The sequence below is a fragment of the Peromyscus californicus genome, unplaced genomic scaffold (assembly GCF_007827085.1).
Source record: "Peromyscus californicus insignis strain IS unplaced genomic scaffold, ASM782708v3 Scaffold_2__1_contigs__length_46816999, whole genome shotgun sequence".
In the NCBI taxonomy this organism is placed as follows: domain Eukaryota; kingdom Metazoa; phylum Chordata; class Mammalia; order Rodentia; family Cricetidae; genus Peromyscus; species Peromyscus californicus.
In genome coordinates, this window is record NW_026294540.1 from 8,384,821 (window position 1) to 8,506,716 (window position 121,896).

Below are 121,896 nucleotides of genomic sequence, written 5' to 3' on the forward strand. Positions count from 1 at the left end.
GCGGGGACTGACCTTCACAGAAGCAGGTGCCTGAAGTGAGGGGTGGGTGGGGTAGGAGTGTGAGTCTGGCAGGCACCTGTAGAGACGGAGGGCAGGGCAGTGCCAGGGGTATGAGTGTGCCTGGGTTCCAGTGTGACTCCCCACAGCTGGGTGAGCCTGGGCAGGGGACTGGCTCCCTCTGTGTCACACCTGTTACTTCGGGGAGTCACAGGAGCCCCTGTCGGGCACCCTGAGGTACATGCTTCAGGCCTCACAGCTCACACAACCACTGACTGTCATCTGAGCGGTGACCAGCAAAGGGGGGGGGGGTTCTGATGATCTGATCGTCTCCGTGGTAACCTTGACTCCTTCCGTCCAGGGTTCTGGTTTCTCTTGCTTCCTCCTGTGGTTGCTGGAAGCTAGCAACTGCGTGGGGGCGGGGACAGAGCCCTTGTGTATCTGGCCCTGAGGCTCCAGGTGTCCTCTCTCTGGGTTGTCCGTTTGCAAGGGCAGTTAGCCGGTATCCGGTGTGGAAATTCCCTCTGTGGAAATGGAGGGTGCTGTAGTTCTTACTGTTTTAACGAAACCAGGGGAAAGTTTTTTTGGTAGTTTGGAGGAAGAACTCATTCCCATGAACGATCCAGCCAATTAAGCCGCTCGGTCCCTTTAAGCATCCCAGAAAGACACCCGCCCCCCATCACCCTGGAAACCAGACTCTGCTGGCTTCCATCCTGAGCGTGATGTTCTTGAGGCTCAGCGGCAGCTTGTGTCCTTGCTACATTCCCTTGTTTGGCTTAGGTTCTCAGCAGACAGAGTCTGTGCAGCCCAGGCAGGCCCTGAACTTGTGATCTTCCTGCCTCAGCCGCCTCGGCGCCAGGATCCCAGGCAGGCACGCTGCCGCCACCACCACCACCACGCTGCTGCTTCTCAAGTACCCAGGACTGCAGATTGGACCATGGGGACCCACTTAACTCGTTATTGTGTGTTCACACGTTTTTGTGGAGTTGATTCTCTCCTGCCACATCTACATGGGTTCTGGGAATTAAACTCAGGTCTCCAGACGTGCACACAGGTGCTTTTACCCGCTCAGCCATCTCATCGGCCCCCTGGTTCCTTTCATACCCATCCTGCCCCCAAATCTAATTTTTGGTCATATAGTGGCACCCATCACTCCGGGACAACTGTCCAAAGTGTGTCCTTCTTCCAAACTGGGCTCTGGTGAATGGAAAAGGTGGCTGTACCCAGTCACCAGCTCCTGTTTGGCTAGAGGGCACCAGGCCAGCCATGAGGGAGGGGCAGGAAGCCACCCAGGGGTGGTAAGAACAGGAGAGATCCGGTCACCTGGTTCTGCTTGTGTCTGGAGCCTGAGGCCCCTCTCCTGTGAGGTGAAGCCAGGATGGGACAAGGGACCGTTTGTGGAACCTTCCAATTCAAACAGCCTCAGCTCCCAGCCCCAGTCTATTCCAGGGTCACGTTCCCCACTAATGTCCTCAGGGGTGTGTGTGTGTGTGTGTGTTTTGTTTTTTTAACCAGCTGATTCCTCCCCCTCCTGGACATTCTTTCTTGTCCCCTGAATTACTGGGCTATGCCCCAGGTCCCTTGGAAGGTCACTGCCATGGAACAGGCACAGGCAACCTGGATGGAGGCTGGGCCCCTCCTGTGAGGACAGGCAGCTGGGACACGTGCCTGTACCCTGCCCAGGCCCGTAGCTGCTGATGGGTTTCTTGTCTTTCCTGACGTGAAACCCACACACCCTACAGCTCAGTCGTTAAAATGCATGGCAGTGTCAGCGTCTCTGTGGAGTTAAATATCCAGAATTCTTGTCAGCAAGAGACGCCTGTCCCCTTAAGGGTTGTCTGGCTCCCCCAGCCCTGGGTCACCCCTCTCCTGTGAGTCTCAGTGGCTTGGCCTGTTCTAGACACGTCATTTAAATGGAATTGTGACCTTTCACTGCCAATGTCTTTCCAGCAACATCAATCTTAGGGTTCATCCTCCTGTAGTGGGTATCAGTGTTCCAGTTCTTTTCCTGGCTGCGTAATATTCCCCTGTGTGGATGGCCTTCAGTTCAGCTATCACTTATCTGGTACAGGCATTTGGTTGGCCCTTCTGTGGTTCTTATGTGGTTCCTGTGGAGACTGCCTGTGTGTTCTTGCTTCTCTTGGGCACAAGCTAGGGGGTGCCAGCTCATGAAATGCTTCAAAAGTCCATTTCCTTGAGGCCTTTAGGCCAGCATCTTACTGCTGGGAGCCCAGATAAGCCACCTCAAATCTTCCCCGCCTGGACTCTACAGATCTTGTCACTGCAGCCTGTGTGTGAGGGTCCCACCCACCTCTCCGGTTCTTCCATGTGACAGGCCCCCTCCATCCCCCCCACCCTCACCCCATCTGTAGGCAAGAGGCCTGAAGAGAGAGGGTGGGACTGTTGGGGATAAAGTGACACCACACTGCCTGTGTCCCACGCCACTGACGACCACCCTCTTGTGACTTTCTCTCCCGTGCGTCCTGGAATATATAGTAAGGAAAACTTCAACAACGTCCCTGACCTGGAGCTCAACCCGATCCGATCCAAAATCGTTCGTGCCTTCTTCGATAACAGGTGCGCTCCCCCCCCCCCCGCCCCCCCCCCCCCCGCCGGGCAGGCTGAGGTGTGCCACCGCTTCCATTATGAGACGCAGAGAATGGGGAGGGGGAGCGTGTCCTGGGTTGTAAGGAGTCTTTCTCTGCCCCACCAGCCAGCTCCCAAATAACGACACGGAGACTTCGTATTAATTATGAAAGCTTGGCCTGTAGCTTAGGCTTGTTTCACCAGCTCTTATAACTCAAATCAACCCATTTATTTTAATCTACATTTTGTCATGTGGCTTATTACCTTATCTCTCCGTACTGCCCACGCTGCTTCCTCTATGTCCCCCACGCACCTAGATCTCTCCACCTCTTCTTCTCCCTCCCTAGAAATCCCGCCTATACCTCCTGCCTAGCTATTGGCCGGTCAGCCCTTTATTACACCAATCACAGCAGTACACCTTCAGTGTACAGTGTACACAAATATCCCACCATGCGGGGGTGGGGGTGGCTTTGGACAGCTCTCCCGGCTCCCGGCTCCCTCCACTTCTGCCTTAGTCATTGCTGGCCGCGAGACAAATGCCTCCAAAGTTAGCAGGTACTCTGGATTCTGTTTCTTTACGTTTGTCCGTGTGCACATGTTCATATAGGCAGGTGTATGTGTGTGTGCGCGCAGAGGCCAGAAGACAACCTTAGCTGGTATTCTCAGGCACTGTCCTTGCTTCGAGACAGGCCTTCTCACTGCTTGGAGCTTGTCCGTTTGGCAGGCAGGCTGGCCAGCGAAGGGAACTCCCAGGGATCCCCCTGCCTTTACCTCCCCAGAACTGAGATTACAGGCACACACGACATCCAAACCCAGACAAGCACTTCGCCTCTGAACTGCCCCCCCCCAGATCCGCATTATACATTTCACCCATGATTTGGGGATGAACCAAGCCCAGCATTGACTTCTCACAGCTTCTGTGGCCAGGAGGCCGGAGTCAGCTTCTCTTCCTACATGTGGCCAAGGACAGGAGGGATACCTCCCAGGCTCATGTGCGGAAGAAGATGGGCTCTGTCCATCCCTGGCTGGTGGGGCTCCATCTGATTGGACGATGAGGGCTCTGACCTCTGAACTGAGGGGCCTGTCATTAGATGATGTCATTTATTGGAAAGTCACTGAACTAGGCTGGGGCCTTGGTGGTGGAACATGAACCCTGCCAGGTGGGCCACAGTAGGCAGCTCGGGAGAAGATTCTTGGGAACGTGTACCCAGAGGGCCATGTTGTCATGAGCTTATGTGTATGCGCATGTGTATATGCGCATGTGTGTGTATACACTTTAACAGTATTCTGTACATGTAGAGGTCAGAGGAACATGTTTATAGGGGTCAGTTCTTCCACCATGTGGGTCCTGGGACTTGAATTCAGGTCAGCAGGCACCTTTACCCACCCAAGCCATCTTGAGATTTTTTTTTTTTTACGTATCGAGGTCCTCCCTCCCCCTTGCCGTCCCCTTAGGAACCTGCGTAAGGGACCCAGTGGCCTGGCTGATGAGATCAACTTCGAGGACTTCCTGACTATCATGTCTTACTTCCGGCCCATCGACACCACCCTGGGCGAGGAGCAGGTGGAGCTGTCCAGAAAGGAGAAGCTGAAATGTGCGTGCTGCGTCCTCAGAACACGGGACTCCCCAAGAGCAGGGGAGGCTAGGCCATGTAGGAGGGAGGGAGACAGCCGGGGACCTAGCCTGTGTCCCTAAACAGCGGCGTTGGTGTGGCCCCTCTGAAGTTGCACCTTGGCAGCCTCATAAAAGTGCAGCAGCTTCGGATCTGGGGGACAGGCAGGGTGGGGGGTTGTGGGTTGACGTGCTTAAGAGACCTGGGGTTTTACTTGAGTTCTTCCACTTAGCTGAGTGATCCTGAACCCGGGCATATGTGCTGGCTGTGACCATGGGTGACTGTGGGGCTGAGGACTCTGTTGCAGATAGAACCTCACATCCAGGGCTGGGGATGTGAGCACAGTCTATGACAGCCGTCTCCTGAGGCGGCTCCTCAGGTCACCAGCTCTGGGTCGCATTTAGTGGCCATCCTGGCAGCACTGTGATCTTTCCCACGACTCTTGACGTCCCTCCCCACCTCCTCAGGCTCCAAATACTCAGCTATGTTTAGCACTGGAGTGCATGTGAGGGGCTGGTGGGAAAACCACGCTGGGTATCTCCTGGGCCTCCTGTACCGCAGCTCTGGAGGTACCCACAGTCCAGCCCGAGATTGTTTGCTCTGAGGGCTGGGAATATGAGGGTCATGAAATCAGAGGAATACAGGTCTAAACCGGTTCAGGACCCCTGTCTTAACACACGTGGGACTTGATAGCCCATCTGTGAAGTGGACCATGGCAGCCCTGATCTCACAGGGTCAGGCTAGGACATCATGACCAGGAAATACACTGCATGGTTCTGGGCACTTGGTTCCTGAGAAGATGCCAGAGCAGAGTACGTAGGGGTGCTGGGGTGGCGGGGGCGGGGGGGGGTAGTAAGCAGCCACTGGGCACCTCATTTCTGTGGGGGCTGCTGCCAAGGCTGAGAGAGGCAGCCAGGCCCTGCTAAACTGCCACCGCCCTCAGGATCCACCTAGGACCGGCCAGCAATCAGGATGTGGGCAGTGTGGCTCAGGACCTGGCATTTTAACATAATGGCTTTGTGCTCATGAGGTGTCCAGTCCTGTCACGTGTGTCTGAAGTGCAGTAGTGACGGCAGGTGGTACCTCCAACTCCCATTTTATAAATGGGAAACTGAGGCTTAAGAGAAGTCACTGGCTCAAGGCACCCCACCAGGAAGAGAGCAGTTAGTTCCCATGGCTGGTGTCCTGCCCCAAGGCTCTGGCATCTGGATCTTGCTACGGTATCTCGTGTTCAATCTGGTATAGCTTGCAGAGCAGGAGCCTGGGGGGGAGGAGGAGACACAGGCTCCACTCCTGGCGTCTCCTAACTGGCTCCCACCGCCTCTGCCGTCTGCAGTTCTGTTCCACATGTATGACTCGGACAGCGACGGCCGCATCACCCTGGAAGAATATAGAAATGTAACGTATGCCCCCCTTGGCCCTGCCCGGGGCTCCCGGCGCCTTCCCCTCCTCAGACCATCATGGAGTCCCAAGGTCACCAAGTGTCTGCCCCACTGCTGGCAGGTGGTGGAGGAACTTCTCTCTGGGAACCCTCACATCGAGAAGGAGTCAGCTCGGTCCATTGCAGACGGAGCCATGATGGAGGCGGCCAGTGTGTGTGTGGGGCAGATGGTGAGCGCCCCTTGGGGTAGAGGGAGGGAGGGGAGGGTGGGGAGCAGGGGCCCACCAGCAGATCCCCCTGTTCTGGGGCTCCACATTGCCTTTCCCGTGGTTGGAATCCTGTACCTCTTGAAGGGTCTCGGTGGCAGGAGCCAGGTGGGCCGCCGCTCTCACCAGAGCCTGGCATGGAGTGGAAGTCAGGACCTCCTGCAGGCTCTTCCTGTCCCGGGGGACTGCTGTGTGATGCAGCCAAGCAGAGTTCAGTCTAGGTGGTGCCCTGTGGCCTCCTTTATTTACCCTTGTGGGCAGCAGGGAGCCCCAGGAGCATCGCCTCCTCAGAAGTGGAAGTCTTCTCAGGCCTCAACCCTGGGCTCAGCATCTTTCATTTGTGAAGACCATTGGTGTTGGGGGGTGTGGCCGAGGGACTGAGGGGTAGGGCTTGGCCATCTGTGCACCCCGTTCTATCAGTGGGGAAACAGGCTCAACACAAGGATTCTGTGGAGCTTGTGATCTTTCCTGGCTGGGGAGTCTCTCGCAGGGTGGGGTGCAGCCCAGTAGCCCTGGGAACAACTTGAGTGAGTAGATGGCCACCTCCACGGGCCGGGCTTCCAGCAAGTTCTGGTGTGATTGTACCGTGTTGACAAGAGCTCCATGTCAGATCCCACCCTCTATGTCCCCTGCCAGTCACTGAGGCTCCTCACTGCCCAGAGGCAGAGCTGCCCCCCTGGCTTGTGTTTATCTGAGCTGCTCTCAGAGAAGCAACCCGGCCCCAGTAAAACCTGCCACATTCTGCATGTGAACTGCCTCAGGGAAGGGCCCTGACCCGGGTGGAGAAGAGCGAAGAGCGCTCCCCCTTGTAACTGGGGCAGAGCCAAATGCCCATTTGGTTTAATTACACTCTCGAAATGACTCCCCATCCCACTCCACTTTCAATCGGTGACTTTTCTTAATTTGCTGTAGTAAAATTGTTGGCAGCTGGGCGCCTGCTGTGATTTGTATAAAATCCACTCTGCCTCACAAGTGGAGTCCCCCCGCCCACCCCCACCCCCCGTGCAGATCCCCAGGAGGGAGGGTGGGGGCAGATCCACCGAGGAGCCTGGCGCGCGTGTTTACCTATGGAGGGCACCCTGTGCATCAGCCAGATCAACACAGACCCGACTCTGGGGGCTGAGCTGTGGGTCAGGGCGGCCGCTGGCTTCCTTCCGATGATGGTTAATGCTTCTGGCCACGGCACTCGCTGAAGACGAGAGCGCCACCCGCCATCCCTGCTTTGATGTCCTTCCAAAGCCACTTAGTGACTGGGGGGGGGGGGGACACTCTTTTAAGTAGCATCTCTAGACCATGTCTGTGCAGGGCTCTCGGTGGGTAGAGGGGGAGGGGCCGCTAAGTTAGGCTTCGTCCCGGGCTCCCAGCCTCCGGCCCTTGCCGGCACCACACTCCTGCTCACCAGACTCCCCACAGTGAGTCTATAATTAGCTCCCCTCACCCAGCCTGGGAGCCTGGTGCCCTGGAAGAGAGGGTGGCCACTTCTCTCTCCCTGAGAGGGAGGAACAGAGAGGAATAGTCCCTGGGGACAGGGCAGGCCCAGGCCAGTGGAAAACTTTTTTTTTTTTTTTTAATGAAGTGTTTTATGAAACAAACCCTAAAAGAACATTGACCCTTGACCCCAGGTTACAGGTCACTCTCCATGCCCACTCGAGGCCCTGCCCTGTAGGGAACCACCCTTGGGGGCTTTTATCCTCCTCCAGTGCCAGTGGACACACCATGGGTTTGTTGGGTTATTTGTATTTTGGTGAGTCTGGGATTTGAACCTAGTACCCCACGCATGCTAAGATCAGGCTGTACCAATGAGCTCCAGCCTAGCCCCTGACTTGCGGTTTCACCGGATGGCCTTTCGGGGCTGGCGACCCTGGCACACGCACCCTTGGGAGCTGCGGGCACTCGCTCCTTGTGGCGTTCCTGTTTCTTCTCGGTGGCGTGTGCATTTCCGAGCCTTTCCCTGCTGAGAAGAGACTAGCTGCCGCTCGGTAGCCACAAAGGGCTGAACCCTGGTGAAGGTCTCTGGGGCAGTGCAGGGGACCCCAAGTAGCCAGCAGGGACCTTTGGGGTCCTGCAATGGTACTGTCACAGGGGATGCTGGGTGGAGTGTTTTGGAGACTTGTTCAGCAGCGCAGGGGGCAAGGGTCAGTGCTCGTGTAGGGTTTCTCTGTTTCTTAAGACATGTCATAAAAACCCCAGTTGTCCACTGGCCTGGGTGGAGCCCTGGTATCATCCCTTCTGTACCTACAGTAGGATGAACACAGCTGGAGTCTTGCTTTGTCAAGCACGCTAGGCCCCTGGCTGAAGCCACACTCTGTCCAGATCCCTGGTTATCACGGTGACTCATTAGCACAAGGGTGGCCACAGAACCCTTCATTCCCTTCTCCTTCCCCCAGAGGGCTGTGAATGTAGATTAGCCCAGAATAGTTCTGTTATCAGTACAGGGAGCCGAGATGGGACCCAGGCTGGCAGGACTTATCTTGGTGGCTGGACTTGTAGGGATAGGGTGAGGTGGTCTGTATTAGGAAGGAGGGCCCATGCCTGGGGCCCACTGTTTTCTCCCCGACCCTCCTGGGGGAAGCTTAGTGGGATGAAGCCTCAGCCACTGTTGGGGTTCCAGGAGACTGGCTGGGGACACGTGACCCCCCTTTTCTACCTCTTATCTCTGTGCTCTGGGTGTTTGGAGGAGGTGACCTGTCTCAGCAGAGCCTGGGGGAAATCCCTGGCCATTCACTCCCTCTACAATCTCGTCCTCAGGAACCGGACCAGGTGTATGAGGGGATCACCTTTGAGGACTTCCTGAAGGTGGGTGCCAGGGGGGAAAGACAGAAGGGCCTGGGCATGGGGGTACCAGGACACCATGAGGACCTTGTGGAGCTATGGCAGATCGCAAGTGCCTGCCAGGGCTGTTCTATAAGGCAGGCCTTGGAAACCACATTAACTGATCCGCTTGGCTTTGTGGAAAGGGTAGTGTGGCTGTGTGGTCCCTGACCTCAGCAGCACACAGGTAGATTGGAGAAGTCAATTTCTCTCCCTCGGGACACTGGCGTCCCTTCCCAGGAGTAGTCGCTTTTCACAGTATGGCAGGGATTCTGGAAGATTCTGGAAACTTCCTGCACCTGGACAACACCAGCATTCTGCAAGCAGACTGGAGTAGACAACATGTTGCTGAGTTCTGCCTCCCTAGTACGTCCTGATGGGAGTTTTGAGTGGCCACCCACTCACCTGTCCTCCCTCTTATGATGGCATCTGTACCCATCAAGCGGACGGCCTTCACTGTCACAAACACACTCTAGGGCTGGGAGTTGATTGCCTCCTGGCTGCTGGGATGACCAAGTTATCTGGAAGCAGGAAGAAGAAAATGCCAAAATTATCTAAGGCATGGAGGTGGGCAAGGAGGTCAGGAGACAGGAGGACCTCTGAACCCAGTCCAGCTTCCCAGCATGCAGGCTCCGCCAAGGCCTGTGCGTGGAGGGAGCCTGGAGCCTCTAGGGTTCGGTTTGCAGAGGCAGGGCCGGCCACTGTCCTCTAAGTCTGCCCCTCTGTCCACCCAAGAGAGGCTGCCTGCAGCCTCCCTGCCTATCAGGCAGGCAGCATAAACAGTGGGCCCCAGGCATGGGCCCCGTCTCTCAGGGAAGGAGACAGGTCGGCAGCTACCCTTATCTCATGTCAGAGGCCCACACCCAAGGCTGCACAGGGGGTGTGGCGGGTGAGGCCAGGAGCTGCTAGTGTGTGGATTTGCTCAGGCTTGCACTGGGACCTGTTCATCCAGGTACACAGTGCAGAACACCGGGGGGGGGGGGCAGGAGTATCGGGGAGGGTGCAGTTGCTTTGAGCGTGGCATGGTGGCCCACGAGTGCCATCTTAGCACCTGGCAGGCTGAGGCAGGGGCATCATGAGCTTGAAGCCAGCCTGACAAACCACTCTGGTGCTTTCCCCAGGGCTCTTCAAAAGCCAGCTCCCCTTCTCTGTCCCTTCTGTGCCCCCCAGTGACTGTGCCCTCTCCTAGAACTTAGCTGAATTCATTATGGAGTCCAGGATCTTTCTTGGAGAACATCTCAAACTCCCAACAGTTGGGGCTGCTCAATGTAAAGTCGAACTGTTCCCATGTCCCCACATCCCCACAGGACCAGTGCAGGGGGACAGCGGGAAGGCCATAGGGGCATCTCTATAGATGCTAAGTGACAGCTCGGCAGTGTGGCACTCCAGCGTCACAGGGAGACATGTCACCTGCCTATTAGGTTCCTCTGTCCCTGTTCCCATTCTGACTCCCCACTTGTGCCCCCCAAAATTGTTAATTGCTAAGGAACCAGGAGAGGGTGATCTTGGGAGGGACAAGGCTTTGTCCTGTAGGCCAATGGCCTTGTGACCTGAATATCCAGGTCCTAACCGGCCAGGGTTGACAGTCTACAGCAATGTCACTCGGTACAAATTGCTCTACCTGAGCTCAGGTTTGGAGCAGATGGACCCCTTATCCCACAGGGGTTATGGTGACGGAACTGGTGGGTTGTTTAATGCTGACTGTCTAATGAAGCTTGCCATGTAACAGCCCCTAGTAGTTCACATAGTGGTGCTCTGTGGATGAGGCTGGCCCCATCTGAGTCTGGAGAGTGGGAAGCATGGTGGGGTGATCCTGGAGCTGCACGGTGGAAAAGGAGGCTCTCATTTGCATGAATTCTGAGCCTGTTGGGGTGTGTATGGGGGGGGTGAGGTCAAAGAGCCTGGACAGTGAGGACCCTGGACCCAGGACTTCCTTCTAACTCGCCACCGTAACCATCTCAGCAAGAACGTGAAGGTCAGAGCCAGAGCAACCGCAAGAGAGGGATGGGAGTTGTTCCTCACTTAGCTCTCGGCCTTGGAACCCATCCTGCTGCTTATTGGCAAAGTGGCTCCGTCGGTGGCAGAGGAAGGCGGGTGGGAAGGCGGAGGACCTGGCTCAGGCAGGCGACAGGCCGGCCGTGGTGGGAATGCCTCCTGATGCCGCTCCCTCCGTTCCAGATCTGGCAGGGAATCGACATCGAGACCAAGATGCACATCCGCTTCCTCAACATGGAGACCATCGCCCTCTGCCACTGACCAGCCGCCACTGACCAATGCAAGGGAGGGGGTGGTAGGAAGCTGGAAGTGGCGAGGTCCATTGTTCAGTCCTTAGCCTAAGCTGCTGTGACAGTACCCCTTCGCTTATCCTTCCCGTGGGGTGTGGTGTGCGGGACTCTGCTGTTTTTATTTCTAATGATGACAATAAAGGTTTCTTTATGAGCCAGGCATCCCCGTCTGTCCCTCACATCCCTTAAAGGACCCTGGTCCATGGTGACATGAGACTGATTCTGAGGAGCAGGCAGACTGGTAAGGAAGGACCGACGTCCTGTCTGCTGGTCCTGGTGTACCATCTGTTTTCTCCTTGAAGGACCAGGCATCCACCTGCAGACTCCACCCAGGGGAAGCCTGGGAGAGCCTGTCTGTCTGGGCAGGCTTCCAGAAGACCTGGAACATAGGTAATGGAGCTCTCTCAGTACCATCATGGCTGGCTGGCTGCTGATGCCAGCTCCTGATGGTGGACGCCTGCAGCCGGGGCTGCCACCATGGACGCAGCTGAGAGCCCAGGACACCCCAGTTCCCAACACAGGCAGCAGTGGAGACCCGAGGTGCCTACTGCGGGTAAGCTCAGACAGCTCTGCCTGTCACCTCTCATTTCATGGGGGGTGGGGGTGGGCCCAGTAGGCTGGTGCTGAGACCACCTGTGACTGTGCCGTCTTGGTGGCTGTCCTTACATGGTGTGGAGCAGAGTCCCCTCACGGCGTGTGGCTGGCCGGTGTTTGCTCTCCAGGTTGGTCTGTTCCAGGATGGTTTATTCTCTCTGTTGACACTGGGAGGTGCCTTTCTAGACTCCAGAAAGTTCTTTGGAGACTGGCACCTGCTGCTGTTGGCATGCTTCTTGTTCACAGTCCCAACAGTGAACAAACATGCATATGAGCATGCTTGGTCTTGTTTGGTAGTCCCAGGCCCTTAGGGCCACAGAGGGCGTCTGTGATGTATCTTCACTCCAGCCCCTGTCCTGTTTCCCTTCCACATCCCTGTCATGCATGTGCAGGTGGATGTGGCTTTAGACGGTTTTTGTTTTCCTTAAAATTTTTATTGTTACTTGTGTGTTTGTGTGTGTGCATGTTGGCTAGAAGAGGGGTTCAGATCCTTTGGAGCTGGAGTTAAGAGGTGCTGGAAGGGCACCTGATTTGTCACATGGGTGCCAAGATCCAAACTCTGGTTCTCATGATGGCACAGGTATTCTTAACCACGGAGCCATCTCTCTAGGCCCCCCCCCCCCATGTATACATTTTAAGCTGTTATTATTACTAGTGTGAGTGATGTGTGAGTATGGGTGTGCACATGCTACGGTGTATGTGTGCAGGTTGGAGGGCAACTTTGGGGAGTTGTTCTTGCCTTCCACCAGGTTGAGGCAGGGGCTCTCCCAATCTGTCTGCTGTGTACTCCAGTCCGGCTGGCTCACAGGTTTCAAATGTCCCGTCTCTACCTCCAATTTCACATGAGCTCTGGGATCACAGATGTGGGCCACCACATTTTTTTTTTTTTAAGTGTATATGCCCATGTGAGTTTGAACACACGAGTGTGGGTGCTCCAAGCCAAAGAGTGCATCAGACAGACCCCTGGAGCTGGAGTTATAGGTAGTTGTGAGCTGCCTGATGTGGGTGTTGGGAACTACTGTCTTTTCAACCCCGCACCCAGCTTTATATTTTTACATGGGTCTGGGGACCAAACTCAAGCCATCAGGCTCTTGCAGCAAATGCCTTGACCTCCCGTGCCATCCTGCTGGCCTGGTACGTGCATTTTAGTTCTGTTGGTTTGGTAAAATCATGTCTGCTGTTACTAGTACAACTATCCTGCTGCTGCCACCCAGGGGACAGTGACTCATGCCTGAACGAACCCCAGCAGCCTCCTCTCTGCCTGTGGGTGCTTGTCATGGCTGATGGCAGCCTGGTGTCTCCACGGTGATGTGCCAGATTCTCATGGGTCCTTTCACGGCGCTGTCCCCAAGCAAGCTGTCTGAGGAGGTTCTAAGTGGCGGGTTGGGCTTCTCATCAACAGGTATTTTCTATTTAACACGCACGAAGAGGGGAAGGTAACTCAGTGACACATAAGGGAGTCCCAGGCTACTGCTGAGGATGAAGTTCAAATTAGTCTAATTGGTATTTCATGTTTAAAAGCAAAACATGCTGTGTGACCAATTATAGGGGCGCGCAGAGACTATGCTCAGGGGAATGTCTTAGGACCGTCATGGGGTGTGTGTGTGTGTGTGTGTGTGTAGGGGGGGCTACTTCAGTTACTCCACTGTACCCCAGAGGCAAATGAGGAGCTGAGGGGTCTGCAGGTGCTCTGAGCAAGTACTTGGCAGGCAGGGCTGAACTGACTGTATTGGGCCTGTGACCGATGCTGGATCACAGTCACCCATTACCACCCGCTCCTCTGGACTGGTAAGGACAGAGGCCCGATGGCACTGCCAGGCTGTGCTTCTGAACACAGGCCTTGGTCTGGCAAAGGCCTGTCAAAACAGCAGGCAGGAACAGATGGAGGGGCTCCCGCCTCCCTGCTCAGAGCCAAGCAGACCCTGTCAGCTTTAGGGAGAACCCTACAGAGGTGCCCCACCCTATCCCCCAAGTCGGGGGCCTCCTGGCTTCCAGGTTGCTAGCTCTAGGGTTCTAGGAAACCAGCAGTTCGGCCTGGGGACATCACGCATGAAGCATCTGAGACTGGGCTCTCTGGGATCACTGGCACCCCCTGCCATGGTAAGTAGGGCTGCAGGCTCCACGGGCAGCCATCACCTTGGCATCTCACGGGCCTGGGTTTCCTGAGATGCTCCCAATTTGTTTCAGTTGCGTCCTTCTCAACAAAGGCAGTTCATGAATGTAGAATGTTTTCATAAATAATGGATCGCCTTCCCTCAGCCCACGCCTGGAGTTCTCGTCGGGAACTGCTGCGCTGATGGATGCGCATCAAACGTGCTTGCGTGTGCTGCCCACCGAGGGCCTGCTAATGTCTTTGAAGCCCTGGGCACAGCTAATCCAAACAGCTAATTAAAATGAGATTGACTCACTGGGAGCACAGTCCTCCAGGCACAGAAGCAAGCTCATTTATTCACAATTGCTAGGAGGACCAGGCTAGGCCGGGACCCCATTCCCACTGCAGAACTCACCTGGAGTACTACTGCTCGGCTCCCAGCATGCTCTGTGACAGGCAGGATAAAGACTATGAAGTGGCACAAACCTGCTCCCAGAGAGTGCAGGTTAATTCCTTAGTATCTCATGGGGCTTCTGGCCTTAGAGCGACAAGGGTTGAGGGCCATTGCCCTGGGCACAGTCCTGCCCTGTGGGCTGTGGTCTGTAGGTCAGGGAGGAAGCGAGTGGATTGTTACCTGCAGGACTGCTGGGGTACCCGGCTCCAGTGCAGCCAGGCCTCCCATCCCTGTTGAGGTGCCTCAACCAGTACCATGAAGCAGGGTATATATGTTGAGACTTATTTTGGGACAGGTGAGTGTGTGCAGTCCATCACGCACACTGGTTAGTGATCTTCATCAGAAATGGTGGTGACCATCCAGATGGAACCTGAAGCCAGATGTTTGACGGGGCTGATGAGCAGGGGCTGTGAGGTCCAAGGGCTGTGGGTGGAGCTGGGTCCTCAGCTGGGTGGAGGTCTGGTGCGTTCTCTATATTCTATAGCAGTCACATGAGATCTAGCCTATATTTATTGTCCTGTTACCAACTTTTCTGTTTCTAGAGACAGGGCCTCAAACTTAAAATCCTCCTGCCTCAGCCTCCCGAGTGGTGGGGAAAACAAGTGGGAGTCGTCATGCTCCACTTGTAAAGTTGGCTTTTTGTTTTTTGGTTGGTGGTGGTTTGAGGCAAAGGTTTAATCTGATAGGTTTCCCAGAGGGTTCTGTAACGCAAACCTCATAGAAATGGCTTGATGGCTACCTGCAGCCCTGTGACACATGCATTACGGGGAAGCAGGTTCTTCAACCCGTAAACGAACTGCCAGGCTCTGGTTCACACGCCTGTGTGCTGTGCTGATGGGAGCGGGCAGAGCCGTGGGTCTGACCCTGGATCCGATCCTGGGTCCTGGCCCCACCTGCCTGCAGTGGACCAGCTAAGTTCAGCTGTGCTGGAAGTGGCCCAAGTGGGCGAATGGAGAGGCAGAAATGCAAGTCACCTTGAGGGTTTGGCAAACACCTGCCATAAAGGCTGTCCTTGCATGCCGTGACCTTGAGGATCCAGTGCCGGAACCAAGCTGCTCGCCATGGCATCAGCAGCACCTTTGTGTGTCACAGCCACAGGAGGGCATGGGACTCTGGCTAGGACAGGGCGGCAACAGAGTGACAAGCAGCCAGCAAGGGGCAGGCTCATCTTCACAGGAAGTGGTGGCTGAGGGGTGTGTGTGCTGGGACAGGTAGCTATGACAGCAAGGCTCGGCTGGGCATGGGCCAGAGTCCTTTCCCTTTCCAGGGTGAAGTTCCCAGGCGCAAAGCAGGAGGGCAGCATCAGAGGCCGAGCGCAGGATGCTGCCCAGGAGGGACTCTGCCGCCACCACTGCACACACAGGCAGCGCTGGCCAAGTCGCCGCAGGCCTGCCACAGCAGCCAGGTAACCATCTGGTCTGGATGTGTGGCCACAATGCCACGGCCCGTGCCATCTGCTGCTTCAAGCGAGAACTCGGGAGGAGCAGGGTCCCTGTCTGAGCCTCTACCTCGGGGCAGTTACCACCTGAAAGCCCCTCACCAGGTGAGGTGGTTCTCAACTCCAAGCAAACGGCTTGTGGTGCTGCCATGTGCCATTTAACAAGTGGTCGGGGGGGGGGGTGCCACCCCTCATGGAGGGGCTGCGAGCCTAGGGTGGAGACTAAGCGCTTCGTCCTGGGTTGCTGGCTTTCCAGTTCAGGAAGGACGGAAACCACACTGCTGGAGAAGGCTGGTAATTCTGTTGCTCAGCTGAAGGCAGCACAGTCCCTTGTTTCATGGGAACTGCTGTCCGGGCTCCAGTCGAAGCAAGGCTGCTCATGGCCTGCATGGGCAGCCAGCCCAGTCACAACGGTGAGACAGTAAGCCCGGCCAAAGATGACCGCACGCTCCCCAGACCCTGCTCTGAGCTGTCATGCTGCACGCCCCGCCCCCGCCGGTGACAAACCAGGGCTACAAACGGTGGAGGGAGACTTCAAGTGTGCAGGATCCGCACTGTGCACCTCGCAGGAGCAGCAAACAAGGCCACGAGTAAGTCAGAACCTTTAATAGCAGAGCAGATGTGGCTGTGTAAGGCAAAAGGCAAGCTGCAGGTGTGTGGCCACCTCTGGTTCCCAGGGGCATGTCCTGGTGGCTCCCGGCTTTCAGGGCAGCTGAGGGAGACCGACCACCTGTCCCCACCCTGCTAGCAGGTGCAGCAGCAGCAGTCCCAGCCGGTGGGGACAGACTCTGGGTAGGTCTGCTGCTCTGGGGGGTGGGGGTGGGGGGTTCCCAGGAGGCTGAGCTGACAGCAGAGAACACCCACAGAGCTGCTGTGTAAGGAACCATGTCCCTAAGCACCCCGTCATGAAGCCCGGGGGCGGGGTATGCTCAAAACTACCCTAGCTGCTGGTGGGTATGATATTTCCACTCCAGTCACCTCTGCATCCGCTCTTCCAGCTCTTTGATGGCCCTTCATGGTGCTGACCAAGGAGTTTCCTCAGTGGCACTGACGCAGGCCTGGGAAAGCCTGAGAGAAGACCTAGCAAGACCAGGCCAACAGAGGGCGCCAGACCAGCAAGACAGAGGTGAGCTGCCACCTGCCGGCACTTGTGCAGTGTGGTTCAAAGTCCTCCCTGGGAGGGAGGGAGGGGCCTACCAGGAGGCCATGCCAAGCTCCAGCTGGCTCTGTGGCCTGTCCAGCTAGACAGTGGGAGTCTGAGGTCTCCTGAATGTCTAAGCTGAGAAACCTTCAAGCCACGCAGCCACGTATTGGTTGGAGGTGTGTCTCAGTGGCAGAGTACTTGCCTAGCATGCACACAAGGCTTCCACTGGGAAGGTGAGTACTTCCCAGGGCTGCACTTAGTACTGCTCTGGCTTACACGTGGGTGAGCCCCACTCCCTTTGAACATGCATGCCCTCCTCTCAGCCCCTCTCGCTCCTTTTTTGTTTTTTTAAACCACCTTGGTCTCCAGGGCACGAAGCCTCCCCACTCGGCCTTGTCGCCCTCTGCAGAGCCAATGTGGAGTGTCCCGGTACACTTGTTTATTATACTGCTTTTTGAGCTGGTGTTCGCGGGGACAGGGACTCTGCCTGAGTGGGCTGGGTCTCTGTACAGGAGGGTTAGGTGCCTGGTCAACGGGAATTAGGGTCTGCACACCAATGCTTTCACTGGCGGGGTCTCCTGGCCACGGTGTGGAGATCTGCCTGTGACATTCTGCAGGCAGAGTGGGTGAGCTGTGGGTGCTGTTTGTCTAGAGCACTGTGCTGCTCTTGGGGTGCTGAGGGAAGAGATACCAGCAGCCAGGCTCAGGAACTGAGCCCCAGCCATCCCCATGGAGTGCCTTTTCCTTCCTTCGCAGCCCATATACTGGACAGAGCAGCCAGTGGAAGGGAGGCTGTCCTCACCCAGGTAAGGGCCTATATGAACTGTGTGAGAACCACGGAGGGGGCTGGACCAGGGTAGGGTCAGCGCCACACACAGGAGACCCTAGAGTGTGGAACGAGGGGGAGCTGTTGCTCCTGTCACAGGCTGAGGTGCGGGAGCCGCTTCTGGAAAGGCTAGCTCTTGAGTCATCAGCGTGTGCTACCAAAGCCCTAGGTGGGAGAGGCACTGTCTCCAAACTTCCAGTCCGCTGCAGAGCTGCCCTACAGTTCTGATGTTTGAAAACTGACCCTCCCCCTTCTCCATGAGGGGACGCCCTAAACAGTGTCGTAGGGGAAGGACAGTGCTAGGTCATAGCTGTACCCAGCCATGGTGTCACAGGGGGAGCGGCAGACAGGAAGAGGGCTCTGAAAGGCCAGCTGGTCCACAGCAAACTCATAGGCATGGATCAGACCACGATGTCTAGAGGAAGCAGAGATAAGCATCAGTCAGCAAGGGGCATGCAATCGAGGCTAGCCCTCCACCGTGACAGTGTGTGCTCTGAGCCCACAATGTCAGATATGCAGACACCATGACGGAGGTGAGCAGGGAGGCCCAGCAGACAATGTTTAGGATCTTTCAGAGGGCAGGCAGAGGGCTTGCCTCGATGTCACACTGACACTGTGGCCCTGCTCTGCCCAGATGTCAGGAGCAGCTGTGGAATGCTCCAGACAGACAATTAGTACGTGCTTCTGTTCTACTGCAACCACTATGTGCCCAACTTCTAGAGAAAACAGGGCCCATGGTTGATGCTCTGAGAGGAACATGTGATGGGGGGGGGGGTGCGATGAAACCACGCTAAGCCATTTCTCAGGATGTGCCCAACCCCGCACTGACCTCCTGTGACAGGCAAAGGTGTCCAGGTCGGAGTTCCGCACCACCTTCTCGTAGGGCACGTTGGCAGTGATCAGGCTGTGGCTATTGAAGGAGACGTGGCGCACAGGGTGCCTGGAGCAGTGGGGAAGAGCACTGTGAGGCTGGAGTGCAGCCTGCCCCGGCTGTGAACCGTGGACCCTCTAGGCATACTTTATACTATGGAGGAGGACCTGGGGTGCAGCCTCAGCTCCCAAAGCAGGCATGAGCAGCCTTCTCTAGTTCCATTTGTACACACCCGCACCCTTCACATACTCCAGCCAACTGCTTCAACAAGTTGGTGTGTTTGGGATATAAGGATGTTCAATTTGAGACAAGCCTGCAACATGGCATCGAGATCCAAAAGCCATGTGCGTGAGGCCCTGGTACCAAAGTGATGGCTACAACTGGCAGCCATGCTGTGAGCCAGGGGACAACAGAGTGAGGCTCCTGGAAATGGGCGCTTGCCCTCGGAGGCTACAAACCGGGAAGGTAAGGCTGCAGGAAGGAGTTCCATGCCACTCCAGCTGGGGCTGACTGAGGTCAGCAGGGAGGAAGCCTGTGGTAGGAACAGGCCTTCTGGCTCGAGGATAACGGGAAAGTGCGTAAAGGAGGGGACTTGGTGAGGGAAGGCAGGCTGAGGGCAGGCGGTCAGACCAGCAGCCGGACTAGAGCTTGGGGAAGGACCAGGACCCTTACCAGAGAAGACCTCACTTCCCTGGGCCGCCCTCGAGTGGTGAAAAGATCTGCTGGGTGTTGGGCAGCCTGCCTGAGCCACTGCAGAAGCCCAGAACGGACGGACGGACGGAGCTGTCCTGGAGGCACAGAGAACTAGCTCTCTACTGGCTTGCCTGAAATTTGGGCAAATGCTGGAATCTAGTGTGGGAGTTTGAGCTGTCCTTTGGCGCCACCTGGTGGCACCATTGTGCATTACCATCTAAGGTAGGGACAGAGGGCAGTGTGGTACCACTGGGGTTCTGGTCTCAAAAGCTGTTTGGCCAGAGTATTCAACACCCTTCAGGCTAAGAAACAAATTTCACTTATGTTTACAAAGCCATCGACCCTGCACTTAAACGAAGGCAGGGCTGTCTTGATTTTGCATCGGGGTGGGAGAGTTGCGTCTGTGATGATTTTACGCTGGCACTTCCACAGCACCACACCCTTTTACAGTGGAGCCAAAGCTCAGCTAGACAGGAATTGGGGCCACGCTCCCCTACTGAAGGCACATGAGCCGGTGGGAGTTCCAGGCTGCTTCTAAATTCAAAACTGAGGCAGGCTCACATGAACAATGTTACCAGTGGGCACCATTCACAGAATCTCTCCTGTTCAAGGCCAGATGAGCTCCCCTTGGCTGGCGCTCACTTAACTTGCACACTATGTGCCCTTCTTTATAGTGAAGGAAGGCCCAAGCCACACACCTGAACACACCTGTGCCAACCCATCCACCTGCACCCTGGAAATGAGTCTCGCCAAGCTGGCTCCCTTGTTTCCTGGTAATTAAGATGAAGGAATCTACAGTGACCAACACAGTTATGAAAAGTTCACTCCACCCTAAGGAACTAGGATGCTCAGTGAGGCCGCATGGTACTCTGGGCGATATTAATGGGGGAAAAGAGAGGAGCTGAAGTCTCAGGATCGGTCTCTCCAAGCCTAGGTCTCCTTCCTACAAAGCTGCTTTCAGGAAGGTGGTGGCGTGGGCACAGGCGGCCCGGAACCACTCCAGCAACCACGGTCCACACACAGCAGGGGTCAGCTTACCTGGAGTGCACCTCCCACAGCTTCTGGTTCATGCGGTAATCCCACACAGACACCAGCCCCTCCTCGCCCCCACTGACGATCTTCCAGTCATCCATCTGGACTGCGGACACCCCCAGCTGATGGGCGGACAGTGACAGGGCGATTTTATCACTGCGGAGGTCATGGAGCCTCACTCTGGAAGATGCGAGGAGAGGGGTTAGTGAGGAAGCCTGCATCCCCAGCCCGGCTTCAGCTATGTGGTCCCTGCAGCATCCCATGGGACTCAACATCTGCAGTAGGATCGACACTTGGTCTTCTGATCAGACAAACCCCATGAAAGCCCTGGCAAGGCAAAGGTAAAGCTCGTGCTGTCCCAAACTATCTACAGTGTATACGCACTCGCTGCTTCCAGGGTCCTGTGCAGTATTTTAACCCCAAGACCATGCCTCACTCATTCCCCAGGTCTGAAGGCTCAACGTGAGCAGCTGCCTGCTCATGTGTGGTCTCAAGTGCACACGAGACAATCACAGATCAGACCTGCTGCACGCACAGAGGACGAAGATGGATATTGCAGTTCTGTGCCAGAGAAGTTGGACTTCAGAGCTAATTTTACTATTTTGTCAACCTGCCCAGGAGAACCAAAGCCACGGGGCCCTAACTTCCTTTTTACAGATGGTGCTTCATGGACTTTAGACTTCTGCTTCTCTGTTCTCTATCACCTCCCCAGCTTTTCTGTTTGAGTCCATTTTTTAAGCTACGGAATTGAAAATTTAGACGAGTGAGTGACTTTCTAGGAAAGAAGAGAAAAACCAGATCAAAGCCGTGATAGAGAGCAACAGGCAGGGCTGGCCAGCCGTGCGAGGGGCCGCTGCCTACGGGCTCTGAATACAGAAGCCAGGAAGGGATGTTGTTAGCACAGCTGACATCAGGCAGACAACCTCGAGCCCCACAGGAAGCCCCTGGAGACTAGCGGAGCTACCATGTCCCGCCCACAGAAGAAAACCCAGTCAGCTCTACGAGGGCTGAACACCCCCCCCACCCCCGCTCCAACAGGACGCCTCCAAACAGCCAGGCATGATCACACCGCTCCTGCCTGCCCAGTGTTAGAAACGATAAATGCCATGAAGATCAGGAATGACACTGCGACAGCAATTTATCCATGTGAATATGCCCAACTCAACAACTACATTGAACAGTTGTCTGTCTATGTAGTGCCTGCAGCTGGCAGAGGAGGCCATCAGATCCTCTGGAGCTGGAGTTACAGCTGCTAGTTACCATGTGGGTGCTGGGAATTGAACCCAGGTCCTCTGGGACAACAGCCTATGCTCTTAACTGTTAAGCCATCTCTCCAGCCCAAACAGCTACATTTTGTATACCACCCACTAATTGTAAGAAACAGTCAAGGAGCTGGAGATATGGCTCCACAGTTAAAAGCATGGCTTGCTCTTGGAGAGTTTGGTTCCTAGCACCCACATCTGGTGGACCACAAACAGCTGTAACTCCAGCTCCTGGGCCCCAGTGTCCTCTTCTGGACTCTGTGGGCACCATATGATCTTACATGGATTTCAGTTTTAGGATAGCAGTTAATATCAGTATACTGTGTTTTCTCAACTCAGAGCTGAGTTATATATAATACCAGCTACCCGAGAGGCTGAGGCAGGAGGATTGCAAGTTCCAGGCCACCCTGAACAGCTTAGTGATATTCTGTGTTGAATAAAAACGTGGACTGTAGCTTGGTGGCAGAGCTCTTGTCTAACCTGGGGAAATTTCTGGGATTACTCAGGCAGCTGAGGCAGGGCTGCAGAGTTTGCGTCTGGCCTGGGCTACGTAGAAAGACCTTGTTTCAAATAAAGAAGGGGGGGGGGGCGCGCTTCTTAACCACAAAACCCACAAGCCACCCTGAAAAGATTATACAAGTATTTCAGATGGATGGGAGTCGACAGCAGGGGCCCCCTCATAACTGCTTCCTCCAAGTTAAACAGTGAAGACCCACAACTCACAGCGAGAAAAGGCAAGAAAAGCCTCACAGCACGGAGTGCCTCTTGAGCACACCACATCCAAGTCTACCGGTCGTAAGAAATAAAAGCGGATGCTGCTCCTTTATCACGTTCTTTCAGCCGAGACGGAACCTGTAACCCTGCTCTGGGCCTGGCAGTGAGACTCAGAACAGGTGCACACACAAACCCCACTGCAGGGACTGAGCTCGAGTACCACGGTGTGAGGTAGGCTGGAGTGGCTCAAGGCACTCCCGCTGGGGGGTTCGCAGAGAGTGGACACATCCAGGCCACCATGACTCTCCACCTTGATGGACCACACCCTGAAACCCTGAACCCCAATAAACTCTGAGTTCTTTTTGTCACAGAAATGAGAAAGCATGACTAATACAGTCAGGAGAACTCAGGCTGTTGTCACAGTGCTCATCAGTGGCACAGGGACAGGCCTTGGTTTCAGACAGCGAGGCCAGCCTCCCACCACATACCACTTACAGTGGTAAAAACAAAACCAACACCCTTGACCTGCTCTGCCGGGCTCAGGGGAGCCACCTCTCCACTGCCTTGCAGAATCACAGAGCAGCTGTGGGAGGGAGGGGTGAGGCTGCTGCCCTCAGTCCACAGGGCAGCAGTGAGGAGCCACAGAACACCTTGACTCCTGCTTCACACAGCCATTCATCCTCCAGAGTGAAGACACACACCCTGAACATGAACTTCATGAGAAGACACGACAGGAGCAGAGCATGGCGGGCAGGGGCGTCACACCTAGAGAAGGTCCTGGGGAAAGACGGGCTGGTGATGCCCTGGGGCTAGTGCTAGTGAGCACTAGTCACAATACAAACTACGTACTGGAAACGGTTATTTTAAAGTGGGCGCGCACAGTCTTCAGCAGCCTGAGGGAGAAGGAATTACCTGCTAGAAATGATCAATAGACTCACAGGGACATTTGGGGCAGCATTAGAGACGCCGTGAATTTGAATGACTGACGCAGTTACTTATACCATCCCCATCCACTCGGCAGCCCCGGCACGAGCCGACCGTGGAGCACTGGGCAGACAGAGCTCTAGCTGCTCACAGAAGCCTGAACTGTGAGCAGGTGACATGTCTACACCGTTTGCAGAGGAGCCAGGGGGCCAGGAACTGCTCAGCTGAGACAGGGGTCACGGGCCAGTCCTCAAGTGTGAGCAGATGTGTGTAGGGGCTGCACTGAGGCCCTACTGCACTTGCTTTCGGGTGCAGAGCATGCTTCCCACAGCACGGTTCAGAAGTCAAACGCAGCAGCAGCTGCCCGGGAGGAGAGGTGGAGATGCACCAGACCCTCGAGGGAGGTGTCTGCTTTGTTCCAGACATGACTATACAATATACCATTTAAAATTCAGGCCTCAGAGGGTGTCGGCTACACCCGGTGCACACACCTGTGCACATGCACACACCTGATTTGTCTCAGAGGGTGACCTGTTCTCAGCTAGTGTTACGCAGGTATAATGTGGAACAACCCAAGTTGGGCATTGTGGAACAGTCTGGAATCCCAGCACAGGGGTGGGGGGGGGTGGGGGTGGTAAAGGCAGAAGGACCACGGTCATTATTGACTACAGGCTACAACAAAGCCAGTTCAAGATCAGCCTGGGGTACAGGAAAACTTGTAAAACCACACCACCACCATTGACAAAGCACCAAACCAAACCACACACAATCCCAGTCTTGGGATGCAGAATCAAGGTCACACGGCAAGATGGCAGTGCAGGCCTATGGCTACGAGCGCCACTCCCCCGCAGGCTCCAGCAGGGAGGCCTGTCCTCCACGCAGGCACAGCTGCCCGTCTTCAGGCCTCGGAGACCCAAGGCTGTTGGGCACCCAGGAGGGAAGGATCCTCAGGCTGGAGCCCAGCTGGGCACTTGAAACAGATGGGGGAGTGCATGCTGGCTAGCTGGGTCTATCCAGAGCCCTCTGTGAGTGTTTACAGTGTAGCTGTAACACGCGGACACGGGCAGACACGTTTGGTCCAGTAGTTCAAAGTCTGCGTCTGTTTCTCTACTGTGTGTAGACCGCAGCACCAGAGACACAGCAGCTCCGGCTCACTAAGGAAACAAACCTGCCCGTGGGGAAGAACAGTTTCTGACATCTTAAAGAGACGCCTGGCTTCTCCTCGCAGACAGAACTGCACTACTGCAGGGTCCTGTCCACTCAGGCCATCAATTCAGATGAGGAGGCAGGTACCAGCCCGGAAGAGCTGACAGGGTGCAGCAGCAACCCCACAGGCGGCAGCCTGGCAGAGCCTGCAGCCTCAGCACTCAAACCGCACACCCCACGCTGGAAACAGGTAGCCCAGCAAATGGGCAGAGACGTGCCAGGGTGACCAATTCCAGGGACAAAAAGGGGCCAATGGTAGATACTGCGAATCCTCATCTAGTGAGTATCACCAACTTTGCCTGCTGAAAGAAAAATAATTGGTCTGAAAGCTATAATTGTCGTATGTTTAATATTCATGGATGGGCTTGGAGGACAGCCCCAACACTCCCTCTCTGCAGCCTTCACTAATGAAAACTGCACCATAGGAGGCAGCTTTAGCCCGCCAATTAAAACAAAAGACACCAGAACCTTCCAAAGACTCCAGCAGAGGAGCATCCATCTGATGGGCAGGAAAACGCGCTGGAACGGAGAGGGAGGCACGCTCTGGTTGGTCCTGTGTGAAGAGCTCTGAATAACTCATTATAACACTTGCAGATGGAGTGAGCGTAATGTTCGCGCCCTGCACGCACCCTGGCAGCAGGCACCACACACGAGCGCACCACAACTTTCTATGTGCTGGGCAGGAAGGAAGCAAGAAGACTCTTTAATTGGGGGGTCACACCTCGGGGCGTGCTTCCTATTGGTTTGGACTCCACAGTCCCGTCCGGTAACAAGGCAGACTGGGGTGGCAAAGCTGGCGCATTTGGCTCTGGGTTGGCTGTTCTTCAGGAAGAACGCAATCTTGGCTACAGTTCTATCCAGAAAATAAAGGTAAATGTACAGAAAACATTGACACACAAGCCTTTTTAAATTGTGACTAAATGAATAGGGAAAACTGGTATTTTTAAAAGGTTAGTGCACACCTCCATCTGACCTCACTGTATCTGAGCTGTGGAGGAAGGCTGCACATAAATGTGTATGCAGAATCCATGCCTCACTCACACAGCACCGAAGCCAGCCTTCTGAGAATGTGCATCTCAATAGCAATTGGAAACACTTATATTTTCAGATGCACAACATATCCAGCTTTGTCCAGCTGGGCTAAGCTTAGCATGCTCTGTGCCAAACGGTATCACCACAGTGGAGGTTTCTACAAGAACTACAAGCAGCAATCCCTTTGAGGTGATCCCGAAGCTCTTGGCACCCGATTCCTCAAGGAATCTTCTAAACTCTGAGCTCCGCAGCTCACAACAAGCCAGCCTGGGACAGCTTTGATGGCCAAAGCAGTAAAGCTGTTAGTACCAAGGTTTTAGATGACACTTTCCATCTTAAGTCTGAGTGAGAACCAGCACGCTGGCTCAGCAGTGAATACTCATGACAAGCCTGGTGTTTCCTCCTCAGAGCCTTGGATGAAGAGAACCCACTCTACAGCTGTGCTCGGACCTCCAAAAACACGCACGGCACATGTACCCCTCATCATGCACACACTCAATAACTGTAAAAACAGTACCAATAGTTCACATGCCTATGTTGCACATTTTATCCTGTTCTTTTTAAGTTTTTTTTTTTTTTTTTTTCCCTTGAGACAGGGTTTCTCTGTGTAAGAGACCTTGCTGTCCTGGAACTCACTCTGTAGACCAGGCTGGTCTTGAACTCAGAGATCCGCCTGCTTCTTCCTCCCGAGTGCTAGGATTAAAGATGTGCACCACCACCGCCCAGCTCTAAGATTGTGTTTTTAATTATATGTATGTGTGTCTGTGTGCATGTATGTGCACATGTGTGTGCAGGAGCCTCCAGAGTCCAGAAGAGGGCATCTGGTCCCCTCAGCTGGAGTTACAGGCAGTTGTGAGGCCCCTGATGTGGCTGAGAATCACACTCAGATCTCTGCAAGGGCAGCACATGCTCCTTATAGTTGAGCCATCTTTTGGGCCCATTTTGTTTTTTACAGAGCCGCCGTATATAGTCCAAGCTGTCCTGAGACTTGCGCCTCCACCTCCCAGGTGGCACAGCACCACACCCAACTCCAACACAGACGTCCTCCCTCCACCTACGGCGACAGGGGGCTTCCTCTGTCTAGTACATCCTAACAAAAAGCTGCAGGGCAGTCCAGTCAGGCATTGGGGAAACAGATAAACAGGGCAGAGCCGGAACTGGGAACACACTCGATCTCTGTGATCAATTAATTTTCCAGAATGGAAAGAACAATCTCGACAATGAATGAATGGTGCTGAGACGACTGAGCACAAGCCGCACCCACCTCACACTGTACCCCAGACTACCTAACAGGCCATGCACTGTACCCAGACTACCTAACAGGCCATAAACTGTATCCCAGACTACCTAACAGGCCATGCACTGTACACAGACTACCTAACAGGCCATGCACTGTACCCCAGACTACCTAACAGGCCATGCACTGTACCCAGACTACCTAACAGGCCATGCACTGTACCCCAGACTACCTAACAGGCCATGCACTGTACCCAGACTACCTAACAGGCCATGCACTGTACCCCAGACTATCTAACAGGCCATGCACTGTACACAGACTACCTAACGGGCCATGCACTGTACCCCAGACTATCTAACAGGCCATGCACTGTATCCCAGACTATCTAACAGGCCATGCACTGTACCCAGACTACCTAACAGGCCATGCACTGTACCCAGACTACCTAACAGGCCATGCACTGTACCCAAACTACCTAACAGGCCATGCACTGTACCCCAGACTATCTAACAGGCCATGCACTGTACCCAGACTACCTAACAGGCCATGCACTGTACCCAGACTACCTAACAGGCCATGCACTGTACCCAAACTACCTAACAGGCCATGCATTTCCAATGTAGACACTAAATTATAAAACTCAAGAAATCAAACTAGTACCCTTGGAGTAGGAATTTTTTTTATGAATAAGTGGTAACACAAGCAATAAAAACTAGACAAATCACACTCCATCACTATTTAAAGCCCACACTTTGAAGGCCACTGTCAACAAGTGAACATAACCTACACAAGAGGATACTTGACAGATCTGACCAGCGACTTACACCCAGAAAAAATCAAAAACCATCACAACTCCACAATAGAAACCTCAGTTAAAAACAGGATTTGAGTCTGAGTGTGCTAGTTCACGCCTGTAAGCCCAGAACTCAGCAGCAGACACAGGACCGCCCTAACTGTACCCAGCAAATGCTAGGCCAGTGTGCTACAGTGAGACCACGTCTCAACCTGCACCCCACTCAAACAGTCATCTCTCCACGGAAGATGTGCCGATGACACAGGAAATGGGTCCTTAGGCACCAGCATGGTGCACAAGGAGGTGCCTCACAGACTGAGGACATAGAGGAGCTGGAAGATTCCCCAGGGCCAGGGCAGATAGGATGAGCAGCCACTTGAGAAGAGTGTGGCAATTACCGCCGAAGCCAGCAACTCAATTCCTAGGTATCTACACCCAAGAGAATTGAAGAAACATAAAAAATTACACGGGAATTATGGCAATGGTCAAAACTATTAAGAGACTGAATTAATTAAACCACCCAGATGTCCACTGGCTTACCGAGATAGAATGTTGTCCGTCCAATGATGGACATTACTTGGCCATTAAAAAGGAGTGAGTGACGTTCTGGTACAAGTTATCATGTGGGCTTACCTTGAAAACATCAGACTAGGAATAAGTCATAAAAGGCCACATGTCAATCATTTTCCCGAACATCACAGGTAAATGCACGCCAGAATGGAGGGCTTGGGGGAGACAGCAGTGACTGCTCACAGTGCGGGCTTCTATCCGGGGCACCGTCCTGAAATCGACTGTGCGGTTAAGTTGATGGATCACATGACACATGAGCTCTACGTCAAGGAAGTGGTTCTGAAAATGACCTTGTGCTGGGGAGACGGCTTTGTGGGTAAAACACTTGGCAGACAAGAATAAGGACCCAAGTTTGGCCCCCAAGACCCAGGTAAAGCCAGACGCAGCAGCACATGTCTGTACTCCAGCTCTCCTATGGTGAGATGAGAGGGAGGGTGGCAGAGTCACCAGGAGCTCCTGGGCCAGCTAATCTGAACACACAGCCAACATGGAGGAAGCAAGAGCTGAAGACAGTGTTGTCTCTGATCTTCACACGTGCTGTAGCGTACACACACCCACAATAGATGTAGATACACACATAGATGTATGCATATACACAAATATGGATGTAACACACACAGACAGACAGACACACACACACACACACACCAAAGCTGTACCCGGGGAGGGTGACAGAGGTGTTGGTCCAAGGACTGTGCCTAGCAACCTGACAGTGGCAGTCTCACCCCAGCACTGACTCTGGCCCTGGCTCTCCCTGGCAGAGCCTGAAGATGCTCCACTCTAACCCTGGGTGTCACTGTCGAGGCACACAGGGAGGGACCTCAGCGAGCACAGCTCTCGGTCACCAGCCACGAGCTCTCCTCCACGCACCGACAGGAAGGTGGAGGTTCTGGTTCCGGAGCTCTCAGTCCAACGCCGGTAAACCACAGATGAATAGAAAAGGCAGGCACCTAGGCACTGCAGAGGGCAGTCAGGATGATGGACTGCAGCCGAGCACCCTGGGAAGTGGCTGTGCCCAGAGGCTTCCCCCTGTCCCTAGTGTTTTCCTGCGGTCCTGCCCTCAACAGGGGTTCCCACCGACAGAACTGTAAGGAGGCAGGATGCTGTGACCACCTTCCTGGAACTGAATGAGCTTAAAACCCTCCATCTCCCAGGGAGAAAAGAGCAGACTAATGACTTAGGTTTGGGGACAGTGTGTCCATGCAGCCACTCCTAACCACTGGGCACGGCTGCTCTAGCAAACTTGTCCATAGGAGCTTTAAATGTTTCAATTCTTCCCTACAGTTTACTTGCCTGGACTCTTAGATGAGGCAGGGAGTCTTGGCTTTTCCTCCGAAGGCAACTGTAGCCCTCACTGCAGACACAAGCTCAGGCCTGTAGCTCGGGTTTATTCTAACACTGAGGAGCCCTGTTTGCGCCCACCATCTAGTGATGGATGCTGTGCTGAGAGTCCTGGGACCTCCCTGCTCTTTTTTAAAAACTTAACTCTGCTACATTCTAATAAAACGGATTTCTCAAAATCAAACTTGGGCTTCATGCTGACCAGAGGGCCTTCTGAACTGGGCATGGGGCTCCTCATCTAGTCACAACACGTGATGAGGTGGGTACACTCCAGAGGAAAAGGTCAGCTTTCCTAAGAATTCCCTGCGTGTCCTGGAGGACAGCTAGGGTGAGAGGTGGCTAACAGTGGCTGTGATGGTCTGGAGCTGTCTGGGCTAAGGTCTTCCCACACGAGGCTCCTCTGCTCTCTGGGTTCCTGTCAGCACCAAGAAGCACACACACTCTGGGCAGAGTCCCCTGCCCAGGCCTGATATGTGGAGGTCCCCAAGAGCCCCTGACATTTGCTCCACTCAAAAACAGTGGAGACCGTCAGCTCAACTCACAGGAACTAGTTTGTTTCCCTGGCCACATGCTGGGGCTACTTGCAAAGCCTAGGCTGTGGTTGTTGTTGGGGTTTGTGTGCAAGGGCCTGCATGTGTGCAGTGTATGCATGTATGTACCTGTGCAGTGTATGCATGTATGCACCTGTGAACAAGGGCATATGGAAGCCAGAGTCAATGCCAGCCGTCCTCAACTACCCTCTGCCTTATCTCTTGAGACAGGCTTAACCCAGAGCCCTCTGACTTGCTGGCATTGAACTGAGGGCAGTCCTGCCTGTGCCCTTTTCCCCCAGGGTTACAGACCAGTGTGACCGTGCCTTTTTTGGCTGTTGTTGTTTTAAGACAGGGTCTCAGTATGTAGCTTTTGCTGACTTGGACCTTACTACATGGAGCAGGTTGGCGTGAACTCACAAAGATTCCCCGGCCTCTGCTTCCCAAATGCTGAGATTAAAGCATGCCTTGTTTTTTCACATGGGTTCTGGGTTCCAGATTCAGGTCATGTTTGCCTAGCAGTCACTTACTGACTGAACCACCTCTCCAGCCCCCAAGCCTTAGCACACTGAACTCAGAGCTCCATTTGCAAGCCCCACATTCTGAGTCATCTGAGGAGACCGTGAGACAGGGACTGAGTGCCTTCTCCCCACAAAGCATGCTCTGGCTCTCTTTGCTCTAGGTGGGGGTGGAGCAAGTGGGTGAGGTTCAGGATGGAAACACGATGTGATCCAATAGTGATTTCTGTAAGCTGCTACTCTGCTGGGACAGAGCTCTGGGATTTGGCACAAAGAAACACCCAGAGCCGAGCAGCCGCGCACCTGCAGCCCGGGGCTGGGCCCAGGGGAGGGGTGCCAACAGCCTTGGCTTCCGGCCAGTCTACCTCTCTCTGGGGCACTGGATCAGACACAGCAGGTAACTAGCCAAAAAGCAAAGGAGGAGACAAGACAAGGGGGAGAAAACTGAATTTGGACTGGAAGGGTCTTTTCAAACACTTTAATCCTGCAGTGCGAAAGGCTGGCACTGGCCCCTGTACCAGGAAAACTGACTCCCTCAGCCAATGTGTTAAAGAGAAGGCCGCTAATCAGCTAAATAGAAACTGGAATCTGTTCCCATCAAGTCTCTTTTCCGTCACCAGAGGGACACACAGTGCTCTGAAATACACTCTTGGCATCACTTGGCAGGCAGCCCTATTGTGCTGAACACGGCCTGTCCCTTAGGTTATTGTTTTTAATATCAGAAAGCGAGCTTTTCAGTGCCAAACAAATTCTGCAGCAGGGGGACAAAAGATATTCCAAGTGGTCTCGCCGGACTATCCACCAACTGCCTGAGAAGAGAACCAGCCGTCCTGTGTGCCTCAGAAGCGAAGCGGAGGCATAGCACGTCCAACTATTACCTAATGCGAGACTTCGCTCCAAGTCCAGAGGATGGGGAGGGGCGGGGCTGCAGGCAAGGCTGAAGCATGGGGCACTCACAGCTCAGGACCACAAATGACGGTCACTTCAGCCCAGACCTACCTCCTGTCCATGTTGCCGCTGACCATGAGGTTGGGAGGACTGTCCCGGAGGTTGACACAGGTGAAGTCACCGAGCGCGTTGCCAAGCTTTGAGAGGCAGCGTTCTGCTTCCAGGCTATAGACCAGGATCTGAGAGGGGAAGAGAGCACAGGGTGTCAGACCCAGAAGTCAGGGCGGCGGGGCCTCATACACTTCCCACTGTGCTGCCATTGAGGACTGTCCCCAGAAGACGCCGGGCTACTCAATGGCTTGGACACTTCCAGGCCACTGAGAGTAGAGGGGCACAGCTACTCAAGTGACAAAAGACCAAGAGAGGGAAACCAAAGTACAGCAAAAACATGAGACAGAGATGCATGAATGGGGTCAGGCAGCCTGCTTTCCCCACACAGGTGAACTGAACCCTAGCCCAGGTAATTGGTCCTGTTTGTTTTAAAGGAATAAAGGCTACAGGTCACAGGCTTCTGATCTTGGGGTTAACTGAGGAGCTTACAGGGGCTGAGGGAAGCTGCACAGACACCACACTGAGCTACAGTCCAACAGTGTCTTCCCCCTCTGCCCTGCTCTCCCCTCGGCTCCGGTCTCACAGCCGGTGAGAAGATGCCTGTGGGCTCCAGACAGTGCAATCCTCCTGGAAGGTGCCTGTGCTGCTTCTTCAGCAAAGGGGAACAAAGGATGCATCACACAGACGCCCCGAGAGTCAGTTTTGGAATGAAAGAGTCCTATTCACTCAATTGGAGGCATTCAGTGAACAGTGCAGTGCTGGCCCCAGATTCGCAGTGCAGGCCTCCTCACTACACCTCTGCTGACTTTACTGCGCGTGTGGGGAGCATGCTGAGCTGGGTCTGCAGAGCAACTCCGTAGATTTCCCACAGACCATGCTCTCTCTCCTGGTTAATCCAGACACTTACCACTTCGGAGTGGAGAGTCTTACGTCGGTCCTGAGAAATTCCTAACAAGTTAAATCATCTCCACTGTGGGAACCGTCACTCTCAGGACGGTTCACATTTCTAATGCATGAACCTTCGAGAATCTATGGAAGTCTAACTCCACGGTCATAGTCGTTAACTACTGCTAACACGGGAAGGAAAGGCAGCGGAAGTCATAAAACCGTCTCAATGCCTAATGCGCAACTAAGATGCAGCTAAAATGAAAAGTTCCTGACAAAAGTTCCTGAAAAATGGTCTTGCTATGCAGCTCTGGCTGTCCTGGAACCTAGTATGTAGACCAGGCTGGCCTTGAACTCCTAGAGATCCCCCTGCCTCTGCTTCTTGAGTGCTGGGATTAAAGACGTGTGCCATTCCCAGCTCCTGACAGAAAGTTTTAAGCAATTTAAAAATAACTAAAGTGGTGCTGTTCCTAATACAGACATGAGCAAATCCATCTTCAGCAAATGAGCTGGACATTATCGCAGGTGGCTCCTGAGGGAGGGCAAGTGAAATCCAGCAACCTGCTGGTCTGTCTTGAGAACGACCTCGGCACTAAGCGGGTCTGTGGTAAGACTCCAGGTGCCCTGCTCTGTGCATGCAGAGACACCAAAACACCCTTCGACAGGTCCAACACTCTTTCACAATTTTAAAAGAGCTATTTTTTTTTTAAGCAACCATTTTGGACTTAATTGTCATCATAGAGATTGCAGTATTTTGGACTGACCTTTTTGTTTTTAAAGTTCCCCAGTGTATAAGCAGGAAGGCGGGCCTACAGGAGCAGCGGAGGTACAGGTACAAGCACCGAGGCTCACACAAGCCAGCGGCAGGCTCCACTTTTTCCTAGCTCTTTTTGGACAAGTGGATCAATCATCTCTGAGTGATACAGGGAGATGATCCCCGCCAACAAGACTCTGCAAACTCACCATAAAGACATCCAAGTCAGCAGTCAAGTATTTCTAAAACGTTCAATAATTCAACAGATCAGAACTATCCAAAGAGAACCTTTACTATTGCGTTTAGTTAAAGACCACAGAGATTGGAAAACACATTACCATCTCGAAGGCAGGTCTTCCACGCTACAAGTCCCTTAACGACCTTTACCATGGCTCCCTCCCTCCCACACTCTCTCTCTTTTAATAAGGTTGAGCAAATGGGACTTCATTTTATCTGATTGCCACAGACTAGTGATATCAATTATTCATGCTCACACTCCCTCTTGTTAAGACCATGCATTAGACAATTTTTCTCTTTATTACCCTGGTTGGGCGAGTCTTAACCCACGACCACTTGAGTTGTTCTCAGAGGTGTTCAGAGATGCTGGAGAGAAGGGAAACTCCCCCCAGCTGCAATCTGGGAGCAGATGCTCTGCACTAATGTGGCCAGTGAGTCGATCGAGCGGCCAAGCAGCAAATGCAGGTTCAGCAGCATTAGCAGCAAGCACAGTACAAGCAGGCGCTGCTGTCCGCTGTGCTCTAGGAGTTCTAAAGCTAAGCCTGCAGACTGCTGTGTGTCCTGAAGACATCTGCCGGAGATGCGCTGTGAGATCAAGCCCCTGTGTGTTTCCACTCTGTCTTCTAGGTGGATCTACGTGACCCCAAGTGAAAGAAAGGATCCTCTTCAGAAGGGGCTGGGCAGGAAGTTTTCTATTTCTGTTTATTTCCCCCTCAGAGAGCTGAAGTTTCTGATAAAATACAGCTTTCGAATCCTGGCTTTCAACTATTCTGACTGATTTCAGTTCTGCTTTGAAAGATATACTTTGTTTCAAATATAATGTATCTTATAGTAAGTTATAAGAATAAATTACGTAACAGAAGAATGTGGTAGCCCATTGCGACCCATCTCCAGGAACCAGCCACCCAGAACTAAGTAGATTTTGAGTGTGAGGGTCTGTCTCTCTTGCTCTGTATGTGCCAGTCATTGGTGTGTGAGGTTGGTCTTTCACGGTGCTTCTCCACTACAAGTAGCTCTGGTTCTTTGGAATGGAGAACTTCTCTGCACACATAATTCACACTGTCTCGATGTGGTTTTTGATAAAGCATTCAAACAAACGTTACGGTGACAAACATTGACCAGTCCTCCTCTGTGCAGCAGGACTGGAGTGAACGGGTGTGGCAGCCAACACGCTGACAGCTGAAAGAGCCGTGTCTGGCCCAGCTGCTGCTGGCCCAGCCCTTCCACTCTCCACACATGGGACCTGCCTCTTCTGGGACCACAGAGCCATCATACTGCTATGTCCCAGCAGCTGGTGTCTCAAGCAGGAGGAGGGCTGCTGTACTGCCATACAGTCAGGAAGGAAATGGCCACAGGTCCAATGTCTGAAAGCATCAGCCTGAGCAGGGAGGCCAGCGTCTTCCCCATGTGACTGAGTCTGTGTCGGGTGTCTAGAGGCTGCGGCTTTCCAGCCAAATCCTGACGGAAGGGCCAGAAGACGGCTACTACCCTCTCAGCTACCCTCTCAGTGGGGTTAGTTCAAAGCCTGCCATCCCCTCCTCCACCCTTTGAAACCAGGATTCAGCACAGCAAGTTCTTCCTAAACACAGGACTGACATCACCCATCTGTGAGCATGAGCCACCAACAGAGAGATGTCTTCAAAGAGCTTTGGAGTCTTGCCGACAGAGAACTGTGGCCATGTTCTGATGAACAAGGAAAGTAACTTTACCAAAACCGCAGGAAGTGGCTGGTTCACCTCCTTAGAACCCTAGCCGCCTTGGCAACATGGTCAGCAGTGGGCAGAGGCCTCTTCCCACAACAACCGCACTTTAAGAACCTTTGGAAACCAAGAGTGTTTGCCCGCTTCCCTTTAAACAAGGGGCGTGCTGAATGGGGATGGAGTGAATTCCAAAGACTCAGAGCGAAGGCCTGACCCAAAGTCCTGGAGACTTCAGTCACAGCCGACCCTCTCCTCCCTCCCTAATACCTGGCCTCCCCCATCACTACCACATACACTGCTCTTTGGGAGAAAAGTCATGGTCAGAAGCTAGTTGTGAACAGAGCGAGCCGGCCTCACACTCTCCATCTGCACCCACGCAAGGGTCCTCTGCTCTCTCCACTTCCACTCAGCAGAGCAGGAGGTGCATCACTGTGCTGCATCTGGTGTTCCCAAGTGCCACCCTGAACTGTGCCATCCGCTTGCTGCTCTCAAACACAAGGGGAAACAGCAGTCCTGAAGACTGCGGTCCTGAAGGTCAGGTGCAGCCTGGTTACCACGCACTTACACAGGGTGGAGAGTGCGTCCTCCACTGGGCTGTAAGCTCCCTGGAGCAGAAATGCTGCCACCCACTGCCTTTCACTCAGACCAGCAGGGGCCAGAGGTCACAGTAGTTATGTGGGCCTGCATCTGGCTAGGTGTGCGCATTTGTGTTTGGTGATAGCTGGCTGGGACTGAGGCAAGCAAACCGAGAAGTCCCTCCAGTTTGGGCCTTTCCTCTACTGCTTAACTCTTTCCTCCACTCCTGGGTGACCTTGAGGCTCCACAAGGACATGCTTCATCCTGCCCCAACCCCGGGGGCGGGGGGGGGGGGGTTCCCTTGATGTCTGACAAGTTTGCAGACCAGAGAGCCTGGCAGACAGCTTCTCCAAGTGCAGCTCAAGTCTGTTCCCAAACAGCCCTTTGCCCGTTCTCTTCACTCAAGGGAAGCAGAACAACTCACGCAAGCCCAAAGAGACGGGAGCACTGAGAGCAGAAAGGAGCGAGGGGCCTGCTCAGGGGCTGCTCTGGGGACACCCAACAATGTCAGGTGGGGACCCAGCATCTGAGGTCTCTGTATAAAGCTGAGCCTGTGGGGTGAAGGTGGGGCCCAGTCTGGTGCAGCTCAGCTCAGCTCAGCTCAGGGGAGCATAATGCTCCTACGACCCAGAGCCACCAGACCTTTGTGGTGCCTACCCATCAACACCAGCCATGCATCTGCTCACAATAAATCCTACTGTTGAGACAGAGAAAAGCAGGGACGGGCTAACAAGGTAAAGGACACAGAGTCGGCATGTGGACAGTCCCCTACCTCATGAGAGGGACAGAGCTGATGTCCAGACAGTTTCCTGCCATGTGAGAGGCACAGCAAACGGAGTGCATTTGAGAAACTGAACCCAGAATTTCTAGAAATCACAGTAGATGGACGGGCTAAGCAAAGACTGAGGTGACGGGGAGCAGGAAGCGAGCTGTGAACAGGTCCTCAGAACACAGTGCAGAGACGCAGATGGGAGAGACTGGGAGTCAGTATGTTGGTCCAACATACATCTAACCTGCGCTCCACCGAGCGAACAGAGAAGCTTTCAACAGGTACAGCCTGAGGGTTTCCTATGGCTGACAGGAAACACTAGAAATCTCCAACAGGAGAAATTAAAGTAAATCCATACGGAGAAGCTGGAGTGAGGCCACAAGTGAGGAGGATCTGTGCTGTGGTTCTGTTGTTTCTGAGACAGGGCTGTGCTGGGTTCCCAGGCTGGCTCAGGACAAAGGGAGAGAAGTCCTCAGAGGGGTGAGCAGTCCCATCCACAGCCACCTTCTCACTAGTGTCCAGGGATGTCAACCCCAGCAGTATCTGAAAGGGACTGAGCAAATGCCTATCCACCTACAACAGTGCAGTCTGGCCACACTGGCCTTGCAGAGGGACGGGGAAATGACATTTTAGGTAGAACACAGCCCTGGGCTTCACCAGCAAAGCCAATAAACAAGATCACTCCAGAAAAAGGTCTGAGAGGTTGGGAAGAAGAGTGACTCAAGGAACTGTGTGGAGACGGAACACACACTGACCACACGACGAAGTGACGACACTGGTGTGGGCAGTAAATAGCAGAACCAACTCTTCCCCATCCAGGCAAATGCCAGAAGTGAGGGGAGTGTCCCATAGCCACAGACGCCAGCCACACAGGCTGCGTTCAGGCCTACTTCTCTGGATTCCGGAGCAGTATCTGGCCCACTGCAGGCTGAATGTGCACCAGTTGAGGGAGATGAAGCGTGCGACCGCACAGGCTGTCTGCCCGTGGCCAGAGCAGCACCGTCTTAGAAAAGACATGCTTCGAGAGTGTGAACACAGTGGCCAGTGTACTGTCCACCCAGCATGGGCAGCACTGCAGCTCCCTAGGTGGAGCCTGCAAGGACGGGGCCACCGGGGCGCATTCTGTAAACACAGAAGACGGGAAAGGCTACATTATACATCCCGGTAATGACAAGTGAGGTATTTCACCACAAACAAGGTGTGCACACTGCTTCACACACACAGCAGGTGTGCACACTGCTTCACACACACAGCAAGCTGTGCACACCGCTTCACACACACAGCAAGCTGTGCACACTGCTTCACACACACAGCAAGCTGTGCACACTGCTTCACACACACAGCAAGCTGTGCACACTGTTTCACACACACAGCTAAGTGGACAACGCGGGGAATTCACAGGTGAGCTAAGATTTTTAAAAAGGATGAGAAAGATGGACACTGGGCAGGGCAAGGAGGCTGGGGAAAAAGTAAATCACACACAAAACAGCCAATAAAAAAATAAAAAAGCAGTTAATATACATGAATAATGGATGCCTGATTTAAAAGCAGTTTACTCTGATATGATGTAATTTTTGACAAGCAGCCAGAGAGACGATTTCAAGTCCTTGCCAGAGATAAGTCATCGCGTGAGGCCTGGCGCGGCCGTGTCTGTGACCATGTGGAGAGTGACTTTCACCACCGCCTCAGAGGTGACTTCACTGTTGGCAAACAGAAACCTGCCTCTCAGGTGCCCTGAGCAGCACCCAGCAAGACACAGCACTTGGAGAGATGGCTCCCCAACAAGAGCACAACTCCCTGAAAACAGCCCCCCACAGTTTCCGTGACACGCTCTGGCACTGTCTTGCGCTCACTCACACAAAGGGGAGAAGCCTGGCTGCTTTCGTGTTTAAGTTTTAATTGGAGTGACAAGCCCAAAGGCCAAGATATTGCGGGGATGGGACGGTGTTGCTGAGCGTCGCCAGGCACTGGGTAGGGAAGGCCTGCGCACGCTCCCCACCACGTGCCAATGCACCTGCAACCCTGGCTGTTCCAGGACTGGGCTCTTCCTGGGAAGGCAGTGCCAATCACACAGGCTTGCCAGGCTTGGGGCTTTGTGATGTGGGCAGATGTCTACAAAGGACCAGACCGAGGCCAAACCAACACCTACTGTGACCTAAGGCTGAAAGGAACCAGGGTGAGTGTATCCCTGTGGAGTCCAGGACGCTGGTCCCCATGTCTCTCTCCTGACACATGCCCAGGGCGGTGCAGGACAACAGTTCTCCTTAGAGCAGTCAGCAGATGCAATCCTGCCGGCTTCAGATGCTTCCTTACATAACCATCACCACAGGGAAGAGGGAAGAAGTGACCACCATGAGCATGGTGAGGGCCACACCAAGTGAACAGGGGACCTTGCTGTCCAGCACAGATAAGTTACTATGCAAACATGCTGATGACGGACACCTGCATGGGTCGCCGCATCAGAGCAGCAGTTTCTAAACACTCCACAGGCATTAGGCACACGTGCAGCAGGGGCATGTGAACCGGGGTCAGCATGCGCTTTAGATGGAGAAACCAAAGCTGCATCCCGGAACATTAACCCTTCAAGTAAAAATGCTATGTCCTCTTACATGGGAAGGTACAGGGGAAGGGCTGTGGTCAGCTCTCTGTGGCCGACAGACTGATGGCACTGTTAGCAAACTCAGGCGCTTACCTGATTACCCTTTCTTCTGACCAGCCTGATTTCTGTCTCAGCCCCAAGTTAGACCAGACAGAGGCTCAGAGGGGAGACAAGCAGCAGACTTCTAAACTAGATCATGGGAACAAATGGCCGCTGAGGGGGCTGGATCAGCAGAAGAGCCGGAGCCTTTGGTGTGGGTGCACAGTCCACACAGGGTGCCTTTATTGACTGTATATATCCCCAAGCCATAGAAACCTCTGCTCACTGCAGGGTCCACGATAATGTGCCTGGGGTGCAGAGCAGTGCGGCACCCGCCTCTCCCACAAGCCCTTCTGAACACACTGCAGTCTCAACTACCCAGAAGAGAGACACACTAATCCCTGTACTCAGCCATCAGAAAACTGAATTGAAAGCCATCTGAAATAGCTTGCCCCACATTGTACAAGGAATAGCTGAGAAGCAGGTCAGGAAGAACCCAGCCACCACTCTGGCATGCCTCTTCCCGATCCCTGCTCAGAATGGTGTTCCCAGGAGCCAGCACAGCTCTGTGCAGCACTCTGTGTCTGCAGCCCCAGCTGACCCTCACGGTGCTGTAAGGTGGGCCCACTACTTCCCCCACTGTTCTATGAAGAAATGGAGCTGGCAGAGGGCACATCCCTTGCCCAGCTTGGACATTCTGGAAGTAGGCGTCAAGCCTGGGGACTGGCCTTCAAAGCTCCTGCTCTCTGAAGCTCTACCCAAGGGCACACAAAGTGCAGTCCTAACACCGTGTCCAGAGCAGCTCAGAACGCCGCACACTGCAGCCTACCTGGCGAGGACACACTGATCACCAGCTCTGTTCCTGCGGGTGCTGACTCCAAACACATCAGGACCTCTGCACTCCACTTAACAGTATTGTTTCCCATCGTTGAAGAGCTCAGTGTCCCTCAGCTGTGACCCTTTGCCTCTGGTCTCCTGGCCACTGGTTTATGGTAGGCTACAGTGCAGCAACATGGTTAAATGTGAGCTTCTGGCTCATGTGTGCTGAGGTCAGGAGAGGACATGCAGGACCGAAGCTGAGGCCTGTTCTTTTGAAAGGCCACGGGGAGAGGGAAGTGGGGACAACTGCCAGTCCTGGGCAGGAAGGAACACCACATTCAAGGGGCGACACCTCTGGGCTGTGTAGAGAGACTCGTCTTGTAGGTGTGGGTGGAGAGCTGGAAGCCAAGGTCTGACTTCTGAGGGCTTTTAAAGGCAGGCTACAGGCAGGCAGCAGGGCCTCACCCACAGTGCTTGGCATGGGCCATTTTTCTGACAAAACTGGAAATACACTTGGTGTATGTGTGTGTACCAGGGAGTGAGTGGGTGGGTGGGTGGGTGGGGGCAGGGGTGTGTGAGTGCATGTGCATGCACACCAAGGAGAACAGGGATGGGTGTGTGCCATGGAGTACAGGGGTATACATGTGTGCCAGTGAGTGCAGGAGTATGGGTAAGGGTAGGAGGTACAGGTATGTATGTGTGGTTATGCCAGAGACTGCAGGGGTACGGGAGTGGGGGTGTCAGAGACTGCAGGGGTGTGGGAGTGGGAGTGTCAGAGACTGCAGGGGTGTGGGAGTGGGGGTGTCAGAGACTGCAGGGGTGTGGGAGTGGGGGTGTCAGAGACTGCAGGGGTGTGGGAGTGGGAGTGTCAGAGACTGCAGGGGTGTGGGAGTGGGGGTGTCAGAGACTGCAGGGGTGTGGGAGTGGGAGTGTCAGAGACTGCAGGGGTGTGGGAGTGGGGGTGTCAGAGACTGCAGGGGTGTGGGAGTGGGGGTGTCAGAGACTGCAGGGGAGTGGGAGTGGGGGTGTCAGACACTGCAGGGGTATGGGAGTGGGGGTGTCAGAGACTGCAGGGGTGTGGGAGTGGGGGTGTCAGAGACTGCAGGGGTGTGGGAGTGGGGGTGTCAGAGACTGCAGGGGTGTGGGAGTGGGGGTGTCAGACACTGCAGGGGTATGGGAGTGGGGGTGTCAGAGACTGCAGGGGTGTGGGAGTGGGGGTGTCAGAGACTGCAGGGGTGTGGGAGTGGGGGTGTCAGGGACTGCAGGGGTACGGGAGTGGGGGTGTCAGAGACTGCAGGGGTACGGGAGTGGGGTTGTCAGAGACTGCAGGGGTGTGGGAGTGGGGGTGTCAGAGACTGCAGGGGTGTGGGAGTGGGGGTGTCAGGGACTGCAGGGGAGTGGGGGTGTCAGAGACCGCAGGGGTGTGGGAGTGGGGGTGTCAGGGACTGCAGGGGAGTGGGGGTGTCAGAGACTGCAGGGGTGTGGGAGTGGGGGTGTCAGGGACTGCAGGGGTACGGGAGTGGGGGTGTCAGAGACTGCAGGGGAGTGGGAGTGGGGGTGTCAGGGACTGCAGGGGTATGGGAGTGGGAGTGTCAGAGACTGCAGGGGTGTGGGAGTGGGGGTGTCAGGGACTGTAGGGGTGTGGGAGTGGGGGTGTCAGAGACTGCAGGGGTGTGGGAGTGGGGGTGTCAGGGACCGCAGGGGTGTGGGAGTGGGGGTGTCAGGGACTGCAGGGGAGTGGGGGTGTCAGAGACTGCAGGGGTGTGGGGGTGGGGGTGTCAGGGACCGCAGGGGTATGGGAGTGGGGGTGTCAGAGACCGCAGGGGTGTGGGAGTGGGGGTGTCAGGGACTGCAGGGGAGTGGGGGTGTCAGGGACTGTAGGGGAGTGGGGGTGTCAGAGACTGCAGGGGTGTGGGAGTGGGGGTGTCAGAGACTGTAGGGGAGTGGGGGTGTCAGGGACTGCAGGGGTACGGGAGTGGGGGTGTCAGAGACTGTAGGGGAGTGGGGGTGTCAGAGACTGCAGGGGTATGGGAGTGGGGGTGTCAGGGACTGCAGGGGAGTGGGGGTGTCAGAGACTGCAGGGGAGTGGGGGTGTCGGGGACTGCAGGGGTGTGGGAGTGGGGGTGTCAGAGACTGCAGGGGAGTGGGAGTGGGGGTGTCAGAGACTGCAGGGGAGTGGGAGTGGGGGTGTCAGGGACTGCAGGGGTGTGGGAGTGGGGGTGTCAGGGACTGCAGGGGTGTGGGAGTGGGGGTGTCAGGGACTGTAGGGGTGTGGGAGTGGGGGTGTCAGGGACCGCAGGGGTGTGGGAGTGGGGGTGTCAGGGACCGCAGGGGTATGGGAGTGGGGGTGTCAGAGACTGCAGGGGTGTGGGAGTGGGGGTGTCAGGGACCGCAGGGGTATGGGAGTGGGGGTGTCAGGGACCGCAGGGGTGTGGGAGTGGGGGTGTCAGGGACTGCAGGGGTATGGGAGTGGGGGTGTCGGGGACTGCAGGGGAGTGGGGGTGTCAGAGACTGCAGGGGTACGGGAGTGGGGGTGTCAGAGACCGCAGGGGTACGGGAGTGGGGGTGTCGGGGACTGCAGGGGTGTGGGAGTGGGGGTGTCAGAGACTGCAGGGGTGTGGGAGTGGGGGTGTCAGGGACCGCAGGGGTATGGGAGTGGGGGTGTCAGGGACCGCAGGGGTGTGGGAGTGGGGGTGTCAGGGACTGCAGGGGTATGGGAGTGGGGGTGTCAGGGACTGCAGGGGTATGGGAGTGGGGGTGTCAGAGACTGCAGGGGAGTGGGGGTGTCAGGGACTGCAGGGGTGTGGGGGTGTCAGGGACTGCAGGGGTGTGGGAGTGGGGGTGTCAGGGACTGCAGGGGAGTGGGGGTGTCAGGGACTGCAGGGGAGTGGGGGTGTCGGGGACTGCAGGGGTGTGGGAGTGGGGGTGTCAGAGACTGCAGGGGAGTGGGAGTGGGGGTGTCAGAGACTGCAGGGGAGTGGGAGTGGGGGTGTCAGGGACTGCAGGGGTGTGGGAGTGGGGGTGTCAGGGACTGCAGGGGTGTGGGAGTGGGGGTGTCAGGGACTGTAGGGGTGTGGGAGTGGGGGTGTCAGGGACTGTAGGGGTGTGGGAGTGGGGGTGTCAGGGACTGCAGGAGAGTGGGAGTGGGGGTGTCAGGGACTGCAGGGGTGTGGGAGTGGGGGTGTCAGGGACTGCAGGGGTGTGGGAGTGGGGGTGTCAGGGACTGCAGGGGAGTGGGAGTGGGGGTGTCAGGGACTGCAGGGGTGTGGGAGTGGGGGTGTCAGGGACTGCAGGGGTGTGGGAGTAGGGGTGCAAGGATCTAGCTCTGGAGGCGTTTGAATGTGCATTTCACAACCTCCTGTGAACAAGGCATATGAGCTCCCACCCCAGGGAAACAGGGATATGGAGCCCCAGCCTACTGTATGAACAGGAGGAGCTCAGGCCAGGGCCCTAGCCTAGACACTGAGAGGGACCTGAAGAAACCTGGATATGGAACTGGGTTTAGGGACGGTAAGTTGACTTCATCAGTGCACTATCCTTGCACCGGAGGGAAGTGTGTCTAGAAGGCAGGTCATGGCAGGACTGCCTCTGTATAGATGGCCTTCAGAGGACCTGAGCCTCATCTTAGCACTGTGCAAACCTCATCACTTTGCCTGTGTCCCTAAATTTGGCAAGGGACTGCTCAAGTATGAGCTGAGCTAGAATTTTCCTCTGCCTAGCTGCAAGAGAATCCATCCTGCAACTAATTGCTGAGGGAATGTTGTGAGGAGTAGCTTGGCATCCATTAGAAGTACTTGTGAACTCAGTACCCGATGTCAGTGCTAACCCCACTCTCTAATGCAGGGCCTTACACAAGACAGAAGTGTAGGCTACGTTAATACAGTCTTCTAGGTGCTGGGTAAAAAGCCCAGGTTCTCTACTATAATTGCTGTGTGTTATCTGAATACAGCAAACATTTGAATAGTTGGTAGGCTGAGCCCACATAGGCCATGTGCTGTGTGTCCTTGCTTTCCCAGCCAAGTCCATCAGTCTCAACTGTCTGGACTATGTAGGAGCATGCAGCTCACAGTTACTGTTTTCACTCCTGGAAAGAGGCAAACATTTCCACCAGGCCCCCTCAGATCCTGACTAGCTGAAAAACATGCTGATTTTTAACACTAACAAACCTAGCTGCTGTCTGGGCAATATTTACCCCGAGACTCATCTGGCACAAAGAAATCAAAGCCGGATATCCCCATCTGTGCTGGGGAAATCATCGCAATAGTCAACTCCAAGTTCATGGCCTCCCCATGTGTGTGGGATGGTGAACCAGGACAGGAATTCTACATACAATCAGGGAAGCCACTGGAAAAATTAAACCCTAAATAAAAATCTAATCTTAATTCAAAAGCCTAATAAGAAGGGGCAGCAGACACCATATACTTCAATATAATGCTTTATAAATTGGCTCAATGCCTTCAGAATACTGATGAATTTCTTTAAAAATCAGGAAATATTACAAATGTCAGTGACATCCAAAACTATGCAGGAGTGTGTACAGACAGAAGCTATCTGAGGTGTGGTCCAGCCCTGCCAGCAAGGCTGCAGAGTGACTCAGCACCCATATCGGCTCATTACATTAGCTCCACACGGCCCTTTCTACTCACAGGCTTCTTTCAAAACCAGTCTCAGGAAAAGAAACTAAGCTGGGCTCCCATACCTCCCAGGGATCACTGGGGCTCCAACCGGCCTGGGCCACCCTTCCACAGGCCTGTTGTCTTGCCCAGCACAACTCCAACTTCACTCCAATGCTAGTGGGTACAGGAGCACCAGTCCTATGCTAAATGTCACCCCAATTTCTCAATCTGAAAATCAAGGCAAGTAACTTGCCTGAAGAGTATCTGACTGTAAAAGCCCTGCTCAGCCCCTGGTGAAAGTCACTGTTCCCTGTACAAACCTTCTCCATGTCATTTCACCAGGGATCCTGAACCACACTCAGCTGCCCCCAAAAGTAACAAGAAATGTCTTCCACAGAACCTTTCACGCTGCACGGTATAACAGAGTTCTAAAGCCTCCGAGTTGAGTGGGGCTGACAGTCTAGAGCAAACCTGGGACTCTGCGGTGATATTTCAAGGTTCTCACTAAAAGTTGGAGAGTCTCATTATCTTTCATCATTAATAATGCCAACGGATCAGTTATTGGCATTATTTTAATACTAAAACCTGCACAAAGCAACCTTGAGTGTTCATTTCTCATCCATTCATCTTGAGAGTGTCAGCACTCTGGAATATCCTGAGCTCACCATGTCCACCTCCACCAGGGAAAACCCCTCTGCATTGCTGGTCACTATTAAGGAGCACAGGTTGAGAGCCGAGAGTTAGAAGCAGGCTTGATTAATCTCTTCCCAGGACCCTCAGATCCTGAAGAGCCGGCCCCATGCAGCTGGCTCACTGACGTGACCGTATGTAACAATGCTGGACCTTCTTCTTCCAGAAAACTAGTCTCCAGGAGTTAGTTAGCCATCAACTCCCCAACAAAGAAGGAAATATGAAAAAAAAAATCAGAAAGTTTTGGGTAGAATGTGAAAGCATTTGATAAACTTTGAATTTTTACTTATTTGTCCTGCATGTGAAGTACCAGTCCTGATTCTCAGAAACAGAAACCTCAACAAAGGAAAGCTGGCTCTCTGATTCTGGCAAGACATGGCAGAGTGTGGCCCATCTGCAGCCACACTCTGACCCCTGAGGCTCCAGACAGACAGCTCACCTTGTGGCCAGTGCAGACAACTAATCCCAAGTCTCTCCCTGGCTGCACGTGGGAAGTCATTAGCTCAGGGACTCGAGCAATTATTTTCTAGCATGATATAAGCTGCCACAGCCCAAGCCAGCCTCCTTGCCCAGCACATTCCAGCCTGCGATGACTTCACCCCTCGCCCTGATTAGAATGCACGCCGTGTGCTGCTTAATACAATCTGCCATCAAATGCCAAGTGCTTCAGAACTAAATTGGGAAATATGTCCAGATACATAGACTGATGCTAAGAGCACTAAGTGGGGCTCCAGCTCCCTTTATGAGGCAGGAGACTCATCGACAGCATCGTGTTCCACCCAGGGCAGCTCTGCCTCTGGCTGTCCACCCTGAGAGCACAATTTAATTCAGGCAGCGAAGGGATTAATAAAGGTAGCGAGCTATTGTATTCTGTGCTAGTGTAAATGGCACAGAAAGGAAAGCGCTGCTGCTGAATTCCGAGTGCACACACACAAACAAAGCTGATGAGGCTGCTTGAGCATCAGGGCCATGAGAAGGAGCTGCGTTGACTCTGCAGCGGGAGGGTGTGGTCAAGACACCTCTTTTGTCTCTTCTCCTGTCCCCTGGCACCCGGTAACGGCACCTCTAGGAAATTGACCACTGGAGTCTGAGAGCCCACGAATGGACAGCAAGAACTCAGAATCCATCTCTACTGCAAGTTAAAAGACCTCCGAGCAGCCCCTCTTACTGTGGGAACACCATTCCTGCCCCATCATTCCTGCCAGCAGCAAAGAGCATGGCCCCCAGAGAGAATACACAAGCCCTGGCTACCCAGCACCCCTCACCTAACCCGGGAGTCCCGTGGCCATCCCTCACTGACGAAGAAGAAAACTATTCAACAGAACCATGGACCCGCAAAGGAGTATCCAACAAGCAGTGTGTGTCACCATTCTTTCCACCATGACACTGGCCCAGGAGGGCTGCTAGCCCTGCCACATCATGCTAGTGAAGCCATGTGGCCCGGTCATTCACCTTCCAAGCAGACAGATGTGAAAATATGAACTCAACAGCCAAGTCAGCTGAAGCTCCACACTTCCCTCCCAGCCACAGAGGAAGGACATCCAGGTACTCTGGGGTGCAATGCTGGTACCCCTCAAGAGCACCCTCGGTACAGAGCAGTGCTGTCAATGTCATGAAGGAGCACACTGCTCTGACCCAGCAAGTCCTCAAGGAGGAACTCACCGACAGGCACTGATGCTGGCCACACACTCAAGAGGAGCGGCTGCAGGGGTGAGGCCGCCCATCAGCTGCAAGGCTGCAGAGTTCCAAAGCGAGGACACCAGGGAGTTCCACAACGCCTCTCAAAATGACCCCACAGGCTCCCCGCAGGCAAAGACGAGGCGCAAAACAGCAACACAGAGTTCGCCATTTACGCTTGCTTTCCTGAGACAGGGTCCTTCTATGGAGCCCTGACAGGACCAACTCCCTGATCAGGCTGGCCCCTGAACTCAAGAGATCCTCCTGCCTCTGCGGCCAGAGTGCTGGGACTAAAGATGTGCACCACCACGTCCAGCTCCATCCACACTTTAAAGAGGGAGGGACCGCACTCTGCTTGAAAGCACAAGGCCCATCTCAGAAGGATACACGAGAAGCGGGCACCGCCAACTTGGCTCCAAAACCAAATGATGGGCAGGGGTTGAGGATCTGGGAGGAATCTCCAGCTGGTGCTCCCCTCATCTGGATGTCTGAGTCAGGAGAATGCTTTACCTAATCAGAATAGGAGCTGGAGCAGTGGCACAGAGGTGCAAAGCTCTGGCTGCTCTTGCCAAGGACCCGGGTTCAGTTCCCAGCACCCACATGGTGGTTCTCAGCCATCTGTAACTCCAGTTCCAGAGATCCAGTGCCCTCTTCTGGCCTCTGCAGGCCCTGCACACTCATAGAGTACAGTAGTATACATGCAGGAAAACACACATATAAAAAGGTTAAAGATCTGACTTCTACAGTAAAGGCTAAAATATACACTAGACATGTTTTCTCTGACTTTATATAGCCAAAGAAAATGCTGGTAAATCCTTTGTGGCCGCTAACCCTGACCTCCAAATCAACCTGGGCATAACTGTCCCATGGGAGTCCGATGTGCAGAGCACTCTCTAATGCCTTCCAGCATGCACCACAGAGGACAGCCCTGCTCCCACACTCAGGCAGATAATCTTTGTAAATGGCTTATTAACAGAGTTCAGTCACCTGACAGCCCAGTGTGGAGGAATGCCAGAGACACACTGATGTGGTGAGTATCCATGACGACCACAGGACAGGCTGGCTGGCTGAGTGGACGGAGGATGGACGCTGAAACACTATTACTCAATGCTCATGAGCTGTGGTGCCTCTAAAACACCAGTGTGGTCAGCATATGGTACAAGGACACTGTCCAGTGACCAGCAACAGCATCCCTGGACACACCAAAGGCTATGGAGTGGTACACTCCATACCTACTAAAATCCACCTCAGCATTTGGACTTTAGTGTGCTCTCATCATGGTTGATAACAGTGAACTGTAGTTAAGGCCCAGTCCTGCATCAGGTGCAAACAAAGACAACTCAAACTCTCTGTTCTTATAAGGCCTTTACCTGAGCCCCAGTTATAGAGGCCAGAGGCACAGACGCACCCTCACCCCCCACATATGTGCACAGCTCCGGGCAAGCCTGCTGCTAGGCAGCTCACAGCAACCTAATAGACGCCACAGTGGCTTGCATCGCCAAGCTGAATGCACATGGCCAAATCAGTGTTCCCAAGCAAACAGTCACTGAACCTCCATGACATGGCTTAACCGGCATATACCAGCAACTGTGATTCACACCTGGTTGTTCCGAGGAAGCAGAAGACACAGTAAAGATGAGGAGATGCTCTGTGAAACTAAAGAACAGGGCCGGCAAGTCATTTGGTCCTCGTCTCCCTCCCCAAGTGGGTGGCATTCATGTTGGAGAAACATCTCCATGCTAAGGTATGGGCATCTGGAGGATTGGTGAGACACTCACAGAACATCTGCCTGACTGACTGCTCCTAGCAACACTCTTGTGGTCAACACACCTCCATGCATCACTTTAAAAGAGCAACAAAAACTAACTAATGAGTAATTTGCAGGGCAGGGCATGAAAATGCATGATTTTCAAAAATAAAAAAAAAAAAAATGAATGTCTTTCTCAGCCGATTGTTACAATCAAAGCTTTTCACTGGGTTGAAAATTTGAGAGGCATTAAAAACCAATTCTGTGACTAGAGGGAATCAACACATCATCCGTGTTAGTTAAGGAGCAGGGCCTTCGAGAGTAACCCAGCACAGCAGAGGAGCACAGAGTCGAGGGCACAGCTCAGTGGCAGGGCCCATGCTTATCAGAGAGAGAGAACTGTTAAACCACCAAGACTTCAAACAGACGAGTGTTGATGCACCGTCCCCGACTTCACCGAGAACACTAAGAACACACGCGGCACAGAACTGAAGGTGAGACACAGAATGAGCCTGCGTCCTTCCTCCGGGAACAGAGTCTTCCCAGGGTGGAGGAAGGGAACACTGACCCAGAGACTTGGACCTCCTCCTCGCCTCTTCCCAGGAAGTCACTCTGGCATCCTCCCCACAGGCTTCCCTGCTAGGAATGAGGGTCTGCTCCAGCACGTGGGCTGACCCAGCACAAAGCACTGCCTTCCAGAGAGGCCTCTGCTGCCACTGACTGGTCTTCCTGATGTGTAAGTAGAAGCCAGGATGCTTCCATTTTTGAGCACTGCCCCAAACAGTGGCACCCATACATCGGTATTTGACTGCACAGCTCAAATATATTGGGAAAATGAAATGCAGAAACACCATTGGAGCCCAGGATCCGAATGTGAGCAGCAGAGAGAGGAAATGCACCAGGCTAGCAGAGCAGCACTGATGTGAACCAAATACACTCTTCCATGGAGCCGAGGGCACAGTGCAGCGGTGGAGCCCAAGCTTATTAGCAGGTACTGTTGGGTACAGTTTTGCAAAAGAGGAAACAGGCAGGGGCTGGGGAGATGCTTAGCAGCTAGGAGCACTGGCTGCTCTTGCAGAGGACCCAGGATCAGTTTCCAGCTCCAATGACAGCTCACACCACCTGTCTGTAACTCCAGGCCCAGGGGATCCAGAGCCCACTCTGACCTCTAAGAGCACATGGCATGCATGTGGTGCATAGAAATACTTGTAGATAAATGACTCACACACATAAAATATAAATTAATCTAAAATTGTTTTAAGAGAGAGAGGCAGAAGGAGGTCTAGGCACCCTGCTTGAGGTCACAGTGGGTCACAGGGGACAGGGCCGGGCAGAGCTTGCCGCTCCAATTCACACCAGTGCTGGGAGCAAAGGGGACTCCTTCACTGGCTCAGGTGCTCCTTCCCAGGAAGACCCTGACTGCCATGGGGTCAAAAGCAGGCCAGCCAGAGGGAACTACAGCCAAATGAAACTTCACCCAACTCTTTGATCCCACCTGAAGGGGGGGTGGTCTATAAAGCAGCTCTAAGACGGAGGCCTTGGCCTGCATCAGGACAGGACAACCTGCAGTGATAAACAGTCATCACCCAAGAGTTAACACAGACGGTCTTCCTGTCCGGCTCCACATGGGTGGAGGTCGGAGGATAATTTTGTGGAGTTGGCTCTTCTCCTTCCAGGGATGGGACTGGGGTCAGAAGGCTTGTGTGGCCAAAGTCTTTCCCTGCTGAGCCCTTAGAGTGTGGTTAGCAATGACCACCTCACTGTGACGCACATCCTAAAGACAGACTACACGAGGATCTCTGCAAGCTGCAGTGTGCGATGTGCATTCCCTGAGGCAGCCCAGACAGTGAGGGGGGTCTGCATACATGCACACCTGTGACTGCATTGGCTACACAGCCTGTGAGCTCTGAGCACACGCTGGAACCCTAGGACAGAGAGCTGGGACATGAGCTATGAACCACTGCCTGAGGCACGTTGCTGAGTAAATGCTAGGCACAGAACAGGGAGGGCGCATACCATGACCCCACGTCTGTAAAGATCTGCCCCCTGTTGACAGATGTCTATTTCTATAGACACCAGGAAATCACTAACAATCTACTGTGTGCCGTGGAGGAGAAACTCTTCAGCTCAGATTCTATCTACTTGCTTGGACTTTTCTGCCATGCTCATACACTAACGCAGCTGAAAACAAGAGCATCGAGAGTGTTAACACCCTGCCAAGTATGGCGGTGCACACTGCTACTCCAAGAATTCGGAGCAAGATGGGGCAGGAGCCTACACAGTGAGTTCAAGGCCAGCCTGATCCGGATATGAGAGACCCTATTTCAAGTAACTAAACCAAACCAGAACAGGAAGAGCTTAATTTTCAGCTGCATCTAAAAGAGTTAAATTCCAGGGCTGGAGAGAAGGCTCAGCAGTTAAGAGCACTGACTGCTCTTCCAGAGGTCCTGAGTTCAATTCCCAGGAACCATGTGGCAGCTCACAGCTGTCTGTGACTCCAGTTCCAGGGGACCCGACACTCATGGCAAAACACCAATGCATATAAAATAAAATAAAAGAATTAGAAAAATACAAGCTTACTTATTTAAAAACAAAAAGAATTCAACCCACGCTTGTTCAAGCCACTGTCTCGGTACCTTGTTTCCTTCATACACCCATCCCAGACTCTTCACACCAAAGGCGACCTGGCTGGCTGAGACATCCAGACATGTGGCAGGCTGGCCATAGACATAATGGAGGGTTCTGGCTGAGTCCTCAGCCTTCAGCAGGTACACCAGGTCCCCAGCTGTGGCTATTGCCACGGGGTACCTCCCAGTATTCGGAACTATTTCCAGGTAGTCGACCTGCAAAGAGAGGGCTTGTTTAGTCATCCACAGACATCTAGACTTGGTCAAGAAAGAAACTTTCCCTGTACATCAAGAGGGCACAGGGACCTTTTACTGAGGATGAACATGGCTCCTGCCCAGATGAAAAGATGCTTGTAACAGCAGAAACACAATGCACTCCGAGAAGAAAAGCCACAAAAGAAAATCCATGGAGACACCATTTTCCACCTGTCACAGCATGAGGACCAGGAAGTCAGAGGACACAGAGCTGGAGGTGAACAGGGGACATAACCCTGTCCAAGTCTTACTCAGGAAAGACTGGCAGTGCTTACCACCGTGCCAAGCTCGCTCTGACTCAGGAGGTCCCTCTGTGACCCAGCAGCTTCCAGACAGCCGCAGAGCAAAGGGTTGTAGATGGTGTTCACTGCGGGGCCACACCTGTCACTGTGCAGACATGATAGAGCCACACAGCAAATGCCACACAACCTCAGGAGGAAACCTGAGGGCTTCCTTAGGATCCACAGGACCACTGTGGAGATGAACTGGGTCTGGGGGAGCAAGGGAACAGGATTCCCAGGGGGCTACCCCCAAAAGTCCAGCAGATGGGTGGAGTCACAACGCGCCCGGCTCAGGCATGGGTATGTCTTTTAACAATGGCTGTCTTCAAGGGTAGAAACAGGCTGAGAAAGGCAATTTCCGGCTGTTAGTTTTACTGGGTCTTTGGAATCCTGAACATGGCAGTGTTTAGAGCGATCCTTCTTTGTTTTGTTGTTTTACCAGAAACTGTAAAAGTAAAACTGTCCCAGTTCCAAACGAACAAAACCATTCTGAAATATGTGTATGTACCACCAATGCATCACCAGAAGATCCCAACTGTATTCTCAGCCCTCTCCTACCTCCTGTCAGGCACTGGTCGTCCTGTGCCGTGTGGCCGTCTGAGGATAGAGACCAGGACAGATAACACACTTCTGTCAGTGTCTTCTCTGACTGCACAGGGGGACGAATCCCCTCTAGGATGATCCGCTTCTCCCCAGAGCAGTCTGCGTCAGACCCACCTACTTAGTAATCACAGAGAGTGGGTGCTGAGGGTGAGTCCACTGTGGAATCATGAAAAGCCATGGTGTAAAGGACAGCATTGCCCTGACAATATGCCAGAGGCGCTCAAAAGCCCGAGTTCTGTAGGCTGCCCTGGGGAGCTGAGCACAAGCAAACATCCGGTGCCTCTGCTAATCCTGGGTCCAAACCGTGCCGAGGCAGCCCAACATCTTGGGCTGTAGGTCCGTCCCAAAGGCCAGCTGCTCCAAGCTAACACTGCAGACCTGGGAACGCTGCCACTGTTATTCAGGAGGCACAGCTAGGAAACAAAGATGGGCGGGGTGCCTGATCCAGGGATGCCCAGTACATATTGTGGCAACTTGGCACCCAGACTGGAGAATAATGCTGGGAGTTGACACATCCTCAGCAGGGCTGCCCACTTCCTCTCTCTGAAGAAAACTTATCTCTTAGTTTCTTAAAACAGACATCTTTCAGTAGCCATTTAACTTCATCTTCCGGTTGGATTTCTAGCACGCCAAGAGGCTCAGATTGGCAGTGGCCGCCATTCGCTGGGAGGTGTAAACGACCTCAAAAGCTTCCAGTCAGCCCCAGGATGGCACCTGACTGCCAAGGCAGGATTTACACTTCACGAGGGGTACTCAGCTTGCACAATTGTGGCCGGTGCACATTGTTCATTAGCCCTGCACTCCGCATCTCTCTCAGGCCTCAGGACGGGCTGACAGCGGCAGGTCATGTTAGAAGAACACTGTGTGAGAGCCACAGAGCTGATCCGCGGTAGCAAGCAGCTCAGGGAGGTGAAGCAGTGACGCCAGGTGCTTGCTATTCAAATCTAAGATTCCCACAGGGAAAGGGAGAGAGGAGCCGGTTCCAAGTCGCCATCAATCCTTGATCAAGGCTGGCTCTTCTGCTCCTCTGGCTAATGCCAAAATGAAGTGTGCTCAAATTAAATCCAAACTCAGCACAGACAGTTGAACACTGTCTTTATCACCAAACCCCCTCTGCCTGGTGGACAAGATTTGTGTACAACTGAACTTGTCAGAGCCCTGTGCGAAGTTCCCGGAGCTGGCTCAGCTTCATGCACATCCCCGAGCCCGGCTCCCGATCCACACTGACTTCCCTCAAAAGCTGTTCTTAGTTCTAGGTAAGACACCAGTGTGGGATGAATGCTTCCTTCCACACAGACTACAATGTACCCACCACTGCTGTTCTCTTAGGCCTTAGGCCAGAAATGAAGCTAGGCCCCCAGGGGGAGTGGGCTGTGCAAGCAGGAAGGAGGCTGGGACCAAGGTCAGAGCAGACTCTGGCCCTGACCAGCTCCATGTCTGTATGGATTGCTGTGTTGTTTGGTTTTGGAAGCAGGGCTGGGGTGGAGAGATGGCTCAGCAGTTAAGAGCATGTATTGTTCCTTGCAAGGGCCTGAATTAGATTCCTAGCTTACAACCCCTTACAAGTCCAGCTCCAGGGGATCTGACACCTCTGACCTCGTGAGCACACACCCACATAGTTAAAGTGGAAGAAGAGGGGCTGGAACCTGGGCCTCATGCACACTAAGTAAATGTTCTACCATTAAGCTATAGCCTCAGCGCCACACTTGGATTTGAGTCACAACTTCTCAGCTCAGAAACCAGGGGCAGGTCAATACGCCACTCTGAGCCATTCCTGACTTCTTGGGAATGAAGGAAATTCTATCACCCACTTCAGTGGGAGTTTCACGGACAGAAGGCTCGGGCATCATTGCTATCTGTCTGATCAGACCCAGGGATTCTCAGCTAACGGACAGACTAAGAGCTCACCAGTTTCTGAACTTCAAATTCCGCAGCTACATGCCAGTACCCCTCCTCGTTAGGGTACAACATCACAACGTCAAAAGCAGAAGCTGTGGCAACCGTGGCCTCTTCCCGGCTGAGCGCAAGGGCCTGTATTCTTGCATCGTGCTCAAAGCGATGGATAGGGAACTTCCCGGTCCTCAGGTCCCAAATGTTAAGAATCCCTGGGGGAGCAAGGCAGAGAGCAGCTGTAAACCCAGTTCACATGGCACAGAACAAGCATGCAGTCAGTTTCCAAATTCACTCCACGAAGACGACATATACGCACATTTGTTTGGATCTGTTCCACTGCTTCCGAGCTGCAGGACTTGAGACATGTCACTCCTCCTCACCAGTCTCTTAACTCGGAAGACAGCAGTACCCACCACACAGGACTACTGGGCAGACCGGGGAGACCCTCCACAAACAATGCTCAGCCGTGAAGCCAGCCCGAGCTCCCATCCTCCTACAGGGGCAGTGACACTGTCCACTCTCCATCTCTGTGCAGTCCACTGTCTTCCTTCTTCCTGCACTGCCCCTCATCTCTACACTGAAGGTCCAAGACTTCCAAATGGCCTGCAGCTGGTAGTCACCAAGAGCAACAGGGCTCTCCTCCAGAAGAAGGCTTAAACATGAACCGCATGCACTTTTCTAAGAACTATGATCAAATGGACAGGCAGGTCATAAAAGGCTCCCTGACATGGTCCCTGGCATATACTTTGGTAAACTCTCTCTTCTGCCGCAGGAGATGTGCTACAGAAAATGCCCATCTTGGGGTCCACTCATTAAATAGGTGCTAGCGTCCCCACCCCCGAGGAGGTCTCATCTTAATATGGCCTCTTCCAAACGCGGCCCTGAGTCTGTTCTGAGGCATCACACAATGAGAACTGCCGTGCAGAGCCTCTGGGCAGTCCACATCACATGACTCCTCTCACTGTGTGCTCTCCGTTGTGGCAAGAGCAGTTCCCCCATTCCACGGAGCAGAACAGTGGAAGCTCTAAGTGGCTGGACCACTGCGCTGAGCTGTGGGGAGAGAACTGGAGCTGGGTGAGGACGCACACACCACCAAACTCGGCCCATGTTCTGCTGGCTGTTCAACACAGCGCACTCGAGTCTATCTACAGACACGGGTTTCATTACTAGGCAAGGGCTGGTTTGGCTGGCATCTTTTTCTCAACAGAACTGGATGCGATAAACATGTAAGCACACAGTAAACAGCTCAGCGCGGAGCCGAGCTCCAGGCTGCCTCACTCAGGGCTCCGCTATCGTGACCACTCTCTCTGAGTACCTCCATACTCTCTCCATGACAGCCCTCCCTCCTCTTCAGTTCCATCTGTGTGTGCCACGAGGCTGGCCTCCCCGTCAATGGCACTGGTGTCACTGCGCTCCCCTAGCACCAAGTCTGGTGTGCAAGCATTGAGTGCGCTAATGCTTTCTGGAATTAACTGTACCTTTCTCACAGTTAATGTCCCTCTCTGTCCCTGGCTAGGGTCTCTGCTCTGAAGTTCACTTTGCCGCTCACCCCGCGCTCTGGCTTTCCCCATCGGTTTCCTTTGCTGTCTGTCTTTATTTTTAAAGTGGGTCTGATTCTTGGAGCCAGGCACAGCGACACACACCGGTAGCCTCGGCGGCAGGAAGGATGAGGCAGCAGAATGACAGTCTGAGGTTAGCCTGAGCAACACACCAAGTCCAGGATGAACAATAACTTGTCTCTAAAGACATACACACGTAAGGTGGAGTTCTTGTAGATAGTATATATTTGGTCTTGTTTTTTAAATACAAGTTAAGACTACTGACAGTTTTAGATCTATTTTATTTTTAATTATGTAAGTGTAGGTGTGTCTGTGTGTATGCATATCATATGAGTGCAGGTGCCCACGAGGCCAGAGGCCTCAGATTCCTTGGAGTTGGAGCTATAGGTGGTTGTGAGCTTCCAGTGGGTGTTTGGGAGCACTCTGCAGGAGCAGCAAGTGGTCTTAACCACTGAGCCACCTCTCTAGCCCCACTACTTACTTACACCGTTTTTCTTTTCCACGGCCCTAGTTTTTGACTATGTGTTTATTCCATCATGCTTCCTCTGCTGACCTATTGGCTGAAATTCCCCCTGGAATCATTGAGCAGCTGCTTTAGGACTTTAAGACACATGCTTAGCTCACCACAGCCTACCTTCAAGTGACAATACTCATCCACACCAAGTCCAAGGACTTTACAGTCTCACGGCCGTTTTCCCTTCCCAGGCTCTGTATATGGCCCTCACACACTTCGGTTTTGCAGGAGCAGGTGGGCCAGTATCTTTTAGAGTGATGTAAGTAAGAGAGTGAGCTACTTATTTCCCCATGTAATCCTCTCCTCTGTTCACCAACGTCACCTTCACCATGTGACAGACCTGCTCAGTGTGCACAAGGTCCTCCTACTCCCCACACCACTAGAGGAGGGGAGAGCTTAGGGCAGGGACAGACAGACACCAGACTAACACAGTTCCATCCCAGTCCTTTTCAACCTGAGAACTGCAGACTTGAAAAGCGAATCCCTCCGCTGTGAGAATGTCCCACAGCACAGCTGGAGGTCAGAAGAAAGGAGGAGGAGCCAACAAGGTCACACAGGGGGTAATGCTGGCTGTGCCCTGTGCAGCATCAGGTGTTAGGACGATGGGAAACAAAAAGCTCCTTCCTGCATGCAGCCCAGTTCTGGTAGCATCTACACAGCCTCTCACTTGTAGGCCTCTGAAGATCTAACTGTCAACCTGATACAGCCTGGAGTCCCCTGAGAAGTGAGTCTCCATCCAGGAACTGCACAGGGCATGAAGGAGGTGGGGGGGGGGGGGGAGCTGTTTTGATTGTTAATTGACAAAGGAAGGCCCAGCCTGCTGTGGGTAGCACCATTCCCTGGCAGGTGGGTCTGGGATACCTATGAGTGAGCGAGCAGCATCCTCCAGTCTCTGCTTCAGCTCCTGCCCCGCCCTTCTTCAGTGATGGCCTGGCACTGGGAAGTGTAACCAAGGAAACCTTTCCTCTTCTCTCAGTTGCTTCAGGTCAGTGTTTTATCCCAGCAACAGGAAGGAAGCGATAAACTTTGTTCAGATCACCCCCCAACACACACACACCTGCCCTCACCCTGACAAGCAGCAGCTGACCTTTCTGGACACTGAGTTGAGCTGGTCCACGTTCACCACATGACTGTTAAGGGAGATGTTGGCAGAGATGGTCAGACCAAAGCACTTCAGTTCTCAACCAGGTGCAGTATTTAAAACTCTGACCTGGATTCGTCTGAATGGCCGTATTATAGGCCCAGCAACAGGGTGAACTTGGCTTCTGGTACTGGATGGCAGATAAAGAGGCAGGCTGTGTGCTGGGCTTCTGCACTCCCCAGGGTGGGTTCAGAGGGAGTGGTGTGCCATTAGCAGAACCTGCCAACGTTCACCTCTGTTTCAACTAGAGAGGTTCAGTTGTAAGAAACAGATCCCAGGCTGGGCGGTGGTGGCGCAAGCCTTTAATCCCAGCACTTGGGAGGCAGAGGCAGGCGGATCTCTGTGAGTTCGAGGCCAGCCTGGTCTACAGATTGAGTTCCAGGACAGGCTCCAAAGCTACACAGAGAAACCCTGTCTTGAAAAACCAAAAAACAGACCCCAGTGGAGCTGCACAGGACAGAACAGGACAGGCTGACAAGGGATCAGAACCAGCGACCCAGACAACACTGAGGACCAAGACCACTTGTACATGCCAGAGATCTCACCTCTAATTTCTACAACTGTTTCCTCCTGTCCGTCTCCACAATCCAGCTTTCTCTAAAAGAGTCAGCTCCTTCCCACAAAGGCTTCTACTCCAAGCATGGAACGAAATGTGAACCCTGGTCCATGAACAGGTCCCCAGCCCTGGTCTGATCAGCCTATACCAAAAGATGACTCAAGTCCTCCACGGCTGCCCACCACCTGCTGGCTTGGAATAGAGTTTGGAGTGCAGAGGCACTGAGCTGTCCTCCACCTCCCTGCACCTCAGGCCAAGGTGAAACAAGACAATTGCTCAGCAAAGGCAAAGGGAGGTCCCCGGCAGCTTCCTGGTGACTTATGAACATGCCACCATTTCCTGCAGCAGCCCCAGGCTCTGAGAGCTGGAGTCCAGGCCCCACGGTGTAAACAGAGGCAGGAGGCGTCCATCCTGAGCATCTTCCACACTTGCAGAGAAGATTCTGAGCTCCAAGGAGCGCTGGGGCTACAAGAGAGCCCGTTCACTCAGCAGAAATTTGCAAAGGGCGGACAAAGGAAGACACTGGACCTTTCACAGCCCATCTGACAGACGACAGTGAGGGAAGGCCAAAGCCCCCCAAGTAGGCAGGGGCGGGACCTGGCAGCGCTCCTGGCTCCCCGCTCAGTACCCTCCACCTTGACGAGCAGCCGGGCTAGAGGCACTCAGCACTTGCCCTAGACCAGGAAGTCATTAGCAGTGACATGAGTGACGAGGGCCAGGCTTTGGAGGAGACATAAAGGCTGCTGAGCAGCTGTGGATGGGCACCCATGCCAGTCTGCAGCACGTCCCTCCACCTCCCAAAGGAGGCCAGGCAGAGTGTGGTAATGAAACTGCACATAGTAGAAATGGGATCTAAATGAGTTTAAGCTGATTTATGTTAGCTTTTGTAAAGATTACCGGGATCGGGAAAGTGCTACCACTGTGCAAGAGCGACGACAGTCCTTAAGAACTCCGCCTAATGGTGCCTGCGCACAGTATTTATATTCCTCGGCATGGGAACAAGGACCATAATGGATACCATTTTTGTTTTATTAGGGATGCATATTTAAATTAATCTGCTATTTGCCTAAACAATTAGCTGCTTCTGTTTGTGTGCACAAAGCCAAAACTGCAATTAGACTTCCATCAAAAAAATAAGTCCCAACTAAAACTGTCCCGGTGGGGCCGTAAGAGCTCAGGGCAGAACTTCCCCAATTACTTCTCAGCACAATGGTAATTACGTTAATTGCTTGAAAGGTAAATAACCACTGAACTGGTTTTGGAAACACACACAGGCACTCCCCTCCCCTCTGATCTGCTCCATGTACCCAAGGTTTAAAAGAGGTTACAGTTTAGACAGCCACACGGCAGACCCTCCAACTACCATGTCTGCTCATGGGCTCTGGAGCCTTCCCTTTGAGCAGCCGGCCACGGTGAGCTCAAGCCTGCCTCTTGAGCTCACACGATTAACACCTGCAGCTCGGTCTCAGCCCCATGACAGCTAACCAGACAGGATCAATTAGCTGTGTTCAGAGACATGGAATGAGCCGGCTACTTCTACAGACAGCTGGCATGCTCCATTCCCACTATGGAAATAAGTGCTTTTCTACACTCAGTTAAGAAGGATGCAGAAGGGATTCTCTGACGAGGGAAAAGCAGTTTTAACAGAAATTTAAAATGCACCCACAGCACTCACTAGCCATAAACATGTACCTCTTCATTAACTGCACACATCACACTGAATTCAGGCTGCGGACATGCATCAAGTCTGAGAGCAGCAGTTTGCTCTCTGGCTGGCTGGCTGGTGTGCGCGCTCTCTCTCTCTCCTTGTGTGAAGAGGTCTCTCACTGAATTGGAGCTCACTGTTTAGGCTTGTCTGGCTGACCAGTGAGCCCCAGGAGTCCACCTGTGTCCACTTCCCCAGTGCTGGGGTCACGCAGGGCATGAGGGAGCACTACTACACCCGGCTTTTTTGAGAGAGCTACACAGCGAGCAGCTTACGCACTGAATCATCTCCCCAGAACAGGAGGTTAGCTCAGTACAAGCAAGGGTCCAGAGGGCTGAGTCAGGTATGCCCTGAAGGAGCAAAGGGCGGAGTGAAGGGGACTCCTTCCCAAGGCTGCATGCAGTTGCCTCTAGAGGAAAAGCAATAAAGAGAAAGTATTCTGGAAGGTGCATTTTAGATTGGATTCTGAATGGGCTTGAGGACCAAGGTTAGGGAAAGAGCAGAGGCCAAAAGCTGGGGTGACCAGGGCGGCAGAGGCTCAAGGAGGGAGGCAGGGAGGGTGGGTCCCCAGGAACTCTGAAGTCCACAGCAATCAGGAGCACATCTGAACAAGGCAGAGTGGGCTGAGGGGAGGGGAACAGCACACTGCTGACTGCCCAGCATCTCCGTGCAACTCAGAGCACAGAGTCCAAGGAAGAAGAGATGGACTGAGAAGCCAGCCAACGCAGAGGAGGCTTTACCAGGGCCACTCTGAGGAGGCAGAGGACATCACTGAGACAGTATCACTGAGGCATCACTTTCGCAAAGCCTGACGCTAGCCACCACTTTCCTGTCAAGTCACCAAGGGGAACAGACGCGGCACCCAGGAGAGCATCGCATCGGATGCTGGTTGGGAAGGCTCACTGGGGTGCTGGGGGACGGTCACAGCTTAACAATGACACCGGAAACAACCAGCACTTCCTTGCTGTCGTACACCTTCACAATGCTTGAATTCTTTCCACATGTAATGCTACGTAAAAAATACATACACAAACCTGTTACACACCTTGATGATGATCTGACTAGTGTGAGTTTGTTTTTTTTTTTTCCAAGCACCATCTGCATCATTTTATAGAGGATATTTAATTCTGGTGGGCAAAATTAAACTACAAACTCAAATTCTAAAAGGTCTGTTGAGGAGTTCAGGTGAATTAAACTCTGACAGAGTCCAAAACTATTGTTGCCACAACCTCCCTGGATCAACTGGAGCCGGCCATTCCAGCACAGGCCAGGTGCCTCCAGTAAAGGCTGCTGTGCATGCTTGTTCTCCCTTCTTTAAAGAGACTGCTCCTAAGCCGGGCGGCGGCGCACGCCTTTAATCCCAGCACTCTGGAGGCAGAGCCAGGCGGATCTCTGTGAGTTCGAAGCCAGCCAGAGTGAGTTCCAGGACAGCCAGGGCTACACAGAGAAACCCTGTCTCAAAAAACCAAAAAAAAAAAAAAAAAAAAAAAAAGACTGCTCGTCACTAACAGGTTTGCTTAGCAGGCAACTCGGCACAGCCGATGGCCACCAGAGACGGGAGTCTCCAGGCTGGAGAGCTGGCCCAGTGATTCTGAGCATTTGCTGCTCTTGTAGAGGACCCAGTTCAATTCCCTGAACTCACATGGCAACTCACAAGTGTCTGCAACTCCAATCTGAGGGGCTCCAATTCTCTCTTCTGATATTCTTGGGCACCAGGCACACATGGCACACATACATACATGCAATCAAAACTCTCATGCACATAAGATAAATCTAATAAAAAATCTTTTTTAAAGACGGGAGTCTCAACTGAAGGACTGCCAGACCAGACTGGCCTCTGGGCATGTATGCCTTTGGGGAATTAATGAAAGCCATTGGGGTCCAGCCCCTTGATAGCTTTCTCCCAGATTTCCAGAAGAGACGCTACCAGCGGCAAATTAATCTGAAGGGTACTCTAATAAATCTATGTAAACGAAACTCTTAGTCCATTCACTTATTCTTCTGAGTCAGTTCTCTCTCTACACGGCTTCTATTCTGCTCTCATGCCTAGCTCCTTTCTTGCCTGATTTCTCTCTACATTTATCTGCTGTCCCCTCTAAGTTCTATCTTAACTCTGCCCCATCTAGGTTCCCATCCATCTGGTTCTTTCCCATCTCAGCTCCTCTCCCATCTCCTCCTCTCTCATCCTGTTTTTCCTCATCTTGTTCTTCCCCACCTGGCTCTTCCTCACCTTCCATCTCATTCTTCTAGTCTCTCTAGTCCTCCAATCTAGTTCCTCAAGTGTCTGAGGTTTACAGTTATATACCCATGCAATCAGCAATACTCTGGCCAAGGCAAGGTCACCAGGCTTGAATTCCCTCAGGATCAAAAGGTGGGGTGATAAGATCCACACAAAGAGCAGTAATTGTCAGCTGTCATTAGCAACCCCAAAGGGAAGTGAGTAATGGAATGAATCAACTGAGGGCTAAATTCGGCTAATACCTAAGAAGAGGGGATGTAGGGGTGGTTGTCTGTGCTTCACCCCTGAAGCCTAGTAGACTGCACGTAACCGCTAGGTACCTGACCCCGCCCAGGGCGTGGCCCAGACAGATGGGGACCCCTTAAGAACGGAAATTCATATGTGTTCACTCTCTTGGCTACCTCATTATCCTGGAACCTGGACTGCAGACCAAGTCGAAGTGCTCCAGAGAGTTGGACTGCGCTTCACCTCTCCTGGATCCTGTAACCGACCCTTTTGCTTGCTGTAAACTGACTCAAAATAAACCCCTTTTGACTATCAGATAAACTATGTGAAATTGCCTCATTAATTGCCACTACAAGGGAATTTATAAGCTCAAACTATATTCTTAGAAGTGTTTAGTAAAAATATTAAGAACCTATAAGTCACTAGGTCATGGGTGAAAATAAAATTGCCTTCTTTCTTCCTGTGGTTTCTTATCTGTCCAAGCTATTGCCATTTTCTGGCAGGGCGGGGGAAGTGTGCTCGGTCGCTAGGCAACTTCCATCATAGCTAGATGCACCTGGTACTTGTTAAAAGGAGATCTAAAACTAGAGATAAGATGTGGAAAAGGAGAAAGTTAAGCTTAATTAACACATCCACCAGGCCTTTTCAATTTCAAACAGATAGTCTGGATGCTTAAGTCTATTCTTGGAGAGTCTGTGAGGTATCTCAGATGAGACACTTTCATCCTTCTGGGGATGGTCCTGACTGGATACCGCCAATGACAATAACTATAGAAAGGCCTGAAATTAGGGGTTTTGACTGTGTCTGGTGTAGCACAGTGGGAGACAGTTACACAAATACTTTAATTGTACAGGGGGCATTGTGCCCAATGAATGATGGAAAAGCTACAACAGCACATGAGAAATTCATAGCAGGAAAGAGCTAATATTCAAAAGCCAATTTCACCAAGACTCCTTGAGCCTTGGGCTCATGCTCTGGAAGAGTGCTCAACTCCTCCAGGCACAGCTTTGTTATAATCAGCTGAATTCCTACTTCCTATATTTTTTGCGGACCGTAGCAGGGAATGATCTTGATCTTTAGTGTATAGAGGAGGGCCCAGGTCACTGTGGGCGGCACCATTCCCTGGGCAGGTAGTTAGTCCTGGGCTGTATCAGAACGCTGGCTGGGAAGGGCCTGTGTGTGAGCCAGCAAGTAGCATCCTATGAGTTCCCTGGCTGGAGGTAATGCTGTGCGGAACAGCAAGCAGACCTGCCTTCCAGGTGCTTGAGTTCCTGCCCCGATTCCCTCCATAATGGACTGCGACTGGAAGTGTAAGCCCAACCAACACCTTCTTCCCCTTCTGGTCATGACAGAGCAACACAGAACTCAGGACCCTGTGCTTTAGGGCTGCTGCTGGCAGCTGCTGAAGCAGAGGACAGGGGTGGGGCTCTGTGACACCAGTCACTTCAAGTCTGGGTTCAATTTTCTTAAGAGGACTTCACAACTTTATGCGTAAGGGTGTTCTGTGTGGTTGGTGTGTGTCTATGCATCACTTGCATGCTTAGCACCTGCAGTATCAGATCCCCTGGGACTGGAGTTACAGGTGGGTGTGAGCTGCCACATCGGTGCTGAGAACTGAACCTGAGTCCTTTGGAAGAGCAGCCAGTGCTCTTCACCACTGCACCATCTCTCCAGCCCCTCATACAAGGATTTTAAAATAGAACTTTAAGGACTATTTCTAATAAAGTAAAGCTCTAAGCACTATGGAGGCCGAGGTGCGAGTTCGTGGACTGATAGAGCTAAACAGTGAGTATGGAGCCAGTGCAAGCATATTAACCTCTGTGTCTGTTGTTGTCTCAAGACACTGGTCTTGCTTGGTATCCAGACTGGTCTATAACTCACAGGCGCAAGCCATCCTCTTGCCTTGGCCTCCCAGGTAGCTGGGACTACAGGCACACACCACTGTATGGACCTTACAAATCTTCCTACAGTCTCTGGCCAGCAAAGCACAAAACGATGATGTGATGGATTATAATCCAGCAGGTCCACCCCAGATCAGCAAGCTCTCTACTTACTGGGGATATTCGTCATTCACTCTGAATGGCTATGGTGTCAGGTAACCTGCAGGTTCAGTTTTTTCACTCCATTTGGCCTTGGGTAACTAAAACACAACTGTGCTTTGCCATAATCTTGCCTTTCTGTATTCCCTCCTGATTCCGTGGGAGTTCCTTAGCCCTTCTGGGGACTTGGAGTTGGACCCTAAGGCTGCGGGTGCCACCCTGGGATTGTCTCTGTGAATCTGAGACAATTAGATTCCCACTTCAGCCACTGGGGATGCTAATTTAGCTTGATGTCTCTATCTCCAATCTTGTTTGCCCAAAGATGTTTCAGACTCACTCTGTGCACAGGTGTCCTAGCCAGTCACTTCCAGTATTGATACTTAAACCCAAAATCTGGGTGGAGGCTGGCTTCAGTATCATACAAGGATAGCACAATATATATTTTTACCAACCCTCGCCCCGTGTGTGCGTTATGTATCAGTACAGTGCCTGAGGAGGCCACAAGAGGGCGCTGGAGCCCTGGAACTAGAGTTACAGGAGGCTGTGAGACACCCAACACCGGTGCTGGGAACCGAACTTGGGTCTTCTGCCAGTGCAAGTGCTCTGACCCTGAGCCATCTGCACAGCTCAGGTTCTACAACAACACACTCCTGCAACCTTCAGAATGAGAGCCAGGACATGACCCTCAGCTGAAAGTGAGTCGCACTCAGAGCTACTGCCTTCACACTGACCAAAACAACCATCACTGCAAGAACGAGATGATGTGGCAAATGTAATGAAAATGGTACTTACTGCTTTTTAAAATCAACTCTACTGAGGTAATAAACTACACACATAAATTAGCAACTTCTTTTTTTGTTTTTTGGAGCTGAGGACCAAACCCAGGGCCTTGCGCTTGCTAGGCAAGTGCTCTACCACTGAGCTAAATCCCCAACCCAAATTATCAACTTCAAATGTACAATTTGGCCAGAACAGAAAACATACTGGTCCTGTAGCCTTCACTACAACCACCACACAGAACCAGCCCAGACCAAAAAGTCCCTTTACACCCTTCGATAGCCAAGTCTCTTCCCACAGTTCCAGCTACTGCTGACCACTCACCTGTTGGTTACTGTCACGGCTCTACCTGTCCTAGGATTCCCAAGCAGTGGAATTTTTATGCAGGACGCACTTTTGACAATCTGGCTAATGTCACGCATGTGAACACTGCAGAGGTCCAGCTCACTGTTGCTATGTGGCTGACACTCTACCTAACTCTACTGATGTGCAGCATTCCACTGCATGGATACACAGGCATGGATACACAAGGCACACTCGCCAGCTCATACGCTCTGGGTCGCTTCCAGTGTAGAGCTACAATGGACAAAACCCCAGAAGCAACCAAGCACAAGTCTGTGTGTTCACGTGCTGTCACCCTCCAGGCTAAGACTGTCCAGTGGGAACGCTGCATCCTAAGGCAGCCCACACTCCATTTGTACAAGTGCTCTTCCCATTGCGAAAGCACAGGAACACGTACTGCTTGGGGCTCACCAGCACTTAGTATGTCTAAGCACTGTAGGTAAGGAACAGTGTGATTCAGTAGCTAATGTAGATCATCTTTTCAAAGCGGGCAGGCCATGAAAGCACCTTGCTGAAGCAACAGGTACAGTGTTGCTGCGCTTAACTGTTTGCTGTTTGTGTCTCTATAAAGTTCTTTCTACATCCAGCTGCATGCAACCGCAGCAGACTGGGATGCTCAATCTTGGCTGTCAACCTGATGGGCTCTGGAATCCACGGAGCCAGGCCTGTCTGCTGAGTCTCTGAGAGCCCTTTCAGGGAGGAGTGCTGTAGGGAGCAGACCCTGCCCACAGTGGCCCCTTCTGTCAGGTGGTCCAGACTGAGCAACAAGCAGCCCTGCCTGCCTGCCTGCCTGCCTCCCTGCCTTATCTCCCTCTCTGTTGCTGCAACTATCACCACCCTTGGCTGACACCAGACTCCAGCTTCTTGGGCCTTCCAATGGGAATAGAGGGCAATGGCTCTCTGGGGATCTTCAGGACTTCAGGTGCCAGGCTGGAACTGCTGAGGCCCCAGGTTCTTCTCTGCACTGCTGGACCACCAGGCCCCCCCGACTTTTCAGCCAGGCTAGCAAGTCCTTCATAACACGCATAAATGAATGCATGCATGCACACATGCACACTATTAGAACACAGTCCAAGAATGGAGTCATGTGAGAATTCTGAGTGCTTGTGAGAAAACTCCAAGAAAGTGACAAGAGTCTTGTGAGCTCAGTTTCTTCAAAACACAGGACTGTCCTTGGAATGTGTTTGCACGCTCCTCCCGAGGCAGCAGACAGGAGCTTACTTCAGCTGTTGTTATTCATATGCCTCTATGGAAAAATATGTTTTTGCACAGATAGCTTATCCTTATGACTGTACACCTTTCTCATGTGATCCTTAACTCTCAGAGTATAAATTGTCCGACGCTCTGAATAAAGGTGGTAGAAAGTCATGAGACTTTAGTCTGCCTTGTTTTTAGGCCCTGTTCTCCCAAGTTCATTCATGTTTTCACATCTTAGTGACGTCTCTAAGAAATGAGGGTTTAGATTCTGATGATGTTAACTTTTTTCTTTTATAATTTGTGTTTTTGTGTCTAAGGAATCTCTGCCTGGCTCAAAGTCAGGAAGACTTTCTACAGTTCTCGGAGAAGTTTTACACTTAGCACTACAATCCACTCTGAGCAACTTGTCTGCAGCATCAAGTGGGGGTGGTGGGTCGTCTTGGGGAGGGATGTATGGGTCAGTGCGCACTTCAGCACCCTCCTGGAAAGGCAAGCACTTCACTGGGGCAAGGAGCAGGGTGGATGGACACCAGTGAAGCAGATTAATGCTGGAGCAGATTCATGATTCAACCACCACCTGGAGGTGGAAGTTTTTGTGTCCAGACAGCAACTCCCAAATACCCAGCAGCCAAATAATCACTCAGAGGCTTATATTAATCATAAATGTTTGGCCCATGGTGCAGGCTTATTACTAACTAGCTCTTATGGTGATATTTTATTTGTACTGAAATGTGATTTTATTTGTATGTTAATAATTAAAGTTGTCTGGGGGGGGGTCAGAGCTAATAGCAAGCCATAGCAGAGCTGGGCAGTGGTGGCGCATGCCTTTAATCCCAGAACTTGGTAGGCAAAGTTAGGCAGATCTCTGTGTGTTCAAGGATATAGCCAGCATTGGAGACACACGCCTTTAATCTCAATACCAACCATAGAAGACCTGGAGGTCTATACAGACAGGCAGTGACAAGGCAGTCATGTGGTTGGTTTTGCAACCAATGAGAAGGCAGAACAGAAAATCTATATAAAGACAAACAGACAGGAAGTAGGTCTCTTTCGGAGAGGTCTCTTGGCTGAAGAGGCTAGCTGCAGCAGGCGGGTAAGGCTCTTAGCTCTGATCTCTTGGCTTTCTTCTTTGCATTGGTTCTGTGTTTCTTATTTAATAAGACGGTTGGTTACATCTACAAGCTCTTACATATAAGTTAACCCATTTCTATTAACCTTTGTATCACCATGTAGCTCATGGCTTACCAGTGCTCTGGCATCTTGCTCCTTTGGTGGCTGCTGGTGGCTGCCCTGACCCCACCCTCCTCCTCTCTGTCTTCAGTTTGATAGCACCGCCTAACCTTATTTGGCCTCACCATTGGCCAAACTGCTTTATTTATCAACCAATGAGAGCATCACATATTCACAGAGTACAGAAAGACCAACCCACAGCAACCACCCTTGGAAAGAATTTAGAGATGTGGATTGTTAGTAAAGTTAGTTAAAAGATGTTTTTGTTTCGTTTGGCTTTGATGTAGAAAATCTTGAGGAACAATTTGAAGTCTAGAAAGGCACACTTTTAACAGTTGAGCGAGAGACTCACTGAGATCAGGGAACAAGAACAATGGCAGCCTGGTTATTACTAGCTGATGTGCCTTTCTTGCTAAAGATGGGTTGGTGACCAAAGGTGATAATATTTCTTGTATCCATTTTTGCCCTTGGTTTCCTGGGATGACTTAATAAAAAATTGTTGATGAGTTGGTGTGCACTCTGAGGACTTCAAGTAGAAATGACTGGTTTTTATAAATAAAAGTTTAGATTTGTGATTCTTTTAAGATCTTTTGTAAGATTACCTTTTGAGATAAATAATAAAATGATTGATCCTTTCTTTGTAACCGCAAACAGCTGTCTGCCAGTACAAAGGGAACTGGCTGAAACAGACTTGGCTTGCTTACAAATCTGTTAATCAATTATAAAAGAATCGTTGCTTTGGGGTGAAGATGTTACGGTGGGAAAATTAATATAAAGAAAAAGGTTTAATTACTTGTGGGCTTCTAAGAAAAACATGTAACTTGTGATCATAATGTGATTTCTTCCTGTGTAAGGATTTTTATTTGTTCTGGAAAATATGTAGCTTCATGCGTAGAAACTTTTGTCTCAGGAGGTATGAAAGGGGTAAGAGAAAAGGAAGGGAAGCAGAAGGAGAACATGAGGGAAGGAGGAGGAACATGTCGGGTAGAACAGAACGGAAAAGAACAGAGGAGGAACAGCAGAGAGGAAAACAAAATGAAGAATTAGGCAGGCTTTGCCCTGTAGCTAAAGTTCCAGTGTGTGTCTGTGCATCTGTCCAGCAGTTTGCTGACTCCACGCCTCCTCTTCAGTACCTGACCTGCTGAGGGCTGGCCCTTCAGCAAAATCTATAGATGTTTTTACCTCTTTTCCTTCTGTTTCTAATTCTCATCTTCGCAGCCTCTAGAAGCCCTGTGCACACCGAGCCAGCCTGACCTGGTTTCTAGGAAGTCACTGCCGGGCGTGATTAGTGATGGCTGGGCACAGGGTTCCCACAGATGCTCTTAAGCAAACAGAAAACTGTCTCTTCTCCTAAGGTGTTTTGTAGCAACAACAACAACAACAACAAAGCTTCCACACAAGTCCTCCCCCGCCCCCATGCACTATCACTGTGTGTGAGGAAAACTGCTCACTCTTAAAGAGACTGTTAAAAGAATAAAGGTATCCTTGTCGCTGGCCTGGGCAGGTCACCGTATATCCTAGAGCTCTTGCAGCTCTCTCCTAAACTCCGCACCCCACATGTCCACTCCCCTTGCCGTGTTCTTTGCTGCCTCCTGCTCGTAGGCTAAGGTCACTTTGGGCCTCGGCTTTATTCTTCTTTAAGGGAAGGCAACGTTGGAAACTTAACATACTTTATCCAGTTGTCAAGTTCCTTGTAAAAGAAGAGCTGGAGATGGTTCAGTGCGTAAAGCACTTGCCACATAAGCAGGAAGACCTTAGCTCAGACACTGTGTACATTCCTGCGCGCTCTCTCTCTCTCTCTCTCTCTCTCTCTCTCTCTTTCTCTCTCTCTCTCTAAGAAAAACCCGGAAAGATAAATCCAATTCCAAATGCACAATCTTGAGCAGAGACTAAAGTTTCACTTTTGTCATTCGGAAACAGTGTCAAAGTCACAGAGGCCCTCCAGAAGCCCTGTACCCGTCCTCAGGCCTCTGCCACTGTCTAATCACAGCTTTGTGACCCAAGCCAGGACACCTCAGTACTTGGCTGTCCTCTCCTCACGCCTGGAGGACAGGATGCAGCCCAGCGAAGTGCAGCTCAGCACCACAAGACCGCGGGCTTGATCTCTGGTACAGAAGAAAAGGAAACACCCAGTGGACTGCTGATTGTCCTGTAGTCTAGAACACCCTGAGAGACTGTCCGAGCTCTCCACCACTGACAGCCTTGAGAAGGGCAGCCATGTCACGGAGTGACCCTCCATTTGAGTTTGTCCTTCAGTGCTTCACGACTGTGTGGGGCCAGCAGGTCACACCTGTGGCGACTGTGTCAGTCGGAGCCTTAAGTGACGATTCTCAACACGGCCCTTCACTGAGACAGACTCTGCGAGGCTGCCCCTGCACATGGCCCCTCTCTCTTTTAACGAATGTCCTCAGGACGCTCTCTGGGGCTACAGAACACTCTGATTTCGTCTCACTCTCAATCTACTGGCTTCAGCATAAACTATTTTTCTCCTCACCTAGTTATTAGTCACCATTAGTGACTTCCTCCTCCCACTGTCCTTTCTATATTTATTTGGATTTCTCCCTTTTTATTCCTCTGCTCTTGTCACGGCTTGGAGATTCCTGCTTTATTCAGTGGGTCGTAATCTGTCACTGTCCTCGTTCATGTGTGATACTCAAACTGGCCAGATCTGACTAGGGACACCATCAAGCCAGCTCTTATGTTCTCTGTATGTGACGCATTCACACACTTCCCGACTTTGTCCTTTCTGCCCAAGTTCCACGGTCAGCCATCTCTCCCTGCAGCTGGTTCCTGCTGGTGGAGAGTGGTACCCTCAAGAGCAGGGCTCAGGCCAGGCTCACTGCTGAGTCTTCTCCAGCCATGACCACACAACACTGCCCTAGCTCCGCCTTTGCTGCTGTGACCAAAAGCAACCTAGGAAGGCTTGACCACAGCGTCTAGCTACAGTCCATCGTTAAGGCACCTGGAGCAGGAACCACTGAGGACCCTGCTTGCTGCTTCCATCACAGGCTGGTGCTCAGCTAGCTTCTTTCATTCAGCCCAGAATCACCCGCCCAAGGAATGGTGCTGCCCTCAGTGAGCTGGGCACTCCTGTGCCAATTAACTATCAAGACAAACCACACACACAACACATGCCCAAGGCCTCTAGATAGCTCAGCTCAGGTTTTCCTCTCAGCTAACTCCAGACCCCATCAAGTTAGCAACTAGAGCTAACCAGGACACATGTACACACACCTCTCCAGTTACCCAACTCCCCTTGTTCTGCACTACAGACCACATGCCCCACACCGATCCCTCCTGCTCCACTCCGGTCCTTGGGGCCTCTTCCGGCTGTCATCTTCTCTGCAGCAGGGAGGAAACCAGTCCCCTCATCCACAGCATGCTCACCAGCTCAGCTCTCGGTGCTTCCATCCATGCAAACCCCCAAGTGCTGCTCCACTCCCTTCCTCCAGGGCTGCCCTGGGCTGAAAGGCTACCTGCACGCACGCACGGGGCCCACTGTCTGGCTTTCTGAGTGAAAACGTAGGCTGTCGTACACACGCTGCTCCTTCTACAGACACACAGGGTTTGGACCAGAACCACAACTAAAATTGTAAGTACCAAAAGGGAAGTTCAATTCTCTCCTGTAAAATTTATCTTCCCTGGAAATAAAATCATCCTCCATTGCCACAGGTCCATTTGGGAAAACAGCTCATTCCCCTGGTCTAGTCCCCTTCCCCATGCTCCCTGGCCTGCTTCTCAACTCCAACAGACTGGACAGCTACTCTGAGATCGTGCCTCACACTGGAAACTGCATTAACAGTACTACAGCCAGCCCCAGTAAGCAGTGGCCAGCACTCGACCCTGAACCAGCACATTCAACAGCCTCCTCTGTTCAAGAGATCATTTCACTCTTTTCTAGAAACTTCAGCGTTTCTCAGCTACCTTGGGAGGTTGAGCATCTGAAATACTGAAGCCAAGACTCCAGGTTTACACCCAGAGCTTCTAGATCCCTGAGAATCATCCACGGCCCTCGGCATGGACAAGAGTGCAAGACCAGGTCAACACAAGAGCCTGCAGAGTCAATGGAAGCTCCCCAGATGGAGACCCACAGCTCTATGCAGCCTCGGGGTCAAAAGGTGGAGATTTTCCCGAGACTCCCGTAAACATAAACGCACATTTTAAGGCTCTCTGATCAGAGTCCTGCCATGACTGCTGCCCTGGCACCATGAGGCCCTGAGCCGGTGTGAGGGATTCCTTAAACACATAATGTCTGCTTTCTGGGCCCCAGGAGATACCCATGGTGAAAGATGCTAACTACTCTAGAGGCTGGAACAGTCCCTTTTTCAAATCCCCAAAAAAGCCCCAGTGAACACACTCATCTCCATGAAAAAACTGTTGCCCATCTTTCTGGTTTTGAATCACAAAACTACCAACTCCTGGGGAGTTTAGGTGGACTATCCATCAACTGGCTGCATTAATCCTGAAACAGACCCCGGAGAGTCCATGTCACAGTCCCCACCTCAGTCACTCCCAGGCGGATGCCGAGGGGCAAGATAAAGAATGGAAGTTCTGCACTAAAGATGTCACGGCTCCTCTCCTTGTTAGCTGTGGCAGAGACAGCCTTGGAGCACCATCCTAACCACCAGTGTCTCTTCTACAGTCAGGGAAAAGCTGACGTTCATGCTGAGGGAGCTGCTGTACTATGCGTCCCCTTCCTGTGGGCTTTAACTCAGAGGTCTATTAGGCGACTACCTTACAGCTAGGAATTTGCAGATCGAGTCTCTGGAAGGCCTAGCTCGTGGTCTCTCACAAGACTGACCTCCAGTTTCTTCCCAAAGGCTCCTAGCACTGCTAGCATCCCCTGAAGGGCTGCATCTCACCCTTCTCAGGCGGCACGCAGGACAGGAGTGGAACTCTCACTGGACGGAGGGGAGGGCGTATACACTCAACAAACTCACACGGAACCGCAATCCGAGCACTGGAGGCGCTTACACAGATGGATGCTCACCATTTCTACACTGGTCTCCACGGAGACTCAGACACCGTGGTCCTCAGAATCAGACCTCACTCATTCACGACTCTGTGGCTCCTGGGACTAACAGTACAGATGAGAATGTTCTCTCCACCAGTCGGTGACGTTGCAGGATAAACAGCGACACTAGGTGCGCAAGCCTTTAGGCTTCACTGCCACGTCAAGTGAACAGTCAGTCTACGTGTATAACGAAAGGGAAGAGGAGGACACTGTCTCAAAAAAACAAAAAAGTTAGCCGGGTGGCGGTGGTGCACACCTTTAATCCCAGCACTCGGGAGGCAGAGGCAGGCGGATCTCTGTGAGTTCGAGGCCAGCCTGGGCTACAGAGTGAGATCCAGAACAGGCTCCAAAACTACATAGAGGAACCCTGTCTCGAAAAAACCAAAAAAAAAAAAAAAAAAAAGAGTTCAATGTCTCCAATATTTCTAAAGCATCTCAGCTCCGAACTCTGCACTTAAAAATCTGTAACACTTAGAGTGTGCTTTTGTGGTGTGTGTGTGTGTGTGCGCGCGTGTGCACGCACACTTGGCTCTCTGTCAACCACATGGCCCTGGGAAGAACTCAGGGCCTCAGACGTGGCAGCAAACACCTTCACCTCCTGAGTCATCCCACTGGTCACGATGTACTTGTCTGTTAATTCTCCCCTGAATATCAGAAAACCATGAGCATTCCTGCTGTTATGGAAATGCCGTGAATGTCTAGGGGTCTGAAGGGGGCTTCAACTCTGCTGTTTGTTCCTGAGCCTCGGGGCAGTGGGATAGCAGGCAGACCCTCTCCCACCCACCGCTGATCCACTGGGAAGTGAGAAATGGTCACCAGGGTCCGGCTGACAATGAGGCCTGTGGGTGTGACAACTACCTGAGGTGCTGCGGGAGCGAATGAGCCGCTCACCCTGCCTGGTGGCACCGGTGAGCTGCCCTGACCCATCAAGGTCTCGAGTGCTGCTGCCCCCCGGGCTCGCCTCTTCTTTCCCCCTCAGGTAGACAGAAACCTGTCCTCACAGAACAATGTCTAATCTCACTTCGCACCGGAGAGCGGGTTTTGAGGGGAAACTCCTGGGTCCCAGCGCACTGCCATCCCTAATGTCGTGGCTTGAGGCCAAAGGCAGGCAGGCAGGCACGGTGCAGATGGCGTCCTGGCAAGGTCTCCACTGTCCCAGCATTAGCAGCGTCTGCTCATTACTCAGAACCTTCGCTCGCTTTATCTAATGCTCCAGGAAAAGCGTTCTGATTTGATTCATTTCGGGATGGTAACGTGCCGCACAATTAGTGGTCAAATCAAACTGGAGGGTGGCCAGTGCTGACAACTGGAAACGAGGCACAAGAAATATGAGGCCAGTGGGTCGGAATTCAAAAAATCACAACTGTGGATCGCCTTGCCAGCTCCCAGCTCCCCAGGTGCGTGTGCAGGGTTCCTCAGGGCGCTCAGGAAAGGGGGCTGCAGGGTTGTCTCCCACTGAGTGCCCTGCAGGAAGGCTCCTGCTACAGAGAATGTGGGCAGCTCCAACATTGGGCCTGGGTCTCAATGGCTTCACAGCGAGAGGGCTGGAGGTCATTACCTCCCCAAACTGCACACAGCAGACCCCACAAGGTCCTTCTCTAGTGTTTTTGCCCCAGAAGCACCAGCCACTGCTCTTGGAGGGTACAAGGAGAATGTGCATTTGATACCTACACCTATGAGCTCCGAGTCAGCTCTTTGGGACTATCTCAATCTGCCAACCAAGTGAGACTGAGGACAAGGCCACCTGGGATCTGGAAAAGGGCCAGAAGCTGCCCTCTACCACAGAAATCCCGACAACCTGATCTGACTGAGTCTGCTAGTGTGAGAGGTGAGCTCCTGGAGGAATGGTCTTCACATTCGACAAAGCCAGAGCTTTGAGGCAAATCCTGAATCCTAGAAGGACTGCAGTTGACCTCACAGCGAAGTGACTGCCTGCCAGCCCGAGACCCTCAAGCTCAAGATGTAACCAGACAGTCGACAGTGCCCCGAATAGACCAAGCACAGACCACGCCTATCGGAAGCCTGGACCTGCGGGACATGGCAGCCTGTCTCATGGTGCTAGAGACCACCACTCCTCAGGTCCGTTCTTCCTCCTGCTCTGGAATGGATTCAGCATTGGCTAGGATTTAATATGACGAAACCACGAAGAAAACAGGACCACAGCAGCAGGTGTGATCACAAAAGCTTCAACCCTTCCCACCGGGAGAACTACAACCATAGTCATGTACCATTCCCTACCAAATCCACCAACACCCCAAAGTGAGCAGAGGGGCCTGCTCACACCTGCTGCAAGAGCAGAAGACACTGTGCTCACCCTCCTACCTGGAAACCCTTCCTACAGGAAACGACTTCCCTGCACACACGTGGACGGACACGTGTACCGAGCTTTTCACTATAACGCTGCTGGTGAGAGCAGACGCACACACATCTGCTCTCAGTGAGCACAGGCTAACACAGAAAGGAGGACCACACGGGTGTGAAAACGAGGCTTCGGACACAGGACCACATCAACAAGCCAAGGGGTGGAGCTGGAGAGACGGCTCATGGCTACAGCACTGGCTGCTTTTCCACAGACCCTGATTCAATTCCCAGCACCCACGTGGTGGCTCGCAACTGTATGTCACTCCAGTTCCAGGGGATCCAGTGCCCTCTTCTGGCTTCCACGGGCACTACATGCACGTGGTGCACAGGCACACGCATGTAGACAAACACCCACACACATAAAATTTAGACGACAACAATGGAACACTTCTAGGGGACAATTCAGTAGTTATTTACCCAAACACCAAACACTAGAGCCTTCAACCCAGCAATGGCCAGGGCTGTACCCTGGGTTTACGCCCACACAAATTCAAGGTCACTGCCTTCAAAAAGAACAAGGAGCTCAGGTGTGCAGCAACAAGGGCTCAACAGATGTGGCACCACACTGAGGAGAGGAAGGAGTAACACAGAAGGTCACTAAGGTGTGTCATTAGGTTAAAAAACAAGACACACTGAAGTGTGCACAGGAGGGCCTACAAGCTGAAGAATACTACTTTTTTTTTTCTTCCAAGACAGGGTTTCTCTGTGTATCTTTGTGTCTTTCCGGGAACTCACTCTGTAGACCAGGCTGACCTCGAACTCAGAGATCTGCCTGCCTCTGCCTCCCGAGTGCTGGGATTAAAGGTGTGCGCTACCACCGCCCGGCTCTTCTTTTGCCTTCTTAATAGCTCTCTTTTTTTTTGAGATAGGTCCTCAACATGTAGCCCCAGATGGTCTGGAGCTCACTAAGTAGACCAGGCTGGCTTCTAACTCGGAACTCCACCTACCTCTGCCTCCCAAATACAGGTAGTAAAGACGTCCACTACTTCTGGATGAATTAAGGTTTTTAAGCAAAATCTGTGACATACGTTTTGAGATCCCCTGTTCAAACATTTACCATAAAGGAGGTTCTCTACCATGCCTAGGGTGCTCCCCTACTTCTACGCAAAGACAGTGACAATGGCCAAAGATGCTCTTGTCAACACCAAGTGCACTCAGTAGAGGAGCAGTGATTAGCATGCACCAGGCTCCCTGTGTCTGCATGCGTGCACATCCGTGTGCAGTCACTGTGCGTCTGTATGTCTGTCTGCACACCTAACTTGTACCACAGTTTACTGTCCCTTCAAGCTCTATGTGCAAGCTCGTCAGGGATGCTGAGCCCAGAGCTCCCTTCACGCGTCTCCGTGTCTGCTGTCAGGAACACCACTACCGCCGACAGTGGAGCTGCGAGAGGACAGCAGCTGTGGTTCAACGACTTCACCCTCTGGCCTTCAGTTTCCCCAATGGTACAAGTCTGTGCGCCATTCAAGAGTGCAGGACAAGTGCTGTTAGAGTTCCAAAGCTGCAAGACCTGCTGGAGACTAAGCAGCAAGCATGCTCACCTGTGGCTACACTGCTCACCTGGGATCGGCTCACTGTGGCTACACTGCTCACCTGGAATCAGCTTACCTGGGATCGGATCATCTGCAGCTACACTGCTCACCTGGGATGGCTCACCTGGGATCGGCTCACCTGCGGCTACACTGCTCACCTGGGATGGCTCACCTGGGGCTACACTGCTCACGTGGGATGGCAACCACACAGAGAAAAGCCTAACTAGGCCACAGAAGCAGCGTGCTGTTGCTCTTGCTGTTGCCGCTGTTTTGAGGAAGCTGGAGTTGAACCAGGGCCTCATGATGGCAGGCAAGCACAAGGTTGAGCCACACCCCCAGCCTCTACTTAGCTAATGTCCATTTGTGGTGTCTACTCACATGAAACCAGAAGAATAAGTACAAAGTTCTACTCAATTTTTAAAATTCCTATATTTACTCTTTTAGCTCTGAATTTTATTGTTAAATATTAGATGTTTACAAAACTCTGTAATAGCGACTGTGGCCCCACCCCTCTGTGCCAAATGACACCATGCTGCCTGAATTTCTGCATGGCCCTGGTATGAACAGAGTCCCTGAAATGTGCTGGGGTGCAAATTCCAGGCCCGGGGTGGTAGTGGGAGGCTCTGGGAGCTGCAGGTTTTCCAACACAATGGACATCAGGACTGTGAGCGCGGGCAGGCAGGCTGCTGTGGCCAGTGACGTGATCACTTCCCTCAGCTAACAGTGTCACGTGTCCCATCATCCCCGTAACAGTTCTGGAAACCCACAGTCGCTCTCACACACTCCGGATTCTCTCCAGGCCAGAGACCGCACACCAAGGACTGTGCTTGGTGGGTGAGTGCCAGGTGAAGGCAGGCGCCGACTGTCAGTTCTCTGCCCATCCATGTCAGACCACCTCTCCATCCTTGTCTCCAGTCTTTTTAGCCTGAGCCAAGGATACAGGAAAAGGAGGCCAAGTATATTTAATATTTTAAACTAAACACACCATTTGCTTAAGATGGTCTGGCCAGCCTCATGATGCCTGGCAATGATATCCAGCTCAATGGTTCCAGGATGAATTAAACACCAGTTTTAATGGGTACCATGTTCCAATGCCTACTAATGGACCAGGGTTATTGGCTAGCTTCTTCACATAAAGGCAGAAGGCAGTGCATGAATGTGTATGTGTTTGTGTTCCCAGGGAAGAGGCTGGGGTGTGTGTGAATGTGTGTGCATGGAGGAGGCAGGAGCATGTGAATGTGTGTGCATGGAGGAGGTGAGAACATGTGAATATGTGTGCATGGAGGAGGTGGGAGCATGTGAATGCGTGTGCATTGAGGAGGCAGGAGCATGTGAATGTGTGTGTAGGGAAGAGGTGGGGGGCATATGAATGGGTGTGCATGGAGGAGGTGGGAGCAGCTGCAGCTGCTGCAGTTGATGAGGCTTTCTCCTGCACAGGGAGAGGAAGGGCTGAGGTACTGGGGTACTCACCATCCTCGTAAGCCGCCACTGCCAGCGAGCTGTTGATCCTCACAAAGGAGACATATGGCTGCATTCCAGGCTCCTCCTCCTCAGACTCAGATTCCAGGAAGGGGGCCACATAGTCCCAGGTGCGGGTGTCCCACACTCTCACATCCCCTGACGTGTATCTGGAAGAGAAGAACACTCTTGGTTCCAAGAGAAATCTGGAGGTACACACAGCAGCATGCAGGCTGGTTGGGAGGTGCTGCTCCTGTGGCCATCTGGATGGGTGACTAGGAGAAGGTGTCAACTGAGCCACGAAAGGCTGCGGACACAGCACAACAGTGACTACTACGTTTAATCCCAGCACTTGAGAGGCAGAGGCAGGCAGGTCTCTGAGTTTGAAGCCATCCTGCTCTAAACAGTGAGTTCTAGGACAGCCAGAGCTACATAGTGAGACCCTGTTCCAAAAAAGGGGGGGGGGGGGATGGAAGGAAGAGGAGGGAAGGAGCTGTGTGATGATGTACTTCCTTCCCACCCTCATAACCAAGCTGTCACCCCTCCCACTCTAGGATCACAGGCAGAAACATGGACAAGTGCTGGTGTTCCCACCAAACATGCGTGCAGAGACACAGATGCAGCCGGGACGCTGAGAACTAACAGCCCTGAAGCCGGAGCTCCTCACACCTCCTCCAGGAGCAGAGCTAACAGATCCGGGCTCCTGAGGACAAGGATCTGCTGCTCAGCACCGCCACCCGCCTGTGAAAGGCGCCTGTCCTGCCCACTAAGAAAGCAGGGGTACCAGCTCTGGTCTGTGGCTTTGGACACTTCCTAGATGATGGGGTGGCCAAATGAAGCTGTGCACTGCCTGCTACTGGGGGGGTCTACATTCTTCCCACTGAACCCCCAGTTGAGGAGAAGCACCTGGGGGGCCTCCTGAGGAGCACAGGGAGGCAGAGACTCCAACGAACAGTCTTCCTGAGGCCCCAACCACACACACTCAGAGGCTCAGTGTGGAGTCAAAAAATCTAGTTCATCCCTGAAACCTAGGTCACAAGCGTGTCTGAGGCAGCTACAGAAGGCCAATCTCAGGTGAGAGGCCCATGTTTACACATGACTGTGTCTATGTATGCTGGAGGATGGGCACGTGTGCTGGAGGAGGGGCACATGTATGCTGGAAGAGGGCACATGTGTGCTGGAGGACAGGCACATGTGTGCTGGAGGAGGGCACATGTGTGCTGGAGGAGGGGCACATGTGTGCTGGAGGAGGGGCACATGTGTGCTGGAGGAGGGGCACATGTGTGCTGGAGGAGGGCACATGTGTGCTGGAGGAGGGCACATGTGTGCTGGAGGAGGGGCACATGTGTGCTGGAGGAGGGGCACATGTATGCTGGAGGAGGGCACATGTGTGCGGGAGGAGGGGCACATGTGTGCTGGAGGAGGGGCATAAGTGTGCTGGAGGAGGGGCACAAGTGTGCTGGAGGAGGGGCACAAGTGTGCTGGAGGAGGGGCACATGTGTGCTGGAGGAGGGCACATGTGTGCTGGAGGAGGGGCACATGTGTGCTGGAAGAGGGGCACGTGTGTGCTGGAGGAGGGGCACGTGTGTGCTGGAGGAGGGGCACGTGTGTGCTGGAGGAGGGCACGTGTGTGCTGGAGGAGGGCACGTGTGTGCTAGAGGAGGGGCACATGTGTGCGGGAAGAAGGCACATGTGTGCTGGAGGAGGGCACATGTGTGCTGGAGGAGGGCACATGTGTGCTGGAGGAGGGGCACATGTGTGCTGGAGGAGGGGCACATGTGTGCTGGAGGAGGGGCACATGTGTGCTGGAGGAGGGGCACATGTGTGCTGGAGGAGGGCACATGTGTGCTGGAGGAGGGCACATGTGTGCTGGAAGAGGGGCATGTGTGTGCTGGAGGAGGGGCACGTGTGTGCTGGAGGAGGGGCACATGTGTGCTGGAGGAGGGCACATGTGTGCTAGAGGAGGGGCACATGTGTGCGGGAAGAAGGCACATGTGTGCTGGAGGAGGGCACATGTGTGCGGGAAGAAGGTACATGTGTGCTGGAGGAGGGCACATGTGTGCTGGAGGAGGGGCACATGTGTGCTGGAGGAGGGGCACATGTGTGCTGGAGGAGGGGCACATGTGTGCTGGAGGAGGGGCACATGTGTGCTGGAGGAGGGGCACGTGTGCGGGAGGAGGGGCATGTGTGCGGGAGGAGGGCACATGTGTGCTGGAGGAGAGGCACATGTGTGCGGGAGGAGGGCACATGTGTGCTGGAGGAGAGGCACATGTGTGTGGGAGGAAAGGCACATGTGTGCGGGAGGAGGGGCACGGGTGCGGGAGGAGGGGCACGTGTGCGGGAGGAGGGGCACGTGTGCTGGAGGAGGGGCACGTGTGCGGGAGGAGGGCACATGTGTGCTGGAGGAGAGGCACATGTGTGCTGGAGGAGAGGCACATGTGTGCGGGAGGAGGGGCACGTGTGCGGGAGGAGGGGCACGTGTGCGGGAGGAGGGGCACATGTGTGCTGGAGGAGGGGCACGTGTGCTGGAGGAGGGGCACGTGTGCGGGAGGAGGGCACATGTGTGCTGGAGGAGAGGCACATGTGTGCGGGAGGAGGGCACATGTGTGACAGCCCGAGGACAACTTTGCTGCATGGCCTCTCTTCCTACCCTCTTGTGGGTTCCTCAGATGGACCAGGAGGCCAGGCTCTTCAGGACAAGTGCTTAACCATCTCAGCCACCCGAGGGGAGATTTCTTAATGAGATGACTCTGCGTGGGCCCTGACTCAGGAGAATTGCTTTAGATCACACTGCAGCACTCCCCCAACTATCCATCTACAGTCATGTGGTCATGAGCTCACTCTGCAGGACAGAGTCCAGACAGCACCCTGTCAAGAGGAGCACACAGTAGGAGGCTTCCCAACATTGGACTGCTGCCACCCCAATGACCACTAACCCTCCTCTCTGTCCTCAACAGTGACAATGCATAACCAAAGCTGCAGACTGATGTGGCCCTGAACAAGTACAGCCATAGGCCCCAGGCTCCTCAGGAAGTGATCTGGATGACCACTATTGATGAAGAACCCCCTACAGTAACTGCCCCCCTCAACTGCACCCGGCTCAGCACCCTCAGTCTGACTCAGGTCGTTCACTGGAATCCAACCACTGTTTCAGCTAGAGAGACAACAGGAAGGCTAGCGTGAGTCTAGACCTTGAGTCCACTCTTGAGGTTCAGCTCAATGAAAGGAACCACAACTCAGTCACGAACAGTCTTGCTCCCAGCAGCCCTGGCTGGACTGCTTCAGCACAGCCATGGTCTTCATGCTGTGTTCCCCCAGGAGTTCCCACAGTCCCTCGGCCCTCATCGGTGCTGTCCGGTGCTGTCCGTTGGTGACCATGCCTGTCAGCAGCCAACTTCACGCTGACGCCTGCCCCCTTGGGGCTACAGTGGGAGGAGCAGGGATCAGAGAGCAGGCTCTGAGGAATCAGGGCTCCAGCTCACTGCCCTCTAGAGAGTTCTGAGGCATCAGCAACAAAATACCACAAAGAAAACACCTTTGAGCCACACAGAAGAAGTGAGCTGTGTAAGATGATGACGACTGCAATGTCCTCATTTGGGGGATGACAGGGGAGAAGGGCTGGACACCAGAGGGCACAGCTAACAGGAGCACTCCAGCCACCCCTGCACACCAACACAAACGTGTGCTCCTCCTGAGGCTCTGGCTCGCAGGCCCTCAGCTTCTTCACACATGCTTCCTTCCATCAGTGCTAGCTCCAATCCCTCCACCACTTACACACCATAGCCCTCCCACCCACTCCAGGGACCATCCCAGACTCCCTGCCGGTCGGTCCACCTGCAGTCAGCCCGCCTTGCTGACTCAGCATCTGTGTGCCACCACCAGCTGGCCTCACCTCCTCACCTGGCCTGCATCTCTCACACACACAGCTAATGCCACAGAGAAGTGGTGTCTGGAAAGGGCAGGTCACCGGCAGTGTGCTCACAGGTGGCAGCAGCTGTCCTTGTTCCTAGCCAGCAGCCCCAGTACTAATACCCAGAACACAGGCGATTCTCCTCAGACTTCTGCATCTCCAAGCACACTAACCTGTAGCTCTAGGAGACACAGGCAAACCCAGTTATTTTCATAAACAGGGAACTTTCCAGACAGCCACTTGAATGAATTCTGTTCTTCAAAGCCAAAGAAGCGTGCAAATCACAAGCCCTTGCCCCTTTCACTAAGGAAGCAGATTTCCGACTTGAGCGAGCAGGAGCGGTAGGACCCATGCACAGGCTCCACAGCTACGGGAGACAGCAGCACAGCAGAGGACGTGGTCCTGCTGAAGCATGCTGCGCACAGGCATTTTCACCAGGGACAGTACTGGTTAGGGCAGAGGGAGCTGCATGAACTCCTAAGTGTGGTCTAAGCGTGCTTACTCACAACAGCCAGGAGGAGCCAGGGGAGATAGGGGGATGGAGGTGGAAAAGGAAGGCTCCAGATGCTCCACCGCTGCCTAAAGACAATTACACTCAACCAGTTAAGACACCAGTATGACAGTCACACTGTCAGGAGGCCTCTGGACCTTGGGGTTGATGGCTCTAATTAGTGAGCACGGAACAACTACAGCCACATTAGCTGAGGTATGAGCACAGAAGAACGGAGGCAACCTCGTCACAGCGAGTGATGACACACCCAAGCTGCACATGGACCAGGGACATGAAGAACCACCTGCTTTCCCAGCCAGGCCACGCCTGGCAAGGTGCTGCACCTCTAAATATGGGGGTCAGAGACAGCAGCTGACTCCCAAGCCAGGCTCCTCGGTACACCAGGGCAATTGCCAATTTAAAATGATTACCGCTGAAGAGCTCTCACTAATGTGTGCTTCTGCCAGCAGACAATTTAGTCAGAGCAAAAGGCCACAAGGAAGGGGGAGAGAGGAGCTGGTCCCCCTTCGCACGACCTTTCACATCCTTCCCGTGTGGCACCTTGCAGGGGAGGCTCTTAGTCACTAACACAAACGTGTTCTCGGCTCTTCCAGCAACATGGACAAGTGGAGGAGGGTCTGATGGAAGAGCACTGAGGCAGAGGGAAGTGCCCGGGCCCCTTGGCCTGCTGCTTAGCCACGGGCACTCCACACCCAGAAACAACAACAGCTTTCAACAGCCACTGCTCACAAGAACAGCCCCATTTCAGGGCAACACAAGGAACTTGAGGTTTGCATACTGTGCTTAGTGGGCAGGACACAGCCCACCCCGCCCCAGTTCTCTCCATCAGTCCCACCACCCTATTTCACGGGAAGTCAGATACCAGCAAACATGGAACTGGAGCAAGGGACTGGGCTGACTCAAGACCACCTTCCATACCCAATTTCATACCCTTGGTGAGTACAAAGATATCGAAATTTCTTCCTCCACAGGACCCTGTTTCCTCCACTCCCAAATAAGTCCCAACTCTAATCTGATCAGGCCTCAGCAGCACATGGTTCTGAGCACTTGGAGCCCTGTGCCAAGGACTCCACTGTGTCTCCCTCCAGCCAGGGAGACACACAGATGCTAGAGTGGATCACTGATGACCACTGCAGCCTAGGAGTGCAGAGGGACACCCCTGCCCACAACTGCTACTCCTAAGTGCTGACAATCCTCTGGACCAGCTGCAGTGGGCTCCCCAGGAGGAACCTGGCCTGGTCCCGGTCCTGTCTGGGTGCTCTCCTTGGGGACATGTCCCGTGCTTCCTACCCGCACTTCTCAGCATCGCCCATATTGCTCAGCAGCCACCCACAGTTGTAGCCTTTGTTGGCCTGAGAACTGCTCCTGTGCTGACTGCGACCTGAATGAGAAACCTACCGGCTTCAACCTGCAAGGTGGAAGTGACTGGACGCTGCTGAGGTGCAGCACCCACATGCCAGGGGGTATCTACACCCTCGGCACACAGAGGCAGTACCCACATGCCAGGGGGTATCTACACCCTCGACACACAGAGGCAGCACCCGCATGCCAGGGGATATCTACACCCTCGGCACACAGAGGCAGCACCCACACGCCAGGGGGTATTTACACCCTCAGCATACAGGTTTTTGAGAACTCTTCACTTGCTCTGTGCTTTCTGTAGTGATCAATAAAATCCAGAGTATTTACTGTTTTCTACAGAACACGACTACCGTACTGCACAATTAACAGAATGAACTCGGCCCCACAGTGCAGCCACTCTGTGGAAATGCACTAGAGCGAACATCGAGGGGAGTGTAAGACGTAGCAATTGAGAAGTAATGACCGTCTTAATGGCCCTTGTGTGGTGCATGCACTGCACACTTAGAACTGCTTTCCATACATCTTGGTTAATGACAATCAATAGAGTCAGAGTCGATGATGATTATGCAGAGTTATTGGAGCTGTGGCCCTTCCCATAATTCCCTGGAGAAGCAGAGATGGATAAATGCAGCCATGAGTTCATCAGTATTTATTAAGGACATTCTGGAGCGCCTTCATTAAAGATGTAATAAATGCAAAGCTCTCCTTTAGTCGAGTATCAGCAGCTTACCTCAGACTTATTTACTAGAAGAGCACACATGCCTCACAGCAGAAAATAAATAAATTTCAAAGTATTTTAAAAAAGCGGTCCCTAGTGGGTCATGACGGAGCCCCTTATGGGAAGCAGCCCAGAGCCAGAAGCAGCCACACAAAATCCATACGAGGCGAGGCTGAAAGGAAACTGCCAGGAAAAGGAGGCTGGAGAGGAGAAAGCTGGAAAGCATGCCCAGGTAAGTGTAAGCATGGTGACAAGAACGTAAGGGGACTCCGTCACCAGTCTGCACTTACAAAGCCCTGCTGTCCCAGCAGCCTCTGAGGAACGTGCAGGAGTCTCCACGCTGTACACCTTCTCACGAACCCGCAGAGCACTACCACACCTGAGAACTCAGTTCCTGAACAGAAAAGACTTTAAAACTCAGGGCAAACACACAGAGCGCCAGAGCACAGCCTCTACCAGAGCTGGCACACAGCACGGGAAGATCCGGCTACTGAGAAAGGGGGGAAAGAGGCTGGTCGGTAAGTTACCTTCCCTTGGACAACTGTGTTTAAACGTGCAGTGCTACGTGTCTCAGTGTAAATGACCAAGGCCTGAGACAGACGACACCAAGTGGTGATTCAGACCTTAGGAACTTAGGGGCCGAAAGAAGCTCCAGCTCCAAAGAACAAACACTGAGATCCCAAACCCTGTGGACAGACGACAGATAAACCTGCAGCAGGCCTGCAGTGGACAGACAGACAAACCTGCAGCAGGCCTGCGGTAGACAGACAGATAAACCTACAGCAGGCCTGCAGTGGACAGACAGATAAACCTGCAGCAAGCCTGCGGTGGACAGACAGATAAACCTGCAGCAGGCCTGCGGTGGACAGACGGATAAACCTGCAGCAGGCCTGCGGTGGACAGACAGGTAAACGTGCAGCAGGCCTGCGGTGGACAGACAGGTAAACGTGCAGCAGGCCTGCGGTGGACAGACGGATAAACCTGCAGCAGGCCTGCGGTGGACAGACAGGTAAACCTGCAGCAGGCCTGCGGTGGACAGACAGGTAAACCTGCAGCAGGCCTGTGGTGGACAGACAGGTAAACGTGCAGCAGGCCTGCGGTGGACAGACAGGTAAACCTGCAGCAGGCCTGTGGTGGACAGACAGGTAAACGTGCAGGCCTGCGGTGGAGACACAGCCAGCCAGAAAGCCGCAGTGTTCCTCAGGCCTCCGCTCCAGTGACCTTGCCTCCACGAAATGAGATAGAACAAGGCAGCCAAGCACTTTCAGGTAAAGAAGAGTTAACTTTTGCAGCACTGACTGATACAGCTTTCCCTCCAACCCCATCTGCAGAGGGAAACATGGATACACAGCTGCAGCTTCCCCCAGGAAAGACAGCAACTGTGCATGGTGACCATGGAAACCAGGGAGAAGCACCTAGGTAGACTGAAATGTCCCTTAGCATATAAAGGGCTGAATACTTGGAAACGTCTGGGAGACGCAGTCCTCTGGAATGAGGAGAAAGTGAGCTAACTGAGGGGAAGGGGACGCTTCAGACACGTGATACCGAGCGAGGGGAGCAAACTGCACACCACACACACTCCTGGGCATGGATAAAAGCTTTTGGTGAGCTAATAACTTAATGGCGGCAGGGCTGGCACGGGGCCTCAGAGGAGCCCAGGCTTGGCTCCTGGACCTCCAGGCTCGCCCTGGGTCGCCCTTCACTAAGTGGCTCTCTTGCAGGACTCACAGCAAACCCAACTTGGCCCCACACCTTGGGTCTGGTGCTGGGACCTTTCTGAGCCCATGATGTCATCTGTTTGCAAGTCTTAACTTCCACAGGGCCGCTGGGGAGAAAAGGGCCCAAGTCCACAGAACAGGGATGCTGTCACAGCTCTTTGCTCCCAGTAATTCTCCTCCAGGAACACAGCCAATCTACTGATGGTCTTTCTCTTTGTGCCAGGGACTGGGCCTAACACCTCAGGTTCTCTGGGCTTCTCCTGAGCTACACTTCCAATTCCAATATATAATTTTAAGAACATCTGAAAATTTTAAGAGTTGTCACCTACAAAATTCAAAATTAAAAAGGAGGCAAACGGGACATTTCCTGATGCATTGCCAAGCAGCTCTGCAGATAGAAGTGGAACACAGAAGGTGGGCCGGGCCACCTGGCCAGCTCAGCAAGGGCCAGAGCACGGAGCACACAGCTGGACACTCAGCCTGGCAGGACAGGAAGGGACTGTATCTCCAGTGACCTTGAATACAACTGTGTCCTAACAAGTGGGAAATTTTAGCTGGAACCGAGTTGTCTCAAGTGCTAGTCCTAGCGGAAGGAGCCTCGGCTAGCCCTCACATTTCCTGGGATGCTGGTCCCATGGCTGAGCGACCCATGGAGACTCAATAGGACAGGAGGAATGGCCCGAGGGAAGCTTCATTTGGGACTCTGGGACTCGCCCTCTGTGTCTCCTGGGAGCTAGGCTCAAGCAGGTGCTGTGGGGCCAAAGATGCCTCCCACATGACCCCTGCCATCTCACGGAGGGTGCAGTCAACAGGATCAAACCACAAGAGGCTCACAAGGAAACGGCTGGTAGACTACGAACCAGAAAGCCACCAGAGGCCTGAGGGCAGCGGCCTTTCTGGCAGTATCAAGAAGTAGAGGAGTGTGTGTAGGAGCCAGCTTGAGGGACGCTTTGGGAACTTCAAATCACAAAGTCACACTGGAAAAATCGAGGGCTAGGAAAGAACTTTTAGAGTTTCTGAATCTGGAAGATACAAAATTTCTCTAAGTCCAGTAGATCCACATGAGGGATTCCAGCTAGAGAAATATCAACACAGCAACAGCACAGAACTTTAATGGACACACGTTTTGTAAGGAACATGAAGTTCTGCAGCAGCCTCCGCTTTGTAATTTTAAAGATTATCTGTGGCGCCAAAACAGAAACAGAACCATTTGCAGAGCCGTCCACATGAAGTGATCTTAATGCTACCACAATCATGTGCCCCACAACTGTGTCCCTAAGAGACTATGTAGCCTAGTGACAGCATAGCCTTCTAATTTGTGTATGTAAGTTCTATGATGTCATCCTCCAACACACTTCTTAGAACATCTAGGAAACAGGAAACGACTTATTTACTGTCCGCCATTGGGTGAATGAAGGGGAAAACTAGGAACTAGTGGAGGAATTCTGCAGTAAGTCTAAGAAAGCAATGAAAAGTAACATGGAAAAACTCGCAAGAAGAAAGTATAATATGCAATATAAGCTTTGATTGCATTGTGTGAAAATAAGTAGAAAACCAGCCTGGAAATCAACACACACGGCCCAGCAAGTCACAGGTGCAGACTGTAGGGTCAGGGCACTCGGGGACTTCGGGCACTCGAACACCTTTGCAAAACTAACATGATCTCACTAGCATCTTAAAAGAACAAAAGTGAGGCAGTGACAGGCTTCGGAGGAGACGGGAGGGGGGCGTGTGTGCACAGTGCATGTGTCCACCCAGAAGGTTCGGAGTCTGCCACCGCTTACACCTGAGAGCTCTGGAACAAGATCAGCTAAAGCTGCTTCCACGCTTAAAACTGCGTAGTTTGAAGTTACGACAACTAAAAATCAAACACACAAACAAAACAATCCCACACATTTCTCTGCCTTCCCAGGGAAAATAGAGTACAATGGGAGTGGAGAGAGGCTATGCATGAAATGTTGGCGCTTATTCCATACAAAATCTTATACAGCACTGCACACCACCCCAGGGTAACAGAGGACTGCACGTCACCCCAGGGTAACAGAGGACCGCACAGCACCCCAGGGTAACAGAGGACTGCACACCACCCCAGGGTAACAGAGGACCGCATACCACCCCAGGGTGATAGAGGACCGCACACCACCCCAGGGTGACAGAGGACTGCACACCACCCCAGGGTAACAGAGGACTGCATACCACCCCAGGGTGACAGAGGACCACACAGCATCCCAGGGTGACAGAGGACCGCACACCACCCCAGGGTGACAGAGGACTGCACACCACCCCAGGGTGACAGAGGACACACAGCACCCCAGGGTGACAGAGGACCGCACACCACCCCAGGATAACAGAGGACTGCACACCACCCCAGGGTAACAGAGGACCGCATGTCACCCCAGGGTAACAGAGGACCGCACGTCACCCCAGGGTAACAGAGGACCGCACACCACCCCAGGGTAACAGAGGACCGCACAGCACCCCAGGGTAACAGAGGACTGCACGTCACCCCAGGGTAACAGAGGACCGCACACCACCCCAGGGTAACAGAGGACTGCACACCACCCCAGGGTAACAGAGGACTGCACACCACCCCAGGGTAACAGAGGACTGCACACCACCCCAGGGTGACAGAGGACACACAGCACCCCAGGGTGACAGAGGACCACACAGCATCCCAGGGTAACAGAGGACTGCACACCACCCCAGGGTGACAGAGGACTGCACACCACCCCAGGGTAACAGAGGACTGCACACCACCCCAGGGTGACAGAGGACACACAGCACCCCAGGGTGACAGAGGACTGCACACCACCCCAGGGTAACAGAGGACTGAACACCACCCCAGGGTGACAGAGGACCGCACACCACCCCAGGGTAACAGAGGACTGCACACCACCCCAGGGTGACAGAGGACACACAGCACCCCAGGGTGACAGAGGACTGCATACCACCCCAGGGTAACAGAGGACTGCACACCACCCCAGGGTGACAGAGGACCACACACCACCCCAGGGTAACAGAGGACTGCACACCACCCCAGGGTAACAGAGGACTGCACACCACCCCAGGGTGACAGAGGACACACAGCATCCCAGGGTGACAGAGGACCACACAGCACCTCAGGGTGACAGAGGACACACAGCACCCCAGGGTGACAGAGGACACACAGCACCTCAGGGTGACAGAGGACCGCACACCACCCCAGGGTGACAGAGGACACACAGCACCCCAAGGTGACAGAGGACACACAGCACCCCAGGGTGACAGAGGACCGCACAGCACCCCAGGGTGACAGAGGACGCACAGCACCTGTTTTAAAAGACATTTACAAATAGTTAAAAGACCAGTTATGCTGCAAAGGTTAAAGTCCCTTCTACGTAAAGTAATACAAACAGGTACCTCGTGAGACACCAGCCAGAAGATCACTTTCCCCATGTACTCGATCACTCACCAGCATTACGGGAAGAGTGGGCACTGAGAGGGAGCCAGTTCTTAGCCAACAGTACTTAGGAACTCCTGGAGGGAGGCAGAGCTGAAATGCCCATCAAGAATGGGGTCTGGGGTTGTTGGGTGTGGTGGCGCAAGCCTTTTAGTTCCAGCACTCAGGAGGCAGAGGCAGGCGCGGATCTCTGAGTTCAAGGCCAGCCTGGTCTACAGAGCAAATTCCAGAACAGCCAGGGCTACACAGAGAAACAAAACAAAGAACAGGAAGTGTTTTTTTTGTTGTTGTTGTTTTGTTTTGTTTTTTTTGTAGGGTGTCGAGAATGCTCTGGAATTAGTGGTAGCAGTTGCAGAGTCTTGCAAATGACTATAATTCACTGGATTTGAGACTGAAAGAGTGAATGTCATGGTATATTTACTGTATCTCAGATTTCAAACAGATGTGGCCAGGTTATTTAACAGACAGTGTGGCAAATGCACGGTGCACTTGAGTTAGGAGTCAGCCGCAGACCACACAGGAGTCTGCTGTCAGGAAGGTGACGATCAAGAACGCCTGCGACAGGGAAGGAGGCAAGACAGTGGACAGCTTTGGGGACACACGTGGCCCAGCTCAGCCTCAGCCAGGAAGAACTAGACCAGGTCAGTCCATAACCTGCCAGCCTGGGTCTACGCAGCCTGAGCCAAAGCAAGACCACTGCACAGAGAGCGCCAAGATGGAGAGAAGCCAGCCTGCACTCCAGTCGTGTGGAGTAGACCTCACAGGCTGAGACGCGAAAAGCAGCCTTCGGTCAGGCTCTCCTTCCCTCAAACAAAGAGAAACAAGAAGAGTGAGGAAATGAGCATGAGGGAAAGCCAGGAGAGGCGGTGCTGTCTCTTTAAGAGGCTCCTTGGAGATGCTTAGCTGTAGAAAGCCTAGAGAATACAACATTGATTGGGAATGAGGTAACCACAAACACCACTGTCTCAAATGAAAAGGACTCAAGAGCTGACCCAGAAAACAAGCATCATAACCGCCAGATCAAATTTTAATGATAAACACAAGACGCACTGCATACAAGCAAGATCGCAGGGCCTCGGACGGAGGTCTCAACTGCAGCTTCTCTCAGAGAAGAGCCCAGGAGCCTCTCTGACCCACGGCTCAAGTTTCACACAATCGATCCCCAGAACACTGGTATGGCTGGGCCTTTGGTGGCCTATCTAGTGCTGGGCAGATCCCCAGGGAGAGGGAGGGGCAAGGAGGGCAGCAGCCGCCTTCAGAGCCGTGGTCTCCTTTTGGGGCTCCATGTTCAGAGAAGCTCCGAACTGGACTTGGGGAAGGATAGTCGCCGACCTCTCCAGTCTGCTAGGACTCTCAGTCCAGCCTGAGCAGCGCGACACTTAGGCAGAGCTCTGAAGTCAAAATAATGTAACCCCACCTGGCTACCACCCGTCCTCAGACATGAGGGGAAGCTCTCTGCCATCGGGAGCTCAGAGAACCACACCTCACAATGGAGCTGCAGGTCTGACTGCAGCCAGGCAGGCAGCCAGGCAGGCAGGCAGGCGGGAAGCAGGTTACCCACTCGGCTGTAAGAGCTGAGGGGTCTCTCTGAAGGGTGTGAGGCCAGTGAACAGAAGCTAAGAAAAACTGGCCTTCCTGGCCAAATCCTCTTTAAAACAGAAGGGCCAGCGAGATGGCTCAGTGGGTAAGGGTGTCTGCCACCAAACCTGACAACCCGAGTTCAATCCCTGGGACCCACACACTAGCAGGAGAAACCAATCCTGCAAGTTTCTCTGAACTGCACACATATGCTGTGGCACATGTGCACCCCCTACACACACACACACACACACACACACACACACACACACACACACACACACCACAAACAAGTAAATAAAGTGTAATAAAAAAAGAAACAGTTTTTTTTTATGGCAGGGCCTGCCATAAAATATTTCAATAACCTATTTGGAATTCAAGTAGTGCTTTTAATTTTTTTTTTAACATTTCATATTTGGGAGGCTGGCCATGTGTCACGGGACATATGGAGGTCAGAGAACAACTTGCAGAAATCGGTTCTCTCCTTCCACCAACATAAAAACGTGTGGGTTCCAGGGTCAAACTCTGGGATAGTGAGGTTTGGGGGCAGCACTTGGACCCTCTGAGCCATCTTGCTGGTCTCACCGAGGAATGCTACTTCAGGAGAGAAAGGGCCGAAGTCGGCTCTGGTTTCCTCTCTCCTCCAGGCAGGAGCCCTGCAGCGGCTCCCACAAAGCCGACTGACTCAAACTCAGGGGCTCTGTTTCTGGCACACAGCCTGAGACGACAAAAGTGTATAAAGTTTACATTCTGACACCCTAGCTCAAGAGACACCCTAACCCTAAGATCCAGTTGATCTGACTGTACAATCAACAACCGCATGGCCAGATCTTGTGGTGAGAACCACAAAGAACTCCTCACGGTGGGTTCCAGAAGAGCGGCCAAAGGAACCACCCACAGCAGCTCATGTTAAACTTCTCAGTCAGGAGACAGCAAACACTGACTGCAGCGATGAGATGAAGCTGCACCGTGTGGGGAAGGAAGAGCACGTGGCCACAGCCTTGCTTCACAATGGGGAGCCAAGTGGAGTCTCCACAGACACTGGGACAAACAGGTACAGACCTGCTCCACACACCCACCCCTGCTGTGCAGCTCCCAGGCCCTAGGACAGAACCCTAAGAGCAGCTGGAACTGGGGTGCTGGGGCAGAGGGTGAAGACACAGACTGAGCTGACGCGAAGGCACATGGCTTTGCTTACCCTGCGATGACAACGCCATCATGGGAGCGCACATCACACAGAACGGCATCGGGAACGTGCTCCAGCTCGCTCACAGCGCCTTTGCGATTCTGTGTGAGGAAAAGGTGGATGTGGTTTATACTAGTCTTGGGGTAGCCCCTTGATAACGTGCTCTGCCCTCACCTGTACGTCGTAGCCATCTTCAATGTCATGGACAACACCGGGCATTCAGAAGGATAATATGGCAACACCATGCTGGTGAGCCTATGCCAGAGGCACTCATGGAGCAATGAATGTGAGGTGCTGGCCTGTCCCCAGAATGTCACCAGATAGGAAGAAGTATGTGCACACAGGCAAGTGTCCTGTGCATGGCAGGGCCTGAAGCAGTGCATCGAGTACTTAAGCAGTTCAGCTTCCAGGAGGAAGCACCCAATGGACATGTAAAAGAATTGCTAGAATAAATGAAAAGCTCACAGGAGACACAGACCAGGGAGAGCAGAAAAGACACCATTCTGCCTACATGTCAGACTTCTCAGGAAAAGGGTCTTCGGAGAAAAGCCTAACCCTGAAATTGGGTTGCTCCTTGGGAACACTAGGTCAGTGTTGAGAGAGGCAGGAGGAGGCAAGTTCCAGCTGTGGCCCTGTGGGACTTCTGTGGGACTTCCTATGATCTCTGGTGGTCTTTCTATCAGTAAACTGTCAGGTGCTATTTGAGCTCACTGAGAAGCTGGCTGCCTCCCTACTTTAGACCCAAGCATGACCCTGGCTCTCTATTGGTGAGAGGGAAAAACAGCAAGCAACCAGGGCATTAAAAATCCCATCCTTCCCCGGCACTCGGGAGGCAGAGGCAGGCGGATCTCTCAGTTTGAGGCTAGCCTGGTCTATAGATCGAGTTCCAGGACAGCCAGGGCTACATAATAAACCTTGCTCCAAAAACCAAACCCCTCATCTCTGAGTACCAAGGAGTCGCCAAGCCAACTACTAGACAGTAAAGTATTTCCACAAAGGTGGCACAGCTGGTTTCCTGCAGCATAAAAGCCCATGGAAGAGCGGCTGGAAGCTCGGCCTGGGGCAGCGCTGTGACGGGAAGCTCCCCGACGCAGACGACTCTCCATCGGGCTACTCTAGTCACCTCTGCTGGATGCTGGGGGCATCCGGCCGGGTGTGGAGGTACTTGCTGCTTTTCTCCACCCACTCGTTACTCCTTTACTTCCACTTGCTATATATTAATAATTCCATTCATTCAACATCAGAAGCATAGCTATCATATGTCACTCTCCAGACTGTACAGGTGATTTGCTGTTAAATTCAGAAAACTTATCAACTATTTTTAAAGTAAGAATGCAGGGAATCTGAAGATATTAGTATCAGTGTAGGAAGTAGGACACAGTAAGACAGGTGAGTCCCAAAGTAAGCACAACCAGTGATCAAGATTACTCCGTTATCTGAACTGTCAGCTCTGCTGGCCTGGCCAAGGATTAACACTAGATGCGTAAGTACCACACCCAGCGTTAGCCGCTGTGATGATTATGCCGTTAGGAAAGAGATGATGGCATCCACTTCATTAAAATCAACAGTCATTAAGTAGCTATGGCACTGAAATTAAGAGAATTTGTATAATGACCCTAACTTAATCCTCAGGCCCAGTCTATAGCCTAGGGGCAGAAGACCTTCAGGGCTGTCTGATGGAACTGAGCTGAAGGGAGCCTGGACACATCTGGGGGAAGGGACTGAAGAAAAGCAGAGGGCCTGAATGAAAGCTGTACCCCCGGCACTCACTGAGCTCAGTAAAACAGCAGCCCTCCACCCCAAGCTCCCAATCCCACTGGCTATTCTCATTCTAGACAGATCTCAGAATGTCAGGGTGGCAAACACCAGAAGAAAAGCTTCGTGGCAACCTCACCCACCTACCAACCCATTTCCAGTTAGCTCTGAAGTGCAGGTTCAGGCAGACATGCATTCACAGCTCATGCCCTGAGAGCCTCAGAACTCCAGGGTCCTTTCTGGGGTTTCCAGACATTGACCTGGGAGTTACCACACCAACTGCCTGCCCAACCGGTCCTGAAATGGATCTCAGTTAGGTCTGAATCAGTGCACTTGGCTGGAGCCCTGAACACAGGCAGGCTCCACAGGGTACACATCAGGTCATCCCTAGGGCCACCTTCTGCACATGCCTGGGAGCAGTGTCACTCTGAGCCACCCAGATGACAGTGGAGGCTTGCAGAGGTGGTACACCTGCCACAGTACCCTTTGCACGTGCTGATGAAGGTTCTTTCCAAAACTGCACTTCGATTGCCACCCCGACATTCGGTGAGTCATCCATCACTTAAACTTCACCCAAGTGCTCCTCTTGGGTCACAGCTCTGGGAGGTGACCGAGGATGCCAGAAGGCCTCACATGCTGCTGCCCATCTAACCAGATCCCTCGACAGACAACTGCATACTGAGCGCATCTGACGGTTTTACACTTACCGGAGAAAATCAGTGAACAGACACTGGGTGACATCACATCTTCCTTGTGATGCTCTTTACTTCTACCATCCCTGGCCCAGACGAGGACACCCTGCCCTCCTCCCCTCGCCCCCATCCCACCCCACGGCCCCAAAGCAGCAGCATAAGCAGACTATTGTTTTCCCTTGACTCTGACATCTCCAAACGCAATGCCAGGGACAAGCTCACTCTCTGGTTCCCGCCTCTCTGGACAGAAACGCAGGAAAGCCCAGCTCTAAGCTTTCCTTCCCTCTGCCTGCAGGTGGACTGCGGATGCTGCATCCAGCCCCTGCTTCATCTGAGCAGCTTTCCTCCACAGATCATTCTGCCCGTCCATCAGAAGACCTAATCAGGTGGGCAGGCTCCAGACAAGCCTACTCCATTACCTTCTGTGGATGCAGACACCATGGGGCCAGCGAGATCCTACTGAGTTGGTAGTGTCTTCTCAGGCTAAGAAGACTGGCCTGGCCAATTCTCCAGTGATGACTAGTTCTTCACCAGGAGCAACTTGCCATCCAGGGGATACCTGGCAATGCCTGGAGATACCTTGTGTGCCGCAACAGGGGCAGAGTGCTTTTGGCATCTAGTGGGGACCCTGGGGGTGCTGCTTGGCGTCCTGCAAAGAGCTGGCCCAACATCCCCAGCGCTAAAGCTGGCCATCCCATAGGGTAAGCACTGCTCACTGATGTTACGGGACCAGTGCACTGGTCATTAATCTGGTTACGAGGTGCCTAGGGACAGACATGCACACAGGCAATATGCCACCACCAATCATGGCAAGGCTTTCTTGCCTCAAAGTCTATTGGATTGACCTTTAAGAAGGGCCCAGCTCTACCCCATCTCCAATGGGCAAATTCCCAGCTGCCTAGGTGGGAAGGCAGCTTGGCCATGCACCACCTTGCCGCGCCTCACACAGCCCTGGAACACGCTTCCTGACAGCTTGCTCTCCCTGAAATGCTTCTCTGCAAATGCTTAGCTGTGATCTAATATTTCTGTAGAGACTTGAAGTGATAAATGCCAGGGCGGCAAGCCAAGGGTTACGTGAGGGAAGAGCAGACAGCACTCAGCACTGCGCCACCTCTCCAGCAGCAGCTCCTCCGCAGGGGCCTCCAAGCGCCTGCCTCTCGCCTGTGCCTGTGTGCATGGTGCTGCTGCATGTCAGCCCTCCAGAGGCCGGGAAAGAGAAAGGGGGAGAGGACTGACAGAGCAAGATTCCAGTGACCCTAACCAGCCAGGAAAGGCAGTACCAGAGAGCCCACCTCAGACTCCTTCCTGCACAGCAGGGGGAAGCTCTGGGCCCAAGGCTGAAGGGCAAGCGTAAGGAACATGCTGAACTCAGCAGTGTGTGTAGGGGCAGGCTGCGCAACACACCCCGCTCCCGCCACAACTGCAGGCCCGTGTCCGTCCAGTGTCCCTCAGTGGCCACTGCCTACCTTCCAGTTGGCTCTGAGCATGTGTTCCTTGGCACGGCACTCTTGCAAGATGAGCTTCCAGCAGGTGTAATCGGAGATGCTGCTCCGGGTAAGGTGCCCCTCCTGCTGGCACAGCCGGTACCACAGCACCTCGTCTTCAGAAATCACCTTCCATGTCTTGCTCACCTAGGACAGCACCGGTGACGCACATGTCAAGAGCTGCAATTAGAGAGGCCTTCCCATCCAAAATCAATCAACACCTATAGTATAGCCCCAGGCATATGGCAGCATACAACGTCTCATTAACAAAACACTCGGAGGTGGAAAACTACAAGCAAATGTTTCCAGTTTTATCTTTCCAGATTTCAAAACTGTTATACCACCATGTAACGTCACATTTTAGTGGCATGATAAGTTATCATCTAACAAATGAAAGAGAAAAAAATGCACCACTACACAAAATGCTAAAAGAACAAACTTGAACACAGGAAAAGACCACACCAGCACACAGAGCTTTCCAGGAGAGAGGCTGTAGACAGATTGGTGACTATCTTACAAATCGGGAGTCTGATGGTCTGTGATGTAGAAGGCTTTCATCAACTCAATTTCTAGTGGCATAAAATTCAAACTTTTGTTGCATGGAGAACTTTTATATGTACAGATTAAAGCATAGTGATAGCATTAATACAACACTCGAGCTGTTGAGTGGGACCATGACATATGATGGAGAAGTGACTCCTACATCTGGCACAAATCTCCAGTCCCCACAGTATCAGGGGGATTGTTTTAACTCTCAGTATGTTGATTTCCAGCCCTCGTTAGGGCGCAGCAAGCTTACTTCCTCACAGGACAATGTACAAAGCATGGACTCTCATGTCCAAATGAGAGACTGACCCCACAGATAACAAAACCAACCTACAGCGTGCCCTGAGATGCAGGATGGAGGCCATGTTTGCTGCCGTCCAGAGACTGGAGCTTACTCCTCCTGGTAAACAGAGAGGGGTCAGCTGCTTACAAGAACCTACACTTGCTACCACTTCTTGGGACCACATCAGACCTTGGAGGAAGAGGGAAGAGAACATGACTAAGGGGGACCAGCTGGGATTGGGGTATGAAGATGTCTCAAAGTCTGCTCCTCCATAGTGGCAATTAGAACACGACCAAAAATGAAGGTGGGGCTGGGGCTACAGCTCAGAGGTAGAGCTTAGCTAGCATGTGTGAGGCTCTAGGTCTGACTAGGACAAGGGGGAGGAAGGAAAACAGCTGAGGAGATGGGTGGTGGGTCCGGGGTTTACTGCCGTGTACGAACTGAGTTTGGATGCTCAGAGCCCAGGTAAAGCTGGACGCGGCAGCCTGTCTCCTATGGACCGGTGGGCGGTAAAGAAAGACAGGAGAGCACCTGGAATCCAAGGGCTAGCTAGTACACAGACACAGTGGTGAACGAGAGACCCAGTGAGATGGCTCAGCAGTTACACTGCTTGCTGCACAAGCCTGACAACCTGAGTTCGATCCCCAGAACCCACAGAAAGGTGAGAGAGAACTGACTCCACAAAGTTGTCCTCTGACCTCCACACACACATGCACACCATACACACATGCACACCACACACACATGCACACCACACACACATGCACACCACACACACATGCACACCACACACATGCACACCATACACACATGCATATCATACACACATACGCACCATACACACATGCGCACCATACACACATGCGCACCATACACACATGCACACCATACACACATGCGCACCATACAAACATGTGCACCATGAAAACATGCACCCCCCACACACACATAGTAATTAAGTTTTGTAAAAAGAGAACGCCCCTATCTCCAGATGGAAGTTGAGGACCGCCACCTTGGGTTTTCCTCTGACCTCCGTGTGTAAACTGTGGCCTGCATGTACCCACACTTAAGCATCAACAGGTTTTTTATTGACTTTCTCAGGACCAGAGGAAGTAATAAAAAGCTTGAACCTTTGAAGGACCAAGTACCCAAAGAAAGACAGACAGACAGACAGAAATGAATAAAAATGAAAAAGGATGAAGGCAGGGTGTGGTGGCGCATGCCTTTAATCCCAGCACTCACAAGAGGCAGGCAGTTATATGTGAGTTCAAAGTCAGCCTGGTCTACATAGTGAGTTCCAGGCTAGCAAGAACTAGAGACCCTGTCTTTAAAAACTAACAGGGAGGAAAGAGAGGCTGAACTCGGTAAGGACTGTGAGGCACTAGCCCACAACTTGTGCCTCCTCTTCCTTCAGCCCCCTGAAAACCAACAGCCTCACATTCACAATGGCCACACAAGCAGCAGTATTGGGGGTGGGGGCAGGGGACAGGAAAGGCAGGCTTTGTGCTCACAAAAACCTAACTCCTGAAGAGCCGGCAGCAGCTGACCTGCCTGGCAGATTGCTGGAGAGCACTACTGAGGCTTTATCTGATCGGTCTGATCAATCTGATCGGTCTGATCGGCCTGACCTGCCTGACCTGCAGGGCGGCTGTTCCAAAAACAGGAGCTCAACACTGCTGGCCCCCGCACACGGCTCACACCCAGACTCCAGCGCTCAGGAGGCTAAGGCACAAGGACCGCTGTGAGCTCAAGGCTAGCCTGGGCTGGCGAGGCGTGGGCCTGCCCGAAGCACACAGCAGGCACTCTCTTGAAGGAGGAAGGGTTGTCTCAGCACTGCAGCATTGAGAAGGCTCTGCTGTTGGGACTGACAGAGGCTGACCAGACAGCGGAAGAGAAAACAGGGAAGGAGTGCCCACGAGATCTTTGAAAACCCCGTATTTCTGGGAGTCTAGCATGCCACACACAGGGCTTGTGCTGGGCACTTGGGGGTGGGGATGGGGGCTAAGAAAGCTCTGATTCTAGATTCCAGCTGGCCTCGAACCTCTGCACAAGCATCAAGGCAGGACTGAAGCAGAGCTGTGACCTGCTGGGACGGGAAGGTGTGTCCCAGCACACAACAGGCCCTCAGCAGAGGCCGGAGGACCACTGCATCTCCTGAGTCACTAGCTAACCCAGCGGGGACTTGAGTGGCCACACAACCCCTTGACAAGGTAGCCCGCCCTTCCACAGAGCCAGGAGCAGCTGTCTCAAACCCGGTGGTTGGGTTCAGGCTCTGCCAGGGCCACAGCCCCCACCCTAGATGCCCGTTGGAAAGAAAACATATGGGCAAACATGAAAGGAGACCCCAGCAGAGGGTCAAACAGCGCTGGAAGACCCAACGAGGGCCCGCTCAGGAAGAAGATTCCCAGTCAGGGGCGCACAGCAACAGCAACATAAAGCGACTGAAGAGAAGCCAGGAGGGAGATGTTCCCAGTGGACAGCAGAGTTAACTGCGGCAGTCACTAGAGGGCTCACTGGCCAATCAGAGCTGGCAGAGAATCCGCTGCTCAGTTGAGATCATCCACTCTAAAGAACAAAGCCTCGGAGTTGGGGGATTTAGCTCAGCGGTAGAGCGCCTGCCTAGCAAGCACAAGGCCCTGGGTTCGGTCCTCAGCTAAAAAAAAAAAAAAAAAAAAAAAAAAACCCACAAAAAACATAAACAAAAACCAAGCCTCAGCAACCTGTGGGGCCAACAACCCCGTGCACAAAAGTCTGCACGGCAAAGGCTGGAGCAGAGAGCTGAGGGGCTTCTCAACTTTCTCTAACTCCAGTTCCAGGGGGAGCTGACTGACACCCTCCTCTGGCCTCCACAGGCACTGCACAAACTTGGTGCACAGACAGACAGACAGACAGGCAAACACATCTACACATAGAATAAATATTCTTTCAAGTTCCAAATGGGGCTGGGGAGATGGCCCAGTAAAGGACTTGCCATGCAAACACGGGTCCCTGAGCTCATTCCCCGAACCCACCTAAAACCCTGGCTATGGTAGCATGCATTGGCAATCCCAGTGTGGGAGGGGCAGAGGGGCAGAGAGGCAGGCGAGTCCCTGGTGCTTGCTGACCAGCCAGCCAGCCAGCAATTGCAGCTCTAGGCCCAGGAGACCAGTCAGGGGGAAAGATAAATTAAAGTAGACAGCACCTAAGGAATGACCCCAAGGTTGGCCTCTGGCCTCCAATGGATTCATGTACACATGTGTACCTCATCCCTCACTTCCGGTATATTGTCTTTCCGTATCTAAATCCCAAGTTTCTAAACATACTACCCATGGTAAACGTCACCCCAGCGCCTACTGAGCCACACTCCTCGGGTAACATGAACTCCAGCCCTGCCTTCCACTGCAATAGCTGCTTTTCACACCCACCAGTCATCGAGAAAACGTCATCTGTGGGTCTTTGTGTCTCATTTTTAGGAGGGAAGAATGAAAAGGAGGGGAGCTAACCAAGACAGGGCTGAAGGCAAACCACGGATCCTAGCCCACAGCAGACCCATTCCGCAGCCCACGCTGGCACAGCCACACCATCAGTCACAAATCCACTTAACCACACTGTCAGGCCACACTCCTCTACCTCAGCCATAGCGTCCAGATAAAGCCTCATCTGAGCACACATGCTCAGGCCATAAAAACCAGGAAAATGGTTCAGTAAAGTGGAGGCCCCAGTTTTGAACTAGACAGAACACTGGAGTTTTATTTTTGGCATGTCTGGTCCACAGCTGAGCCTACCCATGACACCCAGTAGTGTCTGTTCATCGTCTATGCCAGGATGGGGGTGAGCACAAGGCATGAGGGAGAGAGGGACACAGAGTCAGCCATGGCAGAGCAGCCACAGTCAACTCCAGAGTGGAAGGTGCTTCCTCCCAGGCCACTAGAACCCAGGATCTAATGCGGCTACGACAGGGAGTAATGGACGCTTGGACTCTGCAGGGACAGAGTACTAGCTTGGCACAGGGTAGGAAATTTGACCATTTGAATTAATAATCCTTTTTGACAAAAAAAGCTCTAAGACCAGCCAAAGATACACAGAGAAACCCTGTCTCAAAAAAGAAATAAAATAAAATAAAAATTAAAAAAAGAAAGAAAAAAAGGAGCACTAAGACAAGACTAATGAAAACCCTGCGACACAACTTCTTGTTCTGCAAACAAGACTTACAATGGCTCAGAGACCACCGGGCCCAGGCGGCGGGGCAAAGCAGAATTAGTGACACAGGCTTCCTGGAGTGCTGTCCAGTTTCTGAGGAGGGTCCCACATGAAACGAGTTAAGAGAACTCTGGTTTAAGCAACAGAATCCTTTGCTGGGATTCCTTGGAGCCTCTAGTCTGGCATGTTCATCTCTAAGAGGGAGGGCACACGAGGCGGTGTTTCCCATACCCACCTGCTTCTGCATCTTCATGCCAGGCCTGTCTCAGTCCCAGCTCCCAAGGTCAACCTGCAGCAACCATCTTCTCCCACCTCCTACCTCCAGCTGCCCAAACCGGGCCTTGGGCCTTCTGCCTGCCCAGGGAGGAAGGGCCTTTGAGAATCAGCAGGTCACACGGCTCCTTGTCAAGGCCCCAGCGTCTCCGGAGCATCTCAACTGGGCGCACAGAGACCACAGAGGGACAATTGGTTATGCTAAACAGTCTGAAGCGGCCCTGAGGACCCGAAACACTCTGGAAGCCACAAGACTTTTATAACCATATCCCAGAAAAACACCAAGCTGTTAGGGAACACTCTGAAGTCTACACGGCTCGTGACGGGCAGAAACTGAGAACACAGGATGTTTTGTTGCTGTGTTCTGCAAAGATGAATACTCAGGATAAAGTTTAAGTTCTAGACGACACACACACACATCTCTGGGAGGGTTTGTGAGAGGCGGGTTAAGAATGATCTCCACAGGATCACAACTGTACCTCCAACCAGGTGTTACACAGAGACGGGAACCAACAGAGTCATCAGCAAACTGAAAAAGGGGGCGTCTTCCTTTTAAAGGAGAAGACGGCAGCCAGCCTTTAAGAATTTAACTCGGGGAAACAGAACAAGGTCTCAGTTAAACTTTCACAGCGAATCTGAAAGGGTCCCACCAAAGGAAAGCCTTTCTAATGATTTTGATCTCTTAACTCATATTACAATCCAGCAAGTTTACAAGCCTGAATTTTCCAAAGGTCTAACGGTCTTTAATACCCCAGAACTGGAACGGCCCAGCTCAAAGCCCCACCGAGCAAGCGAGCGAGTGAGCCTCAGCTGCAAGAACTCGCTAATAAAAGTGGCTCCAGCGTTCTGCTTTAGAGCGCCACTGTGAATTGCCACAGTGAGAAAAAAAAAAAAAAAAAAAAAAAAGCCCTTGGCTCAAAAAACTGGCTTTATTAGCTCTGCCTGGATTAGGCCTACCAGTAGCCGGGGAGCACGGCTCTCTCTGCAGGTCCACACTCCAGGTCCACCTGAGGAGGGCACGGCACGAAGCAGGATAGCATTCTATGCACGCCTTGTCCCAGCTACTTCCCGTGTGCTCTTGAACCCAGGAGGTTACCCCTCAAGGGGGCCGATGCCTGTGGTCATTTTGGAGTCCTGCCCCACAGGACAAGCAGCAGCACTCAGACCCTTAGTCTCTTCTGCTGCCCCGAGAGCCTTCATGGTTTTGTGCCAGGCTTACGTGTTAGGGCGTGCAGCCCCAGCTGGCCGGCAGCAGCTGTTGGGGAAGTGAAGAACCTTTAGGAGGTGGGGTACAGCTAGAAGTGGGAGGAGTCTTGCGGTTCACAGCCCAGCCCTCTTCATGCCCTCTCTGCAAAGAGGGTCTGTACCCTCATGCTCTGAGCCCGAGTCGATCTCTTCTCCCTAAGCTGCTGTCAGGTTGACAGTAACAAGGAAAGCAGCCGACTCTGTCCCCTCCTGCCCCTCGTCATCCCAAGCACCCTCCTGACACTCCTTCCCGTGTCCTCCTCTCTGGGTTCCTGGCTTAACCATCACTGGTGCACTGACAGCAGGGCTCACCTGCGGACTCACCTCCAGCCTCACGCCCTGCACTAGCTCCTCGGGAACGGCGCTCTCTCACTCGCAGCCATCCTTACTGACCAGGCCTTCTCCCCACATCCAGCCCACAGGCAATCCCGACCCCGACCATCTGTACTGTATAACCCTCACCAAATCACCGTGTCCTCGCCTCTGGAAGATTCCACAGCCTTAACCAGTTTCCCTGCCATCCTTCTTTCCGTAAGCAGGCAAAGCAAAGCCTTCAACATACAGAGACAGCCTCTGCGATCGCTGTCGGCAACTCTGCAAGGCCTCCCACCTCGTCAGAATGGCCTTCGGTTTGTCTCTCCTGTGCTCACTCCTCCTGCTCAGTCCTCACCAGTTCCCATGGCTGTTCTGAGGACCACGGGCTCAGCACTCCACACACACTCCCGAAGGCACGAGTGGGAGCCAGTGCTTGCCAAGACAGCCTCCTTTCAGGAGGCTTCAGTTATCTTCTGGAAGCCATCTACAGTCCCTTCCTCCACCTTCCAAGCCAGAACGTCTACAGTACCTGCTTTAGACTGTCTGAGTACCCCACAGCCACATTTCTCTCATCGGGACCCTTGTTGAGCCCCATCTGCAAAGGTCTCTTACCATGAACACAGGCACAAGGGCCCAGTAATGCATGTGGAACAGGAACACATTAGGTTGGTCACTGTGCGTATACCACAGCCCAGTCATTTTGACCTTCCTGCCAGTCCTCACCCACGGGAGATGCTCTACAGGACAGCCTCAGCTTCACCTAGCTCAGGACTTCTTCATGGCCTCCTCTCTCCCTGCCTCCTTCAGTCTTCACTGCACAGGACCGTCACCCTCGACAAAGCATGCTCCTCACTAGGCACTGCTCACTGAGGCACTTGCTGTCTGTCAGGAGCAGCACCTGGCCTCAGCAAACCCTCTGGAAGCGAGGAGCGGGTAAGTTCAACTTCTTAAAAAAGAAAAGAACAGAACTGCTTTTGTCTTCATGATCCCTGCAGCCCCTGATGTGCGCTGCGCCCGGCGAGGCTCCGACTCTCTTATCTCTCACCTTCTACGTGCTCTTTCTAATCTTCCAACCATGAAAGATTTCCTGCATGGTGGTACAGCCAACAGTATCCCGCCAGTACCCGCCACTCAGTCCACTGACTGTCCTGCAGCTCGGGACCCTCCCAGAGTAGCTCTGCCTTTCTCTACGCTCCTGTGTAAGAAGACAGCCACACAAGTCAGGGGACCAGAAGTGGCTCCTGGGAGTGCACAAAGACCCTTCCACAGACCTTGACAGTCACCGGGACAGTCAGACTCCAGAGCTGCTGGGAACTAAAGCCCACAGAGTCATGGAGTGAGAGTCTGCTCAGACCTACTTGGTGACAGATCTGTGACTTGCAGAGACTTCAGGATCAGAGCTGTCCTGTAAACACGCAAACATCAGCATCCCGAGGTGGATGTCTGGCCAGCTCACGGCATCACACGTCCCTTGAAAGCTGACGGCCTGACTGACACGCTGGCCTTCCACCCCAGAACTACTACCTTGTTCTGGTCCTGCCTGCCTCTTGCTCACTGGTTGTACCACAATTGTCAGGGGTTCACCTCGGCCTCTTCCCTTTTCTTTATGGCTTTAAGACTGAGTCTTACTATGCAGTCGACTGGTCTTGAACCTACACAGTCTTCCTGCCTATTGCAGATCTGCACCACCATGCCTTGGATCTCTATGGACAACTTCCTGCCCTTTACTTGAAAATTGTGACATTACTGCCTAAGCAGCTCAACTACTAAAACTACACGTTAAGAAATACCCACAGGGGGGCTAGAGAGATGGCTTAGTGGTTAAGAGCATTGATGCTCTTCCAGAGGACCTGGGTTCAATTCCTAGCACCCACATGGCAGCTCACAACTGTCTGTAACTCCAGTTCCAAAGGATCTGACACCCTCACATAAGTACATAAGTGCAGGGCAAACACCAATGCACATGAAATTAAAAATAAATTTAAAAAAAAGAAAAAAAATACCCATGCTATAACATATATTTCTCTGACCAAAGACTGCCTGACGCTGCTGGGGTTGGAGGTGGAGAGGGGGCAGGGGTGAGGTTGGTGTGGCCATGAAGGGTACAAGAGATCCCTGAGGTGAGCAGGCTGTATGTTGACAGTGGCAGTGAGCACACAGATCTACCCCTACAGTAAGACGGAACAGAACTGAAAACGCAGATGGGAGGAGCATGGGAAACCAGTGCACCCCAAGCAGGCGCCACAGTGGACCGACACCAATGTGCTTGATGCTGTTTCCACTGGGCACATGAGCTATCAGCACAGGAGAAGCCGGCAGAAAGACACACAGCACCTGCCTGCCTGCATGCCTGTCTGCAGCTTCCTGTGGAGTCAGTCACTTTCAAATGTTTAAAAAGAATGTTGGAAGGGGCTGGAAAGGTGGCTCAGCAGTTGGGAGCACTTGTGGATCTTGCAGAGGACCTGGTCTCAGTTCCCAGTGCCCACACGGTGGCTCACAGCCATCCGTGGCTCCAATTCTAGGGGGCCTGCTGCCCTCTGACCTCTACAGGTGCGAGGTGCAAGCGGTACATGTGAAAGCATGCAGTCAGGACACTCACACACACAATACGTCAATCTAGGAAACTGAAGAGAATGCTGGAATTGGACCTGGTGGCTCATGCCTATAATACCAGAACCGAGGAGGCTGAAACAAGACTGGAGGCCTGAGACAGACTAGACTACACAGCAAGGGCCTATCAAAACCAACCACAGAAAGTTGGTAAATACCAAGAACCAACCCTCTTCAGAATTATTCATGTTGCTATACAACAGCACTTAATTTTCTCACAGAAACCAAACAATTTTGTAATTCTGAAATTGGCAATCTTCTCAACATGCATGGTAAAATATTACCCTTTAAAATGCTAGCAGTCCCATGGGCATGGAAAAGATGGACACAAAATCGTAAACAGCAAAATGCTAGTGTTGCAGATTGGAAACGTGCTTCCTAAAAGTCCTGTTGTTTTCATGACATTCTGAATGAAGAAGCCGTCCCAGCAGAGACACACGATCTGCACAGTGCCCAGAGGTAAGCTGCTGGCAAGGGTGGAGGGCACACCAGTACACCAGCTGAGGGGAAGCACTTTGGGACTTGGGGGCCTCAGCAGAGCGGTGGCAAATGACATCTGAGGTGTCCTTTGTCACGCTCCCTTGCTGCCAGTCAGAGAGCAGCTTGGCATAAAGACCTAAGCAACAGGTTTCTCCAAGAGCACAAAACTAGCTCAGGATGCCGATTCCACACAACTGGCCCCACTTCACGGAAGTCCCAACATGCCTAGATTATGAGAGAGAAAGAGCGGGAGCGAGAGACAGAGCAGAGGGAGCCCATAAAGCGGTAGGACCCCATTCAATAGGAGGACTTTCTCTCTGCAAACACACACACACCACAGAGCAAATGAAAACCCTGTTTATATTTATTACTTTGTAGTTTATTTTAACGATGACAGAAATCAAGCCAATCCTACTGACTACTGGCCATCCATTGCTGTCTGCATGTAAAGACTCTGAAAGCCCAGCTTCTCCATCACAGCCAACTCCATCACTGTGCACTGAAGGGACTCTGCTTAAAAGTTTCCACACTTACAATGTGTTCTCAAAAATTGGTTGTGCGCACGCGCACACGCACACATGCCAACTGAACACACACGGGAGAGTTCCAGTGAGAACTAGTGTGCTGCAAATTAAATGTTCACACCTGCAAAATAATCGCCCAGCAGCGCCAATCTCTCCCAAGTGCAGCTCCACTGTACCAAAGGGGTCTGCTTCTGCCTAACCCTATCATGCCCGGCCTGGTGGGCAGCATACTTGAAGGCCACATGGCTCTCCACAAAATGGCAGAGCAGTGTTCCTTCCACAGCAGTCCACTCCCAAGAAAGTAGCTGAGAGCACGGTGCCGACTGTGCAGGGCAGAGCTGGCTAACGAGGTTCCAAGACTCCGCCCTGGCATCAGGCTGATAGAACTCTGCCCTCAGCCTCCATTCCTGGGAGCAGAGCCAAGGTGTGAGCTAGAAAACAATAAACCAAATTTCCTGGGGTCGGGTGGGGGGGGGGTGACAACACAGGTACTCGTCATGCAGCTGACGCCGAGCGCTGTTTACACTGGGCAGGGGTTTCGCTCATCTCAGCGTTTGCTATGGACACCAGCATCAGGAACACGGGCTGGAGTCTCCACCTAGGCGACGCTGCTGCGATCCCATACCAAAGGCGCTCAGCAGCTCCAAGTCACTGACGAAGCAGATACTTCAGAAAACGGCCCAGCACCAGGGCTGCCCCAGCTGATCTGTGCAGTTCTTACTGTGAACACGGATGGTGGATGCTGAACTGTGCCAAGTGCTTTTCTGTATCCACTGAGACGACGGCATGACTTCTCACTTTCAGACTGGTCATGCTGACCACAGTTATAGATTTCCATTGAATTGCTTTTTATTCTTACAGTGATGGGTTTAAATCCAGGCCTCACATGCTAACCAAGCACCTACCACAGAGTTATTACATCATTAGCCAAACTCAGGTTTGGTATGCTTTGTTTTTCTGGTGGTGGCACTAGGGGTCAAACTCATGGCCACGAGTACTCACTCAGTTTTAATAGACATACAATTTTTGACAACTGAAAAAAATAAAGCTAAAAGGAGAAAACGTAACTTAATCACATGTTTTTCCCAAAAGGATGAGAACGATTTGAAGGGTATAAACCCTGGCCTCCCTAGAGCACACCTGGTCAGAAATACAGATCACAGGCCCACCCCATACCTCCCCGGTGTCTTGTTGAGAAGAGCTATCCCCAAGCTGACAACCATCACCATCACCAGGGCAGCTGCGAGCCCGTGCAGGAGCCTGACTCAGCCTGCTGACCTCCCTCAGAGACAGTGGGGTGGAGATGGTCACTGGACTCACCGGGGCCCACTGCTCCCGTGCACCTCCGGGCCATGCAGATGCAATTCTGCCCTAACCGGGAGTCTCCAGGGAGGTTAACTGAAGAGGGGACTCCCTCTGTGCAGCTGGGGTGAGGCTGTCTGGGTGTGGCTGCTTTGCGGTCATCTACATTCCTATAGGTTTACCTTCACCTATGCTCTGTAAGGATGTCCAACGGACTTTTTGGTTCCCCAGGTAACACTCGGACGGAACTGTTTGTCATTAGTGCCCTATATATGTGGGGAGATACTTGTTTATGTTTCCCCAGGGAAAGCATTCCCACAACACCCCTGCATGCAACCAAGGCCTGGCCCACGCTGTGCTCCACAGGCAGGTACTCCCGAGTCGGCATGACTGGGCAATGCTCCTGTGTAATCCCCTCAAAGTGTCTCTCTTCTCACTCGCTTCAGGAGCGCGAGTCTCTATTTAGACTATCCGTCTAAAACATGACTTCACCGATCTGTCCCTGGGCTGACCCTTAGCTGCCACCCTAATGACTAGTCTGATTTAAGGGCTCCGTCTCTGTACTAGCACGCGTGATGTATTAACACAGGCTAGCTCGCCGCAGGCAGGGCCGAGGATTTCAGTCATAACTCAGACTGTGACCGTGCAGCACACAGTCACAGAGGATGTGCATCGAGAGGGAATGTGGAGAAAGACCCTCAAGTTCAAGGCGGTCGGCCTGCCTTCGAGAAGGCTGCTATGCAACTCATCACTTCTGTCAACTGTGGAATTCTACAGAGCCAACTGTTCCAGGGGCTCCCCACCCTTGCTCAGAGCTGGGGACCCTTGGACAGGTGTGAGCAAATGCTTACCTGAGCACAGCGACCCAGTTCTCTTCTGTTCAGATACTGAAATATATTGATTGCCAGTTCATAAGGCAGCTGGACGTCAAAGAAGGGCACCTCCTCCATCTCATTCTGTGGAGAGAAGGAAAAAGCTGAGGGTGAGGCCGACAGCAGCTTGCACTGCCAGGCTTTCCAACACTGGACACTCTCGCAGACGACCAGAGCGGGGCCCCTTCAGGGAGAACGTGAAACAGTGGGGTCTCTCCACATCTACCCTCCTTTCAGTCACTATGAACGCACTGTGACTATTTCCCATGATGCTCCAGAAGGAGAAGCACAGGTGCTACAGGAAGGGATGCACAGGTGTGTCAGAAACCTTCTGACAGAATTCTAAGAGAAGCTGAGGCGGCCGGTGCCCAAGAAAGCCTGCCTGGGCCGGGGAGGCCACCATTCCCCAAGGCCAAGCAAGCCTCCCCATCGCATGGGCGCGGTGGCCCCAGATGGAGAAGTGCTGACCAGGTCACTAACATGTTTTCATGGGCAAAGAGCAGGGAGGGGGCTGCTCTGGGAGCCAGGCCCACCTCTCCTCAGGGTTCCCTAAAGCTCTGGGGGTTCGTGCTGGTTAACCTGAGCGAGCCAGTACAAACATAGCGTTCTCAGTGTTGTTTATTAATGCGCAGCAACAAGAGCTAGCCCGCCCTGGGGCAAGCAATCGGAGATGAGGTAACGGGCTTAGGCTGAAAGATAAGGTCATGCGGATCCCAGCGCACAAAGGAATCCAAGGGAGACCGGGGAAGGCCAAGTGTGAAATGGACGCCCCAGGTCCACCGGTCCACCTGCCAGCCATGGCTATGGCCGAGCTTCTCAGCTGCAGAGTGTGCTCTTGGTCCCAACAGACTAAGCTTGGGAAACTCATGTTTAATAAGCTCTGGCTGACACACTGACATACTGGCTGAAAGCAAGCTGCTAATTCACCGCTCACTGCGAGTTTCCACACTACGAGGTGGCCACTTGAGAAAACAGCCTCCAGTGTACTAAGGAGGGGGAGCACCAAGCAGACCCTTCCCAGACTGAGACTGAACAACTGTCAAGAATCATGTTACTATTCATCTCGGAGTCTCAGGACTGAGGGAGAATCTGGAGCCTTGGAGGAAACACAGGGTTGGACTGCAAAAACAGAGCGAGGCTAAGCACACAAGCCAGAAAGGCTCTCTGGGGAAAGGGCACTGACCGGTCTCTGTGGGCAAAGGAGGGACAGAATGTTCAGTCAGGGGAAGGATGCTGGCCACGCAGAAAAACAGGAAAACGTCTGCAAGGGTAATTGGAAGGCGCTGGTCCCTGCCTAAGAAAACAAAGGAAAGGCATGGGGACTCAAGTCAGGCAAGGTCCTTGCCTACAATGACACCTTCACTCATCAATGAAGAGCACTACTGCCAACCAGACTCAACCAGAGACACCCCAACCCCCTGCAGGTCACTGCTGGTCCGGGACCTGGCAGGCACACACAAGGTGAGGGGCTATCACTCACAATGCCACCCCCACACACACACCATGCCCTCCGCCTTTTCTTCTACATTATTTTGTCTGCAGGAGCAGAGAGGACTAACTTTGCCCACATGAGAAAAAGGTCCCTTTATGCTCACATAACCAGAGCTATGGCACGGTGAGGCTGGGCAAGACAGAGCGAGCCAGGCTGAGGCACTCTTCGAGCCATGGGCTCGTTTACGGTAGGCCGCACTATAAACTAGTCTTGAGATGAACATGAGATGCCATCTTTGCTTTTATTCTGGGCAGAAGCCACAGCCTCCCAGGCTCAACAAGGAACACAGTCCCTCTGTGAAAGCATGACCCCACCTCCCCCAACCCTCCCTGATCCGAGTTTGGGAAGAACACTGCCTGGAAGCACAAAGATTCCAAACGATCAGGCAAAAGGCACCTAAGCTTCCTGTCTAACACACTCATGGTGACTGACCAAGGAACACATGAAGACATTTCCCATAGAGGCCAATGCAAGCCCTGCTGCTAGGCATGCAGAGGCTGGATGCCACTTTCCTGGAGGGCATGCCAGCTGCCTTTCATTTTCTCAAGTCACTCTTGCTTCCTGTTGGTGGCTCGTTGCCTTGTAACGTGTCTCACTATAAACAGAGACATCACCAGTAACGAGAGGCCTACAGAGTGAGGCTACATCCCAACAGGAGGATCCAAACACACAACACACAGAAGAGCAGCACCAGCTCGAGAGGGCACCTAACAACTCAGGAAGGCTTTGTCGTGGTGCCTGGGGAGCAAAGACGAAGCCCAGCAGGCTGCAGGACCAGCAGTGCTGAGCAGGCCACTGCCCCAACAGTCAGTCAGACACTGCTGGGCTGTCTGGAAGATCTGGAGGATGACCACTGTTCCAAAGATAAACCGTAAGAACAGAAACAACACCGCAGAGCCAACCTTCTCTTTTAAATCACCATTCTTAGGAGTACTTCAAACTCCGAAATGTCAATCAACAATGTCAACTCCAAACAGTCTGAGTCCTCTCCCCCACTTCCATGTGGCTGGGCTTCCTGTTCCCATCACTAACAGTTAAAGAATGGTAGGAGGGACAAGGAGGTCAGTCACCAAAGGAGTACCAGTAGCTACGGCACAGGCACGGCCACGGTCAGGAGACCACACCTAAACGTTCCTGCTGCGGTCTGTAGTGATGGGGCAGTGGGTCACTCAGATCCCCCAGACAGAGAGGGCTGCCTGCCACTGGTTCACAGCTGAGCACCCTCCTAGATGCTGCCTTTGGCCAGAGGGGCTGCCTCACCAAAGCGCCATCCCCTCCACAGAGTAGTCTGCATTGAGCATGGGCCTCTGGCCTCAGTTCTCACCTCTGAATGGCCAGTCCACTAAACCCACGTGTGAATCTACACCTCAGAGTTGCATCCATTAAGTCCAGCCTTCTCCCAAACAACCACTGAGGCCATGTGCACAAGGGTTCTAAGTGCACAGGTGCAGAGAGGCTGGTGTAGAAACCTCCTTCCGACATCCACTGAGGTGGTACAGAGCACGCAGGTGAAGAGGGAGTGTTATTCTACCAGCCAATCAGAGGAAACAGTGTTCCAAGTGTCTGGCCCAGCTTGTTGTGTTAGTAGCTTACCACTTGGGAAACACCTCACCAGGGACTACTTCATGAGCTTGGTCAACCCTGTGATGGACCTAAGCTACACCTGACCACACTCTGACCCATGCTGCAGCCCAGCAACCACTCCTAGCTCACGGCCGCTGCAGAGGTCTCCTGTGACGACATGCAGCCATTCCTTCCATGGTGAACAGTGAGTGTACAAATGCTACTTGTGATCATGTGCAGAGAAAGCCCTCATCCTATCAAGATGCGTCAGGCTGCCACCTAGACACCTGGAGCACACAGCCAGCCCAACAGTTGTGAGCCACACCAGGATGACCCCATGACAAAAGAGACACCATGGATGCTCTGAGGAAGCAGCAGCAGCACACTTGGTAGCCCAGGCTGGCCTCGAACTCACAGAGATCCGCCTGGCTCTGCCTCCCGAGTGCTGGGATTAAAGGCGTGCGCCATGGCCGGGCGGTGGTGGCGCACGCCTTTAATCCCAGCACTCGGGAGGCAGAGCCAGGCGGATCTCTGTGAGTTCGAGGCCAGCCTGGGCTACCAAGTGAGTCCCAGGAAAGGCGCAAAACTACACAGAGAAACCCTGTCTCGAAAAACCAAAAAAAAAAAAAAAAAAAAAAAAAAAAAAAAAAAAAAAAGGAATGTTCAAGTGACACTGCAAGAGCATCAGTTGACCGACGGTGACATCACAGCTCGCCAGGCTCAGACTCTAGACTCCTCCTCCCAGTCAAGGGAGGAATCGCACAAAGGGGTTGTGTTACGCTAAGGTCAGTGAATACTGGATTTTCCCAAAGTCTACTGGACTCACTCCAAAAACACCGAAAGAAACTGTGAAGGGCTCTGTCCCCAGAGAGGCTGATTGTCCCCAATGGGCTACTATAAGCCTGACTCCATAAACGGATGCTCTTTATGCCGTCGTGTGAGAAACTTAATCTGCCTACCCTTGTTTAGCAGAAGGGGTAATCACTACGAGCCAAACCAGTGCAGAGGGGAGAAACCAACTCCGGGATGCACTCCCAACTGTTATCTCTGCGGCGACCGCCACTCAGACGCTCTCAAGATGGTGTTTATACCCATCTTCTACTGACCCTGGGATGGAGAAGCCTGCTGCTGTCTGCTGGGCTTATCTCAGCCCACATACCATCCAGTCCCACACAAGACCTGGTGGCATCCAGTTTCACTTGGGGCTTGAGAAAATTAGCTGGTAGATGAGGAAAGTCTGAAACACTCTCAAAACAGGCACCAATTCTGTCTTGAAATACCTTCCTGGCACAAACAAACAGGAATGTCAATGCACACCACGGATTTCTTCTCAAGTTCCTAGATATCTATACAGGAGGCACACCATCCAGCTTCAAAATAATTGATGTGCAAAACACTGTCTGAATTCAGGGCCAGGCCCAGTGCTGGGGGAGGGGAGGTGCTATTAGCAAATGTATGAGAAATGGCCTCTACATTGAAGGAGCTGAATCTTTTATGGAGCTAAGTCATCGCATATAAGACAGAATAAATACAGGAGATAGTCCCCCAAGGCATGCCCAGGCTCATTAGTAAGTCAGCTATTTAGAACTTAGGAATCCTTTCTCTTAAAAAACAACAATGCAATAAAGAGAGGTTAAGTTCCTAAGCAGTCCACAGAAAGCCAATTTATCTTTTCATAGCGACCCTAACCCGGAGGCCAGCAGGATTCAGTAAAGATGTGCACTGCCTGCACAGACAGCTGCCACCTACAGAAGCTACCCTGCCCGCTGGCCGCCTCACACGTGAGGCAGGTGAGGACCTGGTAAAGACAATGAGATTTAGTTATTTAGGACTGTTTTCAAAACTGTGAGGTACATTCCCATTCATCACCTCCTGGCCATTTCCCTGGGGGCTCCAGCAAAGAAGAGAGGTAGAAAAGGCAGCTATGGACTCGGAGACTCCCCGGAGGGAGGCTTCGTGTGGCAGTGAAGGAAGGCTGTGCAACAAAAGGCCAGCCTCTGCTTCCAAAACCTGGGTGAGTTCAAGTGGGACTGGAGATGCGGGGACCAGGCAGGACAGAGTGCAGAAGATGTGCTCTTAGGAAGGGCTGGACGGAGCATGTGAATGTAGAGCATGTTTGGTCAAAAGGCCCAGCACAGTCTGAGCATCAGGATCCACTACAGAATTTGTGGAGCTTGGTGTGAAAACAAGTATGTTAAAGTTCCTAAGTCAAAAAGATTCTAAGAACTGCAGGGCAGCCAGGGCCGCAGAGAGAGACCTGGCCTGTTAGGGAATATTTGTTTAACTATGCAAAGATGTGTTCTTGTTTCACCTTGCCCGCCTAAGGAACCTGATTGGTCTAATAAAAAGCTAAATGGCCAATCGCAAGGGAGGAGGTATGAGTGGGACTTCTAGGTGGGGAGAGTAGTTAGGAGGAGGAATTTTGGTTGTGGGGCGGGGGATACCAGGGAGATGCCAAGAGCCAGACAGCCAGACATGGAAAAAGTAGGAAAGTAGGACATATGGAATGAAAGGTAAAAAGCCTCAAGGCAAATGTAGATGGTTGAATTAAGTTAAAAGAGCTAGTGGGACAAGCCTAAGCTAAGGGCAAGCATTCATAATTAATAATAAGTCTCCGTGTCTTTATTTGGGAGCTGGTTGGTAGCCCAAAGAAAATTCCAACTACACCTGTTTCAAAAAACAAAACAAAAGAAACAAACAAAGAGTGAATGAATGAATTGCAGGGGCTGGAAAGATGGCTCAGTGGTTAAGAGCAGTTACTGCTCTTGTAGAAAACCTGAGTTCAATTCCCAGTACCCATGTCAGATAGCTCACAACCTCCTATAACTCCAGATCCAGGGAATCCGACGCCTCTGCTGGCACCATGCACAAACTGACATACAGATATACACACATCATTTAAAACAAAAGAAAATAAAAGAAAGAAAGAATTGCAAGCATTAAACTAAGTGCAAGGTATGACCCATGTGACCACTCGGCCAGGAAGCCACTGGCACCAGGGACTCTCTAGCCCCTCTGTCATGTTCACTGCTACTGTCCTCAGCACTCAGAAAAGTGTGTGGTGCTACCATGCCCCTTAATGAACAATGTGGACTGAGGAGTAGATACACGGATAGATACACGGATGGATGGATACACGGATGGATGGATGGATGGGTGGGTGGATGGATGATGGATGGATGGATGAATGGGTGGGTGGATGGATGGATGGATGGACGGACGGACAAAGCCCACACAGTTTCAAGGAACAGAACCTCCTAGTAAAGACATTCAAACTTGTTTTAGTGAATACACACACAGATCATGGGAAAGGCACCCACACAGAAGTCTGCTAGTTCATGAATAACATTTTTAAATGAATGGTACTGATAAGAACATTTTAGTTAGAAGAAAAAAGAAATTGGGGCTGGAGGGAGCAGAGAGAGTTAGTATAGCAAAGGGAACTCAACTGAGCCTTAACAGGAAGGCAGACGACAGCAGAGGCAGGGGAGTCACTCCAGCTCAGCTGACAATGAGCTCAGCACACCAGAGGGAAGCAGTAGCCAGCAGCAGGGTCTGCATCTGAGTTCGGGCGGATCCAGAGCCCCACCAGGGCTGGCCTGCCTGAACTCACTTCATCCTACCCATCATGAAGCCAGCGAGGCCGAAGCAGAGTCCACTCTGGACACAGCCGACTCCCCTGCCCCAGCTCCACAGTGAGTACAGACCTGTCAGATGGATAGGAGTGGGCACTGGACACAAATCTGGGCCACCTCAATCAGTAACAGATGACCCAGTCTGGACCAGTAAGACCACAACCTCAGCTGCGCACGACACAACACACGCTGTGCTCCCCCAGCACTGCTACACTGCAGAGCATGCAGCTGCTGCTGCCGCAGCCCTCCTCATGAAGGGACAACCTAGTGTGGAGAGAGCCGGCAGACGAGCGGCACAGATGAGAGGAGAGGTCCCAGCCGGGTCCCGTCACTGCCCAGAATGAGCAGCACCTCCTGGAACTGGTACACAGATCCAAAGACCCCAGGGGGTGTTTTTAGACCAGTTTGTGTTGGGCGTCTGTGTCTTTGTTAATCAGCTGTGATACACAGCTACCTAAATAAAATGCGACCAAGCAGCTGGTTGTCACAACCCAGAGGCTTACATAAGCATAACTGAAATGCCACCACTGTCCCTAAGGAGAAGGCATGAAAGACAGTATCTATGCCCTGGAATCCTGACCAGGGTATGCCATCCCTTGCACTGGCCCACCCAAGACTGCCAGTGTAGGTATTCACACGCCACTCCAATAAGCAAGACGGCCAAGTGCTGCTATAAAAAGCCTCACCTAAGAAGGCAGGACGTCACAGTGTCACTGCAGCTGTGCTTGTCCATCAAAGGTCCCGGCCTATGTCCAGCCAAAGAAGACACTCGGATGCCGCTGTGCCAGTGGAAGGCCACACTTCTCTTTGCTGCCCTCATAACAGTGAGAGTGCAGTGGGCATTAAAATCATACCAGTGGGCTGGGAACGCAGCTCAGAACAGTGCTTGCCTAAAGAGCCCGGAGCTGAACCCACAGTACCAAAACACTGTAATCCCAGCGCTGGGGGAAGTAGAGCCTGGAGAATCAGAAGTCCAAGGTCATCCTCAGCTGCAGCATGTTCAAGGCCAGCCTACCCGACAAAACACAAGAGGTGCTAGTGTAACACAGCTGCTGAAGGTGTGGGCAGGGGCAGGAGACAGAACCAGCTCCAGGTTGCACACTCTGCCTCAGCTGCAACAGCCTGGTGGTTCAGGGAGTCCCGGGGGAACTCCACCTTCCTTTCTAGGAGTTACTCCTGAGTTAAAAACTCCAGGAGAGGCACACAATAAAGCAGATCCTGCCAGGCAGAGATTACCTTGTGGAGTTGGTACTAAGAACATCATTGCTTTTACTATATTTGTTACCAACAAGTAGAAATGGCAAGTTTGTGGATAGATTGCTGTAACTATGACCTGCATGCCCACAACCCTGTAATCCTAGTCCTGAGCAAATAACCAAGAAAAACATGGATGTATCCCAAAAGGTTCCCGGCAGCACTACTCTCCCAAACCCCAAAACAGCTAAACCAACTACGCATAGTTATCATGGTGTTGGATGACAGCAACATCAGGTCCATGCCTCAGAACACACTTGTCCACAACGTTCTGCACAAGAACCCAAACTAAAGTAAAACTGCCTGATGCCACTGTGGAGACATCAGAGTGGAGTGAGTGGGTGAGAACACAGCGAGAAACATGGTGCTGACGGGCTAGCAACCCAGTCCTGAGATCAGGGGTTTCGGGGGTGTGTGTGTGTGTGCGTGTGTGCGCGCGTGTGCGCGTGCACGCGTGTGTGTGTGTGGTGTGTGTGTGTGTCTAGAGAAGGCAATGAACTCTGCAACTAGCATCTGTATATTTCAAAGTATGCTTAACAAAAAATGTCAAAAGACAATTTTCACAACAGACAATTCCACTGACAAAAGCACAATCCTAACATGTATCAGATAAAAAACAATCAAAATATTTCTTCTCATATCTATGGTCCCAGAACGAGAAGGAGGACTTGAGTTAGAAGCTAGCCTGGTCTTCACAGCGACACCCTGTGTGGCAGTTTGAATGAGAATATCCCCCATAGGCTCATACATTTGAATACTTGGTCCCCAGTGGGTGGAACTGTTTGGGAAGGATTAATGGGTGTGGCTTTGCAGGAGGAGAGGATAGGCATTGAGGTTTCCAAAGCCCACAGTCTCTCTCTCCCCCTCTGCCTACTGCCTGCAAATCATGATGTAAAGCTCTTAGCCACTGTTCCAGCACCATGCCTATCTGCTTCCTGTCATGATGATCACAGACTAACCTTCCAAAACTATAAGCAAGCCCCAATTAAATGCTTTTTTTTTAAGAGTTGCCTTGGTCACAGTGTCTTTTCACAGCAATGTGTAACAGTAACTAAAACACGCTGTGTTTGTTTTTTTTTTAAAAAAAGCTCCTCGATGCATTATGTACTTTGACCAGCAAGCATGCTGGAACATAGAGCAATTTTATTCGGATCATGTATAAACTTTGTCTAAATAGAGAAAACTGAACAATTGGAAAAACATCCTACACTACCCACCATGTTTAGTATCTAATTCTGGTTGCCATCGTTAAACAAACCATCACAAAACCATGAACTGCAGTAGAGGACAGAACACCTGCTCAGTTGCTCATGTGACTCCGTGAGCTGTGAGGCTCATACTCACTGCCACAGGCACCTGAGGCTTTTAGATAAATATTATCGTCATTTGTTAGACTGAAGATACAGCATGAGTTTACTGTCCCTTCAAAGCCAAGCTACCCTCTGTCTGCTCAGCTCCCAGGACAGGGTGAAACGGTCGTGGAAGGGTTGTTAGGAACAGTGAAGACACTGTCTCTGACCACCGGACGGCAAGCACCAAGCTCAGGCTTCAGTTACAGCACTCAGGAGGTGGAAGGGGGTGGGGGGTGGGAGACCAAGAGCTCAAGGCCAGGGATGGGGCATCGGCTCAGTCAGTAAAGACAGCATTGGCCTTGCAAGTGCGAGGACATATGCCTGTGATCCCAGAGAAGGTGAGAAGAGAGAAGAAACAGACAGATCTCTGCAAGGTCAAGGGTCAGCTAGCTTGGCTTACTTGACAAAGTTCCAGGTCAACAAGATCCTATCCTCAGTCTCAAATAAAACGTGGAGGTGCCTGAGGGTCAACATCTGGGGCTGTCCTCTGATCTCCACATTCAGGCTGAGCATACAGACATCTGCAGGGTCTCTCTCTCTCTCTCTCTCTCTCTCTCTCTCTCTCTCTCTCTCTCTCTCACAAAACACAGACACACACACACACAGACACACAGACAGACACACACACACACACACACACACACACACACACACACACACACACACACACACACACGGCAGTGGGGGGGAGCGTCTGAGTGCACAGTAACACCCTGATGGCTAAGAGCAGAGTCCGAGACTGGAGAGAGGGCTCAGCCAGCGGTTAAGAGCAACTGGCTGTTCTTCCAGAGGTCCTAAGTTCAATTCCCAGCAACCACATGGTGGCTCACAACCACCTATAGTAAGATCTCGTGCCCTCTTCTGGTGTGCAAACATAGATGCAGACAGAACACTGTGCACATAATAATTTTTTTTTTTCAAAGAGCTAAGTCTGCTCTTCCAGAAGACCCAAGTTCAATGCCTAGCAACCATGCCAGGTGGCTCAACCTCCTGTAACTCCAGTTACCTAAGCACATGACTTACTGCCTCTTTACTATACAGATTTCACCGACTGGAGAGTTGGCTGCTGCTCAAGAGACCTTAACAGTACCTAATGAGGTGCTTCTGAAGGGCAGAGGAGCCCAGGGACAGGACACAGGTGAGGTTTTTGCCAACTCTATATGAAGCATAAGACTCTGCTATGCCCCAGATCTTCTCCCTGGGTAGATCCCTTCCATTTTAGGACACTTATATTCTGTTTGGGGGTGCTTTATGTGAGGCCTAAAAGAGTCTTGTGTATGGGACTTAGGGTCCATCTTAGTCAGAGTTTCTATTGTGTGATAAACACCACGACTCAAAGCAAGTTGGGAATGAAAGGGTTTATCTGGCTTATACTTCCACATTGTAGTCCATCACTGCAGGAAGTCAGGACAGGAACCTGGGGGCAGGAGCTGATGCAGAGGCCATGGAGAAGTGTTGCTTACTGGCTTGCTCATCCTCCTTTCTTATGGAAGCCATGACCACCAGCCCAAGGGTGTTCCTACTTACCATGGGCTGGGCCCTCCCCCATCAATCACTAATTAAGAAAATGCCCTACAGGCTCGCCCACAGCTGAATCCTATGGAGGCATTTTCTCAACTGAGGCTCCTCCTCTCCAGTAACTCTAGCTCGTGTCAAGTTGACATAAAACTAGCCAGAACAGGGTCCAGCACTAGCTACACAGCTGAGACTGTCTCAACCTCCACAGATTCTTAAACCTCCATCAGATGTGGACCTCCTTCCCTGGGCTGCTGATTTAGCAGGTCTGAGAGGACCCGGAAACTTACACATCACCAAGACCTCTAAGGCAGCCAACTCAAACTTCACCTGGTGAAGTCAAAACTCAGGAATCCAAATTCAATCCCCAGAATCTATCAGTTGGGTAATCCTGGGCAAATAGCAGAAAACACTGCCTTTGAGTCCCTTCATTTGTAAAAGGAGTTAGTATCTACCTCGTTTTATGGCCATTTTAGAATCAAGGCAGAGCACAAGATAAGACACTGGTTTAAAGGGGAATGGACTTGAAACTCAAAACTCAGAAGCTATTAGTGTCATTTAAATAAAGCTGTCCATTGCATAAAATTACCCAATTTAAAAAATATGTGTATATGTGTGTGTGTGTGTGGGGGGGGTGTACTCATGTGTGCAAGTGCCCCTGGAAGCCAGAGACAGTAGATCTCCTGAAACTGGAGTTTCAGGGGGTTGAGAGCCACCTGAACGGGGACTAGGAACCCAACTCTTGAAGAGTAAGCTGAGCTCTTAACTAATGAGTCATCTCTCCAGCTCTATCCCATTATTTCTCTAAACAACCGTCACTCACAGAAAAATATTCCCTACTGGAATGCTACGGAAATTTTAACCTGGTTTGAATGAAGCCATTAAACCTTCTCTTCTGGACTGGGAGCCATGGATCCCTGTGTGTGTGTGTGGGGGGGGGGGGGTCTTGATTTGATTCTCCCGACTTGGTAAAGGATGCTGGAGTAAAAACTTCCAGATTCTCCGAGGGACCCATGCCCTCCAAAGGCTAAGAACCTCCTAAAGATATTAACCAAAAGATTCTTCTTGGTCGGAGTCCTTTCTTGTCTTCTAATTTAAGTTTTGCTTTTTGGTTTTGTTGTTTTGTTTTGTTTTAGTACCACGTTAAGTTAGGAAAGTCAAATAATACAGAGAAAAGTGAACAGTAATTCCGTCCTATGCTTTTTCTGGACCTTCCTCCAAAGTCAACCTTTCTTACAATTTTAAGGATGTTTCTAGTGCAGGATGTCTCAAACTCACACGTAGTCACTTTATGAAAGGGATCTCTCTTGGGGACTCTGGTCTAAGTAAGCATTGGTGTTCGGGAACAATCCTCTACCCCCTTGCAAGCCCCAGAGCACGCACACACCTACTGTCAACACCCCCAAAATGTTTGCAGGCCCAACTCCCAGCGGAGAACCAATGCTTCCCGGGACGCCCTGGGTGTGCAGCGTCCCGGCTGTGACCGCGTCCGCACCTCCGTGGGGTGAGCCACAGGGAAAGTCCTCTTGCCCGGGCCACTCACCAAGTCGCGGATGAGCTGGTCCACCAGCGGCTCGGGCTCCACGGCGTCGCGGTCCGGGGGTGAGCGCGAGCGGCTGGTCGCATCCCTCCTGTCGGACCGGCCGGGCCTGGGGGCCGGGGGTCGGCCCGCGCCCTCCAGCAGACCCTGCGCCAGGGCCAGGTACCCCGAGGCCTGCTCACCGCGCGCCCCCGCCTCGGGCCTCCGCGGCCGCCGCTCCCCGGCCTCGGGCCGCCGCCGCCGCCTCAGCGCCTGCGACTGCGCCAGTTCCTCCTGCCAGCGCCGGCGGAACTCCTCCAGGCTGTGGTCGTCCATGCTCGACGCTCCCGGGCCTACGCGTCACCCAGGGGCCGCCAGCTGTTGACGGACCGTCCAGCCGCAGGAAGTGTCCGCCGTTGGCCGGAAACTTCCGGGAGCGCGGCTCTTAGGTTCCGGGAGGCCACGCCCCTCCACTCTGGCACGCCTGGTTTTTACAACCTTAGCACCAAAGAGCTTTCCCTTCGCCAAGCAAACCCACTTTAAATGGCTGCTACATACATACTGCAAAGGTAGCATTTATTTTTTATGTAGTGGGTTTTTTTTTATTGTATTTATGTATGTACTTATTTAGTGTGTGTGTGTGTGTGTGTGTGTAGGTCAGAGAACGACTCGGAGGAGTCGGTTCTTGCCTTCCACCATGTGGATCTCAGGGATGAGAC

The 121,896-nt window shown here is 52.6% G+C and overlaps 2 protein-coding genes and 2 long non-coding RNA genes across 6 annotated transcripts in view; 2 read left to right on the forward strand and 2 right to left on the reverse strand.

Annotated features, from left to right (window-relative positions):
- Tesc (tescalcin) overlaps positions 1-11,093 on the forward strand; it is a 32,438-nt gene extending 21,345 nt beyond the window's left edge. For all 3 annotated transcript variants that reach the window (XM_052755179.1, XM_052755178.1, XM_052755177.1), the window contains exons 3-8: positions 2,494-2,574; positions 4,039-4,178; positions 5,533-5,594; positions 5,700-5,807; positions 8,592-8,639; positions 10,833-11,093. In XM_052755179.1, coding sequence (XP_052611139.1) covers positions 2,494-2,574; positions 4,039-4,178; positions 5,533-5,594; positions 5,700-5,807; positions 8,592-8,639; positions 10,833-10,910 — 517 coding nt within the window. In that variant the 3' untranslated portion in view covers positions 10,911-11,093. The remainder of the gene's footprint in view (positions 1-2,493; positions 2,575-4,038; positions 4,179-5,532; positions 5,595-5,699; positions 5,808-8,591; positions 8,640-10,832) is intronic.
- A 5,017-nt stretch (positions 11,094-16,110) lies between these two features.
- On the reverse strand, positions 16,111-121,561 carry Fbxw8 (F-box and WD repeat domain containing 8). The gene is made up of 11 exons (XM_052755174.1): positions 121,202-121,561; positions 108,827-108,931; positions 96,201-96,365; positions 92,300-92,388; positions 77,878-78,035; positions 53,992-54,188; positions 50,954-51,160; positions 31,210-31,337; positions 20,090-20,263; positions 18,317-18,427; positions 16,111-17,902 (listed from the first exon to the last, which is right to left on the reverse strand). Exons 1-11 carry the CDS (start codon positions 121,511-121,513, stop codon positions 17,758-17,760), a joined length of 1,791 nt encoding a protein of 596 aa, XP_052611134.1. The 5' UTR covers positions 121,514-121,561; the 3' UTR covers positions 16,111-17,757.
- On the forward strand, positions 20,146-21,799 carry LOC128120930 (uncharacterized). The gene is made up of 2 exons (XR_008222009.1): positions 20,146-20,424; positions 20,531-21,799. It is a non-coding gene; the product is annotated as an uncharacterized LOC128120930 (long non-coding RNA).
- On the reverse strand, positions 24,520-31,202 carry LOC128120931 (uncharacterized). The gene is made up of 2 exons (XR_008222010.1): positions 26,569-31,202; positions 24,520-26,537 (listed from the first exon to the last, which is right to left on the reverse strand). It is a non-coding gene; the product is annotated as an uncharacterized LOC128120931 (long non-coding RNA).
- Positions 121,562-121,896: the final 335 nt, after the last annotated feature.

Coding starts and splice junctions, on each gene's coding strand:
- Fbxw8 (XM_052755174.1), bottom strand. CDS start 121,513: ATGGACGACCACAGCCTGGAGGAGTTCCGCCGGCGCTGGCAGGAGGAA. Junction 96,366..108,826: donor AACTGGGTCGCTGTGCTCAG/GTAAGCATTTGC, acceptor GTGCTGTCCTAG/GTGAGCAAGACATGGAAGGT. Junction 51,161..53,991: donor AATTTGAAGTTCAGAAACTG/GTGAGCTCTTAG, acceptor CTCTCTTTGCAG/GTCGACTACCTGGAAATAGT.